This window comes from Talpa occidentalis, unplaced genomic scaffold, assembly GCF_014898055.3.
Source record: "Talpa occidentalis isolate TD23 unplaced genomic scaffold, MPIMG_talOcc4v2.1 talOcc4.3, whole genome shotgun sequence".
Lineage (NCBI taxonomy): Eukaryota > Metazoa > Chordata > Mammalia > Eulipotyphla > Talpidae > Talpa > Talpa occidentalis.
Window position 1 is genome coordinate 112,828,830 of NW_023603184.1, and position 144,179 is coordinate 112,973,008.

Consider the following 144,179-nt stretch of genomic DNA (forward strand, 5'->3'; position numbering starts at 1 on the left):
TGGTGCTATGCCTTTCTCCAGCATATTCTGCTTTTAACAATTATTTTAAAACATGACACTCAGTCTTCGTTTAAATAAAAGTTAAAATATTTGTGATGTCCTATGTGAGATCACCTCTCCTCAGTTCTGTATCACCACCTCATATGATCTATTTCATCTCTTCTGCCTATATGAGTACACCAGGCATACTGCTGTGTTTACACCCTCACTTTATGGTTTTACATTTTATAAATAGTTTCACAGCTTTCACTTTAACACAACTACTATTCTTATCGCATTTAATGCTGTATTCTGCAATGTCTCACTCCATACACATGTGAATCTCTTTACACTCTTGTTTATTTTTTTCAATAGTACTTATCATCTTTTAACATGCTGGGTTGATTATTATCATATTATTTCTTATCCTCCCAGCCTTCACTGTACTATAAGCTTCAGAAGGGTAAGAATTTTTATTTGCTTTGATCACTGATATGTCCTCACATGGTTTAAAGGGTCTCTAGTACATAGTGTGTACTCATATATACAGGTCTTAAAGGTTCAGAAGTAAATAGTTTATGGCAATACAAATTTTGATGTCAAAGATTAAGTCAATATAACAACATCTCTTTGGATACATGTTTAAAAATCAACTACTGCATAGCTGTTTTATGCAGAATATTATGCATAGTTATTTAAAAAATATATGTGTTATATGTCCACATGTATATATACAATTCATATCATGACAATAATATTAATAATAAAATAACCATGTATACATCACAACCAATTTAAGACTTAGAACATTGACATTAGCTTTAGTCTTTTATGTGCCCTCTATAGCCATTTCTTTGATAGAATCTCCAATGTTGATTGAGAAAAGGATGAATCATTGTATGTATGTGATCCTGTTAGGAACGGAAAGTCCCATATTTAATTTCATGGGTTAATTTAAGCAGTGTTATTTCCTCATTCAAAATTAAAATCCCTAATTAACTCCTGGCTACTTCAAATTCTAATTACCAAGGATTCCCTGTAGGATTGGAATGTCTGACTATTTGGAACTTAAAATAAATGTGTAGGTAAGCATGCTGGAAAATTCTTGTAGTTTTTATCTAATCTGCCTGCAAGTCTGTTTTTGCGGCAGTCTGAGTCTATTTTAAGAACTTCAATTTCCCTTGTTGACACAAATGATCACCTGAGTATTCTATTTCAATCAAATACTTTCTTTGTGTTTATTGTCAATGGTTGCAGACTATTGGTAAGGGCTCAATTCAAGGGATTCAAGCAATAGATGCATTTTATTTTCTATGCATGGGAGGTTTAAATATTATGTTTGAGTACCTTAAGAGGACACAAAACACAATCCCCAACAAATTTTGTCTCCTCAGTGCCCATTGTTATCACTTGCATTAACTGTCTTGTCCAAAAATATAATAGAATTTATCCTTTAGGGATTAGACAGCAAATCTTAGAATGCCAGTTTAAGATCCACAAGGGAAGGTAACAAACCAAATGTCCCACATGTTTCATATAATTTTAATTTTTATTAAGTAGAAGGACTCTGAATAAGTATATAAAACCTTTTCTACTTTTTCTTTTAAAATTCAGTTTCAGTGTTAATTTACACTCTCCTCTTCAAATGTAGATTTCAATACTCCTAATACTGTTTCCAGTTTTCTGTGAAGCAATGGAAAGATATCCCTTGCTACTGTGGTAAAGATATCCCACAACTACTATTCTTACACCAGATTTAATGTTGTATTCTGCAATGTCTCACTCCATACACATGTGAATCTCTCTACTCTCTTGTTTATTTTCTTCAACAGTACTTATCATCTTTCTTTTTAAATAACAAATTTTATTTTTATATTCCCCATACAATTGCAACCCCCTCATTCTGACCCCAATCCCTCCCCTCCTGCCACCCAACCCCCCAAAAGTGTCTCTGGTTCATAGTTTTTTGTTTTTGATTTTCACTTTCTTATAGTTATTCATTTTCCTGGTCCCTTATTTAAGTTTCTAGATTCCTGCTATGAATGAGACCATCTGGTATTTTTCTTTTTCTTTCTGGCTTATTTCGCTGAGCATGATCCATTCCAGCGCCATCCATGTTGCTGCAAACTGCATGTGTTAATCTTTTTTGAATGCTGAGTAATATTCCATGGTATATATGTACCACATCTTCTTGATCCAGTCATCTATTTTTGGGCATTTGGGCTGTTTCCAAAGCTTAGCTATTGTAAATAGTGCTGCTATAAACATAGGGGTGCAGGTGCTCTTTGGAATTGATGTTTCTGTGTCCTTTGGGTAAATACCTAGGAGTGGAATTGCTGGGTCATATAGAAGCTCTATGTTTAGTAGGTCCAGAAATCTCCACACAGCTCTCCATAATGGTTGGACCAGTTTGCACTCCCACCAGCAGTGCAGGAAAGTTCCTTTTTCTCCACACCCTCGCCAACATTTGTTGTTGCTAGTTTTTTTTAATATGTGCCATTCTTACTGGTGGAAGATGGTATCTCATGGTAGTTTTGATTTGCATTTCCCTGATTACAAGTGATGTTGAACATTTTTTCATATGCCTGTTGGCCATTTGCATTTCCTCTTCAGAAAAGTTTCTTTTTAGTTCTTCTGCCAATAGAAGCTCACATCAAGAAACAAGAAAGAACTCAAAGAAACAACCTAATCTCGAAGCTCAAAGATCTAGAAAAAGAACAACAAAAAAACCCCAAAACCAGTAGAAGAAAAGAAATAATAAAAACCAAAGCAGAAATAAATGAAATTGAAACTAAAAAAACAATCCAAAAGATCAATGAAACCAAGAGCTGGTTCTTCAAAAAAATCAATAAAATAGACAAACCCCTAGCCAGGCTCACAAAGGAAAAAAGGGAGAAAGCACAAAGAAACAGGATCATAAATGAAAGAGGAGAAATCACAACGGACACAGCAGAAATCAAAAGAATAATCAGTAACTACTATGAACAGTTATATGGAAACAAGTTCAACAATCTAGAGGAGATGGACAAATTCCTACAATTCTATAATCACCCAAAGCTAGATAAAGAAGAAATAGAACACCTAAACAGACCAATTACAAGCAGTGAAATTGAAATGGTAATCAAAAACCTCCCCCAAAACAAAAGCCCAGGACCTGATGGATTTACAAATGAATTCTACCAAACATTCAGAGACGAATTAGTGCCTATCCTTCACAACTCTTCCAAAAATTTGAGAAGAAAGGGACAATACCAAACACGTTCTATGAAGCCAACATTACCCTAATACCAAAACCGAACAAGGACAACACAAAAAAGGAAAACTACAGGCCAATCTCCCTAATGAACACTGATGCAAAAATCCTCAATAAAATTTTAGTTATCAGAATCCAACAATGTATCCATAAGATAATTCACCACGACCAAGTAGGATTCATTCCAGGGACACAAGGATGGTTTAACATCCGAAAATCAATCAACGTTATCAAACACATCAACAAAAAGAATTATAAAAACCATATGATAATATCAATAGATGCTGAGAAAGCTTTTGACAAAGTGCAACACCCATTCATGATAAAAGCCCTTGAAATTCTTGGGATACAAGGAACATACCTCAACATCATAAAGGCCATCTATGACAAGCCAACAGCCAATATCATTCTCAATGGTGAAAAGCTGAAAGCAATTCCATTAAGATCTGGAACAAGACAAGGTTGTCCACTCTCACCACTGCTTTTCAATATAATACTGGAAGTCCCAGCCAGAGCAATAAGACAAGAGAAAGACATACAAGGAATCCAAATAGGAAAAGAAGAAGTCAAACTATCACTATTTGCAGATGACATGATAATATACATAGAGAACCCCAAAAACTCCACAGAAAAACTAATTCAACTCATCAATCAGTTCAGTAAAGTGGCAGGATACAAAATCAACACGCAAAAGTCAGTAGCCTTCCTATACACAAACAATAAATCTGAAGAAGAAGAAATAAAAAAAAAATCCCTTTTATTATCGAAACAAAAAAAAATCAAATATTTGGGAATAAATCTAACAAAAGAGGTAAAGGACCTATACAAAGAAAACTATAAAACACTGTTAAAAGAAATAGAAGAAGATACAAAGAAATGGAAAGACATCCCCTGCTCATGGATTGGGAGAATAAACATTATTAAAATGGCCATCCTACCAAAAGCAATCTACAGATTCAATGCTATTCCAATCAAAATTTCAATGTCATTCTTCAAAGAAATAGAACAATTATTGATGAAATTCATATGGAATCACAAAAAACCCCAAATAGCCAAAGCTCTCCTGAAAAAAAAAAAGAAGGGAATGGAGGCATCACACTCCCAGACTTCAAACTATACTACAAAGCCATAATCATCAAAACTGCATGGTATTGGAACAAGAAAGACATACACAGACCAATGGAATCGAACAGAAAATCTAGAAATAAACCCACAGATTTATGGTCAACTAATCTTTGACAAAGGAGCAAAGACTATGCATTGGAGCAAAGAAAGTTTGTTCAATAAATGGTGCTGGGAAAACTGGGTCGCTACATGCAAAAGAATGAAGCTTGACCACTACCTCACACCATACACAAAAATCAACTCAAAATGGATTAAAGAACTAGATATAAGACCTGAAACCATAAAATACATAGAAGGAAATATAGGCGAAACACTACGTGATATTCACATCAAAGACATCTTTACAGACACATCACCCAAAGCAGTGATAGTGAAGGCAAAGATAAACAGCTGGGACTACATCAAATTAAAGAGCTTCTGCACAGCAAAAGAGACAATAACAAAAACAAAGAGAAACCCCACCAACAAAGAGAACATTTTTGCATACAACACTAATGATAAAGGACTGATCACAAAAATCTGCAAAGAGCTGATGAGACTCAACAACAACAAAGAAAATAATCCAGTCAAAAAATGGGCAGTACTTATCATCTTTTAACATGCTGGGATTTAACATGGATTCAAAGAATTAACATGTTAAAATGGTTATCTTACCCAAAGCAGTATAGACTCAGTATAATCCCGATCAAAAGTTTCAATGACACTGTTCAAAGAAATAAAGCAAACATTCTATGGAACTACAAAAGACCCCAAACAGACAAAGCAAACCTGACAGAAAAGATTCTTTTATATTTTCGAGTTCTATCATTAGACCTCTTCATGAAGGAAATACTCTGAGAGGATTCTCCCCAAACTGTACCTCCAAACTTGGAATCACCATAATTGTAACTGACTGCTGAGTCTGCCACCCCCTTCCAAATAAGTTGGGTCATGAATTACAGACCATTCTCTTTCATCTTAGTAAGAGGTTTATCAAAAATTTCAGAAGGTATCTCCAGCTTATGCACCTTTTGGGCTAAACACTTCCAGAAATCATCCAAACTACCCTCAGTTATTTCATAGGTGTGGGAGAAGTCCACCTAGCTGGACAGAGAGGGCACATTAGATTAACTGACCTCAGGCAACAAGGGTTATATTCAAGTATTTAAACTGGGGACCCTAACATTTACCATTATGCTGCAAGACTACATTAGAGGCATTTCCCAACTATGGTCCACTCTTGATATATACGCTATATTGAAATGGCAATAATTGTAAACACCATTTTCTTTCCATGGGTACATATGTGTTCACCAAATTGTACATCTTAAATGGAAGCCAGCCATATACTGTCCTATCTTTTGAAGACATGAGGGGTTTCCCCTTAGGGATTCTCAGAAACAATTCACAAGTAGATCAAGCAGCTCTCAGATGATTGAGGACACTTTTCCAAAATGAGGGGTAATGTTCAGGTTGCAGGAAGTATTTCCTGCCATAGGAGTCATTCAGTAGGGAAGGAGACAGAAAATTTGACCCTGATTTTAGCTTAAATAAATTGATCAGTGATACTGTTACTGGACTGAATGAGAGGCACCCTAGAATCCCCAAACCTGCATGCTCTAAATGGGTTTTTGCCATCCACATAAAGACAAAACATACTCTACAATGTAAGGCCTTCAATGGGAAAGAACTTTAATATAACTAGTGTGCAATAATTAGTATGCAATACAGAGAAGAGAAAGAGAAAGAACATAGTTTCCAAATCAAGCACCCAAAGCTACCTATCCCCTCATGGGCAAATGTCTAGTCAAACAGGGATGGCCCAAAGAAGGGAAGTTGAGGCCCAAAAGCTTGCCACGGGTCTAAGGCACCTTCTGGTGGGTGCTTTCCTACTACTTTCCTGCCCACAGGAAAGGGGCAGAAAGGGTCAGGCAAGTCTGGAAGGAAAAGAGCAAAATCAAAATCAAGATAAAGGCTGATGTTGTCAACATCCCCACAGTTTCTCACCCACGTCTGTTTCAAATGTCTCCTTCCATGTCCCCCAAATCCTTGGTACCAGTCTATGGCCAAGAAGCAAACGTGTTATCTACTTCACATGTCCCTTGGCTCCATGTGCCTCCCTGAGTCTTCTTTCTCCATCTTTCTCCACTTCTTACTTCTGCTTCGCCAACTCTTTTTCCCAGTCTCTTTTCTAGCTTCCCCTCCAGCCCAGCTCCTCCCTTCCTTAGAGTGGGATAGGGAATTTACACTGTTACAATCCCATCTTGGCCATGAAAGCTATTAAAGTCAGCTTTGACTCCCTAGACAATAAATTTAAAGAAATCATCATCTGACTTTCAAAGTTAGACTGATAGTTTATAGGATTTGTTCAGTGATTAGAGACTGGGACTCTTGGGGGAAGAGGTTGAGATCAGTAATGTAGGTTAACTCATCCTGTTGGTTAATAGTGGCCTCAATTATGTGCTGTATGAAACGATTTAAATATATTTAGTCTCAGCTCTTGTCAGTCAGATTAATCACAGTGGTAGATAAAGTGGCTAACAATGGAAGACTCACGAGAGGCCAGGAAAGTAGAGAAATGAGAGGGGACATTGCTCATAGTCATTTCTCCAGGAGTCACTTGCCTTTCTGCATATCTTCTGAGCAGAAATACTGACAGATTTTGTTCAAGCTATCTTTTCAAGAATGTTTGTAGCAAAAGAAAAAAATAAATAAAAATAAAATAAACCCTTGAAAGGTAGAAGTAGTATCTCTCACTGGAATAAAAAATAGACTCTTTTTTAGTATAGTGAAGACAATGTCTTCCTCCAGGGCAAAGGTGGGGCAAGCTTGCTTGCAGGATCTTATAATGAATTTGGGATCCCTAACCTCAGGGTTACTCAGTTATAAAGCAAACCCACTGTGTATTTAGCATTTACATGTGTCCCTTTCCACTACACTTGGGAAATTGGGAACTAAAGTGAAGTCATACAAACATAAAATTTGTATTGCCTTCTGTGCCATGAGTAATAAATCCTTCATCTCTAAACATGGCTCTCATGCTTTCTTCCAGCATCCATGAAGGCAAGTTGTTGCTACTTACAAGTATAATAAAACCTCAGACCATTCACAGTGCATCAGATTACCATAGGTTTAACAGATGTCCATGAAGAAATATTGCTTTACATCTACTCTTCTCCTCTCTACTACGGGATCCAATTCATTTTTGAAAGTATAACCTACATTGCCAAACACACAGATGTGCTTTATTCCCAAAATATGCACAATCAAATACTAAAGGATAAAAATTCCTTACATCAATATGGTTTCATTGCATTGGAAAGATAAAGTGAGCTATATTATAAATTACAAAAATAAACCCTGGTTTTTGTATGTTGTACAGAGTTATATGTTTTACAATTATTTCATTTAATTTATTCACTCTACATTGTATATTTTATTAATTAAATAAAATATTCTAGAAATAATTTATAAAAACTATAGAAGGCATCTTGTGAAAATACTGGAAAATTACAAAATCAGCTCAAAATATGAAGATACACATTTTACAGCATGTTCCTAGGTAGCTAACACATTAAACATTATTTCAAAGACTGTTTTTTTCTAATCACTACAGATATACGTGAGAAAGAAGCACCCTTTTCTGTGTTTGTTTACACAGATTTAATCAATATTAAGTTAACAGAACCTGTCCAGTTTACAGCTATGAAAACAATGTCCTGTTCAAAGAATGATGAAGGCCCACTTTTGAAAAAACAAAGATCTTACTTGTTTGTTATTCTTTAAGCTCCTCCTTTGGCCATTTCAGGAATTGTCTGAAATTATCTTGAATAATATTGTCTATTTTTTTGGTTGGTTGACTCTTTAATAGACTGAATATATGCAAACTAGTTATCTTACATACAAGATGAACAATTTTGTAATTTGAATCAAAAACTATTTCATAAACAGTCATATTTTGAACTAGATCGACATGCATCTCAACATCAATACATATAGTTGGAATACTTTTAGACTATCCCAAAATATGATGTCAGGAAAATAAGAGTAATTTTTTCTATTACTTCAAGTTGATTATTGAGCAATTATGTCTAAGCAGGAATATTCTACATATATTTATTTCTGTAAGGTTTCCGTATTCATTTTTTTATCCATTTCATTTAGTCAGACATAAAGTTTAAACCAACCAAAATACAGAAATAATTCATTTTTGCTATTAATATAGGATAATATTAGAACACTGATAAATTTTATTTACCAAAGAAATTTAATAATTGTTCATTTCTTCTGAGTCAATAGATAATGAGGTCAATTAAAATGTTTTTGAGACTATATTATCATGTATCAGGAATTGACAGATTATAAACTATTGATACTAAAATTCTTTAAAAGTGAGAGAACATACATATGTAAAATTATGTTTTAAAGTGATTCATCACTTTTTTAAGACAGACAAATATTGAAATAGGAAAAGAGAGATTAAATCTAAAAAAAGAATATAGCAGATAGCCTTAGATTTCAATAAAAATAATTTCTTTTATATCAAATAGATTGTATACAATATGCCAGTCTTTACATTCATAATTTAGAATCTTTATAGGTAGTTTTTAATACTGTCAACAATGACTATAAGTAAACAATTGTATCATGTCAAATTTAGAATTTGAAGGGTTTTTTTCTTTTTTTTTTAAAGATTTATTTATTTATGCACACAAGAACTGGGGTACAGGCCAGAGGTGCGGGGAGTGAGAGGCTTCACCAGAGACAGAGTGGGGAACAGAACAGGCAGATCGACGGAAATACACTGCTGAGGGGAGCAGCAGGTGAGTCAGGAGAGGTCTGCTGTGCCATATAGGTAGCTCCCTGGCCAGGGATCAAACTAATGCTGCAGTGGCTGCGGATAGCTTCATAGGTTGCATTTTATTTTTTATTTTTTTTTAAAGTTTTGCCAAATTGGCTTTTTTCCCCCCAAAGATTTATTTATTTATTTATACAAGCACTGGGTACAGTCAGAAGCGTGGGAGGGTGAGAGAATTCACCAGAGCTAGAGCGGGGAGCAGAACAGGCAGAAGGACCGAAGTACACTGCTGAGGGGAGCAGCGGGCGGCAGGAGAGGTCTGCGCGCCATGTGGGACCCGCCTCCGGTGGCCTGAGAGCAGCCAGGGATCGAACTGGCGCTGCAGAGGCTGAGGGCAGCTTGGCAACCCAGCGCTCAACTGCTGAGCCACCGGGGAGGCCCCATAGGTTGCATCTTAACCCCTTGCACTATCAGGGATGTCCTGAAGGTATTTTATTATAAGCATATGTAATACAATTATAAAATTCTTTTCATGATTTAGTTTGCTCAAGTATGTTCACAGAACATTTGAAAAAGAAGAGAGGATATAGATTAAAAGTGATCCCACACAAAATATTGAATTAAAAGGAAATTCATCCTGAATTAAAAAAAAAAAATTGTGTTCTATAGCAAACATCAAACTGCCTGAAAAATGGCACAAAGGTATCTGCATTTCTAGTATATAAGAAAAAATGAAAACAGAGATCAAGGGAACATTTTTTGACTCTGCATTGATAACCATGGATTTATTTATAACTATTTGTCATATACAAAGTAATGTGCATACACAAAGTAATGATACTGTTATAAGAAATAACTTCAAATATTGATTAAGACTGAATTAATACAGGTGCTGTTTAGACATCCATGACTTCTACTATTATTTACAATAGTTGTCAATAATAAACATACAGCCCTAATTACAGATTTGATCCAATTATGGATTGGTTGCTTTATTTTCAATAAATAACTCTGCATGTCTTAATCCGTAGACTATTTTCATGCGTCCCTTGGTCTTGACCCAATGTTTCACCATCATTCAACATTTTTACAAAGCCTTATTGTTCAATTCTATCTATATCTGACACATACAATTAACCAGATGTTGAAAATGCGATCAGGTAGGATTTCATAGAAATATGAATCATCTAGGTCTGATGCACCCTTACTTGAAAAATATTTTACATATTTTATATTTAATTTAATTTTATATTTAGTGTTAATGAATACATTTTAAAAGGGTTATATGTGATGTATTTTCAAAATACAGACCTACATAGAGATCACTTTAACTGAAAATGGAGGTATAACAGGAATTATTTGGGAAAACTAACTGGAGAACTATAAGGGTAGACTATAAAATTTCTATGTGGCAAGCAGCTCTATGAAGAATACATGTCTAAATTATATTTGTGAAAACTAAGGAGATTTAAAAACTTTGGGAGTATACAATTTGTATAATACCTATGTTGTGTTAGGAAATAAAGTATACGGTTACCCAAATCTACATTTTATTGTAATAATAATAAGAGGAAGGGGAGAAAGTATAGGAAGGGAGGAGAAGGTAAAAGGAGGAAGACTCGGCAGAGGAGGAGGAGAACAACTTGTTATATAAAGTAATGGGGCCAAATCACATTTTGCCAAAAAGCAGAGACATGCAAAATAAAGCATGAAATATTCAATATATATCTGAGATAAAAATAAAGAGAAATAACCAAATGCCAGAAAAGAATAAATTCAGAAAAATAGATGTAAAAAGATGTTCCAGTTTTGAATCAGATATAGATCCTGGAGAAGATATGTGTGGATATTTTATTTATATTTACTTATTTATTAAAAGATAGAAAAATATTTACATATCCTGGATACAGAAAGTCTTCCAAAGTCAAACAAAGAAAATTTAATTCCATAAAATATCAAACCTTATGTATAGTAGAATATGGCAAAGGATTAAAATCCATATTATATAAATAATTCTTTACATAAACAGTCCAATATAATCTTTTGCCATAAGTTGCCAATATTGTCTCTGATATTTTTCTTTTTAATATGTTTATAACTTATTCTGCTACCAAAAATGTATTGAAGTTTTACACAGTTAAATTTCCTTTTACTTTGTTTGACTTTCGAAGACCTTCTGTACCCTAAGATTTCATGAGTGTGAGGACTTTTTAATACCCATGTAGTTACCCTTTTTGACTCCATGAAGCAGGAATTGGAAAAAGTTGTCTTTTGCTTTTATGAATATGTGACACCGATGAGAAAGGGGATCAAAATGCTTTTAGAAATCCAATTAATCATTTTGACAGTATAACATTTTAAAGCCTCAATGATTACTTGAAAGACCTGAGTCTAGGGGAATCTACTGTATTTAACAAGACTCCCACCTGATTCTTAAGCATACTAGCATATCAGTTGCCCTTCTTGGAGAGATGGTCCAAAAAAATACAAGTACTCTCAGACAAATTACCTCAAACTGACCTGAGAGGAAAGAGAATTTATCTCATTTGATTCACCATTAAGCCATTATATTATATTTAATGTTGAAATAAGATTACATAGAATATTTGTAAATAGAGGCAGAATTACATATTTTAATGCAAATACCTAGTGGAGAAATTATCCCAATAAGACTTTTTTTTTTAAAGATTTATTTAATTATGCATACAAGAGCTGGAGCACAGACCAGAGATGTGGGGGGTGAGAGGATTCACTAGAGACAGAGCGGGGAACAGAACAGGCAGACTGACCAAATTACACTGCTGAGAGGAGCAGCGGGTGAGTCAGGAGAGGTCTGCTGTGCCATGTGAGTTGCTCACTGGCTGGCCGGGGGATCGAACTCATGCTGCAATGGCTGTGGACAGCTTCATAGGTTGCATCTTACTCCCTCGCACCACCAGGGAGGCCCCCATAAGGACTATTTTATCTCATAATTTTCAATTAATTATTTTAACAGCACAAGCAGCTAAACCAAGTCAGTGTCATTTTAAAAAACATAGTAGTTCTAGAAATTTAATATTTGAATAAAATATACTTCATAATCAAAGGTAGAATTTTTTGTTACGAAAAAATTGATTTGTTTTTGTGGAATTTTTTTTCTCCTAGGGTTTATTTAATGAGCCAGAGACTTCATTTCTAGGAAAGAAGTATGATTACTAACTGCTTAAATTATAAGTCAATTCAAAATGATTAAGTAGATTCTGATTCTGAGATATATTGAAGGTTTATTAATTAAAAATAAATATTTATTAAATACCTTCTACACAAAGCACCAAACAATACACACTCTCTGTGCCTTATTGAATTTAATAATACTTTCTAACTTGGGATAGTTATAATTGGTTGCAACCATGACTTGAGGCTGAAAACTCACTCTTTTATCCTCTCTGTGTTAAAGCAGAAAATGATACTGAACATTGGATTCTTTTGTAGTATGTGAGTTCGTTTATTTTCTGAAGGGAATTTGAATTTTGGTCATAAATGTTTAGAGCACATCTGGCATATAGGATAAGTAAAATGATCAGCCATTAGACAAACCACAAAGGGTCAGCGTGGAGCATGTGCCATGCATGGGTTTGGGGACTGCACCCTGGGGGAGTGCTGAGGCATGTTTGCCCTGCTGCTTTAATTTGTCCTACATGATTTGTTAAGCTAACAAAAGAAAACAGGGAAGCTTGCTTGACTAAATATGCCAAGGCTGCAATCAGGCACTTCACCTATTCTTTCCAGCCCACTACCCCAGTGAGAGCTGCAGATGCATAAGAGTTGGCGGCTACTGCAAGGTAAATATGGCACGGTAGTCAGAAAGAATTATGAACTATAAAAATGTAAGCTACAGATGCTGCACTGGAAGAATACGCAGAGATGGATAAAATAAAAACAAAACAAAAAAGGCATGAAATATTCATAGAAGGAAAAATTAAAACTTACTCTCTTAGCTCTCTAGATAAGCAACATTTGTGTGTTTAAATATATCTCAGATTATTGATATTTCTGTAAATTGTACGATAATAATATAGAAATACAAACATGAAAAAAATGAATCTACAAAGGAGAAAAACTATCACCTGTGAGGAAATGGTTTGTCAAGTCACACCACAAATTTGAAGCAGGGTTGAAATTACAACCTGAGTCTCATAATTCCTAGTGTAATCCTCTTTCCATTGAAGCATTCTGCCTGCTATTTCCCATCATCAATATTCTCGCATTGTGTTGCCATTCAATATGTTATTTGTTTTCTCAAATATCATTGCTTAATGAATTCAAAATACTTGATATTTTGTTCATAAATCAAATAACATACAACTTCTGCTAAATGTTTCATTTTGTTTAATTACAACAGCTGTTTAAAAGTATTTTAAGTGATAATATATATTACAGTTTCTCTTATGACAATATTCCTTATATGATTATGCCCTTCTGTTGTTTTTGGTTTCATTTTTTTCTTTTCTTTTTTAGTTCCTTAAAAAGCTAGATATGCTATACTCTTAATCCTATTTATTAACATTTTTTTTAAGTCTTTCATTCTTTACACTACCTCTATATGTTTTGGAAGCTGTAGTTCAGTTTTCATATCCTCATCTTTCTCTTGCTTCTGACTTTCTTCAAATATCTATTAATCTTGAATAGTTTTTCATATTTAAAAACTAAGGACTATGTTGATTAATATTGGTATACTGCCATTTTATTCTTCTGCACTGAACTGTGGATGATTGCAAATCAGTTTTCTTTGCATTATACAAGGAATAAACCTAAGCTCTTAAAAAGTGGCCAGGGTCTAAGGAAAGGCAAACTCTATTTAAGGTGTATTCTTAGGGAGATGCTTCAGACCCTCTGAATAGCTATCAATACTTTGAGCTCAGCATGTTTATTATTTATTTCAACTGAGTGACACTGAACTCCTTTGTTTGTTTATTTCCCCTTGTAACTTGGGTATTAAAAATTATCTTAAAATTAATCTGCTCTTTTAAGTTCCCACTTGCCCCTTTGGTGGATCAGCTATTTAGAAACTATTTCTTGGGTTTGATTAAGGGTAAATGCTACAGCCCTACAGCCAGTTACTTCTTGTGCACAGAACATACACATTTTCAAACACAGTTCTTTAAATCACTACTAAGATGTCTTCTCCAATAGCCCATCACTGCATTAAGATTCCCTGTTGTATTCTCTTTGACGCAAAGTTAGTTGTATATTCTCCTCATCAGATTTCTCATTCAGTAAATCATTTGTTCTCTCTCTTCCAGAGATGTGTGAATATTTCTCTTTTATTCATGGCATTTTCTTACTTTGATAGGGATTTGTTCTTTTATTTTATTTAGTACATTTCAATTCTGATTTCAATTAGAGCTTATAAAAAAGGGTAAATTTATATATTTTGCTATTTTGAATCATATATTTATTTGCTTTTTATCTTTATTTTTCATTGTTTTGATGATACATTTTTAAAAGTACATATAAGTCTATCTTTTTTTAATTTTCATCTATAGTTTTTATTATGAAGATTTTTTTTAAAGATTTATTTATTTATACAAGCACTGGATACAGTCAGAAGTGTGGGAGGGTGAGAGAATTCACCAGAGCCAGAAGGGAGAGCAGAGCAGGCAGACTGATGAAGTACACTACTGAGGGGAACAGTGGACCGCAGGAGAGGTCTGCGCGCCATGTGGGACCCTTGCACGGCAGTCGGGGATTGAAACTGCGCTGCAGAGGCTGTGGGCAGCTTCGCAACCCAGCGCTCAACCGCTACGCCACCGGGGAGGCCCTATTATGAAGATTTTATCCTCTTAATAATATCCGATATTTTCCTATTAATAATTTTAATTATTTCAAAGTTGTATCCATTTTTTTTTCTTTTCTGTATGATGATGAGAAACACAATGGGAAAACATAAAAATAAACAATTTTTATGGGCATCAACATATGATTTACCAGGTTCTCTTTGGAGGAGAATTTATGTTAGCGATCCACAGCATATTGTGTAGTCAATAAAGTATAGGACCTAGATGGTAAAGCCTTGTATTTTAAGTTTTTTATACAATGAGAATGCCATTTAAACATTTATGGGGCCTATTATAACCCTATTATTCTCCCAGCTGGCATGGGTTATGATGAGGGTACATAAACAACATATTAAGAGATTTATATAAATTTAAGTCCTCTATGTTAGCATTGCTTTGTGACAAGACACTTCAGAGCTAGAAAATGACAATGTCTATTCTCTAGCCTCACTTTTCATCTGGCTTAGGCTAATACCATCTTTTAGGAATTTTTATTTATATTTTATACCAAAAGATTAAATAAACTCAAAAGGAGGTTACTGTATTGGACATATGGTATTTTTATCTTACATTCTGACATGGAATTTTAGATTTAGTTATACCCTTGAAAATACAAAGACTATGTGCAACTGAACATATTAATTACATGGTTTTTCTTTGTCCAATGTTGTGACTTTTTCAGTTTTCTTTTGGACAAGGTTTTTCTTCAGTATCAAAAGAAAAGAATGTTTTTCCTGCAAAATGTACTTTCACTTTTATTTTTTATTAAAGTAACATTGCATTATAACATTATATGTTTCACTGAACATTAATGGGTATATAGAACATACTTAGTTCTCTGATAAAATGGACAAGTCTTTTTAAAAGGAAATAATTTAGTTTATTAGTTATACACTAAAAACTGCATGCTATATGTTAATGAAACATTCAATGAAAACTAAGACATTGCTAAAGATATTAGAACAAAACAAAGAGATAAGGAAATTTCATGTTTGTGGGTGGGCAGAATTGATTTCCTTAAAATGACCATCCTTCCAAAAGCAATATATAAATTCAATGCAATACCTATCAAAATGTCATTGATAATTCTCAAAGAAATAGAGCAAGTTATACTAAAATTTATCTGGCCTTAAAATAGAGACTGAATAACTAAAGCCACTTGGAGAAAAAAAGGAGGAAAAAAGGAGATGTTGTGTTACCCAATTTTAAACTGTATTTTAAACCAATAGCAATTGAAACAGCACAGTACTGGGATGAGAAAACACACAGAGACCAAAAAGGAAGACTATATGGCCCAGACAGAAATTCACACATACATTGACATACGTTGTTTATGATAAAGGAGCCACAACCATACATGGAAAAAGGAAAATCTCTTAAAAAAATGAGGTGGATAAACTGGACAGTTACATGTAAAAGAATGAAACTGTATTATTCTCTAACTCTAGACAACAAATAAGTTAAAAATTGATTAAAGACTAGGATAGAAGACCTGAAAACTTAAAGCACATAGGGAAAAACATGACATCAATGATACAGATATCTATAGGCACTCAACCCCAATGGCAAGGGAAATAAACAGTTGACACCTCATCAAATAAAAAAGTGAAAGTGAGAGGAAATATCAGCAGATGAAAAAGATAACTTACTGCATGGGAGAAATGAGCTGCACATCACATATTCAAAAAGGGGTTAATATAAAGAACTCACCCAATTTAACTCAAACAACAAAAACTCCTCAAATATTGGGTAGAAGATCTAGAATAAATTCTTCTCCAGAGAGAATAAACAAATAACCAAGACATCTGAAAAAATGTTCATCATCACTTCTTACCAGGGAAATGCAAATTAAATCCATAATGTGACATCACCTCACGTGAAAAGAATGGCTTACATCAAAAAGACTGTTAACAAGTGTTGAAATTGTAGAAAAAGAGGAAGCTTCATACACTATTATTAGGAATGTAAATTATTGTAGCCATTATGGAAACAGGTACGGACCTTCCTCAAAAAGCTAAAAATAAATCTACCAACTTATCTAGTTATCCCACTTCTGGGAATCTAACTGAATAGTAAATCATCAACTTGAAGAGTTACATGCAGTACAATGCATACTGCAGTAGTATTTACATTAGTTAAAATATGGAAGTAGGGCCTCCCTGGTGGTGAAGGCAGTTGAGCGCAGCACTGTGAAGCTGTCCGCAGCTTCTGCAGCACAGGTTCTATCCCAGCCAGCAGGGGAGATACTCTCCTGTCTCCTGTCTTGGCTGGTGCTCCCCTCAACAGTGTGTTTCAATCAGTCTGCCTGTTCTGATCCCTGCTCTGTCTCTGGTTAATCCTCTCACCCTCCTGCACATGTGGCCTGTGTCTCAATTCTTGTATGCATGAATAAATAAATCTTTAAAAAAAATAAGGAAGCAACCTAAGAACCCAGTGATAGAGGATTCATTCCAGCTACTTCCCGGAATTTGAGGATGCATGCTAGAAAGTTCACTGCTGATAAATTAGTTTGTATTTTCTTTATAAATTTTATATATTTTAAATAGGATATAAAAGATAAAAAGTACACATTATAATTCTATATAAAATATAATAGACTTGTTGGCTGAGACTTTATAATGAACAATTACAGACATTTAGATCTACATTTTCTTTTCAAACGTCAAATTTCACCATCATTCACATATTTTCATTTTCCTTCCCTAACCTAATTCTACCATGTATTTTTCTAAGAGTTCTTTCTCTTAAGTTATTTCTTTCATGATTCCACCCATTAATCAATTGTACAATCTGAAAATATGCAAATTATTCTTGACTCCTTCCTTTCTTTAACCATCAACATTTAATTAAATCAATTAGACCTCTGTATCATTCAAATCCATCCAATTTTCTCCTTTACATTGACATTGTTTAAATTCCTACTCAACTTTTCTACTTTTTTGAGCTTCTGAGATGAGTTTCTTACATTAATCTATTCCTCTTTAAATAATACCACACACTGCAGTCATTTTTTTTCTTTCTGCATTATTTTAACCCATAATTAAAAATATTCTAACCATAAATGACAATATTTTCCCAAGTAAATAACCACAGACAATCAATAATGTGGTTTATCATGTTTTTAAGGATTTAATTATATGTCTTTTTTACTCCTGTATAATTTTGACTTATAGTTATGAGTACATTTATGCTGGTAATTATTTATATTAAAGTTGAAGTATCTTTTGCAATACAATCAAGCATTAATATATGGTATGTACTCGTGTATGCATTTGCTAAACATATTTTCAAAACTGTCAAGTAGAATTCATTTCATTCTTTAAAAAACCATGAATATTTATTCTTTATATGTCATGATAAATTGAAACTGTCATTAAAATTCTGTGATATTTCTGAATCAGTTTCATGGTGATATTACATTCTGGGATAATTTAGACATAAAATATGATATATTTTCTAAAGAATTATGCATGATAAGCTTGCTCACAATATCTAACATAATGCAGTCTTGAGCTGAACTATTTAGAATACTGATAAGATGGAAGGTGAGCAAAATAAAAATTATTAATTATGTATATCTGTAGCTTTAAGATAATATTACTTATTAATTCTTCTGCTTTCTAAGCACCAGGATATAACACCAATTTGTTTAAATTTGTAAAAATAAAAACAGAGCTTAATACAGCCCTCTTCCTATTTAATGATGAATTGTATTAATTTCCTATTTTTTCTTCAAATAATTTGTCAAATTATAATATGGGAAGCTAACATATTATTTCAACTTCAACAGTACTTGTGCATCCTAACAAGACTATTAATCTTATAATATTTTAATAAACTGAACTTGAAAATCTATTTTGAATACATCCCTATAATGCTAGGATCAGTGAGGAAAAAGCACATTTTCTTGGATCTGTTCATCTACTCACTGCTAAGAAACAAGTACAATTACTGCTTAGGTTTTAGTGTCCAGTTGGGTGTGTGTGTGTGTGTGTGTGTGTATGTACATGTTTATATATACAAACGTGTTTATGTATATACATGTTTATATATACATGTGTATAAATATATATGTTTCAAAAGCAACAACAACAATAAAATGAAACTAGGGTTAAAATGTAAAAAGAAAAAAGGATAAGATAACTTTTGAAGTACAATCTTAATTTTTTTTACATAAAAAAGGAATAGTAAAATTAAAAATAGTAAAATGTGGTAAACATCATAGTTGCCCTTTTTTTGGCAACTGTGCTGAATGCGTATTTGCACTCAAAGATGAAAATATATTGAAAATCAGATACTCATAATAGCCCCAGAGTATCTCCCACAAGGCATGTGTTAATAAGATCAGGAAAAACAAAGGTTTTATAATAGAAAATCATCATCCTATTCCAGTGAACTAATAAAACAAATAGTGGAACAAATTCATCATCTTCTGTTAAGACACATTGAGGAGAATCATTGCAGCACCTATGGTATCTAGTTAAAGATACTTAACCTGAAATCTAATCACAAGGAAATATATAAAAACAAAATAAGGAAAAAGCCTTACTTTAGGTCTCAATTTTAGGTCTCAACCTAAAATTACATCAAGAACACAAAAGACAAGGAAAGACTAAGAAATTGCTCCATTCTAGGAGAACCTTATTCTGGTCCTTTGTTGAATATCAATAACCTGGACTTTCCTCCCTACACAGCACCTGCCTTCAGCTTAGGGAGGAGGCCCCATACAGTCTATGCTGGAAATTCCTAAACAAATTTGAATGGCAGGGAGAAAAATGACTAAACCAAATTCTGTTGTGAGCAACCCAAACCTCTGTTTATTACGGTACAGATAGTGGAAGGCACTTGAGTTCCCTGAGAGAAACCAGTAATCAAAACTGGGTCCTGATAAAGATTAAGGAGCCAAGCCAGCTGTTAAGGCTCACAAAATATCCACAGAAGTAAGCCTACTGGGGAACAGGCCAATTTAGTCCTCTAACAGGTGGGACTTATTGGAGAGGGGCACATCGTGGTGGAAGGGGTCACTGATGTGATTGAATGCAATGATTTTATAGGATCATGGGTCAAACCATGTCTTTTGGTAGAAGGCTATCACTGGACCAAACCCAGTAGTTTCAGTCATGGTTCAAATCATGTCCTTTGGCAAAAGGGGTCACCAGACCAAACCAAATCAGAGAACAAGCAGTCAAACAAAATTCAAAGACCAAACAAAGTGCTTGGGGAAGGAAGTTGGTGAGCAGAACTGATTTAGTCCTTCTTGGGGAACCAACTTCAACTTCAGTGCCTAACTGGAAGGCCAGAACAAATGCTAACTGTGCTCAAGATGGCAAAGCCCAAAAAAGCAGTAGTAACCTAGTCCCCAGAGTACTGTGGGTACCAGTGCACCCTGGTGTATGAACAGCAACTGCTGGGGGAGGTCTGCCAGCCCCAGTCTCCATGTGGCCAATGCAAGTCACACTACACCACCAGTTCCAATGTGTGATCTGGTCATCTGCACCCAATGCAGGAAAGATACCACTGTCTTGCTGATGCCATTCTACAGAGATCATGGGGGCCATGTGCAGGTTGAAGGTGGTCACTGGGGAGAAAGACTTGAATTGATTCAGGTCCCAGATCTTCAGAGTCCCACCATGCCCACCACTGAGCAGGAAGGGTACCCCATGACTCCAGCTGATGGCATCAATGTTTCCATAGTGGGGAGGGGTACTTATGAGAATGAGGGCCTTTCTGGGTGCTGCTCAGATGTCCCAGATGCAAATGGAGGTGTCCACTAAGCAGGAGGCACATACTGTATCTTTAGCTGTGGACCACTGCAGGTCCTTCATAGTGCATATGCAGTCTGTGAATGGCTGCTAGTCTATGTGCAAGAGTTGCCATCTGCAGATGTCTGAAGGTAGAGGCTCTTCCTACAATCACTGATCAGCAGGTGCCCTGGCATAGGAGGGTATTTGTTAGTCCAAGGTAAAGCTCTCGTCCATGTGATCTGACCTTTGAAGGTGAAGATGGGCCTCACTGGGCTTACTCTTCCAGCAGGGAAGCAATCAGAAGCCACACCCACAGAAGCCACAGAAGGACACACAACTCCACCTGGCCTTTCTCTGACTAAACTCCAGCCATTGGTTCTTCATCAAGTCATGGCATTCATACTCAGTTGATGCCATCATAGTATTGCATCATAACCAGTTCCTGTTGAGTCTTCCTCTCCTCAAAATTTTTGTCTTCCTCCTCTTTTCATCATTACCTTCTGATGCTGTGTGCTTCCTCTCATGCTGATGGCACACCTGAAGCATCAGTCTTGCTCGGCTCTTCTCTACCTGGATTCCACCACATAGGTGAAGTCTAAAAGGCAGTTCTATCCAGTTATCTGACAGGTTATCTTGGACTACATTGAAGCCGAGGTATGGCTTCAGTCTGTGCTCAGTGGTATAGCACATCAGCCTCCCTGTTCATGACCATGTCCTTCTCTAAGTGGAGTTCCCCCCATGAGGCAGGTAGACCTGAATCTGGCCCATAGATGCTCAGTGGGCAGAGGCAGTTTCCATGGGTTCTGGAGTTTCACATGTGCAACACGGAACCTGGTGGTCACCATCTTCAAACCTGCTCACTACCCATTTAGCAAAGAACAGAATTCTTTAACAAATTGAACTGGGGCCTCAACTAGAATTTATCAGTTTGTTTGTTTATTCTGCCATAATGAATATAGTTGGACAGCTGAGAAATTTGAATGGGATCTTTGGATTAGTGTTAAATTTATTATTTTATAAATGTAGCAAAACAGTTTTGGGCAAATGGGGGTTATAGGGTTAACACAGTGGTGGGTCCTCATTAGCACTGGAGGATACAACCCAAAAGCAGAGACACTGTATGGTGCAACAATAAAAGGATTTATTTACACAGGGAGAGAAAGAGTATTTACAGGTTGGTACGTGACCAGGTGCCATATGTCCTATTGCAATTACAGTCCCCTGAGCAGAGACCAAGGTCAAAACTGAAGCCACATGTGGCAAGCTGGTGACTTCTCCACAGATACCCCTCCCCACCAAGTGTCTATTTATCAAAGACCCAGCATCTTACTTGTCAAAAGTCTAAGCTCTATCCTTTTACTTCCCATTCCCCCTGCTACCCCGATAACAATTTCTTAATACGAAGATAAGAACCAAAAAGTTAAAAGGAAACATTGATAAATTGGAAGTAAAAAATTAATATATTCTGTTCATCAAAAGACAACATAAGAGAATGATAATCAGATCAAAGTGACAGAAGATATTTGCAATAAAGTAGTGAAGTATGCTCCTAGTTATATATGGAATTGCTACAAATAAGTAATAAAAGTTAGACACCATAATAAAAATGAAAAAAGAAAAACCTGAAAACTACACAAAAGGATATACAAATGATCAATAGTGTATAAAAATGCACAGATCATTAGTTTTAGAGAAATGAAAATTAGATTCCACTGTATGTCTTTCGGATGGCTAAAGTAAAAAACAATAATGATGATGATAACAACTGATTGTATCATTTGTTGGCAAGTTCAGAGAAAACTAGAGTTTTTCGTTTTACTAGTGGGAGTAATAGGAATAAAAATTAGAAACCTACTTTAGAAGATTTTGCAGTAGTTACTATCACTTCTCTGTTCCACTCTAGAAGTACATATATATCTGCATAAAAGAGCATGTACAAGAATTTCTATAACATCAATATTTGCTATATCTACAAATTGGAAAGAACCCAAATGCTAATCAATAAATGAATGGGCAAGAATAGTTTGCTATTTTCACATAGCAAAATATCACCCAATAAACAATTCCTATATGCAACAACAAGGATGGATCTCACAGCCATATGTTGAATAGAACAAACCAAACACGAACACTAGTATGGTCATATCCCACTGAAGTAATATGCAAAATATTCAAATTTCATCTATAGTGATAGATGTGATTATATTTCATCTGGAGACATCACTGATAGAGAGAATTTCAGTGTGCTGATAACATTCTAGATCTTGATCTAGGTCAAGTTAACAGGTAGGTTCATTTTGCAAAACTTACAAAGATAAAGGTTTAAAAATATCTGTGCATTTTACTAGATGTAGAGCATACTTCCAAAGAAAAGATTAAATGAACAATAAGAAATCAAGTTCCAACTCATGCACAATTTGGTCATCTTCATTGCAATTTGTGACTCAAAAAAGAGTGACAGTACTAAGCTAGCAGAAATCTGTTTATTTTAATAAGTTAAAGAAGCTGCTAAATGCTTTTGAAAACAAGTATCAAAAATGTGAAATGTACAACATTTAACTAAGAAAATATTTTTAAATTTTATGTCTCATACTGTTACAATTAGCATATTCATATCCAAAAAGAGATGGTTACTGAGACTGACTTTTTATACTCAAGATACAAATCCAGGAAGAAAAGATGAAAATAACTACTAACAAAGTGTCATATTAAAGCTCTAATCACTTATTGTTTGACTTCTTATATTTCATCTTATAATTACATACAGCATACCATAGTCTAGAAATAAGAAGATAAAATACTTATTTATCAAATATAAAGAAATACCTGTGCCAGATTATCACTTGAGGATTTGTCAGTACCGTAAATATTGCTAAGGCTAAGAATTACTATTTCTAGAATCTCCCCTTTTGGTTCCAGGTTATAATTTACGAATTAATTTGTGTAATAGATGGAAGGCAGATGTGAAGCAAAAGTCATTTTCAAAGATCAGTCATGGAGCCTAAACAGTGACTTTGGGGACAACTGCAAGCTTTGCAAAACTCTCCCTGAGCTCCTTTTTCAGTGCACATTTTGACTAGACACATTGTATTACTGGACTTCCCTTTCAATACCAACTTTCCTCCTGCTCCAGTGCTTTAGGCTGAAGGGTTATTGTTTAATTTATTACCTAATTGCAGTTTCTAGATGTACACACTAACTCTTCCTGCTTTTGTGTAAGCTCTAATTCCCTTTACTAAACCAGACTCCTCGAAAACTTCAGTGGCTCAGTATTGCTGACTGAGAAGCCACTCTGATATTTCACACATTGAAGTTTTACAATTATATTTCTACCTTCAGGGATCTTTTTTTAATTCGAAGAACAGTCACAGATTATTTAAATAGTATGAAAAGATGTAACAATATTAAGTCCAATGTATGAATGCCACCAAAGAAAGAACATTGCCTATATTCTATATGCTAACTTTAGATTTTAATAAAGGATGCACTTTATCAATGCAACAAATTCCTACTTAAAGGATTCATCCTCCCCTGTCAATCTGAAAGTCATTGCAACCTTCGCTAGATAATATCCAAAATAGAGTTATTTGCTAAAGTAATATTTTCTTTTAATTCTTGCACATTATATTAGAGAAATGATCACTTTCAATAATTCTCATGTTGAAATATATTTTAGGAAGCATAATAGCTATAGATATAAAGAGTTTCCAATTCTAGAATTAACAAAAGTTGTAACAATGTCAATTAGCAAAGGTCAAAAAATATTCTTATTTATGATTACCTGCCAATAAAACAGAAATTCTTTTTCATTGCGGTAACATTGGTTTATGATGTTGTTTGTGATTTAGAGGCATAGGATCTCCCCCTTCAGGGACTGTTACCAAATCACACCCACCACCAGGACATAGTATCCACCATAATGCGTCTTGCTCTCTCCCCACTTTGCCCTCCCTATTCCTCTCCCTCCTCTAGTAACTTCAATTCCGCAGTAAGAATTCTAGGGTTTGTTATTGGTTTGGCATTATCTGACCTTTGTTTCTCTATATTCCACATATAAATGAAACCACCCTGTATTTTTCTTTCTCCTTCAGAATTATTTTGTTTATTAGCATAGTCCCCTACAGTCCCAAATATGTTGTAGCAAATTGCAAGAATTTATCTTATTTACATGTGACTAGTATTCCATTAAGTATATATCACATCTTGCTGATACACTCATTTATTTTTGGACAGTTATGCTATTTCCATAACTTGGCCAGTGTAAATAATGATGGCATAAACATAGGACTGCACATACCCATTCAAAACAGTGTTGTTGCTGTTGTTTTTATTTAGGTATGAAAGTTTCCATTTTATATCCAGAAAGTTACATCCAAGAAGCCATGGCACAAATCCATATTTTTTTAAAAAAATTATTTAGGACAGGCCTCCCCAGATGGCACAGCAGTTGAGCGCTGGGCTGCGAAGCTGCCCACAGCCTCTGCAGTGCTGGTTCAATCCCCGGGCACTGGCGAGGGTCCCACATGGCCCGCAGACCTCTCCCGTGGCGCCTGCTGCTCCCCTCAGCAGTGTATTTCGTCAGTCTGCCTATTCTGTTCCCTGCTCTGGCTCTGGTGAATTCTCTCACCCTCCTGTACTTCTGACTGTACCCAGTACTTGTATAAATAAATTAATTAATTAAAAAATATTTAGGAAAAATATTTATTTTTACTTATTTATGCACACAAGAATTGGGGTGTAGTTCAGAGGTGCGGGGGATGAGAGGATTCACCAGAGACAGAGTGGGGAACAGAACAGGCAGACTGTCTGAAAGACACTGCTGAGGGGAGCAGTGGGTGAGACAGGAGAGGTTTGCTGCCCCATGTGGGTTAGCTCCCTGGCCCAGGATTGAACTCAGGCTGCAATGGCTGGCAATAGATTGATAGCACTGAGACTTTAACCCCTCTACCACCAGAGAGGCCCTAGAATAATTTTCACAAGAATTTATAAAGTGCCCTTCATTTTTTACCCCAGGAGCACTAGCAAATGGATTGCAGGTTAACTGTTCTGTTAATTAGCTAGCCCTTTTAAAGCACTTAGTATAGTGCAGTTGAAATGTTAACAATACCAGTGACAATTTATTATTATTAGCTCAATGACTTACATTGGAAGTTTACAAATAGTTGACAATGGTGTAGTAAAATCTAAGATGTACTTAGTTTTGCAAAATGCAACACTTCTTGCATTCATTTTTGTCTAATTGCATAATAAAAAATATCTTTTTAGGAAGCATATTTTAAAAATAAGTTTACAAACCACAAATTACTATCCAGATATTTAACAACAATGAAACAATGAAAAGAAGAAACAAGGAAAGAGAATAAATGCAAGAGGGAGAAGAGAGGAAAGGAGAAAGAAATAAACAAAAAGAAAATAATTCTACTTATGGTAACATCACTATGGTAGAGTAATACACAAAATTTTGGCAGCTTTTTGACACTAAATTTCTTCTACATGTTTAATTCAAAAGCAGATCACTAATAATCTACTTTCACATAACAAAATAGATGTAAAAAAGCATATTTACTTCACATTTAATTTATATTATTTAATATTAAAAATTTAGAAAAAACATAAAAATAATTATATCACTATAAATAATTATCAAATAATCACCAGACAAAAATATTATAGACAAAAGTCTATATCTTTTGTAGCAAAGCAAATACATATAACAAAATAATGTGAGATTGAATTATGCTTAAAGAAAATTTTCAAATTGCACACTTTTGATAAATCATGACACAAACATCTTAACATTAAAAACTAATTTAGGCACATCATCACTTTTTTTCTTCCTGCTGCTAAATAAAAAGAAAGGAAGAAAGAAAAAAAATGTGGGAAAATGAGTTTAGTAACTATAACCCAAGACACTAAAATCTTCCATTGTAGGGGTTGTTTATCAAGACATAATTGTTCTTATATAATGAAGTTAACTACTGAAATAATGATTCCAGTGATTACCAAGGTTGCCCAAAGGAAAACACAATAAATATAAAATTAGAACAAATCTAAAAGATGTTTTTCCAATATTTAGAGCCATCAGAGACTAATCAGATAATATTTGGAATAAAGCATCTTTGTTAATGTGAACACGTGAAATATTTAATACTTAAATGACAAATTTTCTCTGCATTTTCTTTTTTTCTTTCATTTAAAGAAAGCATTTTATTTTTTGTGTCTACAATATCTCATCTTTGTGAGTCAGTGATTGAATATCATTATTACATTTTATGTAAAGATACCAAAATTTAGATACAATATTTACAAAACAGTTAAGATGTTTAATAAGGTTAATCATGAGAAAGAAAAAATCATCTAAAGAATCCTAGTAAATGTAGCATAAAATAATTAATCGAGTAGAACAAATTTCTGTTAATAAGTAAAGATGAGTTAATCCAGTCAGTTCCTAAAAGAAGATTTCAAATTGTTCCACAAAATAAAACCTAACTATTTGCTATTTGTGGGATATATATCTAAAGCTAAGTGATCAGGATTTAAATAGAGTGGTGATGATAAGACAGATATATGCAAACACCAATTTTGCAGGAGAGGAAAAAACTTCTGCTATCAGACAAGGAATAACTCAGACAGAAAAGCCTCAAACAAGGGTGAGAAGAATTGAGTGATATTTTTGTCTATAGAATGTCTTCTAAGGTTTTTATATTCCCACCTTCATTATTTCCAAAATCATACTAAAGATTAAACTTTCCTCAGACCATTCACTAATTAGATGAAAAAATAAATGAAACAAACAATAAAAGCTTAATAACTGATAAGCTTCTTCCTGAAGATGACAAGGATATAGTAATATTAACAGGAGTTTTTTTCTGAACACTCATATTAGAATCGTTATAACACCAACTACATGAAAAGGTGACAATTATTCCATGTTAACACAAAACAAGTTTGTCTTAATTCAGTATTAGAAGGATAAAAAGGTAAAGAAATTATATAATCACAGTTAGAGGACTCCACTTAAATAAATGTCTGTTCTTTAGAGAAACTATGAAAACAACCACCACATGTCTATGGTAACTGCGCTCATTGAAACAAATGTGTTTATTAAAAAAAATCTTAACCTAATGTTGGTTTGAGTTTAAAGAAGAGACTAGATCAAAAGTTACATGTCTAGACAGAATAAAGCAATATTTTCTCTTAAGCTACATAATTTTATGGAAAATTGGGAGAAAACTAATTACAACCTTCAATCTCCCACTAATCTAACTAGTCATTTCAGAAGATTATGTTGTTTTATTGATTTTCTGAATTATTACTTGTACAGTGTTCATTTAAATACTGTCCAAAAACATTTTCTATTTTCTGATGTTTTCACTCTTTAGAATCTTTTACTGAAATGTAAAAACTCGTAACCCACTTTCTTGCACCACTTTGAAATTTTTCTTCCTTAAACTCATATTGCACATATTATCTATCTTACATATTTACATAAGAAAACAGGTAAATCATGCTTCTATAAATAAAAGAAATTTGCATAACATAATACTTTTGCTAAGTTTGAAAGATACTTCTTTCTGTTCTTTTTTATCTTTAAAGATGTTATTTTTAATCCACTTAGTTAACTTAACAAGTTACTAACAATTTTTGAGGCTCCATTTTACAAAATAACTACATTATATTATGCAGATCAATCATGCCAGTCCTTTGTTTAATCAGCACTTATTGATAGGTTTTATAAGCATCAGTGTATGAAAGCTGAACTTATATGGTTGCAGTTAAAGAAAATAGGCAATAAAGTTCTTGCTGCAGATTCAATGATGTACATGTTCATCAATAAATAAACGAATGAGAAGTAAAGGAATCACAAGTCATCGTGAACTATTTCAGTGCTCCATAGCTTACATCAGGCACGTTCTTTTCCTCAGCAGGAATAAAAAACACAGTAAAATATATGCATTCTTTCTGCTAAGGTACACGTCCATTAGAGAGAACTAGTTAAGTTAGACTTACTTATAGAATTGCCATAACAAAGTACCACAGTCTGGTGGCTTAAACAAGAAATTTATGTTCTCAAAATTCTATAGGTAAAAAATCCAGGATCAAGTCATTGACAGGGTTGATTTATTTTTGAGCTTCTTTTCTTGGCTTGCAGATGCCCACCATCTCTGTCTTCACATGGTTTTCCCACTGTGCCTGTCTGTTCCAATCTCCTTTCTCATTAGGAAACCAGTCATATCAGATTAGGACACCCCCTTGTGACCCTACTTAATAAGATCACATTTTAAGGTACTGGGGAATATGACTTCAACATACGAATTTTCAGTGGACACCAGTCAGTCACACAATTCCAAACTCCCAGAGAGAATGCATGTGTTTATCATAAACCACCTGTTTTGACAAACAGTGTAGGCACAATGAAATATTGTTATCAGTTTGTAAATAGTTTAATTACAAAGTTCCCAGATGCCACCTAAGAGAGAAATTTGCAAGCAGGCTTTTCTAAAAGATAGAAGTCTCAGATCTATTGTATTAACACTTGTTTATACAACCTGACAAGTTCTAGGTTATTTTAAATTTGTGTCATATTTTAGGTCATACACACACACACACACACACACACACATACAACCATCATGTTTATTATGATTACTAAATTTGCTTTGATTTTTAAAAGGAAACAAAAATTATAATATTTTGCAAGTTAGTCCATAATATACAACAAAGCCAGTTTCCCTTTTACTCACTCCCTAAACTTATATGATTTTTAGAATAACAAAATTATCCAGTATCTTAGCAAAAAGTCAGCAAAACACATCAAAAATACAGAGAATAAAAACTAGAAGAATCTCAATTGTCTCTGAAGAAAGCAAGCAAATTTGAAACAAAAAGCTAGTTTTAGCCATTATTGGAAACTACAATCTATGAGAAATTTCTACCCAGAGTAAGAAGAAGACACTTAAATCAGGCACGTACCTTATCAAATTTCTATCTGTGGGAAGACAAAACAGTGTAATAGCACTCATGGAAACATGATGGCACCTATTAAAAAAAAAAACTGAAATCAACATACTCATTAAGGCAGTAATCTATATTAAAGGATTATTGTGAGAATTTTTGTACAAAAAAAATCCAAAAAGTCATAAATAAAAGACTAGTTAAATACTATGTTAAGTATTAAATATTATATGCACATACTTGATAACTAAATTAAACCCTAGTATGCTCATACACAGGATATATTGCTTGATGAAAAATGGAACATGTGGAACTCTGAAAAGTAAATAATTCATAAGCTATGTTTACATGTGTATAATGGTAGGCTATATTTTCCTTCTGGTTTGTGAATCTCAGAACCTGGGAATAAGGTTAACTTTTTTTTTTTTACCTTTCTGTCATTTTGATTTTTATCAACACGTTATTACTTTACCCATATAAAAATCTGCCTTCTTTGCAGATACCAAATGATTAATTAATAGAAGGATAAAATCTGAAAAGGGCTATGATAGAAAGCAACACGTTTAGGCAGCCCTCCTGCCTATCTGTGATTATGCCGATGCCTCTATTTTTCTTTCTCCTTTTCCTAATAAATCTGTTCTTTTAAAATGAAAAAAAAAAAAAAAAGAAAGTAATGCATCTTGGAATATAACATTACACAATGTACCAGATAAATAATTTAGACTCATTGGACTCAATACCAAATTTTACTAATAATTTAAAAAATATATGTTATCAGGAAGCACAGTTAAAAGAAAGGTCCAGGGTCTCTAATACAATTGCCATCTCTTATCATACCACATCTGATACACTCTGACCTAAGTTAACAGAGGAGATTTATATGAGGTCTGTAATTACCTTACTTACAGAAGGGTCAGTTTATAAAATATTTTTATTTTATATTGAGTGTTACATATATTACAGTCTAACCAGCCATTATCCATAAATTCATATATTCCAACTTGTTTATAAGTAATTCAGATAAGGACCTTATTATAAGTGTTTCATAGAAAAAGACTACTACTAGTAATTTGCTGTGGTTGTACCAGTAGTTTTATAGTTAGTACGATATAAAGGGAGTAGTTCAAGTCACTTGCTTTCTTTCATTGCCTGGAACAGGCAGAGATTTTACTACAAAATGACAACATTAATACAGTAAATTTAAAATTTATGAATTAAGTACAATTGCTAAAATTGATGTAAATAGAAATGGATTGATAAATAGATGCATGAAAGCATAGAGAATTACTGAAATATCGAAAAATCTTAGAGATTCTATTTTTTTACAGCTGATATAGAACCAAGCATAGAAAGCCAGTATAGCCATCCTTTTAAAACCTACCTGTCCATGGTATATATGTACCACATCTTAAAGAGTATTCCTACTTCATAAATATATATATATATAAACACACATATCAGTTTACATCCAGGTTTATAAAAGTACATTAAGTGGAAGTCAAAGTGATACAGGAGATTCTTTATGAGTTTAGGTAAGGAAGATTCAGACAAAAAAAGCAATACCATAAAAATTGATCCATTTTCTTACATTAAAATTAAGAATTTATTCTCATTAAATATCAAAATAAAACGAGTAAAATGCTAAACTACAAAAAAATAAAAATAAAAAAATAAAACCTGCCTGTCCCTCAACTCTCTTTCAGGGTCTGTCAGGGTCATGTGGCACACAGTATAGATGGTAAAATTATCCCTGTGTGGTTGCCTTCTTAAGGTTTCTATTAGTTCCCCAAATTTCATACTAGAGGAGTCCAACACAAGAATTCATTTTTCAAGATTTAAGATACAAGAAATAATTTTATTTATAAAATGACAATGAAAAAGGATATATGTTTGCTGATTAAAAATGATCCCTTAAAATTCAATTTCAAATCTTTATGATGACAACCCAATTCATTTCTCCAAGCCCAAATGCCCCCTTTGTAAAATAGTGATTGTAATAATATTTTCACAATGTTAATGAGAGGATTTAATGATATAAATCTTGCTAGCTGCCTACTACAATGAAGGGGACATAGTAAGTTTTAGTTATCTATTGTTATGTAACACATTGTAATATTGGCTTAAAACAACAAACATTAGTGCTTCAGGAATCTGCGCACAGCTTAACCATGTTCAAAGCTTTTGTAAGGTTCAATCAAGCTGTTGACTAAGAATGGTATTTTAAAAACAAATGACAGTCACTTGATTGAAGGAGCAAAAATATTCCTTTGCTGGATATTTCTCAACCACTTTTCCAACTTTTTCACCAAATACATCAAATGTATAACAGTGATTGGAATTGTGGGGCAATGTATCCCGGTAATTAAAATGAGAAATAAATCTAAAATAACCAGAACGTCCAATCCCTCAACTTTTACTTATGGATTCCTTATGGAATTAAGATTGCTAAACAGCTGATTTAAACTTAAAAAGTATCCTGGATAATCTACATAGGCCCAATGTAGTCAAAAGATTTATAATTGTAGAAGAGGAAGCAAGAGTCTGAATTAGAATATTTGAATGTTACAAGCCGGATTTGAAGTGGGAGAAAAGGTGAACTTTAGAAGTCAAAGAACAAGGACATAGACTATCCTATAGTCTCCAGAAGAATATATTCTTGCCAACATTGATTTTGCTTAATGAGATTCAGACTGCTGACCTTAATAATTGTATATTAAAAACTTCATGTTGTTTTAAGCCATAAGTTTATGATAATTTGTTACAGCAGCAATGGGAAACTAATACAGGGGCTAAATCACTTAGGCTGCTATGTGATTTGTGTTAAGTCTTGCTGAGGTCAACTGGAAGTTTAATGAAGGGAAGATAAATTATATCAAAGATTAATTTGATAAAAGATGGGTTTCTGGGATAAATGGTGGCAATGAGATATAAGGTTGTTGGCAATAACACCGTTAAAAAAGAAATGATGGATAATCAGCAGGACTAATAGATAAACTGAAGGTGAGGATAAAGGAAAGGGAAGTACCTAGGGATATTTCTCAGTTTCCGTCTTGACTAGATACTGGTAATTATCATTGAGATGGGAAACACAGGAAGAAAAATAAATCCTTTGTTTTGGTAAAGGGGAGCTGTGTGTGTTGATACTTGAATCTCATTGAATTTGACATGATTTTGAGACATCCATGGGCAGAGTTGTCAGTGAACTATATCATAACATTAGATTTTAAATTTTAGAACTCTAAGCATATGAGTGGCATGAAAACAGAAAGAGTAAATTTAAGCATAGAATATATTGATTAAGAAACTGCCTCTGGGGTCACTGTGTAATGACTATCATGCTTCCTTACTCATTTGAAAAGAAAAAAATAGAATTACTGAGAAAGCTGTTATAAAAACTAAATGTGGTGAGTGTACAGCACAGTATCTGGAGTCAGTAAATTCTCAATAAATTATTAAATGGTCCCAAAATAACAGAGAACAGTGGACAAAAGAATGAGACTTAATCCCAATTCCTAACAAATCAGATACAGTTTCTGCCCTCAAAGAGTCTAGTTAGCTTCTTGAAGGCGGTGGTAATATATACACACATACATACATATCCTGGATAATTTATTTTTTATAAAATGGCACTGTCACATCCCCAGTGACCAGGTTACAATTTGGTGTAAAGGGATCAGGTACTTTGTAAATTTTGGCAGGATGGTTGGCAGGAGAAGAAAGATATAGGAGAAAGTAAGGAAGGCAGAGAAGAGGGAGTAGAAGAGATATAAAGAGTACAGGAAAGAAACACAGGAGACTGGAGGAAGAGTGAGCCATACAATGTGTCCATAAGGAAGCCAATGTAGTCATGTAGAACCTGCAGTGAGAAGAGGTGGCAGGAGTCTAACTATGGGGTGTGTTCGCAGTATCTGTGAGGATGACAGGTAGAAGGTCAGCTCTCTGGCCCGAGATTCAATCAACATGAATCTTCACCACCCAAATCCTTTCCCGGAACCACAGCTCTTTGGAGGCCATGAGAAATAAGCCAGCTACACATCAGCAAAGCTCTACACGTTCTATTTTGGTTTATCTGAGGAAATTGATTTGAGAGAGAAAAGTAATTCAACTGTGTTCCCCTTAAGCCAGGCCCTAGGACTGATTTCCCCAATTCTGAGGCACTCAGAAAGCCAGTATAGCCAGTACAGCCAGTATAGCCCTTCCGGGGGCCCCGCATTCGGAGCCTGGAATGCCGAGAGAGTGGGACCTCAAGAAGGTGTACTGGCCATTCCCGATCCGGTCAGGACGGAGGGACCACCGGGAAGGTGTGCGAGGGAAGCTGGAGTGGCGGGCGCAGTAGGCCGAGACCCGGACCGCCATGGAGCTGTATCTCAGCGCCTGCTCCAAGGCTGCTAATGTTGCAGCCTCCAAGACAGCCACTACTAGCATAGCCACGGATAACCAGCAGTGCGGAGATGTGAGTGGTAGCAACACTTGCCTGTTTGTCTTCTGCCAGCTGTAGGCCCACTGGGCTGGGTTTGGGGGGCAGGGAGAACCACAGATGCGGTCACGAGCTAGTAACCGTCCAGTTTTTGGCTCCTGGGGCGGCGCAACCAGGGGTGGTGGCTGGGGCTCACAAGCTGCAAGTGTGGCTATGGCGTGGTCGTAGAAATGGTGAACAGGGAAACGGGCGATCTTCAGGGCTATCCAGCAGGGCAGACCTCTTAGACTGATTGTATGAGTCTTAGGTTCCATTACTTAAAAGGAGTAGGTTGGCCTAAACTAAAGAATAATAGTGCAAAATAAAGACACAATTCTCCAATTGTATCTGACAGGGTGCACAAAAAACCCACTTTCCAGGAGTTGGAGCAGCTCAACTGCTGGATCTTCCTCTTGGGAAGAAGCTGCCTGTGATCCCAGGAAGCCATACTCTATACTACACTACAAATTTAAGTGAAAAGGTAAAGTAATTTTTGTTTTATGGTGGTTATCTTTGCCCTTTACTGTTTGGTGTTAATTTCAGGGGCTATATCATGTGTTTCCAAATTCCCACAAAGGGAATTTTCATTACATTCACAGAGTAAGATAATCAAGTATACATCTAACCCAAGGTACTGTTTAGGATGTATACCAACAACTCCATCTAGTATGGTTTGGATCGAACCATAGTAGAAAGTTTAGATTATTAGATCTGTCTTCATTTATAATTTATGGAAATATATTCACCTTTCTTTATAGTAACACTTCATATATACCAATTTAGTGAGATTTTATTTACTTAAGATACATGTTTGATTGAAAGGTGGAAGGTTAACTATGCTGGCCTGTATGTTATGATTTAATCAATATCAACTTGAACAGAACTCTCACTACAGAATACTTCTCTATTTTTTTTTTTTTGAGTCAAATTCTATTTTACAAAGTAAGAAAAAAATGGAGTTATATATGTAAATATGTTTAGGACTTTAATCTCCCTTTTTTGGAAGAAGGTTTTCCCTTACCTAGGAGATGCCATGATTTGTTTCAACTTTTCCACTCAGTCATTTTTCCAACTTAGAGTCTTAGTTTTTTTCATTTGGGGTCTTTTATAACTATTCCCACATGTCTTGTTAATACTTGTATGTCTTTGTTCACCTTGCCAGTCAAAAAGGCACACCGTTTAAGCCTCTTCTTCCCAATCTAAAAATGAGCCATTTTTCAAGATTCTTTCTGAATTATCGCAGTCCCCAATTAGCTTATATTTACTTAGAATTTGCATTTCCCTTGGCTTGTATTTTACTCAACATTACAATTTTAAATTGTAATTAATAATTTAAATCATACTGGGTTATAGTGTGTACTTCCTTCAATCCCTTTCATGAAAATTTTTTGTTCTCAGTGTTATCCCAACCTAAAACTTTCCCAGACTGTGACTCTGTAACATTGATGAAGGTTTAGTTTGGTTCTTTTCAAGTTTACTTTGATCAATTAGCAAAAAAAAATCTACAGCAAAGAATTCTAAGTGACCCATTTTCCCTTCTGCTGTCTGTGATGTCATCAGAAGTAGGTTCCCTTGGTATTTTACATTAATAAACATGTTTTCTTAAATTTTCTTTCTGAAAAAAAAATTTAATTTACTGTTTAAAAAATGTATCTGTTCTACTAGTATAAGGCGAGTTAACTAATAATATACCAACTTCACACAGCATGATTGAGTTATAGCCAAACAAACAAGCTTTCCTAAAGTGTGCTGAAACCTACTTCATTACTTTATCACTCCTCTTCAGATGTACACTTACCCATATTTTTGTCTCTATAAAACATTACTTCATTTGTCAACTACCTTCTTTAGTCAATATGTATTTTTAATTACATTTTTTTATTGAAGTAACCTTGATTTATAACATTGTGTATGATTTAAAGTTACAGGTTCACACCTCTTCAGATGTATGCTACCACACCACACCCACCATCAAAACACCCATAATCCTCCACCACCATAGTACACTGTTCTAGTGACTAAGATTTGGTGCTTTCAACTACTTTTTTTTTTTTTTTAAAGATTTACTTATTTATGCATACCAGAGCTGGGGCACAGGCCAGAGATGCGGGGGGTGAGAGGATCCATCAGCGACAGAGCAGGGAACAGAACAGGCAGACTGGCTGAAATATACTGCTGAGGGGAGCAGCGGGTGAGACAGGAAAGGTCTGACTTGCCATGTGGGTTTCTCCCTGGCTGGCTGGGGATCGAACTCATGCTGCAGAGGCTGCGGATTGCTTCATAGTGCGGTGCTTAACCCCTTGTGCCACCAGGGAGCCCCTCAACTACTTTTTTGAAAAATATCTTTTCTACTCTTCATTACCTTCAAACTGTCTTCATTTAATTTTAATTAGCCTGCATGATTTATTTGAAGATTGATTTTATGAGATCTTTCTTTTTCTTTAAATACAACCCTTTGATGAAGTAATACTTTATATTAGTTTTTTTTTTTTAAGTGAAATCATATATTTTTGATGACAGAAAGGTTACTCTGACTCGAATGAATGAATTTGTTTAAAAGGTGTTCTTTGTTTATAGGTCAGTTGCCCAAATTTGGTCTCAAGAAATACATATCATCACAGCTAAAAGTCAATATCTAAAAGAAGTTGATGGCTAAATGTCAATATCATAAGCCACTCTTTGACTCAATGATTGCTTCCCTCATTTAATATTTGTGGGTTTTATCACAAAGTAGGAACTGAGGCTTTTCCATATCAGGAATTGAGGCTTTTCCATATCAGCTGGTATCACCTGATTTAAGACATTGCCCTGTAGGATTCCTTTTTATGCCTTTTCAGGGAAGCATTGATAATTAGAGAATTCTACTTTATATTTTAGGCTCCTCAGAAGGGATTAAAGTCTAGTATTAAGCAAAAGGTTGGAAATTTACCAAGGATGCTTTTAAATGGGAAAGGAAATCTAGCATCCTATCAGGTTCCACCCATGTGTCCTTTTGCCTCCCACATATGAAGCATCTGCCCACTGACCTTGAGGAGGTACTTTTTAGGGCCTGATCCAGCTAGACTTACTGGTGTTTGTAATCTGACTGAGATGACTATAGCCACACTGAACACAGAGGTCACAAATTGGTACCTGCAGACTGGTATGGATTGGTACACAGTGTGTTAGTGTTAGGGGGAAAAGGATGTACTAAAGCAAATTCCATACAGGCTTTGTGGACTCCACCCCCACCCCAGGCCAAAGCCAAAGACACTGGAAACTCCAAATCCCATCACCACCAAAGGGAAGGTAGCTGGGACCTGAGGGTGGGGTTAAGCAGCCAGATGGATATAAAAGGCAGACACGTGGGCTTTGGGGGTCCCCCATTTTGGCTCTCCGCCAGCTCGCAGCATCCAGCCAGCTCTGAGAGTGACTTTGGGTTTCCAGGTCGTCGGATCAGGTAGGACGCATTAAAGACTTTATTTCCCTATTTTCTCCCTGAGTTGTACATTTTCCTTATTTCCTTTTCCCTTGTAAATAAACCTTTTATTTACCTTTTGTGTGTGTCTGTAGTGGAGTATTAATAAGTCCCTTTTAAGCGCACGGGTGAGGACCCACAGTCAGGAACCCATTCAATATCGGGGCTGCTCTATAACATTAGGTCTTATAAATGGAATAAGATAACAGAAAACAGGGTAGGTGCTCTTAGTTTATCACAATTCTCATCTAGTCCAATGATCAATTCCTACTTTGACATTTAGATTAAACTTCTTTTGTTCTGACCAGGAAAACTTAAAGCAAAAATTTAAAAAAAATGCAAAGATGACATTAAGACAATTTCTATACCTACTTACAGTCTTTCAGAGGTTTTCTCATAATCCCTTATCACCATCCTGTTATTGAAAAATTGACTAAGAAGCCACATACGCCCAAAATCCTATGACTATTAGGTGATATCTTATTCCTTTTATATGTTAATTAATACTGCATAAGATTGAGTTTAGTCTTTATTCATATGGAAAAGCCTCAGTTCCTGTCAATAACCTTTACAATTGATTCTTCCATGACTTAAAGTTTATATATAGACTTTATTGTTTTCTAACTGCAAAGCTGAGGTTGTTGGTTAACTTAGATAAGTTTCCCAGATACAATAACTCCTTAATTCGTCATTTTTTAACATCTGAGCTTTACTTCTATTTTTTGGTTAAAGTTGTTTCTATGAATCTAATTGAAAGAGTTTTTATTTTCCTCTAATTTTCAAATTATCAAGATTTAATCATAGTTAATATTGTCACTTTATCCTTTGAATGGGGTATTGACCTGAAAGTGGAAGAGGAAAAGGGAGAATCTTAGCATTAGCTTTATACACGAAACCAAATTTAATCCTATTCCCTTATTTTTCCTGTCCCCCTTTTCTCTGGTGCAGGACAGAGACTGATGAAAATAGGGGGAGGAAATAATTGAGAGAGTATGGCTTTTTAGAATAATTCAGGTCAATACAGAAAATTCAGGTCAATACAGAAAAGAGGTAAGATAAATAAGCAACATTATGCTATCCAGATCTTACTGTTGCTTTTTGTTCTTTCTTGAATTATTTTTGGATGCTTTATTTTAATGAACATTCTAGTCATTTCAATAGGTGACATTTAAAACAAATTCACTAATTTTACCTTTTTAATAATTTTAAACATGTTTTAATGTGTTTGCAGCTTTTTCGACCTTCTTATGATTTTAACCTGACTGATCCTTATTGTCGACTTTTGGAGAACCAGTATAAAAGTCTTCATGATCCACATTTAAGATCATATTATAAACGTAAAGATATCCTGAGGAAATTAAAGAAAGGTGGCTACATCACCAGCAATAATAAAGTGGGTTGAAGATTTCTTTTTAATCATTGAAAATCTCTAAGACTTGATAGAAACCTGTGCCTATACATCACTGGGGGCATGTATCACCTTTAACTTGTTATAAGTGATACTTAATGGGAAATTCTATACTGACTCAGTATTTAGAAGAAAGGAAATCAGGCAGTAGTTGTTTTGTAAATGAAGCTATTTTTCTTCCTTCACCATTTTTATTTGTAAAATCAAAATATTTACTAAATAATTTGAGGCCATAAAGATAATTTACTAACTGTACTAATTATACTATATGCTTGTCAAGGATAATGTCCAATACAGTTTTGAAAACTTGAAACAAGACAGAAACTGAGCAAAATAGAATCCTGAGAGATTGCATTCTTATTAGGGTTGAACATTATTATTAAATTGGTATTTTTAATATGTCCAATTATATGTACTAAATTCATTATCATGCCCACAAATCATATCAATAAAGTGATGTTATTTGGATAAACTTTCCCGTTGATTAACATTGCAGAGATAACAGTACTTACAAAATCATTAGCAATTTATTACTCTTGATACCAAAATACTATCAAATTGCGTGCCACTACCGTTACTGTTTGCAAAGTAATTGCTATGAATTTCAAATATTTGCATTTATGTATCTTTGTAGTTATTGTTGCTTTGTTTGTTTTGTTTTTTAGATTGTATGTACCTTGAGGGAATTGAATAAGTACAGGCAATATCTTACCAGTTTAAAATTAGACTTTGAAAGAAACTATATAAGAGAACAAGTAAGTTAAATACTTAAATTTGATTTCTTTATAAAGGGTTTGGGAGAAAAGTTTATTTGTATGCAAAGTAATGTAATATTTTTTATATTTAATTTTGACAAATTAATTAAATGATTTCCCAAGTGAAAATTTAGAGCATGAGTTAACAATATTTTCGGTTGCTATATGGACCAAGAAAACAGGAATAGGCAATATTTTGAGATTGCTATGGGACAAGAAAGGAAAAAGGGACCAGGTGACCTAATTACAGGTCAGTGATTGCTGCAGAAAATTAGTAATTAAATTGCTACACACAATTTGTCCCTTCAATAGAAAGAGTCTATTGTTGCAGTAAGATTCTTAAACTAAAACCCAAGACAACATGAGTAAAGGGGGAATAATATGTACAATTACAATATTCTACAGGTGACACAAAGAACATATAGAGTGTGTTTCTGTACCCACATGCATCCAGCTGTATTCATCCAATAAAAAAAAATGTTCTTAAAGGTGAAGTAGAATGACCTGATGTAGAGAATGTGGGTATAGATAGTGATCACCTCTCAATTTTTGACTCAAATTTTGTGTGAATATATGTGTATTGTAAGTACATGTGTGTGCATTTATATGTGAGTGATTCATATTTTAGGGTCAAATGTGTTGAATGAAAATAAGATATGTGTATATGGGCTTTTACAAATTTATGTTTTAAAGTTAAGAGTTAAGAGTTCTATATTTCTCCATTTCCCTTTCTGTGCCTTGAGTGTTTTGTTAACTTCTTTCATATTTTCATTTAATTTATTCAGAATGAGTAGAAAGATGAAATAAAATACTTATCTTTTATTATTGGTTCAGTTGTCTATGTCTGTAATGGATTCCAAATATATTTAAATGCAATTAAGCAATTATTTATTTACAAATACAAAAATTTTATTAAGTATAAAAGGGCATGCCAAAGGGAAAACTTTATTTTTCAGAAATGTAAAAAAAAAAAACTTATTTTCATACATATATATATATATATATACACACACACACACAAAGCTGATCTTCAAAAAAACATTGTTTTTTCAACATCATTGTGTTATAAAGTTGATGAGAAAAAAACAATCCTGACAAACAGTGGGAACTAAGCATTATTTGATGACCTGCTCTCATTATCTCTCACTTGACTTAAGCTCACAGTTTCCAAGAAAATATCAATGATGTTAAGTGAAGACTTACACACATAAATGATAATCTCACTTTTTTTTAAAATAGAAAATGCTTTCAAAACAAGTAAATAAACTACAGGAAAATAATCAATTTCCCGGACATTCTGATATTACAAGATTCCAAAATTGGTTGTTACAGGAGGGCACCCAACCCATTAAGGACCAGGAACAATTAATAAGACACAGGTAAGATTGAAGTTAATGCATTTTTATGTATATATTGTGGATCCAAATAACTTGGAAAATTATGAGAAAGAGTTTAAGGTAGGCGCAGTTTAATTCCACTATTGCCCTCAATATAAAAAGGTAGGGAGAGCAATTAATATGGGAATTGGGAACTAGAGGAAATTCCCCCTGGAGAAGATATGGTCCTGGGAGTCCAGGAGCTAATCCAAACTAATTGAAGGAACAAAACAGATCCAAAATATTTTGTATAATAGGAGATGAAGGGAAAGTATCTTTAGCGCTTGCATCTATTAATAGCTTTTTATGATTCTATTTAAGAGCAGACAACATTGGTCCTCCCCTGGTGGTGCAGTGGTTGAGCGCTGGGATGCAAAGCTGCCTGCAGCCTCTGCAGCGCTGGTTTGATCCCCGGCCATAGGGTGAGGGTCCCACATGGCATGCAGACCTCTCCTGCCGCCCTCTGCTCCCCTCAGCAGTGTACTTCTTTGTCAGTCTGCCTGTTCTTTTCCCTGCTCTGGCTCTGGTGAAGTCTCCCACCCTCCCGCACTTCTGACTGTACCCAGTGCTTGTATAAATAAATAAAATAAAATCTTAAAAAAAAAAAAGAGCAGACAGCATTAATTTTGAAGAAGTTAGTGCAAAGTTAAAAAAAAAGAAGTTTCATATTACAATTCATTGTCAATATAAGCATGTGTTGTCTCTAAAAAGCTCTGTAAACTCTTTAGATAGAATCTACTGAAAAATCACAATTGACCATTCTGTAGTCAAATGTATTTCTTAGGAAGTTAAGGGATATCATAGTTTTTTTCCTTCATTCTTTAACATGACCAATTGGGTTGCATTACTGGGTTTTTGAATTCCATTCTCATTTCATGATAGTTCAAGACTATATACTGACACAAAGATATCCAGATTCTAAATGGTAGACTTGTTCAAGTACTTGTAAATTATAAGGGACACGGTATACTACTTTTTCTTATGAACTCAAATCTGCTTATTCCATACTTGACTTTTCAGCTGAAAATTTTGCACATTCTTTTGCAAATTCATACTCCCAAACCTACCAAGTTAGTGTTCCACATTTTTCAATTGTCTTGGTCATAATAACAGATACTTATATAGTAGAAAGTATAACAAGTAAAGTATGGTCAGTGGGTCAGTTTGACTTAATGACCCTTGAACAGAACCAATAGATAAACTGTAAAATTCTTTCATTCAAGAAATAAAAAAACAAGTAATGAGGTAGATTAGGAATATCCAAGCATTATGAATGCCATCATAAGAGACACACCCAACTCACTTGTACTTATATTTGCACTTTTACTTAGGTATTTGAATATGATAAGTAAGGAATTAGAACACCTTGAGCGCACTGCAGAAGAGCAGCGCCTACTCCAGATGGAGAGAGAAGAAAGATATCAGCGGGAACAGGCAAGAAGAAAACTTAGTCTTCGTCGAAAAATGGAAGAGGTGAGAGATAAATAATTAAAAACATTGAGAGAGAGTTCCTTTTTCTCCACACCCTCACCAACATTTGTTGTTGTTAGTTTTTTTAATATGTGCCATTCTCACTGGTGTAAGATGGTATCTCATTGAGTTTTGATTTGCATTTCCCTGATTACAAGTGATGTTGACCATTTTTTCATATGCCTGTTGGCCATTTGCATTTCCTCTTCAGAGAAGTTTATTTTTAGCTCTTCTGCCCATTTTTTGACTGGATTATTTTCTTTGTTTTTGTTGAGTCTCATCAGCTCTTTGCAGATTTTTGTGATTAGTCCTTTATCATTAGTGTTGTGTGCAAAAATGTTCTCCCAGTCGGTGGGCTGTTGGTGGCAGTGCAAACTGGTGGCAATACAAACTGGAGAGCTGTGTGGAGATTTCTGGACCTACTAAACATAGAGCTTCCATATGATCCAGCAATTCCACTCCTAGGTATTTACCCAAAGGACTCAGAAACATCAATTCCAAAGAGCACCTGCACCCCTATGTTTATAGCAGCACTATTTACAATAGCTAAGCTTTGGAAACAACCCAAATGCCCAAAAATAGATGACTGGATCAAGAAGATATGGTACATATACACCATGGAATATTACTCAGCATTCAAACAAGATAAACACATGCAATTTGAAGCAACATGGATGGAGCTGGAAGGGATCATGCTCAGCGAAATAAGCCAGAAAGAAAAAGAAAAATACCGGATGGTCTCACTCATAGCAGGAATCTAGAAAACTTAAATAAGGGACCAGGAAAAAGAATAACTATAAGAAAGAAAATATCAAAATCAACAAACAACTATGAACCAGAGACACTCTATGGGGGGTGGGAGGCGGGGAAAGGTGGGATTGGGGTCAAAATAAGGGGGTTGTAATTGTATGGGGAATATAAAAATAAAATTTAAATTAAAGAGAGAAACATTGAGAGAAAAATTGTGTACAGTTGTTTCATTTGTAAATAAGTTTATCTGTCATATATCCTGAGTCATTTCAGATCTTTACCCATATTAATCTTTCTTCACAGATATAATAGACAAGTTGTTACATAAATCTTAAGGCTGAAGTCACAATGATACCACAAACTGTATAGATAAGCCAATATCTGCTCTGAAATATATGATCGTGAAAGTTACCAAACACTATTTAACTCCGCTCTAGCTCTTACTGTGGAGAGGCAAACATTCTTTGACTTAACTTTAGTGAAAAGTAACCATGCTTGTGTTCATAGGCTTTATTAGAAAGCCTATTCTAAAGCCAATGCATGACATTCATTATGCTTGACCTAATTTCTGCTAGGCCCTTGAATTGTTCTGATTTAATGGTGTACAAAATGCAGATTTTTATTGTGAACATGTATTGAACAAATGAACCTCATGCTTTCCAGGAATGGAAGACGAAAGAATTGTTACTTCTGACAAGGATTGGAGAAGATGTTAAAAGAGAAGCTAGGATAGAGGAACAGCGGCGTAGAAACAGAGAAGAAAGTGACAGGAAGGTAGGGTGACCTCTAACTTGAGCTATTGGAGGAACATTTAATCATTTTGGTTTTTGAAAGATTAGGCTTTTTGTGAGATAATGATTGGCCAGTTACCCTATATGACATACATTATACAAAACTAAAAGTTATGAAAAAATGCTATATATTAACGATACGAGATTCTGAGTGTAATATAATGCTGTCCTATTAGTTGATATAAATACTTTGACTTTATCTCACGCATTAAACTATATTTGTAGCATTTATAGTGAAAAATTACATATTAAGTTTTTCTTATAATCAGAATTTCTACAAACACGTTCTCACTTTTCTCCCACCAGTTATTTTTTTTTTTTCAGATACAAATTTGTTTTTTTCTAAGACTAAACTTTACAAAGAGGAGGCTTTGCTGTAGATCTTACTTTTTTAAATCCTTGTTTATTTTTTCAAAATACAGGCTTTCTTCCCTCAAGTGTGGTCACCACAGTTTTCCCACCTCTCAGTACCCACACATTCTCTACCACACTCCTCCACAATTTCCTTCCCCTGCCCATTCTCTTCTGTACTCTTTTCAACCAGTTAACTTTTTTTTTTTTTTTTTGTGGGACCCTCGCCGGTGGCTGGGGAACAAACCTGCGCTACAGAGGCTGCGGGCAGCCTCGCAACCCAGCGCTCAACCGCTGCGCCACTAGGGGAGGCCCTCAACCAGTTAACTTTTAAAGTAACTTTTTAATTTTAAGCATATAATATTTTCTGATTTAGAGTATAAATCAGTATAAAGAAGAGATAGTACTTGTAAATCCCTCACTACCCTATTCCTTCCAGGTTCATACATATATACACACCCATAATATTTTGTAAATATGTATCACAGTAAATAAATAAAAACCATGCTATTAGACCTCACAGACTACTTTGAGATTCTATTTTATTTAATAAAATTGACAATGCCTTGACAGTAAAAGTTTTCTAATATTCTAAATAATGACTCTAGGTAGGTTATAGTTGACAAACCTAGATGTAAGTGTAAGATTTACATAATTTGGTTATATCAATATATATAGCTATATTGTAATTTTTATTATTGAAAATTAAATATCTATGGTAATCTATTCTTTTTTAAAGCAACACTGCATTATAACATTAAATTTCAAGTATTCATAAGTAGGGATCAGCATGTGCATAAACTACAATTTAGGACCACTTCTTAAAGTCCAAATTTAACCTTCACCATACTATTGCCCCCTTCCACTCTGGTAACCTAATTCATTTTATGGTCCAATAGTTTGATTTTGTTTTATTTAGTTCATTTGTTTTTATATTTGTTATACCACATAGTAGTGACATAATACTATTTTTCTGTCTACCTTTTTTGACTAAGCATAATTCCTTCTAGGTCCATCCATTTGCATCCATTTGTAGTAAGTGGAAGATTTCATGTTTTTTATAGCTGGATAGTATTACACATCTGTGGAATTATAGTATATACCGTAATATGTATACTATATATAGTATTATATACTTATATTGATTGCATTGTATCACATTGCATTCCACATCTATAATGTAGAAAAGAAGCAGTGATAGTGAACATTAATATCAAATATTTTTTGGTCCCCTCCTGCCTCTCTGCACACCTATTAAGTTGCTTTATATTGTCCGACATCTCACTGATACTCTTTCAGAAACACTGTTCCTTAATAGATATTAATTAGTCTTTTCTTCTGCAGTGCCTACTTTAATGTTAAAAAAATTGATCTTGTTTCTTTTTATATCTTCCATGTCTATTCTGTGCTTCCTAACCATGGGATGCAGTTACATTTTTTCCCCTAATCCTTTAAGATGACTTTTTTTTTTTTCGCATTTTTGGTAGTTTTGTCAAACTCATATATTGATCAATTCTCCTGTTGGAAAGTTTAGTGAAAGCTCTTAGGTTCTTTCTGTTATGTTACCTTCCTCTTGTTATATTCAGGGTCAGGATTAGCCTGGGATTAACAAAAGGAAGCCACATTTCATGTATTATGCTGCATTACTTATGGTAAGTCTGAATGACTTTTGGTAAAGTCAGTTAGGAATTCTCTAGTTGAAGATGGCTATTTTCTAAATCACCTAAACCAAGCAGAAGAGCTGCAGATTAAGAGACCCTAACTGACGTAAAATTGGACAAATTCCCCAAAGGTGTGAAATGAGATAAATTGCAGCTAAGTGTTAAATCAATTCTTCATGCTTGCCCACAGATATAATTTACCACTTACCATCCTCTCAAATTTGTACTCATAAGTCATAAGGGAGGAATAACTATTCATTTCATATGTTCAGTCACATTTTAATATTTGTTTTATATTTCTAAACAACAAATTGCTGTTAACCAGTATATTTTCTTTAACATTTTAGAAACAAGCTCTTCTAGAGAAAAAAATGGCTTATCATTTACAAAAAATGCAAGGAAATGGCTGTAAAAGAGAAGACACAGAAAAAACTACATTTGATCACAGAGGACAAGATGGTACATATCTTGGATGTGAGAACATTTAAAAGATCATGTAGCTGTGTAAAAAGTGCTTTTCTATGTATTTTTAAAAATCCCTGTGTGGAACTCTGCTTATACTTCTCACCTGCTTTTGTACCAGGCACAGTTCTTAGAATTTCACTGTTTCAGTTCAAGTTGAAAAGTAGACATACATGTAAAATTTAAAACAACCAAAATAAATTTATCAAGTGATTTACTAGACAATTTTACCTAAACTTCAGACTAACACACTTCCTCTACTTAAAATGTATTTTCTGCTACCAAAACTTAAAAAATATTTTGTATGTAAGATTATTATTATTACATACCAATCTGGTGTTCTGCTTTGCTGCCACACAGAAAGGATAGTACCAGGAGAATAACACAAATGGAAGAACAAGGTTAAAGGTAGAAAAGGAAGGATGGAAGAAAAAATAAGGAAATGCGGAAAGGAGGAACATTAAGTCATGACGTTGCTATGCCAGTCTCTACCAGTTTCCCTTTATTACATATAAATGTATAGTGGTATTTATTACATTAAATTAAATTATGATATTAATTAAAATTTTATGGCAAGAATACAAAATTGTAGACTTCTTTCAATTATCTATGACTATATAGTATCAGTAAGGAATATGGTCATTCTTTATACATTTATTATCCTAGGATTCCTATCAATCCCATTTGTAGGTGAGACCCTCCTCATGCCACTTCAATACATTAATAACTAAAATTCATTGTATCTTTATTTTTACCAACCTCAAAACCATTTTATATAGTGGTAGCTAGTTACACTAAAATACCTATTATCATGATTTCTTCTCCTGGTCCAAGACTTAATGGTACTCATTGCCTCCTAAATGAAGCTCAGACTTCTTAGGTAGCTATTCACCACATCTAACCTAACCTTTGACTTTATTTCACATTACCTCCATGAAGAAAGCAGCTATTATCTAAGGGTGACATAGGGACTCTGGAGCCAAACTTTTACCGTTCCATGGTAAATAGCTTGGTCAAATTATTTAACCTATTTCAGTCAGAGTTTCATGATCTGAAAACAAAATTAATGCTTCTAAATAATTCCTACAGAGAACAAAAGTTCTTGCCCATAGTAAGCACTCAATTTATTTCATTATCCAGTCAAATGAGACAACTAATGATTCCTAAAACACTAATTACCTTTCCTAATCCTGTGCCTCTCTATTTATTCCAACTTTCTCAGTTTGAAACGATGCTCTCACTGTTTACATCTATCCAAATCCTACAGTTTTTAGAGTTTCATAAATGAAATTCCATAATCTTTTTTAAAAACCATAATTGAAGATCCCTGTCTTTCCATTCCCTATAATACTTTGTATTATTCTAATTTATTACATACTTTCCACTGTTTTAATGATCAGTAACATTGTAACTTTCACATTTGTGTTTCATAGACCATCGAATGTTTGGGGGGGCTGTGTGTGTGTGTGTGTGCAATACATTTTAAAATATATAAATCATTCCAAAATACTAATGGTATATTTTAGTGTGTACATACACATGTGTTGGTATATATTACATGTAGTATATATACATACCAAGTGCTATAATAGATATAACACATAGTCATAGCTATAGAATTATATATATTTATATATAATTTGCATGCACATATATTATCTATAATAAATATGAACGGATACACTATCAAAAGCACATGTGTGTGTATCTATACATATTTATACTAAATATATTCATATACTAAATATGTGCCTGAAGGATATTCTATCTCTCCTAGCATCTATCTTTTAACTTGGAGGGAGACCATTTCTAGAGTGATTGTAGTCCCTCCCATTCGATAGCTCTCCATTTTCTCCAGTACCTCCTCACAATCCCATACATAAATTACCTCATGGCTTACTTCCTCTTGAAAATTGAAAATATATTCTATCTTTGGTAATTTTGGCATCATTGTTATTAAACATAAATGTTTTATTACATTTTTTAAGCTTATCCAAAGAAGAAAAAGAAGATATATGATGATGCAAAGGTACTTTATCCTGCTGATGAACACAAAGCAAATAAAGAAACATATGGTAATTAAATATTTTGATAAGAATTAATAAACAGTTAATTGGGAAAATATTGAGTTTGGTTAAATGCTGATAAATCTTCTGTTCTCTATTGTCAAATGACTGATTTAGAATGATGCTATCCAATAATGAGTGAGCCTTTCTTTCAGAACTTGATCTCTAGTTAATAAGTATTTTGGACTTAATGTTATGCATCATTTTAGAAAAAAGTTAAACAAAAGGTATACTGATGTTAAAGGAACAGTATATGAAACCTAACAAATTGCAAGCTAATTTTTAATGCTTACAATGATTTTAGAAATCTCTGAAATGCACCATAAATTAAGTACATTAACTCCAATGCCATCATGAAGCCTATCAAAATATCATTTTATTTATCTAATACTATGTCATTGCATATTGTCTATTAGAGTTCACTGGATTAGGCAAGGAATCCAAATACCCACATAAAATTCCTTCATATAATAACATGACCAGAAGTATAAGACCATTAAAAATTAACAATATGCATCTCTTCTCACTTTTAAATTTCCAGGTGAAAAATTAAAATATGAAAGTTAGATCTCTTTGTCCTTAAAACATCAAAAATGTCCAAAAACTTCTCCTTGACTGTGATGTGAGTAGTCTCAAGACTCAGAAACCTGGGGAGAAATATGGTTGTCTTAACTGAGAATCCACCACTCTCAGGACCTCTGAAATGGAGTTAATTTCATTATGTTTCATGGGTCCCATTTTTAAAGTCCAAAGAGTTTTTCATAACACACCAAAGAGTTACTAAAACTCACAAAATTATGATGACACTATCCTGTAGCTACTCCATGTAGACAATAAAACTAGATTCTCAATTTTTAAAGCAGTTTTCTCATTAACTCTAGTGTTTAATGCAGTCCGAACTAGTCTTACCGGTATCAAAAAATCTCAGTGGTATTGGAGGTAAGGATGGTAAGTAGAAAATACCGTTTTCAGTCTCACAGGCTACCAGTCTTTCTTGGCAATTGTGCAGAGACCAGATCTGTAAATGTAACTAAGCATAGTGGGAGGCACATCCCATTAAAAGATGAATTCCAAAAACATATTGATCATACATTGGATGGGGGAGAGTGGTCTTTATATCTACTCTCCAATCTGTGTCAACTGTAATCCATTCTATGTTTTGTGAATTTTAAAATGTTCAGTGGTGACATCACAAGACAGTATGTATTATTAGAAGTAACTCTTTCTCGTTCACCATAATCAAACTAATTTCTCTTTTATCATCGAACCCTGAGTATGTATCCTGTACTGTCACACAGACACACAACCTTTACATTCTTATGTGCAATTTGCCCTAAGTTTTGTAGCCAGCGACTCTCCAAGTAGTGTTCACAGCCTTGAATTCCCTATGAACTGTTTATTATCTTGTTTCAGTATCAAACTATATATTCAAATTATTTAATAATTAATGAAATTCTTAATATCTATTCATAAATATGTTATTTATAGTTTGTTTTTTTAAGAAATCTGACACTGGTTTATAAGTTTACTGTCATGTATTTTTTTCATAATGTCTATTATTATTATTAGTGTTATCTGTAGACCCTGTGGTGCTAATATTTTTAATTCTCCTGATGTCGGAAATTGGTGTCATCTATTTAATCAATCTAGCTTATCACTTTTATTGAACCCAATGAGTCAGCTCTTCATTTTATTTCTTGTTTTTCTATTTCTTTGATTTTCAGTTTGATCTTCATTATTTAGTTTCTTGTCCTTGCTTAGTGTTAACAAGAAGGTAAAAGAATCAAACTCTGACATATTGCTGAGTTGTGTGTGAAAAAATAGAACTGCTTTGGAAAACAGTTTCTTCAAAGTTAAACATATATATTCCATACAACCTAGTCATTCCACTGTTAGATAATTATCAATAGATTTGCCCAATAGAAATGAAAAATTATGTCTCCACAAAGACTTGTGTGTGAAAGCTAATAAAAATGAACAAAGTATTAAAATATACAACAATGTAATATTGAGTGAAATAAGCCAAGCCAAATAATACATACAATATTATTTTATCCATGTACAAATGTAGAAAATTCACAGTAAACTGTGTGAGAGATACAGAGCACTGTTGTCAATGGATCGACGTAGAGAGGTAAATGGTTTACAAAAGCAAGAAGGTTTGAAAACTTTCAGGGGTTTTGGAAATGATTTTTCAACATCAGTGATGGTTTCATAATTGAGACATTTAAAAATTTATAAAAACACCCAATTTTAAAAAAATACAGCTTGTTGTATTCCAGTTATATTTCTAAGTTGTTTTTAAAAACATGGTGTTTGTCTTTCATTTACTTTTAGGATCTACAGTCAGTGGTATTCATCATTCTCGAAGTAATTTAAAGAATATTGCGAACACAAATTCAGTTGCTTGCCACTCAAATGTACAAGATAATGATACTGAACAAAAGGTATAAAATTATATCTCAAACTTTTGTATGGTGTTTCTTAATGTATCTAGTTAACTTTCACTTCTAAGAACAAGTTCCTTCACTAGCATGATACTAATTGGTTAAGGATATTAGGAGGTCTCATGAGAGCTGACCCCTTTATCTAAAAATGTTGAGTTACCTTTGTCCTATACTTATTAGGCAATTTAGCAGACTCTAAGCCAAACACATTTAACAATTGTAAACATAATAATAGCAAATATTTATTGATATTTACTGTTAGTCAAGCCCTGTAGTTATCCAGGAGACAAGGAAAATAAGAAAACTGGGTTACATCAATTACAAATATGAATAAGACATGGTTGCTCTTCTTGAGGATTCTTTGTCTATTGGGGAAGACCAACAGAGAAGACTGTTAATATAAAATGGAAAGGGTTGGAAATATATTGCCCTGAAACAAATTAAATGACTCTAAACTTTTCAGAACCAATATTAAATAAATTACCATGCCATTAAACAAAATATGGACTGCTGTAAAATGAACAAGTTTGTACATTGCTACATATTAAACTCATTTTTGAACTAGTTAAAATTAAAAAATTAAAAAGTTGTTAAAGTATCCTAGAAAGTTGAAAATATGTTTGGTGCGTAAGACAATTTTCAAGTAAACTTGATAAAGGGTGGAAAACTATTAATTTGGTTGATTGAAAATATACTTTAGAAGTGTAGTTACTAATGAATTTTTTTTCTTTAATGTGTGAAAAAGAGAGATGGAATGAATACTAAAAAAGATAGTGATGATAAAGGTAAGAAAAGGAAAAATGTTCATAACTGTCATTTTTAATTATATAATTATGGTTTCAGCATAGTTTTTCAAGTTGTTTGTTTTACTTAATTCAAAAATAAAGGATATTGTAAAATTGTTTATGAATATTGATGTTATGCTTAGCCCATTTATTTGAATGATTGATTAATGAGTACGGCTTTTGAAATGCAAAGTTTGGGACAGTTACTGTCCCTGCTATGCCTGTTTGTAAATGAAAGGTAGAGTAAGTTCCTGACACACGGTCATTCAGGACAGGACAGAATGACTCTATGTCAGAAAACTCTATGTCACCAGGAAGTTTTCCCTATTCACTGTAATCCTTCCCCACAAAATATTTCTTTTCTTCTACCTCCTCTCTGAGTGGAATATACAATAGTTAAGTTTTGCTGTACCTTGATAGACTGCTGTAAATTGCTAAAAATATTCTTATTCATATCTTACATACATACACAGAAAATTGCCAGAAAATGGAGACCACTTCAAATTCAATACAAAATCAAATTCATCATCATCCTGTTTTTCCTTTTTTCACTGAAGCATAAGACCTGAGTTATCTTTGACTTCTTCCTCTTTCTTATATTTTACCTCCCACAAATTGCTTCTTTTTGTCTGAACTGCTTCTTTGATCCTCACCAGTGGCCGGTGATCGAACCGGTGCTGCAGAGGATGCGGGCAGCTTCGCAGCCCAGTGCTCAACTGCTGTGCCACCAGGGAAGGCTCTCTTCTTACTCCTCTTAATCCTTCATACCTAACACCACACCTAATAGCAATTGTCCTAAAACACAATTTTGGCTATTCCTTTATTTAAGTTGTGAGTAGTATTCCACTATTTTTTTTTTAAGATTTGTTTATTTATACAAGCATTGGGGTATGGGCCAGAGGCATGGGAGGGTGAGAGAATTCACCAGAGACAAAGCGGGAAGCAAAACAAGCAGAAGGACCAAAAAACACTGCTGAGAGGAATAGCAGGCGAGACAGGAAAGGCAGGAGAGGTCTGCCATGCCGTGTGGGTATCTCTCTGGCTGGCAGGGAATCGAACCCACACTGCAGAAGCTGTGGACAGCTTCACAGCACTGCGCTTAACCCACAGTGCCACCGGGGAAGCCCTACACTGAATAGTAAATGAAATGCAAATAGTGAATTCTGGCATTGGGTTCTGTTTAGTCACAGGGATTAAGCAGGCATAATATTACATAAATTAAGATCAGATCACAGATTAAGGCTTTAAGAGTTGTTTTATAAAGCAATGGTGAGCCACTGGAAATTTGTAGATAGTGAACATCAATAAAATATCTTATTTTCTTGGATATAATACCTTAAATAAATTACGGATTGCTGTAAATCAGTGATTGTGGCAGTTCAACAGGAAGAATAATAGATTAATTCTATGCATTAACAATCACCATTGTTCCAGCAATAGTATCTTTTATTTAATGGTATTTCTTATTTCTGTAGGCATTACAGAAGTCTCAGCACAAAATTTTGCTATGTCAGCTCATATTTCAGCCACAAGAAAGTTTAACAAACCTTCACAATCTTATTTGGAGCCTCCAAAACATGAGGTATATGATATTTCTTTTGTCCCATTTATTTGCTTTGCCCATTCTTTTGCAAGTGGAATAAATGAGGTATAATCTTATGACCATCATTGGCATGAAACAATTTCATTTATGAAGTGATCATACAGAATAGTTTTATTCTCTAAAATTGATCATATTTCAATAGAGTCATAGCCCTAGGTATGAATAGTCTTCTTAAACATAGACTATAACATAGTTTTTCCCAGTGTACCTCAACCTTCAGCAGAAGAATCAAATTCACTTTACTTTGACTAATACTGATGGATTGTTCAGAGATAGACAACCAATCTTTCCTCATGCCCTTTTTACAAGTAATGTTGAAAAGTCACCAGCAAAGATTCAGGGTGTGTCTTCCAGTATGGCTAGACTCTGCAAACAATGTAATTTTTTGCTGAACATCTAATTTCCTTTGAGGAGATTGGAGTTTTGGTATGCACTAAAGCAAAGGATATTTTCATGACCAGCCATCAGTAAAATCCTTGAGGGTTGAGTATTTAATGGACTTTTCTAGGGAGAAACATTGTACATAGGGTACTGCATTTTTTTTTAATGCCAGAGAAAAGAATATCCTCCAGTGTGCCCTTTTATAGGAAGGGGAGGCATAGGATTTTGTGCATGGATTTTTCCCAGAGTCAGTGTGTATCTCTTCTTATTACTTATCCTATAGTATATCCTTTTACTATAACAAATTTTGGATGTGAGTTTAACCATATGCTGAGTCCCACAAAACTCTGCAAAACACCAAATATTTAGATGGTCTTATGGACCTCCTTTTATATAACTATCAGCTTTTGAATTTTATAAATAATACATGTAATATAAACACTGTAGAATGGGTGCATTTCATAAAAAATTGACATTTAAGAGAATTTTCAAAATCTTCTATTTCTGTATTTTCAAATATATAAATAAAAGTTGACATTAAAATCTTGGGAAAAAATCGTCTTTGTTGTTGTTGCTTAAATTATGTAGGAGAGAAATGGCGACTGGAATGAAAAGCCAAATAAGAAATCAAGCTACATCGGTGAAACAAGTAAGCATCAGTAACAGCTATTGAGTAAATCATGCAATCCATCCATTCTTTCACTAATATTTATTATGGTCCTGCTTCATGCCAGGTATGGTGCTAAATATTAAATTAAAAAACACATGGTTCTTATCCAGGGCTGTTGTAGGGGAGTGAAGAGATAATCACATTGGTAATCACAACTTAATATGATAAATGCAATGCAGAAAGTAGACATTGGTAGGGAGGATGGATTAAACAGTGCCTTCATGTACCTAAGGGCCATGCTTGAGACATTAAGTGTATGAAGGATTTTTCTAGTTTAATTTTGTGAAAATCAATACTTTTAAAGTGAAATAGTCTGTTACATTGAATGTTAACATTGAATATTGAATGTTAACCATTCTATTTCCCTGGCTGGTTTTATGCTTAATTCTTTTTCTAAGTTACCATTTTCTACCATGTTTATAAATATTTTGTATAAATAAGACTTAATACACATTATTGGTACCTTTTGGTTTATAGAGAGAAACAAAACTTAACATTTAAACTTGACTTTAAACTGACTTTATTATTAACATTACTTTCCTTAACCAAGTTATTCTTTTTTCTCCAATAGATTTATTCACTTGTATATTTTCATAATTGATATATACCATTCTGGTATATCTTCATAAATATATTTGTATCTAGAGTATATACTAAAACCCAGTGATGAAATCTTGCTAGATTACATGCAAAGCAAGTTAGAAGATATTTGATTAGGAAGAGATTAATAACAAATCAGTAAGTAGAGGAAATATAATAATGATATATTCAACAAATATTTACTCTTTATGAATGTTAAGGATATAGTAGTTAATTTATATCACAGTGTAACAGAAGAGTATATATTTAATTATGATATATAATAATGAGTTTACAGAGAAACACGGTATGTTTTAGGAGAACTGAAGATGAGTATTTATTTATTTAGACAAGTTTTAAGGAAGGCTTTCTAGAGGAGTTAATACAAAGTGAATGAGACCTAAAAAATGAGAACAGAGAGAGGACAGGTTACTCCAGACAAAGGAAATAGTAAAATCAAGGGCACATGGGCATGGAAAACATGATATATTTAGGGAAATCATAAATTATTCTTTGTCTCTGGACCATATAATACATATGGAAGATTAGCCCAAGACACTGAGAGAGCAAGATAAGAACAGCAGGTGGTATACTACATTTTAGGTCTTGCTAAAGATTTTGGACCTCATTGTGGAGAGACAGCAGAGAACATCTACTGTAAGATATGGCTGATAGTTTTACAAGTTGTTCAGGAAGAACAAACTAATTATAATTTTCTTCCTCTGATACAGAATCTCAGGCTCATACTACAGCCCAGGATATTTTCCCTACTTGTGCTTTCTCGAATGCGTAAGTAGCTAAGAAAATTAATATGTAATTACAAATTAATATTTTAGCAATTGCATTCATGTTATTTCAAGCACATTATTACATGAAATTCTCTTCATCTTGTAGTTCTGCTTGCATTAATGAAAATTTGGCCTTTTGCAAACTTCTTAGTGTTAAGATTGAACTGTAATGTAGACAAAGTAAATCGTTTTCTTCCTCTTCTACTTCTATTTCTTTATTCCCACTGGGTTTTATACTTGCTTAGAATTTAGAGAGTTTATGCCAGTTTCAAGTATGTCCTACATGACCTCTCCTCTTCAGGTAGTTTTCCATGATTTGAATTTGCCTCTTTGCTTTTTTACCTTTTTTTTCCCCTTTGAAACATTACCTACTCCTCAGACCTTTTGAGATTATTGGCTTCCTAAGGATGACAGTTTACTGTATTAATGACTTAATCAGTTATTCCACTTCTGAAGGATATCTACAATGAAATCCAAAATAAAAACACCTAATTACAGAAATTTCAGGTCTTTGGAGAAGAAATTTTGACAGCTTGAAGGCTTTTCATTCCTCAAAACTTGGTGGGCACCTACTCTATTGGTATTTATGTATTCTCTTCTTAACTTGAGAGAAAGAAGAAAAGTTCTAATTTTGGACCCATCTTATCACCTTCTGAAAATACATAGTTGCAAATTAAGGTTTGTAGACTTTTAAAAAAGAAACCCAATTCCTAGGAAAATTATTGCATAAAATAGTTGGATAAAACTGAGTTTAATGTGGCATTAACATATTCAAATCAAGTTTCATTGGAAGAAGGATCTTGACTTTAGGACTGGCAGGTATCAGTTTTCTGATTTACTGAAGACTCATAGACCACATAGCACTGTCACAGATTTATGCCTCTTTATTCCCCCCTCACCCCAAATTATAAAACTACAGAATCACTTGAATCTTTCATAGCAAATTGTTTGGTTACTCTTTCAACTATATTTAGCTTAGCTCAGCTATGATTACTTACTCCCTGCATGACCTGGGACTTCCTTACCTCTCCTTCAAAATTACTTTTGAATGGACAGGGGAGGAAAGAGCACAAGAGACAATGGTGATGGTGCATGGTGAACTGGTGGTGGGAATTTTACAGGGACTACATCTGAAAGGAGAAAGCAAACATTGTACAAAAAGAATGATGTAAAATATATGTAAAATAAAAAAAGGTGGATTAAGAAGTTGAATTTTCCAATAGATATAACTTTTATGCAGAAGCTATAATTCTACAATTTGACTATAATTCTATAATATGAATAATCATATTCCTGAATACAGAAGCTAGTGTCAAAGGAAAGGAGGTGCAGAGGAAGGGATAAACAAAAATAAAGGTTATTCTTCCTGTTGAATTTCTGAAGGAAAACACTAATATATAGAGAAGAAACTGATTCATTGATTAAAAGTTTTAGATGGTTTGCATAAATTCTTTACCATAAATAATAACTAAATAGCCAACCTTTCTTAACTTTATAGACAACAGAAGCTCCCCCAAAGACACTTGCAGGAAAAAGTATGTATTATAAAATTCATTGATAAAATAACATATTTTACAATGGTATTTTCTAATGTGTCATAACAGAAAAAAAACTGTGAATTAAATAATAAATAATCACCTATTGGTATGGTATTAGTCAGTTTTTCTCTTTGTCTTCTTAAAGTTTACTTTTAGTTAATTATCTTGTTTTATAATGGTTTAAAGTTTTTAGCAAATAGAAAAGTTTGATTCAAGGAAATAATTCTCATTTCAATATTATAATGAAAAGTAGGTTATATTTGCCAGAAGTAGGTTATATTATAGGACTTACTTACAAAAATTTAAGTATAGTTTTCAAGTGTCACTGTTGGAAACTTTCACACTTATTGCTATTATCTCTAGCAATAAGAAAAATAATCAGTATTAAATACATTAGTTTATATGTATTGAGTGGTTTAGAACAATTTCTCTGTTAAAATTTAGATTTTATTCTCAAAATGTTTGATTTAGGATGTGATTAGACAAGTACTACACAACATATGTTATCATCCAAAATGCGTTTTTCGGGCCTCCCTGGTGGCTCAGCGGTTGAGTGCTGGGTTGCGAAGCTGCCTGCAGCCTCTGCAGCACCGGTTCGATCCCTGGCTGCTCCCCGGCCACCAGAGGAGGGTCCCACATGGCGCGCAGACCTCTCCTGCCACCTGCTGCTCCACTCAGCAGTGTATTTCAGTCCTTCTGCCTGCTCTGCTCCACTCTCTGGCTCTGGTGAATTCTCTCACCCTCCCGCACTTCTGACTGTACCCAGTGCATGTATAAACAAAATAAACAGGAGAAGGCGGAGCAACATGGCGGCGAGGAGACGCTGCGAGTAATATCTCCCATTAAAAAAAGTTAATAGGGAGGAAAAACGGCAGGTCCCAGTGAGAACTGGGACACGGAAGATAAACGGGTGACTCCAGCAAACTACCTGAAGAAGAAAGTTGCCATAAAAGAGGACTAGAAGGGAGGAAAGCGCAGAACTCTGCTCCCCTCCCCCACCCACAAAGTCGGCACTCTCCGACCAGCAGAGAGGAGTTAAAAAACAAACTAAAACGATCAACAAGAACAAACTACGCATCAAGCAGGACTGTGAGTGGAAAGGAACTATTTCAACCGCCACACCCTGTGAACAGGAGCTGTGGAGAACCCTGCAGGATTCGCCACTGCGGTGAGCTAACAGCTCCGGGCACCATTAGAGAACAACAAAGACCACCGGAGGAGACCCGCACACAGCCCCAGGCCGACCAGTAAGCTTGCGCCGAAAACTGGTGCGCTTGGTGCGCTTGAAAAGCAAACGCGGATCGGGATCGCAGCTGCCCAGGTCCCCGCGCCTGCGACCTAGGCTTGCTGGGAGATGCGCAGAGGCCCTCACTGAGGTGAAAGTCCCTCACTGAGTAACCAGGAACCAGGCGCCCAGGCACGGGAGCAGGGTGCAAAAGGCGCCATTCCCGCGCCACTGAACTGGGCTACAGCCCGTGTCCTGGACCTGAGGGCTTTGGAACTGAGACCCGGGGCACGAAATTCGGGGTGTGGGTTCTCCACGACGGTGGGGCACAAGGCAGACACAGCACCCCAAAGCCGTTGAGGTTTACCCTACCATTCCCGCTCTGATCCCTGTCCCACCGGGGGGGGGGGTCAAAAAACAGCCCACCAAGGACAATAGGAGAGATCTCTGGCGCCACTTAGCGACCAGAAAAAAAAAGTCACTAACTCCCCATAAAACAGGGAAATTTCTTAAGAAAAGACTTCTTGAAAAGAGCAGAAGGCTTCCGGAGGACCCAGTGGCCAGCTGGGAAGTTAGCCCACGCCAGGCCCCTTCCGACCAGCAGTCTGAGCCCACAGAGGGAGCAGGCACCCACATCCGGGGCAGACTGGGCACGCAGAAGAGAGTGCCTGAGACAGGATGCGCAGGGACTGCATCCTGCTTCACCATTTTAGAACAGGGACATTTCTTCAGTAAAGACCGCCTGAAACCAGCAGAAAGCTCCCTCAGAAGCCAGAGATGGCTCCTGGAGGAGCCAGAGGGGAGCGGAGAAGTTCACCCAAGATGCCGGCCAGTCCGAGCAACACAGTGTCCCAATGCATACGACAAATTAGAAAACAGACAGTAGGGAGTAGAAGAACCACACGCAACCTAACAACTCCTCAGGAAAGAAGCACACGACAAAAAGAAAACCACCCCCAGATTGCAACGACAGTAACTTGGAAGAACTTCTGAGCCTTCCAGAAAGAGAATTTAAAATTGCCATGATTAAAAAAATGACAGATATCATAAAGGAAAACAGTGATCAGAAGAAGGAAATTGAGTCCCTAAAGAGGGAAAACAATGGTCAGAAGAATGAAATTGAGTCCCTAAAGAGGGAAGTAAAAGAAACGCAGGAGATCAAAGAATTAATGGAGGAACTAAAGAACTCTGGGAAAAGCAATGAAAGCAGAATAGATGAAATGGAAGAATGAATAAGTACTCTTGAAGACACAGAAATAAAAAGAACCAAAACAGAAAAGGAAAGAGAAGTATGAAGGAAAAAGAATGAAGAAAGACTTCGGAACTATCTGACTCCATGAGGAAAGGAAATATAAGAGTTATAGGAATTCCAGAAGGAGAGGAGAGAGATGTAGGAACAGAGAAAATATTCCAGGAGATAATTGAAGAGAACTTCCCAAATGCGAAGAAGGAGCTAAAAATTGATATACAAGAAGCAAGAAGAACACCAAACTTCCACGACGAAAGGAAAAATACAGCAAGACACATAATAGTAAAGCTCCCAAGAATCCAGGACAAGGAAAAAATAATGAAGCTGATAAGAGGGAAGAAACAGATAACATTCAAAGGAAAGCCAATCAGGCTGACATCAGACTTCTCCGAAGAAACACTACAGGCAAGGAGAGAGTGGAGGGACATAGTCAACAGACTCCAAGAAAACAGATGCCAACCAACAATACTCTATCCCACAAAGCTCTCCTTCCTCTATGAAGAAAGAATAAGGACCTTCCCAGACAAACAGAAACTCTGGAATTTCATTACAAATAAACCCCCACTCCAAAAAATACTACAAGGAATCCTAAAGCCAGAACCACAGAGGGGCGAATAACAACGAAAGAAGGCAAAAAAAAAGTTATTAAAAGAATAAATAAATAAAATCAAAGGAAAGACAAACACAATGACAAATACAGATGCTAACATATCAATATTAACTCTAAATGTAAATGGACTAAACTCTTCAATAAAAAGACACAGAGTTGCAGCCTGGATTAAGAAACAAAACCCAACCTTTTGCTGTCTCCAGGAAACACATTTAGCTACAAAAGATAAAAAAGGGTCAAAGCTAAAGGATGGAAAACAATCCTACAAGCAAATGGACCAAAAAAGAAAGCAGGAACAGCTATACTTATATCAGATAAAACAGATTTCAAACTCAAAAAGATAAAAAGACCCCAATGGTCACTACATTATGATCAAGGGGACAATACTTCAAGAAGAAATAACACTCATTAACATATATTCACCAAACGAAGGAGCACCAAAATATATCAGACAACTATTGTCATCTCTGAAAACAGACATCAGAGAAAACACATACGTAGTGGGAGACTTCAACACACCACTATCAACAATGGATAGATCAACAAGACAAAAAATAAGTAAAGAAACTAAAGCTCTAAATAAGGACCTAGAGCATTTGGGCTTAACAGACATCTATAGAACACTAAACCCCCAAAAAACGGACTACACATTTTTCTCAAGTGCACACGGATCATTCTCCAGGATCGATCACATACTGGGGCACAAGACAAACATCAACAGATACACCAAGTTTGAAATCATACCAGCCATCTTTTCTGACCATGAAGGCATCAAACTAGAAATAAACCATAAAAAGAAGGTTAGGAACTATCCTACCTCATGGAGATTAAAAACCACACTACTGGAAGACCACTGGACTAACAAGGAGATCAAAGAAGAAATTAAAAAATTCTTTGAATTGAATGACAAGGAGGACACCAATATCCTAAATGTATGGGATGCAGCAAAAGCAGTAATAAGAGGAAAATATATTGCAATAGAAGCTCACATCAAAAACAAGAAAGAACTCAAAGAAACAACCTAATCTCGAAGCTTAGATATCCAGAAAAAGAACAACAAAAAAACCCAAAACCAGTAGAAGAAAGAAATAATAAAAACCAAGCAGAAATAAATGAAATTGAAACTAAAAAAACAATCCAAAAGATCAATGAAACCAAGAGCTGGTTCTTTGAAAAAATCAATAAAATAGACAAACCCCTAGCCAGGCTCACAAAGGAAAAAGGGAGAAAGCACAAAGAAACAGGATCATAAATGAAAGAGGAAAATCACAACGGACACAGCAGAAATCAAAAGAATAATCAGTAACTACTATGAACAGTTATATGGAAACAAGTTCAACAATCTAGAGGAGATGGACAAATTCCTACAACTCTGCAATCACCCAAAGCTAGATAAAGAAGAAATAGAACACCTAAACAGAGCAATTACAAGCAGCAAAATTTAAATGGTAATCAAAAACCTCCCCAAAAACAAAAGCACAGGACCTGATGGATTTACAAATGAATTCTACCAAACATTCAGAGACGAATTAGTGCCTATTCTTCACAAACTCTTCCAAAAAATTGAGAAGGAAGGGACAATACCAAACATATTCTATGAAGCCAACATTACACTAATACCAAAACCGAACAAGGACAACACAAAAAAGGAAAACTACAGGCCAATCTCCCTAATGAACACTGATGCAAAAATCCTCAATAAAATTTTAGCTATCAGAATCCAACAATGTATCCATAAGATAATTCACCACGACCAAGTAGGATTCATTCCAGGGACACAAGGATGGTTTGACATCCGAAAATCAATCAACGTTATCCAACACATCAACAAAAAGAAATATAAAAACCATATGATAATATCAATAGATGCTGAGAAAGCTTTCGACAAAGTGCAACACCCATTCATGATAAAAGCCCTTGAAATTCTTGGGATACAAGGAACATACCTCAACATCATAAAGGCCATGTATGACAAGCCAACAGCCAGTATCATTCTCAATGGTGAAAAGCTGAAAGCAATTCCATTAAGATCTGGAACAAGACAAGGATATCCACTCTCACCACTGCTTTTCAATATAATACTGGAAGTCCTAGCCAGAGCAATAAGACAAGAGAAAGACATACAAGGAATCCAAATAGGAAAAGAAGAAGTCAAACTATCACTATTTGCAGATGACATGATAATATACACAGAGAACCCCAAAAACTCCACAGAAAAACTAATTCAACTCATCAATCAGTTCAGTAAAGTGGCAGGATACAAAATCAACACGCAAAAGTCAGTAGCCTTCCTATACACAAACAATAAATCTGAAGAAGCAGAAATCAAAAAACCATCCCTTTTACTATCAAAACAAAAAAAATCAAATATTTGGGAATAAATCTAACAAAAGAGGTAAAGGACCTATACAAAGAAAACTATAAAACACTGTTAAAAGAAATAGAAGAAGACACAAAGAAATGGAAAGACATCCCCTGCTCATGGATTGGAAGAATAAACATTATTAAAATGGCCTTCCTACCAAAAGCAATCTACAGATTCAATGCTATTCCAATTAAAATTTCAATGTCATTCTTCAAAGAAATAGAACAATTATTGATGAAATTCATATGGAATCACAAAAAAACCCGAATAGCCAAAGCTCTCCTGAAAAAAAAAGAAGGAAATGTAGGCATCACCCTCCCAGACTTCAAACTATACTACAAAGCCATAATCATCAAAACTGCATGGTATTGGAACAAGAACAGACATACAGACCAATGGAATTGAATAGAAAATCCAGAAATAAACCCACAGATTTATGGTCAACTAATCTTTGACAAAGGAGCAAAGACTATGCATTGGAGCAAAGAAAGTTTGTTCAATAAATGGTGCTGGGAAAACTGGGTCGCTACATGCAAAAGAATGAAGCTTGACCACTACCTCACACCATACACAAAAATCAACTCAAAATGGATTAAAGAACTAGACATAAGATCTGAAACCATAAATACATTGAAGGAAATATAGGCGAAACACTACGTGATATTCACATCAAAGACATCTTTACAGACACATCACCCAAAGCAGTGATAGTGAAGGCAAAGATAAACAGCTGGGACTACATCAAATTAAAGAGCTTCTGCACAGCAAAAGAGACAATAACAAAAACAAAGAGAAACCCCACCGACTGGGAGAACATTTTTGCACCCAACACTAATGATAAAGGACTGATCACAAAAATCTGCAAAGAGCTGATGAGACTCAACAACAACAAAGAAAATAATCCAGTCAAAAAATGGGCAGAAGAGCTAAAAAGAAACTTCTCTGAAGAGGAAATGCAAATGGCCAACAGACATATGAAAAATGTTCAACATCACTTGTAATCAGGGAAATGCAAATCAAAACTACCATGAGATACCATCTCACACCAGTGAGAATGGCACATATTAAAAAAACTAGCAACAACAAATGTTGGCGAGGTTGTGGAGAAAAAGGAACTCTTCTACACTGTTGGTGGGAGTGCAAACTGGTCCAACCACTATGGAGAGCTGTGTGGAGATTTCTGGACCTACTAAACATAGAGCTTCCATATGATCCAGCAATTCCACTCCTAGGTATTTACCCAAAGGACTCAGAAACATCAATTCCAAAGAGCACCTTCACCCCTATGTTTATAGCAGCACTATTTACAATAGCTAAGCTTTGGAAACAACCCAAATGCCCAAAAATAGATGACTGGATCAAGAAGATGTGGTACATATATACCATGGAATATTACTCAGCATTCAAAAAAGATAAACACATGCAATTTGCAGCAGCATGGATGGCGCTGGAAGGGATCATGCTCAGCGAAATAAACCAAAAAGAAAAGAAAAATACCGGATAGTCTCACTCATAGCAGGAATCTAGAAAACTTAAATAAGGGACCAGGAAAATGAATAACTATCAGAAAGTGAAAATCAAAATCAACAAAAAACTGTGAACCAGAGACACTTTTTGGGGGGTGGGGGGCAGGAGGGGAGGGATTGGGATCAGAATGGGGGGGCTGCAATTGTATGAGGGAATATAAAAGTAAAATTTATTATGTTAAAAAAATAAATTAAATAAATAAATAAATAAATAAAACATGCCTCTATAAAAAAAAATGCATTTTTCAAGTTACTAGCCATTGTCTTTACAATAAGTGAAAAAAATACTGGGAGATTTGGGGATTAGACTAAGCAGAAAAAAATGACTTTCCTGAAGTGCCCCCAAACATTTTCAATTGTGTCTAGAGAAACTGTGCTGCATAGGTGATAACTTTCCTTTGAATATTTACCTGAAATGTGAATAATTCAATGCTAACTAAAGCAATATTTTGGGTGTGAAAGCACAATTTTAGGAATCCTAGTGTTTCTAGCCTGGTACTTAGTACAAGTCTTAGAGACTTTGCTGCTAGTTACTTGTGTTTTTGACTTAGGAATACGGATAATTTTAGAACAGACTACTAAGTTCTTATGGGCAAGAAGACTTTTTGCAAGCCCAAAATATATTTTCAGTAAGTAAGTAGAGGTATATAGATTTCTACAGCTGCCTTTTTTCTATTCCTGGTCTAGTTCAATCTATGACCAAGGATATGGTCTTTTAAATCTGGTCTCTGGATTTTATTTTCAGTTCACAATGTGGAATTTTCCTGACTCTCTGGGTCCCAGTTCTAGCTTAGTACTTCTTTTCTTTTTCTTTTCTTTTCTTTTCTTTTTTTTTTTTTTGGTGGGGAGGGGTGGCATCATTTTTTATTGAGTCACCATTGTCTTACAACACTGTACATGAGTCATAGGTATATGCTGACACATCTTCAGATATATGAGAATCATTTTGTCTAGCTAGGCAGTAAGCCATCTGTTTTCCCTATTCCCTGATAGAAGAATGAGTCTGTGATCTGTATATATGGAAAATACTACAGCTAATTGTTAATTATTTGATAGAAACAAAAATAAGTTAAGCTTTAAAGATTTTTAATGGCTTTGCATGCAACAGAGTATCATTGCAAACTGTCTTACATAGGAAGGCTGAGAAAAGATGCAGGAAGAACAAATAAATTAGTTTAGATTGAATATAAGGGGCACTGGATGAAATGTCCCTTATATTCTATCTAAGCTAATTTGTTGATTTACTTTTTACTAAATAGTCAATTTTCCCAGCAATAAAAGTTTAAATGTTAAAAAAAAAAAAACCTCTGAGGGAATGTGAATCAAAAGAAAATTTATGAATAAAATAAAAAGTACTTTACTGTAGAACAGAATAAACCAACTTGAAATTAATCTGAAATTCTAAATAGATTCTTTATAGTTCTCTTTATAACCATGATGGTATTCAGCTAAGAAGAGTTTCCTATAAAAAGTTATATACCACCCTCTATTCCAAAACAGAGTAAGAGTTGCTACCTGATTTTCTTTTCATTCTTGTTTACCTCTCTTTCAGGTAACTTCTGAAGAACTGAATAGTATAATTCATAATATAATGACCTGGGTTGTGGCTACAGTGACTAGCATATTATACCCAGCCATCACAAAGTATGAACAAAGATTGAGAAACAATGTATACCCTGTGTCTGAGGACTCTATCCTCTCTTCAGATAGTTCGAGTTTCTGTAGCACATGCAGTGAAGAATTTACATATAGAAGCTACACATCAGCAACAACTAAAGCCTTTCAGGGAGAGCCCTGTGCATTTGCAGTTGACATATCAGTAAGACAACCAACCACAACTTTAAAACCACCTTCTGCCCATGTGGAAAGAACAGTTGTTGGAAAAACGTATCACTTGAAAGGACAATCTATAACATCTGAACTCAAATATAATAAAACCAGCATGACATATGTATGCCCTGGGCTAAGAAGTAGTAAATCCGATAGTCACCTTTTAACAGCATTTGAAACAGCCACCAAAAAGTGTAAGGATGCAGCCACTGAAACAGATAACTTAGAGAGTTCACTGCTTTCTGATCAAAAAGCAAAAGCCGTGAATGAAGTGAAAAATTTAAACAATGTTTTTGTTAACTTTAGGTGTCACTTAAAAGGAGAAACTGAATTGATTTTAGAAAGCATCTTTCAAGAAATAATGTCTGATTTAACACAGGCTATTCCCTCTCTTTCTTCTGTAACTGCTGAAGTTTTTGTTGACCCAGGTGAGCCTGAAAAAGATGTCCTCTCCGATGTTGATATAGCATCAGTAGCTTCAGAGATCGTGGATAATATGCTTGAAAAACTACAGTCTGCAGTTGAGAAAAAATGTGTTGAGATGTATTCCCAAGAAGATTTGTCAGTCGACATTAAACCAAGTTTAACACCCAGTGAAGAAAATCTTACTTCATCAAATGGAAAACCTTTGAAAGCTTCAGTGCCTTCTACTTTGGAACCCATGTGTGATATTGCAGAGGATATGGTGCATGCCATTTTAGAAAAGCTGATGACTCTTACGTCTTCTAAGCAAAATAAAATTCCTCATCTTGACGATGCAACCAAACTTTCCTATCAGAAACATATGGCAGACCCAACATGTGTGCCCTTTAAAAGAACTGACAGAGAGAAATGTAGCCCTACACCTGATGCAGATAATTTAATTGTTAAAGAGAAAATTAAAAAATTAATATCAAGTATTTTTTCCCAGTCCTCTTTGGTTGGCTATATAGAGGAAGCAGTCAATACAATACTAGGGTATGTACAAACTGAACTTAATAATGAGAAACTTATTGCTTCTGAAGAAACAGTGATACTCCTTCAATTTCTGAATGATCTCTTCACCCAGCTCCATAAAAAGCCAGTAAAGGCAGATGTTCAAAAATGTAAACACTCTAGACTGAGAAATCTTTCTGACCCTGATGAGAAGTACAGACTCACTGGTACTAGGTTATCGAATCGTTCAATGTCTGGAAGACCGTTTTCTCCTGTTAATGTTCCTGGCATGGTCCTTTATTCTGAAGATGATAATGAAGAAATAGACAGAATTGTAAAAAATGTGCTTGATTCATCTTTCAATGATGAAAAGCAAAATCACAACAGATTCCTGAGCCTTGGCTTACAAAAGGAGACACTTGTTTTGAATATCAAAGAAATACCAAACTACCTGCAAAACTTGCTTCTCCAAGAAGCAAAGCTGCATTTCTTGATGCAGGATTAAAGACTGAGCTACCATCTTTAAATAATAAATCAATTTTGAAGGAAAGATCCTGTTTGAATAAAAATATTTTGATTTTCAGCCAAGAAGAAAAGCATCAAATACAAAAGGCCTCAGAAAACATAGTTAAAAGTATTTTCTCAGAATTGCTCAAGAATATATCTTCTGTTCCTCCCAGTTCCACGGACAGTAAACCTAGCAAAGCAGCTTCTGTTTTTATTTCAGAAAAACCTCTAGGTCTCTCACATCAAGAATGGACAGACCAGATGTTCTCTGTGTCAGAAGTCAGTGCAATGGCTCAAGACATAACAGAAGCTGTGTTAAATATACTTCATAAGGCATCAAGCTGCTTTCCCAATACCACCAAAAGTTGCATTTCATCATCAGTTCATCAAAGTTCTCGAGATAGTTCTGAAACTGCCCACATGGTGAAAGAAGCCCCAAATAAAAAGCCATTAAAAATATGGTTTGAGAGTGAAAGGAAAATGAAATATTTAACTTCACTCAATTCAGATTCTTCAAAGACTACCCTATCAAAACTTGAAGAAAGTGAAACTGAACCTGTAGATAACATTAATAATAAGATCATTAATACAGTTTTTGAAAGGCTGAAATCATTCATCTGTCCCAAATTGCAAATGTGCCTCAAATCTTCACCTGCACAGCAATCTTCATTCCAATCTCAACTTAGTACTTATACAACTAAAGTGGTAAATATTGTTTTGCATGCTATCCAGAATGAACTGGAACTTAATAAGAAAAACGTAAGACCTAAGGAGAGAGACCATACCAAATGCCTTAGAAATAAAGGATTTTTTGCTGACAATGATGAATTAGAATCTCATCTCTCAAACTCTGATGATGACATTATGGCATCCCCATTACTAACTTGTATTTGTGAGATGTTATCAAGTAGACACTCAGATCAAAGTAATATTTCACTCCCTTCAGATGTGTCAAAGCCTGCAACTTCATATAAATCTGACATTTTTGATAAACAAAACATTTTGCCAAGTAGGCAGGATAAAAAATCATTTTACAAATATTTGGCTACTCCTTGTGCTCTCCATAGTATCTCCAATGGAAAAGACTGGAAAGAGAATGCCAGGTTGAAGGTGTTAGATAATATTGGGGAAGTACTACTTGAAATGTTATGGAAGCTCATAGGAGCCCATCCTCACTCTCAACCATCTTGTAGTAAGCTGACCAGAGACAGGATGAAAGAGAAACAGCCAACATCTTATGACTTGCAGTCTAATATTCAGCTCATTTCCAAAGCAATTTTGGAATATATCCTTACAAGACTGTGTAATATTGACATGGATACCAGTTTTGCGGATTCTGGATCTAAAGATTCCACAGAATCTCCAGATATTGACAATCTATCATTTGCTTCAATTATTGAGGGAATAACCAAATGTGTGGACATGATTTCCAGCATAGTTTCCAGGATGATTCCAGAGGGCGATAAAGAGGAGACTAAAAGCAAGGCAGAGACTACTGTTCCTGTGTCTTCCAAAACAGGGGACATGAAAGAAAGGCATTCAAAGAAACTTAAAGCTGTGGCTTCAGATATTCTTAATGTGGTTTTTGCTAAACTGGAAGGCTTTGCCCATGGAAATTTAGAAACTCTGGGTTCTATTAATGGGAATAAAAAAAGCAGTAAGATGGAATGTGAAAGTACCAATGTTTTCATAGACACACATGAAGAAAAACTATTTCAGTCTACTTTATATGTGCATGCAAAGAAAATATCAAGTGCTATTTTGAAAGCTATTCAGGCAGAATTAAATACCAACTTGTTAGATTTGAGGACAGATGCAAAATCCCTACCATCTGAGAAACAAATGCTTAACAATATAGTAAATTTAATATTAGATGCAGTATCTGCAGATATGTTTAATGAAACTGAATCTGAAGAGAGAGGAACTGAAACTTATCATTATAGACCAACCTATGGAAATCACCTTCCTGGTGGAGCTGAATCAGATTCATTTCAGGAAGATGATACACGTACAGAAAAAGAATTAATGGGAAAGAAAATACCACTAAGGGAAGAAACTAAATCAGATTCTCTTAAATATGGTTTTAAAACATGGGTTCTAGAAAGAACCTTAAATAGAATTGAAGTGAAACTCAAAGAACCACAGAAATCTCCAATCATTCCCATTATTAGAAATATTTTGAATGAAATTTTTCAAAATGCTTTGGTCAGTCAGTTAAATGTGCTTTCTCTCTCTCATCTAAGTGGCATTCCTCACAATGTCAATGAACCAATCACTCAATCTTCTGAGCAATTTATAGATAAAAGAATGGCTCCGTTAGTGTCTGAATCAGATGTAACAATAGTGGTGGATGATGTTGTTAAAACTGTATTTCATAAACTTTATTCAGCTGCCGTCACAGACAGAAATGCAGATGAAAATAGATATAAAACCATCACCTTTTCAACAAATGTTTCTTTTCATGAACACATTGGTGGGAGTGAGTCCTCCATTTCCGTGCTAGACAAGAATCCATATACTTTACAATCAAGATTTAACATTAATGAACAGGCCAAAGTAAATGTAGTTAAAGATATTGTACAGGCAGTATTAACAAATTTAGAAACTTTTGCTACTTCCAAAGTAAATTCTCTCTTTTGTCCCCAAATCAACTTTACAATTCCATTACCTTTACCTGTTCAATCAGATAAGAGTGCACTAAGTGAAGCATTATCAGTCAAACATTCTTATTCGGATGGTCCATTTTCCTTTTGCCCAGCAAATCATATCAAATCAGAAAAGATCAACTCACTGTCTCAACTCTCTTTGAATAAATTAAACACATATGCAACAGAAGTGGCTAGAAAAATTTTACAAGGAATCAAACATGAGTTAGATACCGAAAGAGAAAGTCCTTTCTCAACTCATAACACTGTGGTTTCTGAAAGTATTGCAAGTCATGTTGTTAACACCATGTTAGATATTGTATCATCTAAAGGTAAATGTGACATAAACAATCCTGACAAGGAGACTGATTGCAGTCACCAAGAAGGTATTATTGAAAAGCTGTTCAACAAGACTGACTATCGAAAAATACTTCAAATTCAAATACAAGATACCATCGAAAGTATATTATGTGATATTTATGAAAAAACATTGTATCAGAATAATCTCTCATTTGCCACACCCACTCTAACATGGAGCATAGCTGGTAAATATCCCAGAGCAAATTCTAAAATGTTCATTGAGGGTACAGATAAAGTTAATCCAAAACATCCTGTTCCTAAATCTGATGTCATTTTGATATCCAACGATATAGTTGATATTGTTCTTCATAACCTCAGTTGTGCTGTCATGCTTGGTATAAATGCAAAGGATCCTCCTTCTGCAAGATTATCCCTGACCTTTTGTGATACGTTTCCAAAAGCAGAGTGTCAACAATCTCCTCCTGTGGGGTCAAGAAGTGAGAGAAAAATAGAGTATTTTCCATCTTCAAGAAATCTAAAACCAGTTTATGCAGATGACAAGATAAGTGTAGTAGAGGAAAAAAACATCAAGAAATCTGTTGCTGACCCATATGAAGAAAATGCTAATTTTATTACCAAGACTATTTTTGATCGGTTAGAATCTTTTGCCACAGAAAGAATAGATTCCTTAATTAATCTTGCTTTCCTATCTAAAGAAGAGCCACTTGTTAGCTCAGAACTGGAAAATAGTAAACAAGATAACAGAATCAGTCATGAGTCAAGTCAAGTAGAATCAAATGTAAATATTCTTAAAATATCAACTGAAACTATTTACAACCAAGAGCTCTCTTTTTCTAGTTACAGAGAAAAACTTGGATCAACAATTCATTTATCAAAAGCTAGTCTTAAGGAATATGCTGACATCATTGCATGTGCCATTTTGAAACTTATTAAAAATGACTTAGACCTAGAAATCCAAAAGAGACATACATACCCAGAAAACACTGCATTCCAAGAAAATATCACTGTGAGTGAAACTGTCAACAGTATCTTAAAGATTTTATATGATAAAAGAACTGCAAAGGAGACTACTTTTTACTCAAAAGATAATTCTAACTTATTTTCACAATTAAGTATATCAAATGAAACACTACTGGAACAAAATGAACGAGAAGAAAACACTGACCTACCTCTGTTTTCAAAGCACCCATTGGAACACAACCAAATGTTAGAAAAAGAAAGCCAGAGAATTGTTTTGGAAAAAATATTTATGAGAACTAGAGAATCAAAACAAAAAGAAAAAAATGCATTTCTCAGTGTTGTGGAAGAAGTTTTAAATAAAGTATATCAAAAAATTATGGAAACCACAGGCAATATTTCTCCATTTAATGAAATCTCCCACTTTACACCTAATTCCAAAATGAAAACATTACACGTAACACAAAAAAACATCTTCCAGTCACGTATTAACAGTGTAGCAAATGACATAGTTGAAAGTGTTTTGGGGAAAATGTACTCTATAGTTGTGAGATCAATATATAAAAGTGGAGAAGAAGAAGCATCTGACAACAATGATAACTTACCCAAGAAATCATCATACATCAGAGAAATGAAACAAGCAGGAAAAGGGATTAATCCCACTAGATCCCTGATACCACAGGTTTCTCCTTATTCAGGTCGTCAATCTGTTTCTCTACTGGAAAACACTTTTTCACAACATTCACCATTACAGGCGGGGAAGGATTTAGTCCAAATGGTTCTCAATAAGATCACAAATTTTGCCTCACTTCATCTGGAAGAGGGCTTGCCCTCCAAAGGTTGTTCTGAGGAGGTGTCACACAGTTCTAAAGGAAGCCCTAAGGGCAGCCCTAAGTCAGGTTTTAAATCAAGTTTAAAATCAAGAACCAAAGTTACTCATTTGCCAAAATTTAAAACAAGAGCACACCTAGGGTCTAGTGGTGTTAAGGCCAAAAGCAAGACCAAGTTAAGTCTTGGAGAGATGCCTTCATGCGATAACTGGTCCAAGACTTCCATTAGGCTGCCACACATCCTATCAAGAGATGATACCAAAAACTTATTGGGAACAAAACTGCCCACTTCAGAACTAAAAATGTATGCCAAGAATGTAATAAGTAATATCTTGGAAACAACTGTAATGGAACTTGAAAAGGTGACACAAAGTAGAACAATGGTAAAAGCTCAAGCTTTACCATGTGATCAAATCATGGCAGCAAATAAAATAGTAAATACAATTTTGCAAGGATTACATGCTACAAAAAACTGCACGTTGGCTTTCTCACATCTGGATGATCTGAAGCTTTCACAGGGTAATATTAGTTCTGAGTCTCTTGCCAAACCACAAGCAGGTTTTTACCTGGAAAATGTTTCTTCACAGTTAGAACAGATTTTCCCTAAAGAAGGTCTATTTAGAAAAACATTTGACAAATGGCAAGCAGAATCAAATGACATGGAAAATGAAAAATGCAAACTTCTGATGATAGCTGAAACCGTTTTGACTGAAATTTCAATAAAAGCACAAGAATTAGAATATTCACTTTCACTTTTAAATTTGCCACCTCTTGAAGATTGTGAAGGCAGATTCCATAATCGTTTTAAAGGAGCTTCAACTAGGGCTGACGATATCAAAACACAAATCAATATATTTGGAAAGGAAATTGTGGAAATGCTATTGGAAAACTTACAATTGTGCTTTTTGTCCCAGATGCCCACTCCTGATAGTAAAGAAACTCTGCCAAGAAGGAATGAACACAGCATCACTAAAAGTAAATATGTTGTTCCAACTAAGGATGTCCTCACCAGTGTACAAATCTATAACACAAAGACAGAAGACCCAATTGCTTTTGGCTCTAGCAATCGAATTGTTCGAGAGATTGTAGAAAGGGTTATAAACATGTTAGAGTCATTTGTAGACTTGCAATTTAAACATATCTCTAAATATGAGTTTTCTGAAATAGTGAAAATGCCTATAGAAAACCTTTTTCCTGTCCAACAGAGACTGTTAAGCAAAAAGATGTTGCCAAAAGTACAGCCACTGAAAAAGTGTTATGATGAATCCAAGTCAAGTACTATTTCCAAAGAAAGCATACAGAACACCCTTCTACAAGTTCATTCATTTCACTCAGAATTATTTACATATGCTGTTAATATCATCAATGACATGCTTGGTATAATTAAGAATAAATTAAACCAAGAAATAAGCCAAGAGAAGCCACCTTCAATTAGCATATTGAAAGAAAACATTGCAGCAAGTGAGATCATTGGCACACTGATATATGAGTGTACCCATTTTCATGAATCTTTGATCAAAAACCTTCCAAAGGAAAATGTGTTCCAAGGAAGAGAAAATTCCTACATTGTTAATCATGTTGAATTAGCAACTAATATGGAAATGCCAACAGCAAGGGTAAAGGAAGTTTCTTATGGGAATAGTCCTACACTAATCAATGCACCTGGTTTGGTGTTTTATTCAGAGGAAGATATGAAAAAACAGTATAGAGCTTCATCAAATTTACAGACATATGACAGAGCTTCTGTAAAAGACACAATTAAAAACTCACAACCAATGGAAATGTCTGATTTAGAAAATATGCCATCTAGCTCTAGAAACAAAATTCAAGATTACAGCCCAAGGCAATCTAATTTTGACCATTTTGGTCAAAGCATGAGAGAAAGCTCCCTACCAGAAGGCAGTGTCTTACAAAAACTGTTCAAGAAAGCAAATGAATCCACAGAAGCAACATTAAAAGAAGTCATGTCATTCATAGAAATGGGAAAAGGTGAAAATCCAAGAGTGTTCCATTATCAGACCTCAAAACCAGTTCGTGAGCCAAACCAAATTCAGACAACTGTTTCTCCACTCAAAATATGTTTAGCTGCAGAAAATATTGTCAACACCGTACTGTCAAGCTATGGCTTCCCAAGTCAACCATTCATTAATGATAGTATGGAGACAATAAAACCATTTTTCATATCAAAGCAAAACACTTTTTCTGACATAACTGAAGAACAAAAGAATGAGGAGAAAAGTTTGCTTAGAATATGGGATAAGCGAATCACCTGTTTACCTGAAGGAGAAAGCAAAGAAGCCAGTGGAGAGTATTTTTCCCTATTGCAAAAATGGAAAAATAAGACATGCCCAACAATAAAGGCTCTGAAGAAAGCTGAACTTATTGCTTTTGCTGATTATGAACTTGGTCCAAATGAAATTCATTTGGTAGCAAGACATGTCACCACATCTGTGATCACATTTTTCAAGAACTTCAAAACTACAGGTAAGCAGAAGACAACTACTTAAAAGTTGACATAATTTAGAAAAAAGTCAGATATGTTTATAAAATATCCTGTCCAAGAAGCTGTATGTACCATTTTTCTGAAAGTAGTCTTGAGATTGGGGCATATATTTATTTATTTATGTAGAAAAAGTTAAACCTTTACAAGTTTTGAATCTAAAAAGATCTATTGCTCAGTTTCCCATATCTACAGTTAAGAGAAAGTGGGACTACTATAAAACAGGAGATTTTGGTTATGCTTGAGATATGAATTCCAAAGAGTTTTTATAATACTTACACATGGTTTCTTTATAATCATACTAAATGTACAGTTAATTAATTGAAGTTTAGTGATTCTTTTCAAGGGGAATAGCTGTAGACTTTGCAATTATTAATCATAGTTTGTCTTTCAGTATCCTTAAATTACATTTAGTTATAATACTGTATCTTCACAAAGTTATTTGAACTCCCTTTCTAAGAATTATTTTGTACCAATTATGTTGAACCTTATATAATAATAATTTTTTATCAAAAGCCATTGATTATGGGCAATTTCTTAATCTAATAATATTATAATAGGCTTGAAATGGATTAATAATACCAGTTACCAAAAATTATTTGCTATATTACTGGTACAGATACATCACTTGCCCATCATTCAAATAGGAGAACACATACTACCAGTCCTATCCACCTGTACAAGATGGTCATTTCCCATACTTAAATCATACTTCAAGGTGGAATGCTGTGTGTATGCAATTACAAATTCATAAATGGAATTTCCCTAAACATGTCTTCAGTGCACTTAGATAATAAAGAATAACAAAGCACGAAAAAAAAGCTGATATGATTCCATCCCATTGGTATTTGTTGGCTCTTTCTGCCAAACCTATTCTCTATTCTCAGATACATCCAGTGCCCTCCAGTGATTTCATTCCCTCTTCTTCTTCCACTTGGAATATCCTTTCCTCACTCCCTTCGGCTCAACATGGCCCCCTTCTGTCTAGAAGTCAAAGCTTAGTTTAAAACTTCCCATCGCCACAATCTTACCTGATTTCACATGCTGAGGTATACCACATGACTAAGTTCTAAGGTAATTCAGAGAAAATTGTGTATGTTGTTCTGGCTGCCACTCCAAGAAGTTGTTTTTCCTACACAATTATGTGACTTAGAATAAGTACTCTGTTGAATAAAAGAAAAAATGGAATCTTGTAGCTTCTTAGAACCAGTAACCATATGATCAATGCAGATATTAGCACTTGGTTAGAGATTTGAATTACTCAGGATAATTTTCTCAACTTTCTGGCTAAAATAATGATTCTACAAGGTAGGAAATAAATGTGAGAAAAAGCCCAATTCCTTCTTGACTAGGGTTTTCATTTTCTAAGTGTCCCAAAGTAAAAATTCATATGTAACTAATTAGCAATATATTTAAGTTGTCATATTTCCCTTAAGTAATACTAAAAATTGTGTTTCCTTTTTTAAGTTTCCAGTGAGGAAAAGATATCTATTGTTTCTACATTGTCAAGAAAAATATATGAATCAAAGCAGCCTTTTAGAAGCATATATAATAATTCTTCACTTTATCAATTTTGTGAATATCTCACTGAGTCTGTCATTTATCATTTAATTTCAAGCATTTCTGATAGTACTGAAGATGGCAGAGAAAATGAGAAACCCTGGAAAAGCCAAGATACATCATTTAACCAGAGTATTTCAATTGATTCACAAATGTTCAAAAGCAGGTCAATTTCGATAGGAGAAATTGCTTTAAGTATTTCTGAAATAATTACTGAGATCCTCTTTAATAGCAACATTATAGAGGCTGAGATTGCACAGAAAACATTTTCTTTAAAAACAAAGTACATTTACTGCACAGGAATAGCTGTTTCTGACTTTGATGATCTCTTTCAGGATCTCTTAATAGGAGTGATTCATGTATTATCCAAAGAAATAGGGTTAAATCATCACCTTGAAAGTAATGGAATAAAGAAGTCTTTTTCCTTGCTTAAAACCCATAGCATTCCCATTTGCAACAAAACAAATACCACGGGAAGACAGACAGACTCCAAAAATAAGGAATCATCTATACACCGAACTGCTCATCTCATTCAAAAAAACAAATTAAATTATCTGGCAGTTAAGTTAGACAGTTTGGTTGACAGCCTAAAAACTCCTGAATCCAAAGAAGTAGTCAATAAAGTATTTAGTATCGTTTTAGACTTATTTTTACCAGATGAATACCAAGGTGAGTCTATGGATTCTGATAAGAGGGCAAGAACATTTTTCTTATCCTCAGATGATCAACAAAATAGTAGCAGTCTTGAAAATAACCTAGGACTCACCCCAAAGTCTATTTTTCTTCTCAATGTCATATGTGAGAAACTCATTAGAACTCTTTTGGAAAAATGCACGAACAATGTCTTTCTTGATAATGACTCTTTCTTTGATGAAACATCAGCAGAAGAATGTCAACTTCTAAAAAGTTTAGAAGATGAAGAATTGGGTTATTTTAATGGAGCTATGGATTGTGAACAATTTCAAGGAAATTATATGTCAGATCTCTTGGAAAATCTGGCAGATATGGATAAAGATTTATTGTCATCAGACTCTATGCTTACTGTTATTTCTCACAGCTTGGTTAAATCACTGATGGACAAACTATCTCATAGTATACAATTTCCCCAAAGTCCACCTTTTACAAGCAAGCATCTTAAATATAGGACAAGAAAAAGACAATCTAGCTCCATAAAAGCAAAAAGACCAGAGCTAACAGTACAAAGTAAAAGCTCTTTAGGATTCATAAGTGATAACAGTTATGCTTTGACAGGATCCTTAAATAGTCCCAGTGTGGTTCGTTCCAAAATACAAGCACCATTTGGCAAAAAGTATTCAGTGAATTCCCCTTATTTGTCACCTTTGAAAAGGCCAGAAGCAAAAAATATGGATACATTACAAATCAATGATAAGCTCTATCCAGATTACAAGAATACACGTGTTTATTCAGCCATGTTTTTAGAGGAAATAATTTCAGAACTGTTTCTTAATCTTTCTACTTCCCTGTGGAGTCAACATGAACGCATTACTGAGACCCAGCTCAACGAGATGAACATAATATTAATCAACAATGTAGTGGATGAATTTAATAATTCACAAGTCAGTGTTTTAAGGAATGTTGAAGAAAAACTGTGTTTCCCGCCAATCCATAAAGAAACTGTTAGTAGGATTGTTAATTCCATTTACTGTGATGTTTTACAACAATATAAAATGAAAGTGACCTATGGTAAAATTCTGTCACATGACAGTAATTCAATAGTAAAGCAAATAACTAATGGCTTATTGTTAGAGACTTTAGATTACCAGCTCCCAGCCTGCTTCAGAGAAAAGCTCATACCTAGCTCGTATTACCCCCTCAATGCTGAAGTTATATTGAAGAAACTTCAAAATAACCTGAGAGAATTTACTTCCAAAGCCAGGTCTTCAACAGGCTATTGTACCATGTTATCACACTCCTTTTTAGAAGATACCATCAGAAGGCTTTTATCTCAACTCATTCCTCCACCCAGCAAGACTCCCTCTTTGGGAAAACAGTATGTCATGAGTTCAGATACTAATGAAAAGTCCACTTGTATAGTAGATAAGGTTATAGCAGCTATTTCAAAACATAACATTTGGCTCACTATGTATGATAATCAATATCTCTATATAGGTGAAAACCTCCAAAAGATGGTGGATTCTGTTTATAGTAATCTTGTGCAGATGTCAGACTCTATTGTTTCCATACAGAAAAGTATAGTCAGCCAAAGCCCAGTCATGGTTGACAGAATAGCCAGTCTTATTATTCAGGAGATTGTTGAAAATCACCTCCAGCCATTTTTGTTTGGAGGAAGCTTATCTCGTCCAAAAACTCCACTGGATTCAGTATCAACTATGGTTAAACAAATTCTCGGTGAAGTCATTGAATCTCACAGACCCCAGAAACAATCACCCTCAGGCATTTACTCTGATACATTTGTAAGGGAAATTGTTGCCAGACTTCTATCAAAGGTTTTCAGTGCAAAGCACAACACCGAAATTGAAATGGAAAACATGACCCAAAAAATAGTAAACTCAATAAATAGCCATTTTGAAAGAGCTGAAATTAACATTCCAAATGGCAGCACACAACAGTTGTCCCCTTTTGCGGATTCAGATACTGTGGATCACCTTGTTACCACAGTGTACAGAAATGTTTTGAAACAGCATGGACTAGATCCTGATGATGATAAAGATACAAAAGACACCGATGATTTTGTGGAAAAAATTACCAAGTTAGTTACAGCAGCTATTTCAGATTATCTTCTTCACCCACTGCTATCTGGGGATTTGCCAACTTCTTCCTGCTCCATGTCAAGAGCTGAGAATATTGTTCAGGATATCCTAAGTAATATCAGTAAATCTACCAAGCCTGGTCAGAGTTTATCTCCATATAATACATTGCTGCCATACACATTTTTAGAAGACATGGTCAGAATACTATTATCTAAAATCTTTCCATCTACAACTGGTAGTGTTCCAAACAGAGAAACACTGAAAGAGAGATCAAGAGAAAATTTCAATGAAGTTGCTTCAAAACTAATCAGTGATATTAGGATGAAAATTTCCCAACATGAAATTCGATTTTCAAATGATGAAGAAACTAAGTCTATATATTCAGAAGATGAGGTTCAGCATCTTGTTGACTCAGTATTCGAAAATATTTCACAAGACTCTGAATATTCAGAATCAGTTGAGCAAAACATCACAAGCAGTAGTGATACATTTATTGACAGAATAGCAGGCTTTATCATTAAATATATCAGTAAACAACATCTTCAACCATTTGTGGATGGAAAGTCATCATCTTCATCATCCACAAATCTTGACAATGAGGGAGGGCAATGGTTTTATGCCAGTGTTTACTCCTCAACTTTTTTAGAAAATGTGGTCGCTGGGGTTTTAGGTAAAATATTCCACAGGATGATAGGCATTGTACAAACAAAATCAGTAATACATGCAGAAGATGAACTATTTGATAAAGCTGAAAAACTCATACATTTGATAGCAGAGGAATTTTCAAAATCCCAAGTTAAGATTCTTGAAAATGCTGAGGAGCAGTTGTGTTTGCCTCCAGTGGAGAGAGATGTAGTCAAAAACACTATTGACATGGTATACAGCAAAGTTTTACAAGAATATGAAATGGAAATAATGCCTGATAAATATTTTCTAGATGACACTAAGGCATTAGCTGCAAGGATAACTAAAATCATTGTGGCTGAAACTTTTGATTTCCAAATTCATTCAAATCTTACAGAAAAGCTTCCTTTTATACCACATTGCAAACTCAATACTAATGTATTGATAAAGAGAGTTCAATGTGACATTGCAAAATCAAGATTCCGAAGACAGGCTTCAACAATATATACTACTATGTTATCACATACTGATTTGGAAAAAATTGTCACCCAGCTTATATCCCAAATGAGTTCACTGACATCCAATGAAGAAAACTTAGAATCTTCTCAATCAGAGTTAAGTAATGCAGTCATAAAACTGATAAATGAAATCATGTCAATAATTTCAAAGCATGCAATATGTATTACTAAACACGGAAATGAAAAACAAGGTATGATTTCAGAAAAAGAGATCCAGTCTATGGTTGATTCCATTTATGCTGATCTTTCATATTCAAATTTATATCAGTTTCATGCAAAGGATAAAAAAGGTATAAGTAACATACCTGTTTCAAAATTAGCAAGTTTTATAATAAAAGAGATCTTTAACCATCATCTTCAGTCATTTTTATCAGGAGATAAAAAACTCTCTCCACCTGCAATTGATGAAACTTATAAACAGAAAGCAATAGATCCTAAACAAGAAGAATTGTCTTTAATTGTGAACTCGGCCCCCTTTTTGGAAGAAGTAATTTCTGAGCTTTTATGTAAACTTCTTTATTCGTTCTCCCTTAACAGTTTGGCTGCTGAAGACCCAGAAACAGAAAACATCAAAATCGTTGACATTGTTACAACATTAGTAAAATCAATTGTTCTGGAGTTTACCACATCAGAGATTTTAGTTGCAGATAACTTTGATGAAAAAATGTGTTTTTCAGAAACATATAAAGAAATGGTTCAAAAAACAGTCAACATAATTTATGATAAAATATTAGATGAATATAAAGTTCTGACTCAAGTATACAGGGATATACAATGTGATGCTGCTTGTTTTGGAAGGAAAATATATCATTTGATATTGGAAGAAATTTATGATTATCAGGTGCAGTCATTAGTTTCAGGGGGATTAGCATCTTCTTCTTCCTATTCTTTGCCTCAAGCTGATAATATCATCAGAAATGTGCTCAATGTTGTCATGAATGATAGACCTGCCTTGCCTCCCTGTATTACTGTATTGCCTCGCTGTCTTTTAGAAGCTATGATTTACAAACTGCTAATGCATATCTTTCCTTCAACCAACACTGAAAATAAACTAAACGAGGAAGAGGTTTCAGATGATGAGTTTGTGGATGCAGCTTCAAAATTGACTGATGAAATTATCGAAGAAATTTCTGAACATGAGATCCGTCTTGCTACAGCAGAGCAGAATGCAGAAAGTACACAATTAGAAGCAATTGAGAATTTGATTGATTCTATATGTAATAATATTTTGAAAAAATCTGAGTTTCAAGCTGAAGTACAGAAAGATGCAGACAAAAAGGGAGGCTCGTTCCTCAGTAAAATAGCTGGTTTCATTATTAAAGGAATCATGGATCACCATCTGAGGCCATTTTTACATGATGAAGAATCATCTTCAAGAAACTTACCCGATTCTAGCCACATCTCTGCTCTTACTAATACTGATAAGGAAAAAAGACAGCCTTCTCTATATTCAGCTACATTTTTGGAAGATGTAATTGTTGACCTTGTTCATAAATTTTATCCTCTTCCAAGTATTACTAAAGAGACTGAGGAAAAAGAAATGCCAGAGCCAGACATTGTGGGCTTGGCTATAAAGTTTGCAAACTCTCTGATAAGAGAATTTAGGAAAAGTGAAATTAAGGTCCTACCAAATGCCGAAGAGATATTTTCATTTCCACCAATTGATAAAGAGACAATTGATAAGATATCCAATTTTGTATATGATCAGTTTATAGTAAAGTATGGATCCAATGATATTCAGGCAGATGAAAAAAATAACGTTTTTATAGAAATGATTTCCACTTTAGCCCAGAAAGCCATCTCTGCTTTTAAGATTCAAACACTTTTTTCAGGAGACTGGTCTTCCACTTTCTTTTCTTTTCTAAATGCAGATAAAATCACCCAAAGGGTTCAAGACATTCCACAGAAAATTTCTACCCAGATTAACAAATGTTTAAAGGGGAGCCAACTTATTTTACCAGAACAATCATTTGAACAAACTTCTCCAACCTCAGCCCAGAAAAAAGTGTTGGACACTTTGGAAATAGAGGGATGTCCGATGAGTAAAAAGTACAGTTTCGAAACTGAAAAGATATCAATGAAAAAAGGTGCCATCCAAGGTCCGACGGGTACTACTGTAGCTAGTATTACAAAAAACAACATGATTAATTTGTTATCAAGGTCACCTGTAGATATGGCAAATAAAAAGAAAAAGAATGATAAAGTAGAAATTTCAAATAAAAGATATGAGAATATATCAAAAGTTACTTCTCCAACTACTACTGTGAAAAGTAAAGATATTCAGGAGTCAAATTTGACAGGAACACTTGAAAAAAGTAAAATTAAGAAGACAAGTATATCAACTTCAACAGATGAAGAGAAGCCAGGTAATGTGGCACATGCACAATTTCTGGAAGCTACTGATGATTCAGAATATAAGAAAAAAGTGCTTGAACCAGATTCTGAAATACTCAATGAAAAGAAGATTGACAAGAAAAGAACAATTTCATTAAAAAATGACAAGTTCTCTTTGATATCTAATATGAGTAATATAGGGACTATGACAGAGAAAACTTGGGAAACAATCACCCAAATGAGAAACAAAAAGAAAGACTCTCAGACTCAATTAGATAAAAATGAGGAACAAAACACAGATTATGAGGCTGTGCAAATTGTCACTGGAAATATTTATGGCAATGTCTTCAATCTATACTCTTCTCAAGATTCAGATTACTCAAACCTCAAATATAATTCCTCAAGTGATACAGCATGGCATGTAATTCAAGAGGTTGACGAGGACTTTGCCCAGTCTGTTTCAACAAAGGATTTATCCCCTTCAATAAGCCTCCCTGACAAAGAGAATGAGAAAAAAGGACAGAGGTGGGAGCAAGGTGATAAAAAACAGGATGTGGAGAAAAAGCAAATGAATGTCAAAAAGATTAAAAATGAACCAACTAAACCAGAAGGTTCTCAGTACCCACAAAAAAATAAACCTGGGATTTTTCCTGCTAATTTTTTAGAAGATGTCATCACTGAACTGGTTAATAAATTGATCTTTTCCTCCTCACCAAAAACACCAACATGTGATAGATATCAAGATGCAAATAGTGAGGAAAATCAAGCTCAGCTCTATAACACAGCTATGAAACTTACTAATTCACTGTTGAAAGAGCTTTCCAATGCTCAAATTAAGGTATTTAGGCCAGAAAGGGAAAATCCGTTTTCTCCACCTGTAGGTAAAGTGTCACCAATCCCTAACGAAAGTGCAAAGCATAAAGAATCAACTATAGATGATGCATCTTCCAGCATAAAGAAAAAAACTGTGGATAAAATGCCAATTATGCATAAAATGCCTGAAAAACCCTCTTCAAATAAAATACCTTTCCTAGATAAAGTACCACTGATCAATAAAGCAATGGTCAACAAAGTTGTTCATGCCTCTGTGTGCAATATTTTGAAAAAACACAGATCTCAAGATTCCATTTGTAAGAATATACACAGTAATGGAGACAAATTAGCAAGACAACTAACTAGTTCAGTGATAACTGAAATTTTTCAACATCAGCTTAATCTGATAGTTTGTGATGAAGTTCCAGCTTCAGCATGTTTGCCTTTGGAATCTAAAGACATTGTTAAAAAAGTCCAAAAGGTGGCTCAAACAGCCAGCAAAGAATGTCAAACATCATCGCCATATACCATCATGCTGACTCATGAGTTTTTAGAGAATGTAATTTCTGCTCTTTTATCTAAAATTTTCTCAACCGAGTCCAACACTGAAGTGGAAATATCTCTGGGCAACTTGTTCACAGAACTGGATTTTCTTCAAATGAAATTAATCAGTATAATTAAAACTGAGATCTCCAAAGATGAAGATATGATAATACAGTATGTGGAATCCTTACATCCCAATGATGATGAAATTATTCAACTAGTGGTTTATTCTATTTATGAGAATCTCTTATCACAGTTTGGGTCACAAGAGATCATAAAAGACTGTGTATCCAGTGGATGCAGAATCCTTTCAGAAGCCATAGTTGACTTAGTTTTACGAGAAGTGGCTGGAAATCAACTGCAGAATTATTTTTCTGGAGAGCTAACTCCAAATCAGTGTGCGGAAATTGACAGTGTTGTTGAAAATATTCTTAACGATGTTGTCCAAAGTGCTGATGCTCCCCAGGTTCAACCATCTCATGCTCACACACTGGCTTATAACATAGTAGAAGAAATTGCTGTAAAATTTTTATCAAAGCTCTTATCTATATTTCCAAATGTAGAGAAGGAAAGAACTGACTCTCTAGAAACTGAAATGCAAAACATAACCTCAAAAATATTAAATTCAATACAAGACTTTATCTCTAAAAGTAAGATTAAACTTGTACCATCAGCCAAGGAATTGCCTACTATACATTCAGCTGACAATGCAACTATTGAAAAGGTTGTTAATTCTGTGTATACCAATATTTTAAAGCACTCTGGCTCACAAACTTCTGTACTTAAAGATTTAATGGGCAAGAGTAATGTCCTCTCTGATATAATAGGTTTTTTAATGGTGAAGGAAATTTCAAATTCTGAATTTCAACCTCAAGTAGAGGAAGAAGTACCAAGTTCAGAATTAGTTCTAGAAACTGTCAAAGTTATGAAAAAAGTGATCAAAATACTTGATGAATTTCACTCCCAGGGTAAATCTTCATCCATAAAAGGTTCTATGTTAGATGCCACTTTTTTAGAAGAAGCATTAGCCTTATTTTTGGCTAAAATAGTGAAGTTGCCAAGTGCCTCAAGCAAAGATGAAAAACCCTTATCAAAGCCTGAATTAAACAGGATTGCTTCACAACTGACAAAATCTGTGACAGCTGAAATATCTAAAAGTAATATTAATCTTTTTGCTGCTGACTCTGAAGAACACCTTTTACAACCAGAAAGTATAGAAATGGTTTCTCAGGTCATTGATTCTATTTATAGTACCATATTGCAACAATCTGGAACCCAGGAAGAACTTTATTATGATATAAAAGATTCAAACAAAGTCTTCCCCCAAAAAGTAGCTAGTTTAATTCTTAATGAAGTTACTAATATTCCAGTAGAGAGAGTGAATTCAAATGTTGATCTTTTTAGTGATCTAAACATTAATAGAATTGTTCAGAAGGCAGAAGAGCATGCTGATAAAATGTCTCCTGAATCAGAGAACATGTCGAATAAAACTTTAATGGAAGAAAAACTTCCAATAAAAATAGTTCCACATGTTGGGCAAAAACCAATCAAAATAGACCCAGACATTATCTCAGAACACTTAGCAGTAATTTCTATAAAAACTAAACCTCTTGAGAATCTTAAGATGGAGTGTTTAAGAAATACTGGACACAGCATAGCAGAACTGAGAAAAGCATCAATAAGTGGGGAACATTACTTCTCACCAGGCCTATCTAATATAAACAAAATGCAGAGAGAGAGACGCATATCACTGAATAAGTTGGGACGACTGGATGTAAAACCCTTCGAGGTAAGTGAATAGACAATACCCAAAAAAGAAAAAGAGTGATTCCTTCCCTGTAATAGATATATAGAAAAACATTTTTTGATGTTACTGCCCAGCTCAATCCATGAATTGGTTACCCCAGTTCATCTATACAGTCAGATGATTGACTAGAACTTGCCATATCTATTTTGTTCACTCTTAAGACTTTAGGCTAGCTTTCCTAATGTCAGTTTAAGCTGGCATTATATTTTCAATAACGAGACTATATGGATATAACCTTAAGAGTAAAATCAGATTAAAATTACAATCTTTATTTGAAGATTTAAAAGAAACAAAACCTCATAACTCCTTTAGTTCTTATGCTATTGAATATGTAAAGGATTTTAAAAGGGCCAATTAACAGACTGTCAGTTTTAGGAGAGTACAGTGGTAACATTCTTGTTTTCTTTTAGCAACATTTCTCAACAAACTCTAGACTGCAAACTCTTAGATTATATTTGTTTATTATTTCAGTTTAATTATTTTAGCCTTACTCAATTTCTTTTTTTTTAAAGATTGATTTATTTATACAGGAACTGGGGTACAGTCAGAGGCACGGGAGGGTGAGAGAATTCACCAGAGACAGAGTGGAGAGCAGAACAGGCAGATGGACCAAAGACACTGCTGAGGAGATCAGCATGCCAGGCAGGAGAAGTCTGCTGCACCGTGTGGGTTTCTCCTGGGCCAGCTGGGCACTCGCGCTTCAGAGGCTGCACACAGCTTCACTGCACGGCGCTCAATCTGCTGTGCCACTGGGGAGGCCCCTTACTCATCTTCTAAAAGAAGTACCCAGTTTCCTTCCTCTTCTATCCTTGTTCTAGACCCAGCTATCCTAATGCTACCATTTTTATAAACCCATCTTTTATTTTCATAGATCTACATTTGCCCTGAAGCTCTATACTTGGGCTCCAAATGTATTGAATGATATATTGCTACAAGGAAACTTTTCCATGAGGGAAAAGGAGTTTTCAGACCAATACAGTTTGCTCCACACATTTTGGCTTTTATCAATGCTCTTTGTACTGATTGTGTTCGTTCATAAGAGGATTGAGTGTGCTTAGGGATATAATCTTTGGCCTGGCCCATGAACAAAGTTTAATGGAATCATTCTACTTGGAGCATAAACTTAGAGTTTTCTCCACTGAACTATGATTGAGGACTGGTAAATACATTAATTATTGCCTTATGTTCATGCCCAATTGCTGAGATTATCATGGGATGAGACAATAATTTAACCTCCTTCTAAATCTTCTGAATCAGAATATGGTCCTCTCCAGCTCCAAAATGCCCTCTATATACAAGAGCTCTTATAATTGCATTAGTGTGTGACTTGGTCTTCATTCACTTGCAAATATTTCCTTGGAAGTAAAACATGTTTGAAAAGATAGAATACTCAAAATAAATTTTTAATTATCTGTGGAAACATCTATCATAAGGATTACTCTTAGTGGCCAGCTCTCTTAGGTTATTAATAGCCCACAGAAAGCTGGAAGAGAACATGTAAACCAAAGCAATTAGGGCCTCCCTGGTGGCAAAAGGGGTTAAGTCTCAGCACTATGAAGCTATCGGCAGCCACTGCAGCATGAGTTCAATCCCCAGCCAGGGAGTAATTCACATAGCGCAGCAAACCTCTCCTGTCTCGCCCACTGTTCCCCTCAGCAGTGTATTTCAGTAGATTTGCCTGTTCTGCTCCCTACTCGGTCTCTAATGAATCCTCTCACTTCTCCACACCTCTGGCCTACACCCTAGCTATTGTATGCATAAATAAATAGTTTTGTTTTTAATTACCTCAATCCTGTTAAAGAAAAGCCACCCTAAAAACTAAAATCAAATAAGGAAGAAAAATATAGAGAACTTTTATAAGACATATTTGTACCAAAATGGATACCAATGTTATCTATTTATTGTATAGGAACAGAGAAGAGACAGAATTGCAGATTAGATGAGAAAACTTAGAAAATTGTTGTCTCCACCTCAGGGCTTTATTTGTTGTTTTGTTTTCCCAGCCCATTAGGCATGTACATATTAAATTATATATATTAACAAATTGTAAAGCCACATAGGAAGATTCTGGAATTTCTAAATTTCCTCTATTAGCATAGAAAACCAAAATTTATTATGTTTAATTTCTTAAGGGAGCTGTTCGTATATTTTCTTTTATTTATTTATTTATTAAGGATTTATTTATTTATTTGTTTGTTTGTTTATTTATTTATTTATACAAGCACTGGGTACAGTCAGAAGCGCGGGAGGGTGAGAGAATTCACCAGAGCCAGAGCAGGGAGCAGAGCAGGCAGAAGGACCAAAGTACACTGCTGAGGGGAGCAGCAGGCGGCAGGAGAGGTCTGCGCGCCATGTGGGACCCTCCTCAGGTGGCCGGGGAGCAGCCAGGGATCGAATCATGCTGCAGAGGCTGCAGGCAGCTTCGCAATCCAGCGCTCAACTGTTGTGCCACTGGGGGGGCCCTCGTATATTTTCTTTCTACAGAAGACATTGTTTATGGTACCATTATTTGAAAGATTGATTTAGAATGTTAGAAAGGGATATTGAGGTCTATGATTAACTCATATCAATTTTGAGGTTGTGTGGTAACTCAATGGATACAGAAATAGGAAAATTCTACTATTTAATTATAGCTGTCTTTACACACTGAAAATGGAAAGTGAGAATTTAGTAGGGAGGAGAAAGAAAATGGAAGATACATGTTTTGAAGTTTCCCATGGAAAATATGTTCTAAGTATCTGGAACGGAAGGATAGGTTTAAAGATCCAAAGACCTTCAATTTTAGGTACTCATCATTTTTTAAAATTTATGATCAGGCAATGCTCTGCTTTTTATCTATATTTAAGTTTCTCAATGATGATCTATCTAGGAGTTCACAAAAATAGATTAGCAATCTACCAGTACAACCTTTTAAGGTAAATAAAAAATCAAAATGTTATGATGCAGCAAAATATGGTTAAAGTGAAAAAAAGAAGGAAAAGAAACATGTTAGACCTCCCTTTACACCTTGGATTAATTATGATAGATTAATATGTACTCTAAATGGAAATAGGCAGTGGCAAATACATATTTCTTACATATTTCTTATAGATATCCTATTATATATTTCTTATAGTTTTTGTTTTTCCTTTTTAAAATATTGCTAACAAAGTAATTAGCATTTGAAGACAATATTTAAGGTCAAACTGGAAATCATACTGAAATAGTAGGGATAAGAAAATGTAGTTATTTGTTTTTAATATTCATTGTACATTAAATTCCAGGCTGCTTGCAGAAATTCATTTCAAAATGTAAGAAAGCCTGATATTACCAGAGTAGAACTTTTAAAAGATGTTCGCAACAAAGAAGAGCTGATTATTCGACTAGTAGCTCATGATATTGAACAAGACATAGAAAATAAAAGAATAGAGGAAATTGATGAAGAAGAAGTTATTTTAAGAGAGATTACAAAAGAAGAATTGGAAAAACCCGAATCTCAAATGAAAGAGACTACAAGCCCAGTAGGAAGCAAAGTTGCTTCTCCCAAGCCAATAATATGCACGAGCAACCTGAGAAAAATTTTGTCACTAAGCAAATGTTGTCAACCAACATCCAGTGCACATATTGAAAGTATCGAAGCAACCTCAAGTCATACACTAGAACTTAAGGAGAGACAAATTAAAAGAGCTGCTGCTAAGCTTCCCATGACCAGATGCTCAACAACCTTCACTGAAACAGATTCACGTAGGGAGAAAAAGTCACAGCAAAAGGTCAGTGAAAAACATGGCTGTTAGTGACTGATATCTATGGAAAGTGTAGAGATGCTCTGAAATTCTGTCCAAGGATGAACATTAATGAGTTAGAAAAGAATACTATAATATAGTTTCAGTCTCCTCCTAAGTCTATTAGTAATTCTAGTTCAAGAGAAACCTCCTAAGTCTATTAGTAATTTGTGTTTTGGCTGGTAAATACCAATAGGATATTTTGTGTAGAAAAGTTTTTCAAATAAGATAGCACCAGAATGTGGAATGAAGTAGAAATACAGAAAGATACAAACAAACTCAGGTGATCTACAGTTGATTCAGATAGTCCTGATTCTCATTTAATTGCTATGTGACTTTTGGGGAAATTACATAACCAACTCTTAAGTCACTTAACCAACTTGTCCTATAAACAAGTTAGTGACAACATTTTAAAAATCACCCTTGAGATTATACCATACCACACTATCATCATAAATACAACTCTTATCTTTAAATGGTGGACTGTCTTTCACAGACACTTTTGGCTGATCCTGTCAAAAAATCTGTTTCAAAACATGTTTTTGGAAAGTGTATGACTCCCGGGTTAGCCCAAAAGCTGTGAAGAAAAAGAAATGCAACTCTGTTCAGTTCAAAAGCCCAACCAGTAAGTCATCTCAACAAATGATCTCTTTGTTAGAGAGCTAAGTGTGATGACAAGATGAAATCTACAGAATAGTTTTCTTGAGCCTCATAGAGAAAGCACTGGCTTTATAGAAAAGTTATTTCTCAAGATTCTAACAGATTCACAATAAAGTTATTTTCATAAAAGGTATGGTCAAGAAATCACACATAATTTCTGAGCAAACAGATCAGAGCATCTGACTAAGATAATTGACGTGTAAAACTTCAGAGTTAGCTAGCATTGTAGTTCTGTTCTTTTTGAACTCAGCAAAACGTGATTCAAAATATTTGTTAAATGCAAATGGAAAACCACATACTTCTAACATTGTACTCATTTTCTCTTTAAAATCTTTTCAAACTCCAATATTATAATATAGATCATCTTCATTAAGTCACTTCCAAAAAATTATATTGGAAAAAGATTTTAATTTGAATTATTGGGTTCATTCATCCTTTTTCTTAAAACTTTTTCTTATTGGGCCTCCCCTGGTGGTGCAGTGGTTGAGCGCTGGGCTGCGAAGTTGCCCGCAGCCTCTGCAGTGCCGGTTCGATCCCCAGCCACTGGCAAGGGTCCCACATGGTGCGACAGACCTCTCCTGCCACCCGCTGCTCCCCTCAGCAGTGTATTTCGTCAGTCTGGCTGTTCTGTTCCCTGCTCTGGCTCTGGTGAATTCTCTCACCCTCCTGCACTTCTGACTGTACCCAGTGCTTAAATAAATAAATCTTTTAAAAAAAATTTTTTTTTCTTACTATAGTGTAGGGTACAGAACATGCCGATAAGGTGAGAAAGTACATATCAAATTCAGCTTTATGTGATACCTGATTTGCATTTTTCCAGAAAGAAGAAAAGAATATTGCTGAACCAACACATTACCTCATACACAGAATTATGAGTTCATCATCATACAACCAAGAAGATCTGATTTCATCTGCCGGGTACATGAAATTAAAACAATATAGAATATAATCTGAGATGACAGCAAAGTTTATAGGAAGAATAGGGTTCCTGGTAAAACTATGATTGGGAACGTATTCAGTTCTAGACCTTCTCTCACTTCCTATTCTTCCTCAAATCTCTCCATTCTGGATACTACACAAATTTTCCCCTTTGCACCTGATTCCCCATTTCCAGTTTACTACTATCTATAATCTATATCTATAACTATAACTATATATATAACTATAACTATATCTATAACTATAACCTATATCTATATCTATAACCTATATCTATAACAGCAGTGTCTTAGGTTAAGAATTTGCTAATGTATTTATTATTTTTCTTGTAATCTGGAAGATAGACATTGGGTCAAAATAGTACCTGTGCTATCAACCCAAAGAGTTCCTTATTAACTCTTTTAAGTGGTTAAATGTTTCAGCCTGCATAACTGCTTATAAAATCAATCCAAAGAGAGGGGGCAGTGTAAACTGGAACATTCAACGATGAATTCTAAAAAGTATGGAGTTTTATGTGAGACTGGAAGGACAGGCAGCATTTGCATAAGGAGAAGATAATCCAAGTTTACAAGTCTACTGTAGCAGCAAAGTCTGCATTTTGTGGCATTTATAGAGGAGAGAGGAACAAATGGCATTGTATACTTAAAATGTAATTAACAAATATATCTAGAATAACTAGAACTTGTCAAATTGTTCTTAAGTTTATAAGGTATTCAGAACCTGGAAACAGCATTTCCTATTATGGGAGAGGCAATGAATATAAGGAGAAAATTCTATCTGATTACATTTTTTTTCTAGGCATCATGATGAGATTGTTTCTTTTTGACACACACTATTTCTGACCTATCTGTAACTCTGCTTAAAAGTTATTTTAACATGTATATGATAGTATAATTAAGTAGCAAAATGAAACACATGAAATTTTGCCATTTATAACAACATGGTTAGACATTGAGGGAGTATACTAAGTGAAATACATCAGAAGGAAAAAGACAAATGCCATATGATTTCATTCATTCATTTGTGGAATATAAAGAACAAAGCAATGAACAAATAAAATAGAAACTTTTAGACCCTGGCAACAGAATGGTGTGTTCCAGAGGGGAAATTGGGGAACAGATATAGGGGATTAAATGGTCGGTGATGGAGGATGACTGGACATTTCTGGGGAGTGTGATGTGCTTTACACTTCCTGAGGTGAGAAACTGTATACCTGAAACTATACAGTGCTACCAATTAAAAAGAAATGGGTTATAAGAGAGTATTATCAACAATTATATGGCAACTAATTGGATAACCTAGAGGACTATGGAAATATTCTGAGAAATACATAACCTATCAGACTGAATCATAAGACACAGAAAACCTGAACAGAATTATAACTAGTAAGAGATTGAATCAGTAATCAAAAACCTCCTAATAAACACTCAGGAACAGGTGATTTCACTGGTGAATTCTAGCAAACATTTAACAGATAACTAACACTAACCCTCCTCAAACATTTGCAAAAACTTGGAGGAGGGAATACTCATGAGACCAGAACTACTTTGATACAAAAGCTAGACAAAGATGCTACAAAAAACAAACAAAAAAACACACTGATTATCACTGATGAATATTGATGCAAAAGTCTTCAACAAAATACTAGCAACTGTATACTAAAAATACTAAAAGCAACAGTGCACTTGACAGTATATTAAAATTATTATAATCTATGAATAAGTAGTATTTATCAAAAACTACATGGAAATGTCATCATAGGAAAACAAATCAATGTAAAGCAACATATTAACAGGATGAAGGAGAAAATCATATTCTTACCTTAATAGATTCAGAAAATCATTTGACAACATTCAGTACTCTTTCGTTGCACTCAACAAAGCAGGAGTATAAAGGAATTATCTTGAAAGAATAAAAGAAATATGGAAAACCTGCAATTAACATTGTACTCAGATGAAAGCCTGAAGGTTTTTCCCTGTAATATCAGGAAAAAAACACGGTTCCCCACACACCATACTTTTATTCAACACAGTACTGGAAGCCCTAGCCAGAGCAACTAGGCAAGACAAAAAGGAATTCAAATCAAGGAAGTAAAATGTCCATTCAAAACAATGTTATCATTTTCAAAAATCATATCCATTGATGTAAAATTGACTTACAATTATGTATTTTAGGTGACTAGGTTTGTACCTCTATAAATGTATGTAATCATAGCACACCCATCAACAAAGCACCAACAATCTACTTCCATAGTCATTGGAGGCCCCCTACAGATTCCACACAAAAAAGGAAGAAAAAAAAAACTTTCAGTACTAAAAAATGAATCATCAGAGTTGTTGGATACAAAAACAACACACAAAAAAATTATTGCATTTCCACATTAACAATAAACAATCCAAAAATGTAGTTAAATTTTATTTGTACTAGTATTAAAAAGAATAAAACACTTAATCATAAACTTAACCAGGAGGGTAAAAATATGAACTCTGAAAACTACAAAACATTCTTGAAAGAAATTCAAGACATAAATGGAAAAACATTGAAGACTTAACATTGTTAGGATGTCAATACTACTCAAAGTATTCTATAGGTTAAATGTAATCCTTTTAAAAATACTGCTATTTTTTGCAAAAATAGAAAAATCTATTTAAAATTCATATAGTATTTCAAGGGATTTGTGCTTCAAAGGACAGAGCAAGAAGTTAATCTATGGAATGAGAGCAAATACTTGCAAATCATATACATGATAAGATATTACAATCTAGACTATGTAAAGATTACCTATTATTCAACAACAGAAAAGCAAACAACCTGATTGAAATTTGGGCAAAGGACTTGGATATTTCTCCAAATATGATATACATGTGGGCAATAAGCACTTAAAAAGATGCTTTAATTATTTGGGAAATGTGAAGGAAATGCAACTGAGAAGCTATTCCACACCCATTAGAATAGTTATCACTTTAGAAAGTCAGAAATAACAAGTTTCATTAAGAATGTAAAGGAGGGCCTCCTCGGTAGCGCAGCGGTTGAGCGCTGGGTTGCGAAGCTGCCCGCAGCCTCTGCAGTGCTGTTTCGATCCCCGGCCACCGGGCGAGGGTCTCACATGGCACGCAGACCTCTCCTGCTGGCCTGCTGCTCCCCTCAGCAGTGTACTTCCGTCCTTCTGCCTGTTCTGCTCCCGGCTCTGGCTCTGGTGAATTCTCTCACCCTCCCGCGCTTCTGACTGTACCCAGTGCTTGTATAAATAAATAAAATAAATCTTAAAAAAAAAAAAGAAGAATGTAAAGGAATTGGACCCTTGTACATTGGTGGTAGAAATTTGAAATGATTCAGTTGCTGTGGAAAAGAGTGTGATATAATATTTTCTCAGAAACTTAAAATACAGTTATATGATTAGCAATTCCATTTATGGATATATACACAAAAGAATTGAAAACAAAGACTTGAACAGATACTTGTACACTCATGTTTACAGCATCACTATTCACACTAGCCAGATCCTGGAATCAACCCAAGAGTCTAAGATGGATAAATAAACTGTTGTATATACTTCAACAGACTATTATTCAGCCTTAAAAAGGAAGGAAATTCTGGTTCAGGATACACCATGGATGAACACTATAGACATTACATGGTAAATGCAAACTTTCTAGAGAAGTTTTCTAGAGAAAACTTTCTAGAAAACTAACTAGAGAAGAAATGTTACATGATTGCAATTAAATAAGACACCTAGGGTAGTCAAATTGTAAAGTCAAAAAGAATAATAGTGTGGTTCCAGGGGCTGGAGAGCTAGGGAAGTGGAATGTTGATATTTAATGGGTACAGAGTTTCAGTTGAGGAAGATGAAATGTTTCTGCAACTGGATGGTGGTAATAATTACACATTGATATGAATGTACTGAAATATTATATACATGCAGATGGTAAATTTTGTAGTATGTATATATATTCAATGAGAAAAGTTTAAGTGGAAAAAAGCAAATTTAGAAATAATTTTCATTCAATTTGGAAACTCAAGATACAATATTTCAGGTTTATTTTTATGTAAAAAATGACTGACAGGTTTTTCTTTACCTTAATAATTTCTACATTCATTCATTAAATACACAAAAAATAAAATGTACTTTTTCTTTTGTTTTAGTGAGACTGAAGACCATAGCCCAGATGCAAGTGCTAAAATATTAGAAGGTTGGACTTACTGTTTTTCTTAATTTTAATTAGAAAGTATTCTAAGAAAACTTTGTTTACTGCTTTGATGCAATTTTCAGCTGTCAAACCTAAAGCTGATACTGTTTTTTTTTTCCTTGTCATTTTATCTATTTATATAAAATGATCCAGTACTATATCACTCAGGTCTTAAAATGAGCCAGCTAGTCTGCCTTGCGCTTATTACCAAAATTTTATTAATGATTTTGGTCAAGCAGATGGTGGGTATTAAGAATTTACATTTACATCTCTGAGAAATAACCATAAATATCGGTGTACCATACAGTAGTTTATATCTGAAACAGAACCTATGATAATAGGTTTTAGCAATTTCTCAGAGAATTTATCTTTCCTTTGTGCTTAGCTCTACTAAAATGTACTCAAAAAGTGCTTTTAGAACTAATTTCTAGTTCCCTCTCTCCTCCAACAGAAAGTTCCCAGGAACAAAAGCCAGAGAGTTCAAACAGCTTTAAGGTAAGATGGTCTCACTCATAGCAAAAATTTAGAAAACCTCCATAAGTATGGGACCAGGAAAAAAACTAATTATAATAAAGTGAAAATCAAAATCAACAAGCAACTATAAACCAGAGACACACTACGGCGGGGAGAGGAGGAAGTAGGATCAAAACAAAAGGGATAGGAATTGTATGAGGACTATAACCAAGATGAAAATGCATACATTGTGCAAAAATTAAAAATGATGCAAAAATATAATATTAATAATAATAATAAATATTTAAAAGCAAAAAAAAAAACAAACTACTAGCTCCTATATATATACGGAGTCTAGCTGAATAGCGTAGTTTTCAATGTCAAATCAGGGACTTGTTGTTACATTGTGGGGGACATCAGGAAGGATTTTTTTTTTCACAATTCAGATCTCTAACCCTGGCTGATACCTGTCCCTAGTACCCCAAATCTCCCTCGATAAAAATTCTCTCCTTTGGCTTAAGTCATCATTTCTTGTTTAAGTGTACAGAATAAGCTCCTCTTTACCCCAGCACCTAAATAAAATTCTACCCCTTAACTCTTTTACTGCAGTGTTTGGATAAAACCTCAGAAGGAATGAGTCAATTGAACATGTCAAGGGCAGGAAGACTCAAGGGAGGCACTTGCTACAGGCAGGAAGGGTATAAAATGGAGGATAGTGGCTTGCAGGATATGAATTGATTCCATCTACTTTTCTGCCCTCCTCAGGACTGTTTAAAAGACAGTTTCCCAAAAGTCCTAACTACTGCCAGTATAAGCTCAAGGAACTTTCCTCTTCCCAAATTCTCTTACAATATTTCTAATGAGTACTGATGCTACACATCCTCTTTCGTGTTTTTATCACATTGTTTCTAATTAAATTAAATTTAATTAATTAATTAGATTAAATTAAATGTGGAAATTTAATTCCACATTTAAGTGTCTCTCCCCAACCCCATAAACATACAATTCATCTATTATCCAGTTATTTCTCACCATCAGAATAATTTTCAAAGCCATATATTACAATTCATATGGAAGGCAGCTTTTGCTAAATTTTTAATAGTTGAGTTAGTGCCCCATTCAAATTTAACCTCATTTATGAATATTAATGTCTAATTGGCAACCTAACACTTCATGTACGCCACACATTGTAAGTAAAATCATATGACAAAAAGGGAGCAACAGACCTACGAGTCGAAGGACTTGATGACTGCCATTCCTTGCACCAAGCTAAATTCCTGACTAATCTGGACCTACTTAACCTTTGTTCTTACCCTTTTCTGCTGTTTTTTCCAAAGTTAGTAGGCATTCCAGGCCCAAAGAAATTAGAGAAAACACATTTTATCCTATTTATCTCACTGGTAACAACTATTAAGGACACTGAAAAATAAACAAAAGCAAGAGTTCGGATAAAGAAAACAAAACTAAAAGAATAGCCAATACCATTATGAGTTTCCTGTTATTTTTTTTCTCCCCTATCTCCTAGCTTAGATTCGGGGCAGTTCAAATCTGGGAATTAAATAGAGGGAATGGGCAGAATTAAACTACAGGGAAACTGTTGCACTCGTACCAGAATTGGGAAGTTGTTCACGTGGATTGGAAACTGAGTGATGGGGGAAGGAATGCCAATTTACTTCTTTTTCCTCCTCTGGTGGTCTTGCCTCAAGTGAGGCAAGTTTCAGTTAAACTGGTTACTGAGGTACTTAAAACTGGGAGAAAATTTTTCTCTCTGACCAAAGTAATAAAGAAAAGGCCTTCTGTAATCTTAAGAATATTCAAAGTAAACCTGCTAATTTTTTCTCTGATCTCCTTGTCACTTTGACCTGCACATAGATGGAGGCATGTGATATGTGAGACAACACCCATGGAAGGCTAGAGTGCAACATTTTTGCCACAAAACCAGAAAATGGGGCTGCCATGAGCTGGAGACATTTCAAGAAATCAGAGGGTGGGGATCTCAAAAGTGATCCCCTACAAATCTGTTTGAATAGTTTCTCCGAAGATGCGTATTCATGGAACTGACATAAAGTTATAAAGACAAAGTGTTTGAAGATCTTTAGTCTCATAGATGTACTCATCCAAAAAAAAAAAAAAAAGAAAAGAAAGCAAAACATTGAAAACTGAATATACATTTAAACCACAGCCATAGAAGGCAGAACAGATGAGTGGTCTGAAACTAAGTGGGTTAATAACCTACTTAAGCAAACAAACAAGCAAGCAAAAAAAGTTCTCATGAGGATTTTAAGAGTTCTTAGAAAATCATAGTTATTTGAAATGCCCAGAATACAATCCAAAATTATATAACATATAAAAAAATAAGACAATGTTTGTAAATGTTAAAGGAAAGGACAAGAGATGCCAACTCCAATGTTGCAAAAATTTTGAAACTTTCAGACAAAAATTTTAGTGATTATAACAAGGTTGCATGAAGTAATACCAAATACTAGCATCTAATGTAAAGATGGATATTTTCAGCAGAACATAGGTATATCTGCTCAGCTTAGACATGGTAGCATCCCTGCATTAGAGTCAGGTGGGCATTCTAACTCTTTTAAATATAAATACCTGCCTCAGCCACGGGGATTTCAATTGGTATAGGATCTAGAGAGTCATATTATTAAAAAAAAAAAAAACTCCACAGATAACTCTATTGTATAATCATTTATGAATATCAGTACTTTAGATCGACTGCTACATTTTATACCTGAGATATGCTGTTTGAAATCTTCATACACAGACTGACTCAAATGCTCCTGTGGGAACTATAGTAAAACCCATCATAATACCTACACATAATACACTTTATTTTTTATGTATTTAGTCCCTCATTGATTTTCACGTTTTTTAAAAAATGCTAGCATTATAAAATACCTACAATGAAGTCCAGGTACCTGCCCCAGACTACTTTGTACCTTTTGGGAAAACTGCTGCATCTGTAATTGAAAGAGAGGATAAAGGCCTACAAAGTAAAGCCAGTAACTGCTACACATTCCCTATTCTACTAGCCCACACAACCATTCCATCTTATTGTCTAGAGCCCCAAATTTCTAGAATTTCCTTTAAGTAAATTGAGGTTTGGTAGTAAACATCCATTTTCCTTCTGCCCTTAAATCTACTTTTGAAAAAGAATGCATAACTATTATTCATTTCAATTTAGCCAAAGAAGGAAGGGGAGAGACAGAGCTATCACCTTCATGTGACTTAAATTTGACTACTTGATCATCATTTAATTGTAGCCATGGCTCATATCTATGACAGGGGTAAATCCCAGATATTTGGCAAAAAGTATAACCTGAATAATTCTTTAAGAATGCAGGGCGCAGGTTGTTACTGATGTAAAGATGAAACAATAGTTGTATTACACCCCTACAGCCCAACAAAAGACTAAGTTACTGTTTTGCTTTGTCGTGGCAGTTTATCACCATCTTTGAAGGAAACAAGAACGTTGTTGATGGTGCGTATCCCTCGAAAGACATAGTTTCAGGTACAAAATACTATGTTATTAACAGCTAGTATAATAAAATTCTCAATTACATAATTTTGAATTAATGTTTTGATCATTTACCCTCTCAAAATAAATAGTACCTCCTAATATTATTGAAATTCATTATTAATATGGCATTCAAACACTATTCCTGTAATTGTTATGTAACAATTTCCAGCATGTTATGCAATTCTCTTACCTTAACCTCACACCAGAGGTGTAATAGATAATGAAATAACATTTATCATAAACCAGCTAGCCCCGTTTTATGAACATAGAAAAGTGGGCATCATTAGCAGCTGAATGGCTGCTGTGTTTTACAATTCAGGTCTCAGCATTTTCCAAAAGACAGTGGAGAGGAAGGTTTCATACGAAAATTTCCAAGCTTTAAATATTATCAAATAATCACAACTTGTATTTATACCTTATTGCATCAATCACAAAGCATGCCTCAGCCTTAGCCTCAGCCTCAGGGAATTCTCAGCCTCAAAATTCTGTATTTACATGTAAAATAACCATTTTGTTCAATTAAAATATATTTTCTAAAAGCCCATGTGTATAACTGGTACAGAGAAATGAATCCAAGTGAAAACTCTTTTATTATCTAGAGTCTTACCTCACATAACCAAAAAAAACCTCACTTAACATCAGTCAGCTATATTATATATATATATATAGTCAACTTAAAATATCTCCCCAAACAGGTAATGAGAAATAGTACTAGAACTCGACAGTCGCACTGTATAGAGTTTAAAATTACTTTCCCTTGTGAGTTCAACCCATCAGTTTTCTGAAGTTTTCTGGTAGAAACAGAAGGTCATTCTTTGCACACCTAACTAGGGAGCTTCAGAGTGCAGCGGGCATAACGATGAGCTGTGAGTCCGAATGCCAGGACCTCTTTCCCAGCGTGGCCATTTTATACTCATCTGATCTTAGATACAACTATTTGACCTTGCCAACATGCAGCATCCAGAAATGGAGATCGTATTCTTCCTGTTTCTTTCACAGAAGTACTAGAAGCACCAAATTAAAAGAATCTTTGCTGATTTAAATTGTTTTTCAATCCCATGAAGTATTTTATAAATGTCAATTTCTAAACTCTAATGTTGCCATATGAGTATTTCAGTTACAATTTATAATAAATAGTAATATTTATTTTCTGCTTTATCCATAGAAACTCCCAAGCCTCGTGGTGCCAAACATGGACCTAAAATGCTGGTGAAGGTATCTTCAGCTCTGTCAAAGGTGTTTTCTCGAAGTAACTCCAATGTTTCCAAATCTCGCTCACCACCTCACCAGGATAAGCTCTGAATCTTCTATACCTAAGATAACTATGCTTGATCTTCTATACCTAAGATAACTATGCTTGCTTCCCTTAGAAAATAAAATGGTTTTTAAAACATTCCAATGTCCTTTAAGATATTTTTCATAATACTGCTCAAAAAATTTAAGAGTATTAAGAGAAATAAAGTATAAATGAGACCCTTTTCTTTTATACTTTTAGATCCTTCTCTTTTATACTTTTATATCATTCATCTGGGTAAGAGGAGGGTTTGCTCAATGGTTTTGGTAAGCATTTGGGTATGAGAAGATGTTTAGTGCTAGTATTCACTGTGTGCCATAAGAAGGAATAAAGAGGTATTCATGGGATGCCAGTTAGCTCTCAAGAACCTCCCGAAAAATAACCTGTATTTTCCCTATTAAATTTTTAGCACTATTTTTTCCAAACTAGTAAGAAAATAGAGATGAAACACACTGAATTCAGTGAAGTAGCTATGAACCTCATAGATCCACTGTTAAAGACATGTATTTATACCAGATATTAAGTAATCAATTTTTCCCACCTTGAGTTTCATCAAATCATAAAATATCCCCAAGTAGGACCTCCCCTGGTGGCGCAGGCGTTGAGCACAGCGCTGTAGCTGTGAAGTTCTCTGCAGCCTCTGCAGCATGGGTTCAATCCTGGCTGGCCAGGAAGCAACCCACACGGCGAAGCAGACCTCTCCCGTCTGGCCCACTGCCCCCCTCAGCAGTGTGTTTCGTCAGTCTGCCTGTTCTGTTCCCTGCTCTGTCTCTGGTGAGTCCTCTCACCCTCCAGGGCATCTGGCCTGTGCCCGGGATCTTGTACAAATATAGGGTAAATGGTTTTCAGGCTCTTCTGCCCTCCCACCATTAGGATTGCCCTATCTGATGGGGCACCTGCAGTTGTTACATTGTTGCTAACTGACTTGTTTACTTCTGTGGGCCATGGGAGGAGTTTTGAGAGTCCATCACCAAGAGAAGAAGCAGGAGAGAGGCATTAGAGAGAGAAAGGGAGAAAGAAGTCCAGAGTGAAGACTTGCAGGGGGCTTGGAGGCCTGAGGGCCTCCTGGTCCCCCTGCACCCCTGCCTGCCATTTATCTGGTTGCTGCTCTATGTAACAGCTCAATAAAAGCCTGAGAAACCCACTGAGGGCTCCAAGACTCTCCTTCACCCATCTGCTGGATCAGAAAACCTGCCCAGTGGCCATCCTGCCCATACAATAAATAAATAAATAAATTTAAAATAAAATATTCCCAAGCAAAAGAACTAGTTATGTATACAAAATAATCTTGAAGTAATTACTGTAGATGAAATATTATATATGTATAACCTTGACTACTATGAAAAATAAATGCCACCAATATACAGATCTTTGATTATTAAAGTTATCATTTACATAATATTTTACATGAATATAGACCAGTCATAAGAACATTAAAAAGCAGAAAAACTAACTAGCTAGCTATTTTCTTTTATCTATTATGATAGATTAAAACATTTTTCAAAATCAGTTAAACTTTTGGCTGTGTGGTATGGCTCTAACCTCAGCATTATTTACCTCTAAAATCTAAGGATCTTGATTAAAATGTTCAAAAGGGGAACCAAGCAGCAAAGAATGGCAAACATCACCATTATCTACCCGAAAGCCGAGTCACAAATTTTAGAAAATGGGATATCTAAAATCTTGACAGTAACCTGTACTAAACAGAAACACCTATTATTTTTTATTTACAATATTGGATTTCCTTTAATGAAATTCTCAATGAGGTTATAACATGAATTTACAAAGAAAAAAGATGTGATTATATAGAATTTTTAGAAACCATTGATTATGAAGTCATTCAACTAGTAAATTGGTCTATTGATAATAATCTCATAACTTGTACTTGATCACAAAGATCATAAACAATCAGGTAATACAGACCTTTACAAATATTACAGTTAATATTTAATGACAAATATTTTCAATTCAAAACTATTTTTGTAAAGACTAATTTTACCATTGTGTATTAATTGACAGTGTTGTTAAAAGCAATCCTACAGAGGTCATCCTAACATTGTTCCTCAATCTTTGATATTACATACGTTTAAGTTGTCTTTAAACTTAAAAGACCAGTCTACTATATTTTCTATCAAAGATTTTATCCAGATATTCAAAAGTTGATAAGAAAATAAACATCTATAACAATGTGATTTAAAAGCATTCTGGTTCACAAAAATTCACATATCAAATACTTAATTGAAAAAAAAAAGGATGCATTTCATCCACATCTATAGTGGATGAAATTTCTAGAGGCTACATTAGTCTTTGAACTACAGATCCTGAAGAATGCCATCTGAGTCCATTAAGTATTGAAATTATTTTTAGGTTGATTCTGTTGTACTAAAATAGGGTTGGCAGATCCTTTTTATTTGAAAAGCTAGATAACAAGTTTTCAGGGCATATCACTATCAAAATTACTGTATCTTTTCATCACAAAAAAAGTCACATACATTACATGAACAACTGAATGTGACTGTCATTCAATGAATATTTATGAACAATAACATTTTGAATTTTAAGTTTTCACATCACAAAATATTATTTGATTATTTTTCAGGGATTTAAATATTTCATACTATTTCTTAATTTTCAGTCTGTTAAGAAATAGATGGCATTTCAGATTTTGCCCATGGGAAGCAGTTTACGAAATACTGCATATGAACATATGACGTCCAAAATTAGCCAGAATTAGTTGATTATGCCAGAAATGGCATAGGATATTTCTTTTAAAATTAATTTTACTAGTGAGGTTACATATTTTACTACAAAAAATGACGAAAGTTAAAATTTTCACTTCCTTAGTGATTTGTTACTGAATACATTGCTGAGAAGGTACATGAGCGTTCTTCTAAAATAGGCCTTGAGTCAGAAAAAAGAAAAGTTAGATCTAGATTTAGAAGTTGATTAGAATTTAGACATTGAAAAGTTAGATACAGATCCAGAACATGTGGTGTATATACACTATGAAATACTATTCAACTATTAGAAAAAGATGAGATTTTTGCCATTTGTGACAACATGGATGGAACTTTAGGTAACTGAAAAATGCCAGAAGGAGAAAGACAAATACCAGATGATTTCACTCATTTGTGTAGTGTATAAAAACAAAGCAATAAACAGACAAAACAAAAACATTCTGTCAACAGAAGTGATATTAACAGCAGGGAGAACAGGTTGGGAACAAGGGGTAGAGGAATTCTATATTCTGTGATGGAGGGGTCTAAGGACTTTGGTGATAGGAATGTTGTGGTAACACACATCTAAGGAAACATGAATTTTGTCATCCAAAAACATTAGCAATATCGTAAATCAATGTTACCTCAATAAAATAATAATGAAAGTCTACTGTTTTCACATTTCCGAGATGTTGTGAAGAATTATTTATTTATTTTTTTAAAGATGTATCTATTTGTTCATACAAGCACTGGGTACAGTCAGAAGCGCGGGAGGGTAAGAGAATTAACCAGAGCCAGAGCAGGGAGCAGAGCAGGCAGAAGGACCAAAGTACACTGCTGAGGGGAGCAGCGGGCGGCAGGAGGGGTTTGCGGCCATGTGGGACCCTCCTCCGGTGGCCAGGGATCGATCCGGCTCTCAACCGCTGCGCCACCAGAGGCGGCCCTGTTGTGAAGAACTATTGAGGCATGCAGATGATGTTCAATAGTTTTTTACTTTAAATTATCATCAACTACTAATCTTGTTTAGCAATCTCATTTTACAGATGAGAAAATGAAAATAAGTTAACATATTTCATCCAAGTTCATTAAGCTTAAAGCCATGTTTACAACTATTTATTCTAACTAAGTTACTCTGCTGTACAACATGTTGATTAACTTTAGTCGAATTTACCATTTTCTCACCTTTTTGCTAAAATGAGTGAGTTTTAGTTTAGTTACCATTTAGTTTAGTTACCAACATGTTTAGTTACCATTCAGATCAAATATCCTCAACCTGATATCTTAGGACAATGTTTTGTTATTTTAAGATTTGTTTATTTATTTATACAAGCACTGGGTGCGGGAGGGTGAGAGAATTCACCAGAGCCAGAGCAGGGAGCTGAACAGGCAGACGGACCAAAGACACTGCAAAGGGGAGCAGCTGGCAGGACAGGAGAGGTCTGCGGGCCATCTGGGACCCTTGCCAAGGGCCAGGAATAGAACAGGCATTGCAGAAGCTGCGGCGGGCAGCTTTGCGGCCCAGCGCTCAACCGCTGCCCACTGGGGAGGCCTATTAGGACAATGTTTTAATGCTCCTTCACAGGCCAGAAAGAGTCACTCCACTATTGAGTCTTCTGTAGATGTTCCACAGCTTATAAAAATATAAGAATGTGACAATCTCATCCACTCCCAAAACACCCAGAAGCTGTTCTTGCACCAAAGTGGAAAAAAAAATATCTGTTTACAGTTAATATTTGGGAGAATTCAAAGGACTATAGTTGGTTTTGTTTTCTCAAAAGATAACAGACTGACACTGTACTTTGTCAAATGTCTGAAGACAAATTATTTCATATATTTTTGTATGCCTTTTGCTTTTATTTTTGCATAAGGACAACAGTTAACTTGTCATTGATAAAAAGGGAAATTATTGTTTTGTTTTTAACTTTCCTTATTTAGTTATGTAGTTTATTGGTAAACCATTAGGTAAAGATAATTTGAAACTTTTTACCAGGTTCTAGTCAAATGGAATATTAAAATATTTTATATACTAGCATTTATTCCAGTTCAAGTATGATCAAAAGGTTTTTATATACATTCCTTGTTGTGCACATGAATTCCCTGTGAGCTTGAACCATCAAATCTCAATATATCTGACCTTAGAAAACAACAAAGAAAACATGAGTTTAGTTTTTTGACTTGAGAAATGTGGTTGAGATAAAAATTATTTTTATGTTCTAAACTGGTTATCATATCATTCAGGAACAATTGCACTTTGTGTTTTCAAGTTTCTCAGTGCTAATATGTGGCAGGTTCTGGTATCAGTAACTATATATAGCTATAGATACATACACAAATATATCCACACACATATACATATATATAAATTTGCATTTGATCAACTTTGGACAGGATTACATAAAAGATACCAAAATTCAAAAACTTAATTTTTTTCAAAGTTTGAGATAGGGGTATTTTGTTTGTCTTAACAAAAAAATAAAAGTTTTAAAATAATACTACAGCACAATCAGAATAAATGATCAGTATCAATATGTTATGATTAAAATTATATATTCATTTCTGAAAATTATATATTTCTAACTTGCTGACAGCTCACTTTAAACACTGAATAAACTATTTTCCTCTAATATATTTATCTTATGATTTATTTTTTATTGTAATATAAGGAAAAAGAAAGCAGCTGCATTCTCCAGCTGTGACAAAGTGTTTCAATAAATGAGGCAAGCAAAATCAGTAATAAATAAAGCAATTTAGTTCTTTACAAAAATGACTATCTATTTAATGTCAAAGAATAGCTAGTGTAGAGCTTAGCAGCTGGCATGGCTAAGGGGAACAGTCACTGAGAAATTAGGTTGCCACTATCTCAGCTATATTATACTGACAAGGTCATACTAAGATTACTGTGGAAGACATTTAAGAGCTTTCCTTTTGAATTCACTACCAAGAAACTATCTCATTTCACTTAGGTCACTGATATCAGCTGAGTGACAGAATGTAGTCCACTGCTACTACCACAAAGCAATTAACTTCCATATCCCATTGTAGGCAGAGTAAAGAGTGCTCTCTAATGATGAATAGGAAAAAATGAACTCAATTCTTAAAATTGATGCAAAAATGTTATATTGCATCTCCAGAGGTTGCAATATTTCCAGAAGTGCTAGGACTGTGGAAATATATAAAATATTTTCCAAGGAAACTCCCAGAAAATCCATCATCTTACATATACACTATACCTGGTTTCAACAACTCCTAAAACAAAATTAAAATTTTCCAGAGTATCTTCAGAATTGATTATATTTTCTAGTAACTACTAAATCTGTAAGATTTTAAAGTTATGTGTAATATATATTAGAGTTCTAATGTCATTGTACCACATAACTACCATACAATCACACAACTATATGTATTAAAGCCCAATCTGTAATAATACTCTCATTAATATTTAGTTATCAGAGATCAAGGCATAATCTATTCATCAATCCAGGTATAGATCTAGAATTTACATTTATCAGTGAATAAGGACAAGTATCATGTTCATATTAAATTTAATATTCAGCTTAATATTTGTATGTCACCTTTTAATTCATATTTTTGCATATATTAATATATTTAACAACTATGAAAGTATTGCCCTACTTAATATGATACCATTAATTTCCAAAGAGTAAATAATAGCCTTATGCTACATGTGGAATCATTTGCAATCATTCTTTTTACTGTGAAGTGGAAAAATTCCACAAAATAACTATCAAAGTCATTATCATATTAATATACTAAATTTAGGAAATACGTTAATGATATTACCAAATAAAAAGAAAGTAAATCTTAAAATAGAGAACAAACGGAGAAATGAGAAAATTAGCAAAGGAATTTTTTTTAAAAGATTGATTCATTTATGCATACAAGAGCTGGGGTACAGGCCAGAGATGTGGGGGGTGAGAAGATCCACCAGAGACAGAGTGGGGAACAGAACAGGAAGATTGACTGAAATACACTGCTGAGGGGAGCAGCGGGCGAGTCAGGAGAGGTCTGCTACGCCATGTGGTTTGCTCCCTGGCCAGCCTGGGATCGAACTTGTGCTGCAGAGGCTGTGGATTGCTTCATAGTGTGGTGCTTAACCCCTTGATCCACCAGGGAGGCCCTAGCAAAGGAATTTTTGCATCAGTATTTTATCCCATATCGTTTTATGTTTTTTTGATGGCCTGAAATGCATTTCCATTATTATTGGACATTTCTAAAGTCCAGTTATTATACATATTATTTGTGAAGAAACTATATTCTGAATGTTCTGATATTCTTGTCAGCTTTCTTGAACTGCTAAATGTTCACCAGGTACATGATAGAATATTTCTATCTCCAAAAGTCAATGATGAAGACAAATTAGAAATTTTGTCTGCAGTTACCAAATGGTACAATAAGTGATTAGAGTAAATTAATAGTCAATTAAAGATGCTGCTTCTTGATATTCTATACCTCATAAAATGGTCAGTGAGATCAAACTATTTTCTTAATGATAGTATATAGTAATAATAAAGGAGGTGGAGGGTAAATTTGTCTTTTTCATGCTTACTTTCTTACATGTATTTCAGACCACATGATCTGTGGTATTACAACAGGTTGAATAATACCTATTTTTCAGAAAGGTAAAGCAATGACACTCTTCTTGTTATTTTTGATTTAGATATTATTTCAGAGTTCTGTAAATGCATACAATAAAAGATGTCCTATGATATATTTATTTATTTATTTTTAAAGATTATTTATTTATACAAGCACTGGGTACAGTCAGAAGCATGGGAGGGTGAGAGAATTCACCAGAGCCTGAGCGGGGAACAGAACAGGCAGACGGATGAAATACACTGCTGAGGGGAGCAGCGGGCACGGCAGGAGAGCGAGCCATGTGGGACCCCCGCTGGGGCCCGGGGATTGAACCGGCACTGAAGAGAGCTTTGCAACCCAGCGCTCAACCACTGAGCCACCAGGGGAGGCCCTAAGATATATTTATATTGAGCTACATATTATATATGATAGCTATTTGAAATTAATTAATATATTCTAAAGAAAACACCATTACAAAGCTAAGAAACACAATCAGAAATATGACACTATCCTAAGTAAATGGAGTTCTATAAATTATCTGAAAAGAAACAAAATAGTCATATTTAAACAGCCCAGTGAACTACAAAAATAACTACTCATATAAGAAAAATAATACATGAACAAAATGAAAGCATCAACAGACATATCATAAAAAGAAAAACAAAATAAAAATTCTGGAGCTGAAGAAGACACAATCATACATTATTTAATGACATTTTGGTTTATACTATGTCTATTACAACAGTCCCAATGTGCTACACCATACAGAACAAGCTAGGTGTGTAGTAGGCTAAGCCATCTAGGCATCAATCAAAATCACCCAGATATCCATGCCCAAAATATCTGATTCAGTAGTTCTGAGATCGTGCCAAGAATTAATGTTTTTAAAAAGATACCTGTTAATGATAATCCGCTGATAGGGACTTTGCATGGACAAATACTCAAACTGTAATGCAGGCTCAAGAGAAACCCTGAGAAGTGGCAGGGAGCCCTCAAGAGACTATCAACTGTCAGATGATACCCTGTTGAGTCAAAAGAATCAGACTGAGATCAAGTTGTCAGCAGGACTGTTTCTTCTGAGGCCCCCCTGGGTTTATACATAGCCCTCTTCTACCTGAGTCTCTACACAAGTTTCTGTGCTAAATCACCAGTCATAATTGTTTAGGGTTCCTTCTCAGTGATATCATTTAACTGCAAATATTTTTCAAAAGTCCATATTTTCAAAGAAAATCACATTGAGGGAGCCAGGGGGATGGGACTTCAACACTATGGGGGAACACCATTTAGTCTATAACACTGTGATAATGCAGGCAAGAGGCAGAGAAAAAGTGAAGATTGGACAATGGTCCATGTTTCCACACAGAGCGGTACTGGAAGATGGTCAGTTATATGATATGCAGCACAGAAGAAAGGGCATCTCATGGCTGAGGATGCTGGGGAAAAACCCTAGAGCTGTTTATAGATTCAGATAACCAGGAGAAGGGGGTAGAGGAAATGCTAGAAGCAAAAAACAACCAAGTCAGAGAGGAGAAGTGTTTCTTAGAAAATTTCAGCTGAGACACCTGTAAAGTGCCTCATCTACAGCCACTAAATAGAGAAACTTAGGCTAGAAAGACTGATGTCACAGGATCATTGCTGGCCCAGGTGGTGGGCAATATCCTTGACTGTAACCCCTCCATATGTAACTCTCAAAACTGCGTGCTCATGAACACAATGTATAAAGAAGTGAAAATCTACCTTTTTAATATAATATTAGGAACATATAATCTAGGAGCAATTAAAATAAATTTAAATAGAAAGTGTAATAACAGAGATACTGTGGAAATAAATAAAGCCTCCCCAAATGGGAATGAACAAAGGTTACTTATGCGGAGCTTTAATAGCAGGGCAGTCAGTCCTCCTCCCCTGCATTTGGCAGAGACTCAAAAACAAGCCTATGAATGGGAAAAGCTTTATATGGAGAAAAGGAAAGATTTCAAGTACTTCTGCGTGGAGCTGTTGCCATGGAAAGAAGTGTAAGTAGGCTAAATGGAAGCAGGTCATCCTACAGAATTGGTTCTAGGAGCATATTTGGATTTCTTGGTTTGTACTAAGTTAGAATCTACAGAAAATTTTAGGGATTGTCAGCTATTGATCACACCCTAGTTGCTTTGTTTCAATAGCTACTGAGGCAGTTGTTCAGTTCCCTGGACTGGTTACTGCTGGTTGAAGGTCAGAATTCTACATTTAAATATGGTCTGGCCATCATCCACTTGTATATTCAGTCCCTCAGTGAATATAAAACATGAGGGCAAAATTGGATGACCAAATTGCACTGTCAGTTTATGACTAAAGTGCAAGTAATATGTACTTTTTGCATTTTCTCTGGAAACAAGGGTTTATATCTGGAATTGAAAATTACACTAACATATCACACATAATTAGAATTAAAGTTGGACTGTAAGGTATGGAAAATATTCACACAAAAAAATTAAGTGCAATAAGCATGAATAAATCTATAAAACACTGAGGAGGCAAAATCAAGGTCTGGAATACCCCAGAAAGTAGTGAATGCAATGCAAAACAAAAAATAAGTATGACAAAAGATTAGTGAGATTAGAGAGCCTAACAGCAAATTATATATATATATATATTATACTTTACCATATTTTCCTCCTGAAAATAAAATACAACTCGGAATAACGTTAACAAACATGTATTTTCCATGGTATTGATACGATTAATGATTTGAGAACAAACAAAACTTTGATCTGTCTCTCAGTCAGGGTAAAAATAAATGTCAATTGTATTTTCTCTCTTTATTTGAAAGAATAAAGAATACCAAAACCTCAAAGAACAGAAAGTAATATTTCACTTTGAAAACCAAAAGACATTTTTATAGTCTGATAGTTTGATATGATGATTTATAGTTCAGTCTCTGAAATCCGATTGCCAATCCTATCTCTGTGAAATCCTATCTCTGTCACTTTTAAGCTGGGTGTTTCTGTAATATGGGATACTTATCACTATTGAGTATCATTCATTTCAAGCACTTAACCCTAAGCACCTATATTAATATCACTTCAAAGTTAGCTGTTAAATATATTATTCACAAGAAATAAATAATGAATACCTGATATTTTTCAGTCATGTTTTAAGAACAGAGGATACAGTGGTAAACCAAATAGACATTTGTACAGTTGCATTCAGGAGCAATATAAAACATGCTAGAGAGTGATAGTCTTGGAAAGAATGTTTTGTACAGATGGTTCAGGAAGAACTCTGATAGAGACCTGAAAGAAGAGGGGGGAAGCCACATGGAGAGGTCAAAGAGTGTGATAGAAGGAAATGTGGAATGTCAACACATTTCAATGCATTCCTTCTAAGTTCCAAGAACAGTAAGACCATACTGGTAGAATGGACACCATGAAGTATTTTGAGCTGAGCAATTACTTGTTTTACTTTTAAAGGATTATACTCACTCTTTTCTGTAATATGGCAGACATAGAAGAGTACTATCTTTATCTTTACTAATCTTTCATATATTATGTTTTATAGTAAATATATAAAAAGGAAAAAAGACGATAATGTCTTGATTTTCTGAGGTGACATAATAAGGACTCTCTTGGGGAAAAAACATTCAAAACAAAGGTTAGTGGAGGTATTGTTTTGGGTCTTCTGGCTGTTGTTGACCTTATTATAATTTTAATAAAAATTCAGGGCCAGTAAAATGAAATTCAGTAAGGGCAAGTTTGTAAGAATCTAAGATAAGTATGCTGCTTTTGAATCTTTGTTCTGTGAAGATATAATTGGGCAAATTACTTAACCACATTGTAACTTGATTTCTTTATCTTTAAGTTGGAATAATACACCTATAGTAAAGTGATTTTTATGGTGAGAATTATGTTAATGTGTATAAATGCTTAGGAAAATTCTTGCAAATAATAAACACTGAAAAAATATTAGTAGTTATTATTATTATTTTGAAGGAAATAATATTATTGTCATTATATTTGAAGGAAAGAAGGAACAAGTTGATTTGATTGGCCAAACATCAATATGGCTCAAAAGAATCAAATTCTGACTCTAACAAGTAGAACTGTGCCAATGTAGGTGATGTCTGATAGTTTGATATGATGATTTATAGTTCAGTATCTAAAATCTGATAGCCAATGGTGATATCCTATCTCCTTCAGACAGCTTGGGATCTTCTGTAGCTTGGGATCTTCTATTGAGCAGGGTTTATCTAATCCATGGTTAGCTGAATATGCAAACTGACAGTCTCTAAATGACCTAATAAAAAAAATTGAATTTGGTGCTGATGAGCTAGTAGGTCCCACACTGCTAAAAAGAAATACCATAGGGCCAATATGCACTGGCCAGCTTTGTCTTGTTTATGTAAAAGAGTCATACATACTTAGCATGTGGTGTGCTCATAGTTGGTTCAAAGCCAAATGTGTAGGAAAATGTAGTGCCAGGATGGCATAGAGCAGGATGTCTATGATCCAGCAGACTGGGTAGAGGAGAGTCCTGGTGCCCTTGGTGGCTTTCTCAGGCTTTTATTGAGCTTCTACATGTAGTGCAGCAACCAGGTTCATAGCAGACAGGGGTGCTGGGAAGACAGAAGACCCACAGGCCTCTAAGCTCCTGGCAAGTCTTCACTCTGGGCTTCTCTGGCGTTCTTTCTCCCCTTCTCTCTCCTGCCTCTTTTTTGCCTCTTCCTTCTGCTTCTCCTGCCTAATATATCTCAATACTGAGCCATGGCCCACAGAGGTAAACAACACAGCTTACAACGATGTAACAACTGCAGGTGCCCCATCAGGCAGGGCAATCCTAAAGGTGGGAAGGCAGAAAAGCCTGAAAACCATTTACGCTACAGCAAGGAAGTACCATGGTCTCACAAAGCCGGTACAGAAAGAAAACCTGAGAGGTCTGCTCTGCCGCTCAGGATCAAAGAAAGACTGGGAGTGACAAGGATTATTAGTGGGTCCAATCAAGACACGGAGAACAGGATAATTATTAATATTTGCTCCAACTCTTAAAAATATTTAAAACAAAAAGGAGTCCTCAAAGTGACTGTCATGGATAATGGAGCATGTCTGTATAAAATGTTTCAGTAGATGTCACCTAGTTCAGTCATTTTTATAATTATTTTAGATTTATCTGCTCTTAATCTGGCCATTAGAATTTTTGTTGCAAATCTTGAACACACTGGGAAATGTTTACCTGACAAATAGCCATTATATAACAGCACCTGAGCTGTATACTCAGCAATAAAGATATTTGGAAAATTAAGCAAAAAAAACTTTTAACTCATTCTGTTGAGACTAGATTTTAAAATAGAAAAGATAGTTTAATGTAGCAAATGGTTGATTTATGTATCAAAACCTCCTACAAGTTACCTTGTGACTAAAGAAAAATTTTCGTGGCTCTTAATACGTATAAACATGAAGCTTTAATATTTTAAAATATGTGCATACTTCTGATAACATAAAGATACACTGTATTTAAATATACTTTCATATTAATGTTGATATATGTTATAATTACTCGGTGAGTTTATTTTTGGTTTTGATATGAATTCATAATTAGACCAACCTTGGTTTAAACATAATTTGTATTTGCAACCAAGAAAGTGAATATTTTATGTAATTGAAGCATCAATTGTACCCATTATACCTGGACTTTACATCTACATCCTCCAGAAAAGCTCCAGCATCCTTAATTGCATCTTAAATTATTTTTATAAAATAGCTGTTTTATAGATTTGTTACACAATTATTTCATAACAATATGAGGACACACTCATTTGATTTGCATATTTTTCTTTTCATTGTGTTTTATGGTTGTGTGGGGAACTGTTGTTCTGTATTTTACATGTATTTTGAATATTTGAAACTACATTAATTTAATTGATATTTTTGAATAGTAACAGTAGTCCTTAATGAAGAAACTTCACTTCAAATTTTTGGTAGATATGGAGATGTACTTATCAGATTTCCCATCAGGAGGTTTTATTGCCTAACAGTGAAATGGAAGGTCATTAGATTACGTCCAGCTGGTAACTTCAGAAACTGCATCCACTGGAGAAAGCTGGCCTCACCCAACTCTACACCTTCCCAGAGCAACTGGGATCCAGTGATTGAGAGACATGAGGATGCAGTAGTCTGACCCTTTTGACTCAACAGGGTATCAGCTGATGTTTAATACATTCTTGAGAGCTCTCTGTCATTTTGCAAGGTTGTTCTTGAACCTGCATTATAGTTTGAGTATTTGTCTATACAAAGTCCATACCAGCAGATTATCATTAACCGGGATTTTTTTAAAAAAGTAAATTCTTAGTGAGCCTCCCTGGTGGCGGTAGGGGTTAAGACCCAACCTATGAAGCTGTCCGCAGCCTCTGCAGCACGAGTTCAATCCCCCTGCCAGGGAGCAACCCACATGGTGAAGCAGGCCTCTCCTGACTCGCCCGCTGCTCCCCTCAGCAGTATAATTCAGTCAACCTACCTGTTCTGTTCTCCACTCTGTCTCTGGTGGGTCCTCTCACCCCCCACACCTCTGGCTTGTACCCCAGCTCTTGTATGCATAAATAAATAAATCTTTTTTTAAAAAGTAAATTCTTGGAAAGATCTCAGAACTACTGAATCAGATATTATGGGCATGGATATCAGAGTTTCTGAGTGATTCTGATGGATGCTAAAGAATGAGACCCCACTGCTCTCCTCAATCCTTCCTCCTCCTTTCTATAACAGACATTAACCCCTAGTAAATATCTTGCAGCCCAGTTCTTTCTCAGTATGTGCCTTTGGGATCACAGCCTGTGGAACTTTGTTATACTAGTACTGACATTTTTCAAGGCTCTTACTATCAACCTGAAAATAAATATGTAAGACATTTTTAAGAGCTCACAGAACTTTTATATCCAAAATCATTACTACATTCTCTTAAGGAGCACAAACTTACTTTTAGTCTCTTAATTTCAAACCTATCCCTATATATTTTGCTTAGTGATTAGGAAGCTGGAAATCTGAAAATTATATTTAGCTAACTCTCCCACCAGCTGAGAGTTTATCTCTCCTAGTGGGAGTCATGGAAAACTAGAAGGCTGGCAGAGAGAATGAACTCCAGCATCCTGATTTGGTTGAACCTACCTCCAGAATCCAGCTCCTTTTGACACACCCAGAAGCCCTGTTTTGCTCCCTCTGGGATATGAATATAAATAACAGTAGTTAGAATTTCAAAAGCACCACATTGCACCCACCTTTCCCTGCACTCTGAGCATCACCAACCACAGGCTTTGATCAGAGGTGTGATCACCAGCTCAGATCACTGTACAGGTAATACCCGCTCTTCTCTCTCTTTCTCCAGATCAAACAATGGTGGGAACTTTGTGCAACTTTGGTACCCTGGATTCCCTTTACATCCCTTTCATCCTTGTTTGTATTTGTTCTATAAAAACATCTGCCTTTATGACATTTCTCTCTCTCTTTTTTTACTGGACCCTCCCTGATAAAAAATGTTTTCTCTGAACTGCAGAAGGAGTGGTTTAAATTATTAGACACCAAGAACCTTTAGTATCTATATCAATACTGTGATGGTGCAAAGTTACAGCATTTTAATTATAGTCATCTTTTCCATAGTAAATGAATATACAAAACAAGAACTAGCACATGTGAAAAAAGTAACTCCACCTACAGCTAACTAGAAACTCACAATTATAATTTAGAAGTTGCATTAGGGAAATTTTCATAATTTTCCATAGTTTTTCAACCTATCCGTGGAGATCTAGTGGTCATAAAGATGCATTTTGTTTAAATAATAAATTAACATAGTGCATTTTGTTTAAATAATAATCAGAAAAAAACAACTAACAAAACTCAATTTTGGAGACCTTCGGTAGTTTGCATGTAAAAAAGGTCTGAACAATTAGAGACCAGAGGATGTATTGAGATCAGTGTCCTGATCATGATCACAAACTGTCAGGTGTCATTCTGAGATTAGTTTATAAAATGTTTCTCTCTAAGACACTCAGCTGCGATCTCTTGAGGCAGTTCTGTGGAGAAAGGACCAGGTGACTAAAAATGCAAGTAGAGGGCCTCCCCTGGTGGCACAGGCAGTTGAGCACCATGCTGTGAAGCTATCCACAGTCTCTGCAGCGCTATTTCGATCCCGGCTGGCCAGCAAGAATTCCACATGGTGTGGCAGACCTCTCCTGTCGCGCCCATTACTCCCCTCAGCAGTGCATTTCGTCAGTCTGCCTGTTCTGTTCCCCACTCTGTCTCTGATGAATCCTCTCACCCTCCCGGGCATCTGGCCTGTACCCCAGTTCTTGTATAAATAAAATAAATAAATTTAAAAAAAAAGAATGCACGTAGATTTTCTGTGGTCTTCCAATAATCATGCAAGCGAATTTGAGTCTTAAGAACTACTGTGGCCTTCATCTAAACTTTCATGACAGTTTTATGATGGACCCATAGTAGAAATTATCTAGCTAATTCCTCCAAGATTCTTGACCTATAGAGTTAACAAATGTTTCTTGCTTTCAACCACTAAATCTTAGAGTAGTAATTTGGTGTATGGCAGTAAATAACTCATAAGAAAGTCACATAATGGATGAAGAGATTTTCAAAACAATAACATAGTCCCTTATTTTTCTTAATGTTCTCATTAATGATTTATAAGGTTTTTTTTATATAGGTGTGCAGATCCTCTATCAGATATGTATTTTGACTATATTTCCTTACATTTTATGGTTTGTCTGGTTAATTTTCATACTGTTTCTATTGAAGAACATCATAAATCTAATTTTTATGAAGTATCATCTTATTGATTTTATGATTCATGATTTTTTTTGGTCCAGGCCAAGAAATCTTTGCCTAACCCAAGATTTTTCCCCTTTCTTCTCAAAAATTTAATTTCTGAGAATTTAGATCAATGGTAAATATTGAATAAAGAATTAGTGTTTTAGTGTCCTTTGGGTATATTCCCAGGAGTAGAATCACTGGATCATGTGACAGATCCAATTTTAGTGCTTTGAGGATCTTCCACACAGCTTTCTATCATGGCTGGACCATTTTACATTCCCACCAGCAGTATAAGAGGAGTCCTTCTTCTCCACATCCTTGCCAGCATTTGTTGTTGCCAGTTGTTTTTTTTTTTTTCCCCAAAGATTTTTTATGCATACAAGAACTGGGGTACAGGCCAGAGATGTAGGGGGTGAGAGGATTCACCAGAGACAGAGTGGGGACCAGAACAGGAAGACTGACTGAAGTACACTGCTGAGAGGAGCAGTGGGTGAGTCAGGAGAGGTCTGCTGCGCCATGTGGGTAGCTCCCTGGCCGGCCAGGGATGGAACTTGTGCTGCGAGACTGTGTATTGCTTCAGATGTTGCATCTTAACCCTTTGCACCACCAGGGAGGCCCCTGTTGTTATTTTTTTAATGGGCCATTCTCACCAGTGTGAGGTGCTATCTCATTGTGGTTTCGATTTGCATTTCCAGATTTGTTATAGCACTATTTACAATAGTCAAGAACTGAAAATGGCCTGAGTGTCCAACAGCTGACAAGTAGATAAAGAGATGTTGCATAATACACAGTGGAATAGATCAGATATAAGGAAGATGATATCCTATCATATACAACATGGATATCATCCTTAATGAAGGAATTATTATGCTTAATGAAATAAGGAATTATGCTTAATGAAATAAGCCAGATGTAGAATGACAAAAACTGCATGATTTCACTCATATATGGTATACAGAAAAAATAAACAAATGGATGAACTAAATAAAACTAAAATAAACTTTTGGACTACAGGATCAATTCATGGCTACCAGAAGAAAGGGAGTAATTGGGTGAGTAAGTTGAGACCAAATCGACAATGGTACAGTGAAAGACAGATTCAGACTTCTAGTGGTAAACTTAATGTAGTATATACACATATTGATTCTCAATGACAAATGCCTGAAACATACATAATGTTAAACTGCAAGGTTACTTTAATAAAAACAAGTCACTAAAATATATAAATCCATAATACTTAAATATAAGGAATACATTATATCATTCCCTTCCTATATTTGTCAAATTTTACATCATTATAATAAATTCATCGCTATTATCACAGCTGAAAATGAAAATGTTGGTGCAAATTAATAAGACTATAATAAGCATAGCATAGGCCCTTCTTAATGTTCTTAAGATTTATTAATGTGACATCAACACATTTTATTTCTATATTATTATTTTTCATTATAAACATAATTAGCACTCTTTTTTTTCAGATGCACTTCTTAATAAGTTTGAGGATACAATTCTCAAGTGAGAGCAATATATAGTTCTGTCTGGCTAAAAGCAAAGTTTCCTTTAATAATTTGCAAAAGACTCAAAAGCATATGTAGTCCTTACAAACATATTTAAGCTGTTTATAGGATATCAATTTAATAACATACATCAAAAATATTTAGGTTTAAGTAAACACATTTACAAACAGTAACAATGTATCTGTCATTTCTTTTGGTCCACATTTATAATACCATAAAAAAGAGGCATCACTGGATACAAGTACCTTTTTTGCTTGGAAGGAGAATTGGAAATCATATTGAGTGAAACTTTAGAGAAATATATTTAAGTATTCTGCCCTGGAAGCAAAATTTCTGAAAAACCTCAACCTGCACTGTTCCAATGAGTGGACTGAAAATGGCTGGTAGGGGACTCCAGAGAATTGCAAGGGGTCGTTGCTGATAGGTACAGGAGGGTCTCTGTTACTCCGTTTCTCTATATGATCTGTATGGGATACTCGACAGTTAGTATGTATGGACTGACTCATAGATCTGAAACTCTTCTACTAGAGTCTCTGTTAATATCCTGTATCACATCCATTTCCCATTTAGATTATTTTAATAGACTGCTAAGTGGTCTTTCTTTACATTTATGCTGTTTCTTTTCCACCTTCACAACTTTATTCAGATCACCTCATTCTGTACTTCAAAACCATTCAGTAGCTCTTTTCACTTAAAGAGCTTGAAGCAAAAGTTGAAGTTCTCATGATGTTTGCAAGTTCCTTCAAGGCCGATGATTCTCCATAATCTTACGTCTCTACTTCTTTCAGGAGCATATTAAAGGTAACAAGAATAACCAAAACAATACTACTATATGATATTTTTCTACTTAATTCTCTAGACTGCCAACCTTGTAGGCATGTAATATATTCCCTTCCCTACCCTCTCAATATACACCTAAACAAGGAGATGATTTCACTACTATTACCTAAGGATTGTCAAATTCCCACTTGCTAGCGGAGGAATATTCACATCCGTCTAATTTCATACTTTAGAGCTTGTCCGATGGAACATCTTCTTTCCAACTAACATTTTACATATTAGGATACATTTGACTGAAAACTATATATATTATATAATATAGCTCAAGTTAGTATTAATAGAGGTGATGTAGTACACCTAACTTAAAGGAAAACTTGAACAGGGGAACTAAATTCAGGTCTTTTTATCCTTATTGACATGACATTGCTTCCTATTATGTGGCATACCACAGATAGGCTTCCACCATTCAAGCATACAAGATGAACACCTGAAGATCCAATGTCACATTGTTAAGAGTTAAGCAGACCTAGAAGTTTTCATTTTTCTCTTTCCTTGTTTTATAAAATTGATATTTGAGTGTATCTCACTGAAGTAATGTATATAAATATACAACGTGGACCCAAAACTGTTTAGTGAATATTGTAAAGAATATCAATTTTACCCAAACAAGTGTAACCTAGAGAAATGATAGCTATCTCTTCTTACTTGATACTTCTTCCCTGCAACTCATTGATAATAACATAGCGAATAAACATAATTATGTCTCGCACCTCTCTTTTTTGTATAGTGTAAGAAAAAAATCTTTGTGGTTTTCAGGGATGTATGGAGCATTGCAAAAATAGTTTTGGTGCAAACCATATCCTGTAAGTTTTATATTATTTTATATTTATGATTATATTCAGAAAGACAAATATCAAAAGTCATCAAGAGATTTGTTTAAAGTTAAGATAGGTATTGGTAATTGTAGACATCTGTAATTTTGGATAAGGAACACATTGACTAGAATTATTCCAATGCTAACCTAATTGCCCTTACTTTTCCCATTATAAATCAATCTAATAGTTTATATATTTCTATATGGTGTGTTTCACTTGCATGAATTATCTGTCTTTAGTTCAAACTGGAATGTAAAATATGTTGTTTTTCTTGACCTCCAATATTAATCTCAAACCAAAAAGTTTAAATCTGAAGCCTTGGGTAAATGAGCTCACTTTTCTGGACTATGTTGCAGCTAAGCTTTGAGAAATAAAGAGAAATTTCACTATAGGGAAACGAAATAAAGCAATATATTCTACAGGTTTTCATTCATAAGATTTCTGTTGCTAAAGAAGGTCTATCATATTTCCTTTTTATAGAGTAGAAAAATAGTAAGTTAATATTTAGCATTTTCCTACTTCAAAAGAACAAATTTTATTCCTATGTGAGAGAAACATGTTCCTATACTAGTCCAAGAATGGAGGGGAAAAATTCTTCTCCCAAATTTGCTGGCGAAAAGAAAAATTGGAATGGCAAGAAATGGGCTTAAAAACACCACAATTTCATTTGCACTTTAAAAGAAATGGGCTTTCCACAAAAGTATTAAAATGCTTTCTTTTTTGTCTTTTAAAGAAAATGGAACATAATGCTGAAATAATAGCCAAACTAAGAGTAAATGGAGACACTTATCAGATTTTATGGACAGCTGTTTACTGTCTGACATTTAAAATTTCAGGTTTTGAATTTCTGTTTCAAAATGAAGACTGTATAACAGAGATTGAGAGTTTATATTGCTTGAATTGAAGCATCTGTGTGACTTTATAGTTATCTGACAACACCACAACAATCAATAGATTGCCTTAACAGTTTTGTGAAGATAATTCACCATGGAAAAGCAATCACTTTTCCTCCTTCATGTTTCACTTGTATTTTCAGTGAGTCCTTCCATGAATACTGTGTTTACAACTGCAGCACACCCTCTGCATTTCCCCCATACGACATATTTGCAGTACACCCACACAGCTTACACATTTACATGAATATGCTTTTTCCAAGATCATCATGAACATGGCATAAGTAGTTATGGCTGTTGACCTTTATTTTTTTTTTTTTGCATTTTCCAGAAAATTAGTGTCTAAGAAAAGTCACAAATAACTTTATTATTCATTTCAGGAATTTCCTGAATTGAATATCAGGCTATCAAACTTTTTCATCAATGATGTCAAATGTCTGTATTCTCTCATAGACATTTCTAAACACTTCAAAAGATTCACTTTGTTGTATCCACCAGGTCTTCACTATAAGATCATGATCTTCCCCAATCCCAATCAGACTATAGAAATGAAAACTCTATATATTTCACAACTCTGGCTTCTCCCCATCAAGACACTAAGCCTCTGTCTAAGTGGTGCTATCACAGACAGTATTGAACTCACCTTTGTCTTATTAACAAATTATTTCAATGGTATTTTATGGAAATAGCTACTTAACATTTATCCTGTTTAATATTATCATTCATTTGCTATGGTCTATGTTTCTAACTAGAAAATTAGCAATTAGAACTAAAATCCCTATGGGAATTTTGAGACACTAATAAGTATAAATTTGGGCTATATAGTATGATGAAAGTGGAAATAAGAAAGAAATTATATTAGATGCATGAAACTTACTTCCTTTTAACATTTGAAGAGAAATGTATATGGGAATTACTCTTTCTGCTTCTTGACATAACTAAATGATAAAAATTATTTTAAAACAAAACAAAAATAGATACAATAAAAGTTCAAAAGCCATAAGCATCTTGTGTCCACTTAGAGCTAAATAAAGAAATGAGTTATGAGTCACAAATCTATCTACATCTGTAACTGAAACAAATGGAGAAAGAGAGATCATAGCAGGGGGGATTATCATAACTAATCCAGGAGGAAAAGACGTGAGGATTATTTAAGTAAAAGAATGGGCTCAAAAACTGTCTTTTTGGTCGCACATTTGTCTTAGTACAAATTTTCCATGTGATCTGCACCACTTTCTTTTTTTAAAATTTTTTTAAAATTTTTTATTTTTATACAAGAATCGGGGTACAGGCCAGATGTGCGGAGGGTGAGAGGATTCACCAGAGACAGAGCGGGGAACAGAACAGGCAGACTGATGAAATAGACTGCTGAGGGGAGCAGCGGGCCAGACAGGAGAGGTCTGCTTCACCATGTGGGATTCTCCCTGGCTGGCCAGGATCAAACTGGTGCAACAGAGGCTGCGGACAGCTTCACTGTGCAGCACTTAACTGCCTGCGCCACCAGGAGGCCCTGCACCACTTTCTATGGGTAATGATGGAGTCAGTAGGAGACTGTACACGCCAGGTCCTCACACAGATACACACTGAATATGAGTTAAGAGCAGCACAGGATGGGATTGATGGGAACTTCTCCTGTCCCTACTGCTGTAACAAATGCAAAACTGCTTGCAATGCTGTCCTACATACTAGGATCCTATCAGATATACGAAAAGTCTATTATTACTAGCAGTATGTCTTTAATAATTCAAGTCTCCATCTAATAGAGAGTGCAGGTGGGGGAAACAACACAAATTTATTGTTTCCATTTAAGGAAATATTAAACAATGTTAGAGAGGTCACACTTTCACCCAGTAGCAAGAAATTAAGGTCACACATATTCTGAGAGTAGTGCTGTCTCCCCCTATCCAACTACTCAATAAGCTCTTCCCACCTGAATATATATATATATAGAGAGAGGACACATACCTGTTGAATATAAAACTGACTTAGGTTAAACAATATGAATATCATGCAAGGCTGGCAGGATAGAAGGCCATGCAGGGAGCTCAAAGTAGGTAAACTGCAATATTGAACAAGCAATAGATGAAAATTTAGCATCCTTAGGAGACAGTGGTATGTTTCCAAAAAGCTACTGAAGAAGCTTTAAAACTTAATTTCACAAAAAAAGGTAGAATTATATTTAGGAAAGTTTGTGAGTAAAGAAGACATTTTAAGGCATTTGTCTAAGTCATTTTATTGTCACTTCTAAAGGAAAAAAACATATTTAAAGGATTTAAACATGTAAAGTAGAAAACTACTTGATCAAAATTTTAGGAGCTGTCAAGTAAGCCTTTTATTTTAGAGATGAATGGATAGAAATTCAGAGTTTGAATGATATGGATAGAAACAAAGTTAGTAGAATATAATCTCAATTATCTTACTCTTGAGATCAAGTTTTTCTCCCCTCTATAATATCATCTTCTGTTTCAATCAAGTAAATTATGTTTCAGTTATTTATTACACAATCAATGAACATTTTTAAGCATCTACTAGCCATTGGGCTAGATGCAAACAATAGTGCTCAAAATACATAAGCACAGATGTTCTGGCAAGAAAATATGATATAGTCGAAGCAATGAAAAAGGGCTGCCTGTATGGTGGTCAAGGAGAACAGGATAGATGTTGTAGTGAATTTTTGACATTCCTTCTTTTTTTTATTTTAGTTATTTTTTTTAATTTTATATATTTTATACATCATTTTTGCACAATGTATGCATTTTCATCTTGGTTATAGTCCCCATACAATTCCCACCCCCCTTATTTTGATCCTACTCCCTCCTCCCCCTGTCGTGTGTCTCTGGTTTATAGTTGCTTGTTGATTTTGATTTTTCTTTCTTAATTCAGTTTCTCTATTGTCTATTATATCTGCCTTTGTGAATTTTCTTTCATTCTTTTTAATTTTTTTCAGTTATCCTTGTTCTATCAGTGTTTTTAGTTTCTTTAAGAAAAAAATTGCTAAATGAAACCCATCATCATATAACAATTAGATTCATTAGGCTTTCAAGAATTCTATAAGAAGTAAAAAATAAATATGAAACAAAGCACCATTTCTTAAATTTTTGTTGTGTTTGTTTGTATACATCTTATATTATTATATTAACTAATTCAACATTTTATCCAGAATACTTATTAGTTTATCATGATCTTTATTCAAAAGGAATGATTCTGAAATGACAAGAATATTTTTGTAGTAATTTTTATAGTACATAATAAATGTATAATCAGTTAATTAAGATTAAATAGATTCATGGTAAAAAATGCTAGATAATCATGTTCACTCCCCTCTAAAGTATATTAGAGAGAGTTAATAAATATGTAACAGTTAAATACAGATTATGAAATCAACTGGTGGAAAATATCAAAACTGGATATATAAATACATTTATGATTTCCATAGAGAGTATAGAATCATCTTAGAGAAGTTGGGTAACCATAAAGAAATATCCAAATAAAAAAAAATCTTATGGGAAATGTAAGTTTTAGGGTACACTCCATCAGGAGACATGAAACATTCTTACAGGTTTTTCGCTGTAAACTGCATTCTAGCCAAGAAAGAAGGAATCATTTAATATCTGCTTCCTCATTTTTTGAGACCTAGTTATATAAACTAGTAATATGGTCTGAAAATATTACAAAGAAGAGAGGTTGAACAAGCAGCAGCTGTGTATCTGGTTCAAGTCACTAGAGATTAGATAGAAAATTTGCACTCAAAAACTATGAGAGCAAGCCCCACTGCATATACAAAAAAGGAAAATCTAAATCTGCAGACAGACATGCCAGCCCCAGGATTAGGATTCCGTAGATGGAGTGAGAAAGTATCCCTAGCAAATAAACCTAATTAAAACTTTCAGATAATTCACATAATTCTCCTCAAACTTGCCCCCAAAATCCTTGACCTAGCAATAGAAACAGTATTAAAAGTTGTCACTGACATGAACAAAATATCAACATAGCTTTGAAATCTTCCACTCAAAATATTGTTTTTTTTTTTTATTTACTGCATAGAACAACACACTTAAACACAACCAATACATATACATTGACACAAACGCCTCAGAACAAAAGAACAGAGAAAGAATAAAAGTAGTCAAACTTGAACCTAATACATGCTAAGAGGAAATTTTAAATGCTAACACACAGCAGAGAATTTTGGACATCAGGAAGTAGCAATGGGAGTGACAGGGTAGAGTGGGGAAAGACAGAGCATTGAATAAGAAATAGCCAATATCAGAAGCAAAACTGAACTTCAGGTTACAGTGTAGAAAGAAAGAGTGGGGAGAAAGCAACTGACACAAAAGTGCCAGACTTCGTAAAATATGATGAATAAGCGTCTGTAAAATAGAGAGAGATAGCTCACAAATCAGAGGCTAGAAATTTTGGTAACAGCAGCCAGCAATGGAACTAGAGAGCACTAGTAGCTCCCAGTACATGATTGAGTTCAAAAGGTCAGAGGCAGCCTAGCTAGACAGGCACCATATTTAAGTAGAATAGCTGCTCCACAAAGTTCCCAGAGGTTATTTGCCTTCTCCCCTTATGCAATAATCCATTATAGGAAAATTGAACTCAGGTGCAGATGACAGGACTAAGTAAAATTTTAAGTTATTGGAAAAAACAATTTCCTATAAAAATAAAATTAAAACAGAAATAACAATAAAATTGTAAGGAGCACAGGGATTATATGCCTGGTCAGTAGCAACGTGGAGGATAGAAGTAAGAAAATAGTGAATACCTGGAAACAAAAATAAAATCACTAATTAAAAATTAAAATTAAAAATCACTAATATATAATTGATATGAGCATAATACACAATGAAAAAAAAAAAAACTCTAGAAGTAGGTGTTTGAAGCGCTGATAATCAGAGAGAACTTCATCATGTTATAGAAACAATTTGAGTGCCCAAAGGCAGATGAGTAGTTTAAGAAAATGTGATACATATACACAAAGGAATACTAAAAAAAAAAGAAATCAAATTTTATTCTTAAAACCTGCTCATAATTTATGTAAACTCCAACTCAGTAGAAATGAGTTTTAAAACAACTCATGTATCTATTATAGATAAATGGCTAAAACATGTCAGGTACACTCATATAATGGAATGTTTCTTCGATATAAAAAAATGAATGAATATGCAACAACAGGAATACATCGAAAAACACTCTGCTGAATATAAGAATCTAGATATAGATCACATATGTATAATTGTATTAATTGCATTTACTTGTATTTCTAGATCCAGTAAACTACAGTAAGGTGTTAGAATTCTGAATAGTCACTGCTTTTGGGTGATGATAGAGGATTGAATAGACAAGATGGGACTGAGATGATGGAACTTGTTTATATCTTATTTTGACACTGTACATCAAATGAGAATTATAACTGATCTCCTTGAATGTCAATTCCATGATAAACATGAACATATATACCTATGGGGGTTTATGTCTTAAAATTATGCTATTGGCTATTTTACATTTTAATATATTCTGATATGTCAAATAGTATTAAATGCCTAATACAGACTAAGAAAGCAATATAATAAAAATAATGTTCAAACTACATTTTGGGTAGTCATACTAACTATTTCAACATGAAATTCAAGTTTCCTACTAATAAATCAAAAATTGAGGAGAATATAGGGAAGGAAAAACTCTGTTAGTCAAAGAAAACATGCATGATTTGAAATTTGGGATGAAAATATATAAATAATAAAATGACAGAAAACCTCATTTGTTCCTTATCACTGGTTTACTAGCTCATGGAAATTAAAAGAAATCAAGATATCAATGTACAGTAATTGCATGATATTTTCATTGTCAGCTTCAAAAAGGCAACCTATTGTCCTATATATCAAGATCTAATCATGCAGCTCAGTGACCTGTATCATGCCTTTACTGCTTGAGAGTGAATTTTGCCCATAACTATAACTAAAGGCTAAATTGAAGCTCAAGTCAATCCATCATCTGTTTAAATGTTTCTTTCACTCATGCTGACATAAAAATGACTAGGCAGATAACATCTAACTCTCCTGTAAATATTCCTGTGACACTCTTTTGCATTTTATTTCAGTAGTTTTACCCAATATGCTTATAAACAAATAATTCCCCTTCAATCTAAAGTAGCATTTTTGCATTTTCTCTAAATTTCAGCTTATATCTACATTGTAGGGAGAAAAACAGAAATCAATTCAAACATAAGTTGGAAAAACCTAGTTTGTCTTCCAGAGCAGTGGACACTAGAGCAAAACTCTGTGGGTCTCTTTCTTTCCTTTGGGGTAATTATCAGTTTCAGACTCCCTATTTAGCTGCTTCTCTGCAATACTCTAATTTATTGCCAACAACCATTTATAATTCAGTCTTCATGTCATCTAATTAATACCCAGAAATTTTCACTTTTTTCAGTTGTAACAGAAGCTCGGTTAATGCAAGAAACTCTCAATCAGTGTTTTTAATTATTTGGGGGTTCACAGGTGCTTTTGAGAACACAATAGATATATGACCAACTCACCTGTGTAAATATATGTGTATACACAAACACACATGCATATTTATATGTATATATACAGATTACTAAGTTGATATATAGTATCATTATGTATATCATTAGATAATGATATATATAATAAATATATGAGTATACATAACTAACCAGTTGAGGACCCTTAGTGGATCCTGTAAGTTTTTCTTTTTTTTTAATTCTTTTTTTTTTTTAAGATTTGTTTATTTATTTATTTATACAAGCACTGGGTACAGTCAGAAGCGCGGGAGGGTGAGAGAATTCACCAAAGCCAGAGCGGGGAGCAGAGCAGGCAGAAGGACTAAAGTACACCTCTGAGGGGAGCAGTGGGCAGCAGGAGAGGTCTGCACGCCATGCGGGACCCTCCTCCAGTGGCCGGGGAGCAGCCGGGGATCGAACCAGTGCTGCAGAGGCCGCGGGCAGCTTCGCAACCCAGTGCTCAACCACTGCGCCACCGGGGAGGCCCCTGTAAGTTTTCCTTGATACGAGTTTGAGACGTCTTTCTGAAACCGGGCCCCATATTTGCCATGCTCAGATTTCTGTTTACCTTTACTTGAAGTAGATATCAACATGTTTTCTGAAATTGAAAGGATACTAATAAACACCAAAACTTAGGAATATAAATATACAGAAAAATAAAAAATATATATTGTGTTTCTAATAACAACAACAAAAAGAAAAGCTACCATATAAAACTGTTGAGTAGTTAGAAGTTTTAATAATATGAAAACCAAGGAAACAAGACCAATTTCCACTCCTGCTGTACTCAATGTAATGAGGTCCTCTGTTCTATTTCAATTTGGAAAAGCTTCCAACCACTCCTCTATAAAAGCAGACAGAGAAGATCACCTTAGAACAGATCTTTGCTTCTCAAATACTTTCAAGAAGTTCTCAGTTTATACAAACTTCAACAAAGTAAACACATTTTGAAAAAAAAAAGTTTTAACATAGTACAACATCGTTTTATTAATATGCAGGCATGTGAAAAGGCATGGATCTGTTTATACAGGAAAACGAGAGGTCCTGGTAATGAGTGTGAACAAGAAAGCAGGCCAAATTCCATCTCCCTAAGGTTCAAAGTTCCATATCTGTCAGATGAATCTGGGTATCCTTAAACAAGGGACCACTCACTATTATAAAGGATACTAACCATAAAAGTTGAGTCAAAACTGGCAATGAGCCTAACAAAATGACATAAGGAACACACACAGCTGATGTTATTTGGAAAAGATGAATTGTGGACCTCGAAGCCTGGGTTTGGGAAATTATAGTTACCTACTATCAATTTCACCTTTCTGCGCGAACCCAAACAAATACAGAATAGATCTTTTTTTTTAATTGAGGTCACTGGTTTACATCACTATATGATATGATTCAGTAATATAGGATTACTCTCCTGATATTTGTTCTCATACCACACTACAACCAAGACCCCCATCATCTTCTACCATAGTTCATTGGGCCCTTTACATGTTTTGCTTTTCACTCTCACCATCCCACTATAGTAATCTCAGTTTTGCAGTCAAATTTAAAGGGTTTGTATTTTTATCTGACCTTTTGCGTCAATTCTGTATCTCCAAGATAGGATTGACACCACACTCTATCTGCCTTTCTTCTTCAGACTTATTGTTTTCACTTAGCATAATCCAGTTTAGTTCCACCCAGATTGTTGAAAATGGCAAGAGTTCACCTTTTTCATAGTTGCATAGTATTGCACTGTGTGTATGTACCACATCTTCTTAATCCATTTACCTCTCCTTGAATACTTAGGTTGTTTCCATAAGTTGGTTATTATAAATAATGCTGCAATGAACATAAGAATGCATATATCCCTTTCTATTAGTGCAGAGGTCAGACTCTTAAGGATGAGTTCTCTGAATTGCTTCTATAATTTATAGAATGAGAGGACTGATCTTATAAGATATAAAAGCATTAATGACTCTGCTTCTATTATTGGAGATACTAACCATCCATGCTAAGAAGTGTATATTCAAGTGTCTACAAAAAGCAAGGTTCTCCCATAGAATAATTCAGTGAACATAAACAAAATAATGAAAATGTTGGTTGTTAGTGAATGAAAAGAAAATGAATAGCTCAAGGGCTCTAAATTCAGGCCTTGAATAAAGGACAAGAAAGCATCCAGAAGTTCCTTGAAATAATCATATTCCTGTAGCAACAGGGCCAAAATTTCTGATAACCAAAATCTATTTCAATATTTCAGAAAACCAAAATAAGAAAACTTAACTCCCAAACATATATTGCCTCTTTTATTAAACGTAGGGCATTTATTAGGAATGAGATTCTAAAAATTGTAATGGGTCAAAGGGACAGATTCCAATGAACATGGGAAATTAACTAGACAGAGAGAACTATGCATGTGAACATGTGCTCCATTCCCTTTAAAAAGAAACATGACTTTCAAGAGGCCAAAAGGTGGAACTCAGAGCAATGGACAATTATTTCCAAGTATTGAGAACATTTAAGGACGTTCCGACATTATTCTCTAAGGATTTCAAAACTCTGTGGACCAGTGATTCACTTGAGCCTCCCATTTTCCACCTTTTGAGTAAAGATATCTATAGTATTAATAGTTATCCTATATCTGTCCTACCACTGTGAATTACATGTGTAGGTAAAAGACAATCTGGTCAATTTCATAGATCAAAGTTGTACTTAAGAAGATACACCTGAGGAGTCTTGTCCACACCTAGACCTAAATTAAAGACCAGACCATGCCAGAGGACTATTGGTGCCTTGATGTTAGGTGTGGTGTGGTGGCATACATCTGAAGGATGTGATCTATACTTCTCAATCATAGATAGTGTTGTAACCCAATGTCATCTCCAAAAAAAGTTAAAAAATAAAAAAAGAACACAATTATGGTTTTTGTGCTAATCCTACAATGGCTGACCTTGGGAGAGAAAGAATATTTTTTATGTGGGATGGATGTGAATCACTGGGGGACCTGAGAGAAAACTGAAAGCATCTGTGCTGACCCACAATAATCCCAGTCAACTGGTATTGAGCCTTTTGTGTAATCCTCTTCTCTTGTGTGTGGACCGGACTTAGCCACTCACTTCCAATAAAATACATCAAAAATGGTAATAGATCACTTCTGAGATTAGGTCAGAAATATCTGAGATGCATTCTCTCACAATCCCTCTTAGATCACTTGCTCTGGGTGAAGCCAACTACCAGGTCATTAAATGTCCTGTAGAGAGGTCCACATGGACAGGCTAACAGCTATGAATAAACTGATGTCGTAAGACAACACTCCACAAAGAACTGAAGTCTGCAAAAAATATTGAAGATGATTCCGTAAGCAGGTGCTACACTAGCCAAACTTTCATTTAGGTAGTCTGACTACTACCTAATGAGAGATCTTGAGCCAGATTCTTTCATCTAAGCTACTCCTGAACTCATGAGCCACAAGAATTATGAGATAATAAATGTTTGCACTTTTAAGCTGTTGAATGTGGAGGTAATTAATAAAATTAATTAGAATTATAAGATCTAGAGTCTGTGGTTGTAAAAGAAGTGTCTTCAGTTTTCTACAGAGTAACTGAAAAGTAAATCTAGTATCCCTTTCAAGAGAAGGATATGTTTTTTGATCTAGTTTCTTGCACACATGCACACATATAGAACTCATTTTTACTGATTCTTTTGTTGGTAAATCTAACATTCTTCCATCTCCTCATATCATCAGTATTAGAATTCTACTTATTTGTTTCAATGCCCTTGCTCTTAAGTTCTTAGCCTTTTTATGTTCAATGCTGCAAGTACATCTTAAGCACTGAATCCTTATCAGTTGATTTTCAATGCATAGTCTATTTCTAATGTGTTCAACAGAATGTCAACGCTCTGCTTTACTTGTTAACCTTGGGAATGACTGTTATCTGTTTGCTTGACTCTGCAGGTCCTTCTGTAACTAATCAGTCTGCCTGAATTCACACCTTTTTAGTCAGCCATGTCATCTCTGCATGCTGGGGCAAATGTGAGCTTTATTCTTACTGTCATTGCAAATATTAGGAAGAAGCAGTAAAAAAAAATGAATGCAATCTGATAGTTATGCAAGAGCTCTTTTTTCTAAAAATGTATTTGGAGTAAGCATACCTCTAGGTTATTGTTCCAATTTATGCCTGCTGTCCCAGAACAAAAGTTAGCATATACTTTCACTCCAGAAAGTATCCAAATACAAGTGTCAATTTTTTGACTATTTCATTTATAATGAAAATTGTGCTATCTAGAGAAGCAATATTGGATTGTGATAAAGAGTCTATATCTGTCACCAGAAAATTGAAATTGAAACCCTAATGCCATCTTCTTCAGCTCTTTGCTCTTGGGGAAATTATTTACCTGCTAATCTCCAAAACAGGAGGAAAAAAAAGTAATAGGTACTCATAGGTTGGATATGAGTATCCAATAACTTATATAAAGTACTGAGAAAAATACAAGTCATACAGCAATCACTCAATAACCTGAAGTATTGTCATCATTAATTTTCTGTGCTAATTTGACTGGGTTATAGGGTGCTTAGATATTTTCTCAAAGATTATTTGGCTGTTCATGTGAGGATGTATTAGGATGAGATTAACAGTAAAATTCATTTACTGGGTTAAACACAATGTCCTCCTCAATGTCCATGAAATTCATGCAATCAGATGAAGGCCTGAATAGAATAAAAAGCCTGATCCCCACCCCCAAAGAGGAGAGAATTCCTCCTGCCTAACTACTTTCAAACTGGAATTTTGACTTTTTCTTGTCTCTGGACTAAAACTGTAAGATCAGTATTTCCCGAGTTAAAAGGTTGTAGCCTTTGATGGAATTTTCACAGTTGACTCTCCTTGTCTCTAGTTTGTCAACTCATCCTGCAGATCTGGGAATTGTCAGACTCCATAATTTGGTGATTTGATTCCTTATAATAAATAGATAAATAAATACACTTCCTATTTTTTTCATGGAAGAACTCTAATACAATTATTAAATAGGCTATGATACAATTCTTGAATAATCAGCTGTGTATACTAGAGAAGGAAGAAGATAAAGTCTTCAACATTTCCACTGTTGGTTTTTTTGGTGTTTTTTTTTTTTTTAAAGAATTATTTATTTATGCATTCAAGAGCTGGGGTACAGTTCAGAGGTGTGGGGCGTGAGAGGATTCACCAGAGACAGAGTGGGGAACAGAAAAGGCAGATTGACCCAAGCACACTGCTGAAGGGACCAGCAGGGTGAGTCAGGAGAGGTCTGCTGCACATTGTGGGTTGCTCCCTGGCTAGCTAGGAATCAAACTCCTGCTGCAGTGACTGTTTCATAAGTTGCATCTTAACCCTTGTGTCAATAGGGAGGTCCCTCCACCATAGGTTTTTTAAAGGGGGAATTTAACACTGATCTTGAACAAATTAGTTTATAAAATATTCTGCAAGGAAGATGATTAAATTAGCTTTAAATGAAAAAGAAAAATAGAATACTATCATTCAGGGGTTGAATTCTCACTTTTGCTATCATGTTGATGATGAGGAGGAGGAGAATTATGATTATGATGCTCAAAAAAGCTAAAATCATCATTTAATTTAATAGTTTCCAGGACTTAAATGCTGCTGTCAAGCAGACAATATTGAAAGTCAAAGAAAATAAGTGATACTTATTAAAATTCAAATTGCTCTTTGAAAAAATAACAAAGTACAACAACCTCATGGCATAACAAAGTATTTTATTCTTCAAATAACAACAGCTGCAAATAGTATTCTGCGAAATGGGTAGTTTCTTAGATTTAAATCAGTTATAACTTGGGCCTTCCTGGTGGCACAGGGGTTAAAGTCTCAGCGCTATCAAGCTATGGAGTTCCAACCTCCTGGCCAGGGAGCTAACTCACATGGTGCAGCAGACCTCTCCTGTCTCTCTGCCGCTGCTCCCTCAGCAGTGTATCAGTAGATCTGCCTGTTCTGTTCCTCACTCTGTCTCTGATGAATCCTCTCACCCCCTGAACCTCTGGCCTACACCCTAGTTCTTGTATGCATAAATAAATGAAAATAAATCTTAGGGAAAAAAATAAAGGTGTTATAACGTTAGAACTAATTTAAACTTAAAAGAGTTTACTTAGAAAAACAATCAGACATGCATTTCAAAACATTAACCAAACAAGAAGTTACTTTAGTCTTATTTAAAATGTCAATAACTAAAAAAAGATTATTCCAATTTTATATTACCTTAATAGAATATTATGTAAATATTAAAATTATGTTTACAAAAATTTCTAATGGCATGCTAAAAATAATGCTAAATGGCAAAAAAACAAGATACCATATTATTATAACAAAAAAATTTAACTCTAGAAATAGGAAAATAAAACATGATATTATCTTTATTTCTGGGTTAGAAGATCACAGTTTTTTCAGTGACATTCTTTAAATGTTTTAATGTGGTTTCCCAAATTTTCAACAATAAACAATGATATTAAATACATAGGAGAGGGGAGAACCAAAAAGCATTATGAGCAAAAAAACTAACAAATAAAAATTTGCTCTGTTCATTTGTTATATTAATATTTTGTACTTAGCAGCATACCTATAAGGAACTTATACTTAAATTGAGGAAATTGAGGACATAACATATTTACTATTTTTTGAGGAAAGACTACTAACCCAAGATGATGTTGGTATTTGCCATGTTGATTTTAAAGCAGAATAGCGTATAAGCAATCTTTTGTGCTTTCCAGATATGTGAGCAAGGAATCACCTGTCACTTTGAATGCCAATTTTATAGACAATATAAGCCTTTCATCCCCAGGAACAAAGTAAGAACTTAAATATCAATGTCCATAATATGAATACTAGAAGGATATGACAAAGTAGATATACTAAAGCCCTAAGTTATTATGTCATTACTTCTTAATCTCCGCACTAATAATACTGTTTCACTGAACTTTAATGTTTGTTTTTTCCCTATACCATGAATGAGCTTTTCTATACAAGTAACTTGACAAATGACGTACACATTTTCATTCACTATGTATTTACAGTATATATACATGTAAACATATATGTAAACAACATATATATGTAAATATTTTTGTAACAACTATCAACCTTGGTATCCATAAATGCTTATCACAGTGCATTCATAGTAGTTTGGTTATAGAAGTAATCTATTCCAAAAGACTGGGCATACAATTTGATGGATCAGTTCCATTAAAACACTGGCTATAAAAGTTTTATGTTGTACTTATCTACATGATAAATTTCTAAGAGTAAAATTACTGTATAAATCTATTTTATTAAGCAAAGTTTAATTAGTTTTAATACTTAGTAGAAATATTATCTCCTGATTACTATTTTAATATAATTTCCTGGGTATCTGTCTATTCTAAAGTGAATTTAGAATCCATTTTGCGAACAAAAATTTTACATTGGCATATTATCAGCAAATATGTCAAAATTATGGATGAAAATAGGGTGAGACAGTACCTTTCTGATAATGAATCATCTCAAGGTCATGCTATGTGTATTCATATTTTAACTACTTAATTTTTCACATAGACATTCTAAATGTTCTAAAACATTTCTTATTAAATTATTTCCATTCATAAGGATTTTGCAAACTCTATGTGTTCTCATAGTACATTTTTCTAACTTTCCTGAAATGTTTAAATAAAATAATGATTGATTTCTGTACTAATTTTTTTAAAATACCATGCTATAGAATATGATTCAATCTACTTTGTCTACAACTTGTTTTATTTTCCTCCTAAATATTGAGTGTGCACATATGTGCATGTGTATGCGCACGCACGTGCACACATACACATACTCACACAAACAGAGAAACACAAGTTCCCTACCTTGGAGTTCAGTATAACTATATAGTTATGTACTGTCAAACAAACATGGGCAGAGGGGATACAATACACTTTGAAGACTTACCCATGAAAACTACCTGCATAATCTGTACATTCTTTCTCTGCCATCAGATGTGGAAGAGCCAATATCGGACTCTAAGTCCGAAGGAGTAGGGCCTCCCCTGGTGGCGCAGAGGGTCCCACATGGCGCGCAGACCTCTCCTGCTGCCCGCTGCTCCCCTCCGCAGTGTATTTTGTCCGTCTGCCTGTTCTGTTCCCTGCTCTGGCTCTGGTGAATTCTCTCACCCTCCCGCACTTCTGACTGTACCCAGTGCTTGTATGAATAAATAAATAAATATTAAAAAAATACTTGTTAAATCCAAAGGAGTAACTTGCTTCTTAGATCATATGGAAAGTCAAAGGTTTGAGTCACTTGAAAATACCAGTATTAAACATAGAAGAGAGATAAAAACAATTGAGCCTTCTATAAAAGCAGTGTATGTGTGTGTGCAACTGTTTCATTATCCTGCAATTGCTATACATTTTGGAAGAAATATTTTCATAAATATCAAGAGATATTTAAATTTACCTATAGAGATTTTTATTATTCAAAAGAAATTTTTGGTATTTCAAATACAATTCATGGTTTCAACAATGGCCACAATTAGATTATTTTAAAAACACAAGAAAAAAGTGAAGAAAATTTAGTTAACACTATGAGGCTTATCTTCTGAAAATAATTCTGTTGAGGTCTGTTTTTCCTATGCCCAGTTTGTCGAGAGTTTTTATCATAAAAGAAAGTTGAATCTTGTCAAATGCTTTTTCTGCATCTGAGATGATCATATGATTTGTGTCTATTTGTTGATATGGTATAATGTTTATTGATTTTCATATGTTGAACCAAGCTTGCATCCACATAATAAATTCCATTTGATCATGATGTAGAATTTTTAAAATGTGTTACTGAATTTGGTTTGCAGTATTATGTTGAGGATTTTTCAACTATATTCATCAGAATTAGTGACCTGTGCTTTTGTTTTGTGCTGTCTTTGTCTTGGAATTAGGGTAATGTCAATTTCATAGAATGTGTTTGGAAGTTTTTGTTCCTTTTCAATTTGACAGAAGAAGTTGAGGACAGTTCTTAATTCTTCTTCGAAAGTTTGGAAGAAGTCACTAGTGACAACCTGGTCCTGGCTTTCTCCTTTTGTGGAGGCTTTTGATTACTGCCTCAATTTCCACACTTGTATTAGTTTAGGTTTGTTACTTCCTCCCAGTTGAGTCCAGGAATGCTGTTTCTAAGAACTGGTTCATATATTCTAGGTTATCCAATTTGTTGCCATATAATTGTTGGTAATACACTCTACGATCCTTTGTATCATTGTAGTATTGGTATAACTTCTATTTTGTTTTGATATTGTGTTTTCTCTTTCCTTATTTGTAAGTCTAGCTAAAGGTTGATCTATTGTGTTCTTTTTAAAGAACAGCTTTTGGTTTTGTTGATCTTTCAGATTGTCTCTTTTTTACCTATTTTTTGTTCACTTCCACTTTAATTTTTACTATTTCCTTCTATCAATTGACTCCTGGTTTTGCTTTTTCTACTTTTCTAGCTCCTATATTTACAAGTTTACATTTCTTATTTGCCATACTTTTTGTTTGCTAGGGTAGGCCTGTATTGCTATAAACTTAGCATTGCTCTCTGCTATGCACTAAACTTAGTATAAGCTTAGTGGCATCCCATATGTTCTAAGTTATGTCTTCATTTGCATTCATCTCAAGGTATATTTTTATTTCCGTTTTGAATTCCTCACTGGCCCAACAGTCATTATGAAGCATGCTGTTTATTCTCCAAACACATGAGCTTGAATAATTTCATTTTTATACATTTATTAAGACTTGATTTGTGTGCCAACATATGACCTACTCTTGAGAATCATCCATAAACACCTAAAAAGAATGTGTATTTCTGGTGTTTGGAAGTAGAATTTTCTGTGAAGATCAATTAAACCCATATTTTTCAACTTGTCATTTAGTGCCAGTATTTTTTGATAACTTTAATACTAGTTTTAAGATAAACCCAATCAAATATTTCCCTTATTTAGATTTTTTTTAAAGATTTATTTTTATTTATTTATACAAGCACTGGGTACAGTCAGAAGCATGGCAGGGTGAGAGAATTCACCAGAGCCAGAGCAGGGAGCAGAGCCGGCAGAAGGACCGAAGCACACTGCTGATGGGAACAGCGGGCGGCAGGAGAGGTCTGCGCACCATGTGGGACTCTCCTCCGGTGGCGGGGGAGCAGCCGGGGATCAAACCTGCACTGCAGAGGCTGCGGGCAGCTTCGCAACCCAGCGCTCAACAACTGCACCACCGGGAAGGCCCTTATTTATATTTTTTTCAGTCACCATTTAAAGTGCATTAATTTGAACAGTTATTCTCCAGAAAAGAATCAAGGCATCTGCTAGCATTTTACTTAAAAAAAAAAAAAATATATATATATATATATATATATATATATATACAACCACAACATTTGATGCCTCATTCTTTTTGATATGAAAAGTTGATAAAAATCCGAAACTTTATGTTTGTGCTCATTGAATGGCCACTCTTGGAGCAGTGAAGTTTCTTACCTGTCTAGCTTTGATTTGTTTGGGTTTTCATTTTGTTATGTAGCTTTTATCTTGAAGGGGCAGGAGTAGTAGCTAAAATTCCCACAAAGTCAGTTCCTTATGCTCTATAATCCTTTCTTCCTGTGACCTAAACAATACACTAGACACAGCACAGTGTTGGTTAAAAGCCAGCATAAAGGAAGATGGGGCAACTCCAGCAGGATTTCTCACTTACACAGGCTTTCTCTTTGTAAAGATGCTATATTACATTCCAGTTATTCCTGTCAAATATTGACATCCAGTCACAAACATAAAAATAATTTTTTCTTGTCCCTGTTTATAACTTCTGAATGACCAACAAATTGACATACTAATATTTGTAAAGAGAATATTTTATGGTCCCTAAAATGACCAATTTTTCCTTTAGGTTCCCCAAAAAATGTTCAAGCAAAAGTTCCATGTTACTTCAGAAGAGGGTAATAGGAAACTTAAAAGAAATCTCAAAATGTCAATGGACCTCTTCAGAAACTGAGAGGTATATCCAAAGTCCGTTAACATGTGAGGTGATTCCCACTCATATTTCCAGAGGAAAAGGTCAGGGTTTCTGATGTCCGAGGAAGTAGTAGAATGGTGATTTTCTCATTTCTGGGTTCTAGTTCTGTGCCCTATCAGGTAACCCACCAGATAGAGTTTATACAAACAAAGATTCAACTACAAATAATAATCATCACACAATAGTAAGGATGATGTAAAGGATGATCCTGAGAAGTAAACTGACTATTGTACTCATTCTACAGACAAACAAACTGAGGTACAGAGAGGGAAAGTAGCATATCAGGGAATCATAAAGCCACTATCCAAATCTAAGTGATGTGGAGTCTTCTTTGATAAGCAGTGTCATATTCTATCTCATCTATCATACAGTCTTTGGAATACTTAAAAATTTCCCATGTATTTAATCACATAATTAATATTATTACAAATTATAAAATGCATGAAGTGAATTTTATATAATAGTGAGAACATCTTCAGGGACAATTCCTTGAAATGGAGTAACTTGGATCAAAGGTCAAATATGTAAATTTTGGCAAATATTACCAGACTGTTTATCAGTGGGAAACTGGTCAAAGAAAGGATAATACAGTCATCCAGGAAAACATTATTCAGTCATCAAAAAAAGAAAGCAAAAGCATTGATCAATATCTGTCCTATGCAGGTGAGTGAAAAAGCAGGGCATAAACTAATGTCAAGGTATTTATCACTTTTAAGGTTTTATGTATGTATTTTTCTTATGAGTGCAAGCAATTGTTCTGGAAGGATACAGAAAAAATGATAAATTGTTGTAGGGATAGGCACTGAATGCTGGTAAGTAGCAAAGGGGAAAGAAAAAATTATTTCATCAACTTTTCATTAACTTTTGTACTTTTTGAATTTGTAGCATATGAATGTATAACTGATTGCACCCAACAGGCTCACAAAGTATGAGAACTTGCCATCAGTCCAGTGATTTTATGGATGGGAAAACTGACCCCAGAGAGCCAGGTGAGGCAGGCCTGGAATAATATTCCCTCCCATCATCCTCGCTCCCACTCCTTCTTCTATAAATGGCCTGTTCCTACCTCTCAGGACTTGGGGGCAGTCAGTGGGGTGAAGAAATGCATCTCAAAGGCCAAGGGATCCTGGCTAGAGAGGCAGACAGTTCAGGTGCTACAGATCCTCACGGTCAGGAGATTGCCCAGAACCTGACCTTCACTATACCTTTGTCAACACCCCGGGTGATCACATTTACTGCCCTTAGTCCTGAAATAAGCTCCTAGATTCCTTTCCACTTGTTTATACTCCCTAGTTCTTACATTTGGAATCCAGGTTTCTTGGTCCATTTGGTCTGGTCCTGCCAACCAGCACTGATCAAACACCACGACAGAGGAAGCCATTGGGTGGGAAGGAATCTACCCTGGGGAGCTTTGTAGGCAGTCCCAGCCTTCCCCAAGCAGAAGGAACTTTGAAATCAGTAGAAGGAGCCTCTCCTGGGTGTGGTCCTCTCCAGCTTCTCACAACTGAGCACAGTTGTGAGGGACATAGGTTTGAGCCTCTGGATTTGATGCATGGCCGGGGGGGCGGGGGGGGGGTTGAAGTGGTCTGAGGTCCAGGCTTCACTTAGTCTTGTCTGCTTCCCAACCTATCCTGTACAGGTAATATCACCTATTTCTGTGCAGGAATCAGAGCACTGTTTTCTAGAACCTTCCCTTCCCCCACCCAGGTGTGATAGTATGCCCCATTGCTGGGCACTGGTTTGTGTTGGAGACCAATTATGCCACAGAATGCCAGGTGGTTAGGGGTGGCTCCTTAGGACACTGACTCCTGAGGTAGAGTTGCAGGACCTGATGGAGCCATGGAGGGTCTATTGTCTGCACCCCTTACCCCCACATCTTCCCAGCAGATCCTGGAGTTGCTATGGGCCACTCTGCAGCCATTTCAGAAGTCTTGAGACAAGTCCTGGGTTCCCCCAGGAGCTTTTGCTCTGTGCTGCCCTGGTGGTTTTTGTAATAGAGAGAGGACACTGATGGTAAGAAGAAAAACTGGTTCAAAGATGTCAGGCCAAGGTCGAAATCTATGGAAAAGTCTAGGAGGATAATGAACCAAAGACACAAGTCTGCAGAACTCTGGAGTCACTGGCAGTGGAGTCAAGGTCTTCCACTATACAATCTCTGTGCTTGGTGGCACTTAATACAAATCCAAACAGATTGTCACTTTTGGACATAGAAGATTTCTCTGACAAAGGAAGAAAAGCAAGTCCCTTCAGCTTTCATTTCCTGGGTGGCTGAGAGCTTGCCTCCAGAACAGATGCAGCATCTTGCAGATGCATTAGAAACCCACCTATCCTTAGTGCCCAATGAGTAAAACACGTTGAAAACATCTCAGAACCAAGTATGAGCCACCTTCATAAGAAATCAATGGATGGAATGAATGAAAACAATCATCTTCAGAAAAATTTATAATTGCTGCCCCAAGAAAGGGAGGAATGAAGGCAGAGAGTCGGGGAAATACAGAAACAACTAGATTAGCCAGAGCATTCCCAAAGCAGGAATGGAGCACATGCTGAATGACAAAGTGAGCCAATTAAATTCTCTGGCTGAAATCATCCTGAAGACCATCCATCTGCCTAATCTCTTTAACAAGGAGCACAAAGAGGCTGACTGCTTGGCCGGAGAAGAAAAGAGAGAAGCCGAAGGTATAGATCTCCCAGGCTCTCTATCTAAAGAGGATATGAAACTTCTCATTTGTGCTGTGAACCTAACAGCAGGAGAAAGAAAAAACGATCAAGAAAACTGGATGAAGAAAATCTAATGAAGCTTACCAGACAAATAGAAAATATCAAAATGGAGCAGGCATCTTAGGAATCTGAAAATGCTCAGCTAGGTAGCTTCCGCTGAAACTCCAGTTGCTACCTGAGTTACAACAGGTTTTTGTAAGGCAACTACTGAGAAAATCAATTGAGAAGGAAACCGGCAGCCTAGTCATCCAGAGGAAAGACCCTAACACGGGTAGAAACAGGGGCCACACACACCAGGTGCTCACCCTCTATCAGGAGATGACCAGCGATGTGGGGAAAGAACCGGAGAGGAGCACCTACTTCGACCAGAATGTGAATGCCTTCTTTGAAAAACAAGCTCAAGAAAGATGGAGGCCAGCCCTGGGTTCCCAAGTCCCCCAGAAAGAGAAATATCCCTCTGGAAGGGTCACTTGCGGGTTCAATTCAACCTTCCCAGCAGCCAGATCTAAACACCAGCAACCTGAAAAAAATACATCTATGCCATGTCTTCCTATAAAAGTACCTCTGATTTCTCTTTTCAGTCTGACTCATTATTTAATTGATTCCACAAATGCTGAGATTTGTTTTATAGCATTTTGATGCCTACATAGTTTTTACTTCCCTATATAGATTCATTTAATGTAATTCCTGTCATTACCTTACTTTCATGCCATTAGATCCTGTACAATTAAATAGTCTATTGTATTTTGATTTCAATAAAAAATTCACTTTTACTTAAACCATCATTGAAGCCTGACATAGATAGGCACCTTAAATAATAAAGATTACTTCTGTTACTATGAGTGGTTAGAATTTTGTAAAAGTGATTTATTATTTAACCACACATTTTTATTGGTTTATTAAGAAATACAGACACAAAAATAAGAACACATCTAATGAATAAAAACCCTGCCAATACCTTCCCCTCCCTTTCTCTTTGCCCCAACAAGGGCCACTTCAAAGTGGTTGCAGCAATCTGGGTGGTTTTGTGAAGTCCCAACCCTGGTTTATTCTTTCTTTCTCAGGGCATCAGCACTAGCCATTCTCACTGCCTGAAATTTGCTCTTCCTGATGTTTATATGGCTGGTTCTTCATTATTCAGTCTCTGCAAAAATGCTACCTCCTACAGGAAGCCTTCCCTGAGCACCTTAATGAAAGTGAGCTCTTTCCCCATTTTCTGTCACAGTTTCCTCAGTGCACTTCTTACTGGCCAACATGGTCTCCTTTACTAGTTGTTTATGGACTTGTCATCTGTTCCTTCACACCACATCCATCAGACAGCAGCCTGCAACTCCTGGGGGTAGAGGGAGGGAACTTGTTGGTCATGGTGAACACTTTAGCCTCAGCATACAGTGCAAAACCTAGCACAAGGAAGGCAATAAATAGGCAGTGAATGGATGGATATATGCATGTGATTTGGGGGAATGCTTGTCACCAAGACTTCCATCTTAACTCCAGTGTATAGATGAGGAAACCCAGGCATACTCACCCAAGTCTGGGTGGCTCTAGATGGCTGGAAAGTAACTCTAGAGAAGTTGAGAGCAGGAAGGTAAGAAGAGCACGACGTCCAAGTTGTGATTCACCATTTCCATTTGGCTTTCATATTCCTCCCCTTTCCCCTTTCTCTATCTGGAATCAAGCTTTCTCTTTACTTCCATTTAATGAGCTGATTACAGTAAATCTTTAGTGTAAAACTTGGAAGGCTCAATACATCACCCCTTTAACATAAGGTATGCCTTACCCTGCTTGTGTCACATTAGTCATAGAATATACATGTGCATATGGATATATTATACTACATATGTGTTCGTATACACAGATCTCTACATAAATAGAATGTAACAAATATATGTCCATCACAGACAGAACAAAATTGGAGTGGGAGACGCTATGGCATGCCCACTAGGGAAGTAGTCCGATGGATGTGGGTATCCCCACTTGAGGAGCTCCCCTCAGCTGGCCATGCCTAGCCCTCACTTGCTATCTATACCTTCCAATTCCTTCTTTTCTGAGTAGAAAGGGGATTGTCTCAGAATCTGGGGTGGTGGAGTGGCCTATATCCAGGTGAAAGGATGTTCTGAAATTTCAGAGCTCTGATCAAGCTTTCAGAGGATGGACATTGTCTTGTTCTCTTGAGCATCCTTTTATAGCATAGGAAAGTTCTATAAGCTCAGTGTCCCACAAGCATATCCCAGATTTCAAGGTACAATGCTAAAGATAGAGCATCCTAATAGTTTATAGCAGCTAGGAAAATTAAAGGGGGGAACTGTTGACTGATGACCCTCTTCCCTGTTATCTAGATCTTTGATCAGATTTAATTTTATAGTCAATCCATGTGTGACTTATCTTAATGCTGCCAGAATGGAGACCTTGTGGCATCAATAAGATGATTTATAAGTCAGGATCAGAGACCTAATTCTGCCATTTCAGGGTCCTGGGTGTCTGACAGGAATTGCTTCTGTACTTCTAGAGTTTTAAGGTAAAGACAGATTTGAATCTTGAATTAAATACTGCAGTCACTTATCAACCAGGGAGAGAAAATTGAATCCCCATAACAAAGGGAGGGTGTGAAAATACTAATGATTGACAAAGCCACTCAAAAGACTCAGATACATCATGACATGACATATAATCACAACATTCATGTTTTAAGTTTCTTTATCCAACTGGCATAAGGAAGCAAGCAGTCATTTCAGGGAGACCCACTTGGCAAGGAATGGCAATGAGTCTCTAGGAGCAAAGAAATACAATAGTTTCTACCAACAACCTGAATAAGTATGGAGATGGACGTACACACAGTTGAACCTCAGATGAGACTGCACTCCCAGATAACACTTTGTGAGACCCTAATCCGAGCCTGGTTTCTGGACCATAGAAACTGATCAAAGAAATATGTGTTGTGTTAAGTCAAAGTTTGCAGTAATGATTTTATTGATATGCAGCAAGAAAAACAGACGCCTTATTTTTCTCACAGTAGCCTGAGGAAACATTCCAAGAGAATGAATTGGGAGCTGCAAATTACTTATGAT

General features: G+C 34.9%; 1 protein-coding gene across 1 annotated transcript; it reads left to right on the forward strand.

Annotated features, from left to right (window-relative positions):
* The first annotated feature begins 33,867 nt into the window (after window positions 1–33,867).
* On the forward strand, window positions 33,868–100,797 carry FSIP2 (fibrous sheath interacting protein 2). Its single transcript, XM_054699911.1, is given in 24 exon segments — window positions 33,868–34,102; window positions 34,461–34,586; window positions 38,794–38,955; window positions 39,636–39,725; window positions 41,058–41,104; window positions 42,433–42,574; window positions 43,985–44,095; window positions 46,472–46,598; window positions 48,575–48,661; window positions 50,990–51,099; window positions 51,845–51,884; window positions 53,360–53,466; window positions 54,457–54,517; window positions 55,849–55,906; window positions 57,404–57,440; window positions 65,971–67,534; window positions 67,537–74,907; window positions 76,391–85,836; window positions 89,118–89,603; window positions 91,096–91,193; window positions 95,358–95,404; window positions 95,853–95,896; window positions 99,308–99,377; window positions 100,552–100,797. Coding segments are annotated over 24 exon segments (20,667 nt in total). The 5' UTR covers window positions 33,868–34,003; the 3' UTR covers window positions 100,689–100,797.
* Window positions 100,798–144,179: the final 43,382 nt, after the last annotated feature.